The 121060-nt window shown below is 45.3% G+C and overlaps 7 protein-coding genes and 3 non-coding genes across 21 annotated transcripts; 7 read left to right on the forward strand and 3 right to left on the reverse strand.

Moving 5' to 3' along the window:
• Nucleotides 1-2943: 2943 nt before the first annotated feature.
• LOC121566594 (cell death activator CIDE-B-like) lies at nt 2944-27024 on the reverse strand. Of its 3 annotated transcripts, XM_045212208.1 has the most exons (6): nt 26900-27024; nt 25477-25600; nt 24673-24831; nt 21163-21285; nt 3746-3813; nt 2944-3018 (listed from the first exon to the last, which is right to left on the reverse strand). In XM_045212208.1, exons 1-6 carry the CDS (start codon nt 27007-27009, stop codon nt 2961-2963), a joined length of 642 nt encoding a protein of 213 aa, XP_045068143.1. In that variant the 5' UTR covers nt 27010-27024; the 3' UTR covers nt 2944-2960. The 3 variants fall into 3 exon arrangements, with proteins under 3 accessions (XP_045068143.1, XP_045068142.1, XP_045068144.1); XM_045212207.1 differs by lacking the exons at nt 2944-3018; nt 3746-3813 and adding an exon at nt 20448-20824 and having other exon boundaries at nt 21095-21285; XM_045212209.1 differs by lacking the exons at nt 2944-3018; nt 3746-3813 and adding an exon at nt 20448-20824 and having other exon boundaries at nt 21095-21285; nt 26837-26985.
• Nucleotides 27025-27229: 205 nt separating this feature from the next.
• On the forward strand, nt 27230-34314 carry LOC123482964. 3 transcript variants are annotated; one of them, XM_045212203.1, is made up of 6 exons: nt 27230-27523; nt 31440-31645; nt 31915-32013; nt 32188-32283; nt 32772-33006; nt 33129-34314. In XM_045212203.1, the coding sequence occupies exons 1-6, from the start codon at nt 27298-27300 to the stop codon at nt 33887-33889; spliced, it is 1623 nt and encodes a 540-aa protein (XP_045068138.1). In that variant the 5' UTR covers nt 27230-27297; the 3' UTR covers nt 33890-34314. The 3 variants fall into 3 exon arrangements, with proteins under 3 accessions (XP_045068138.1, XP_045068139.1, XP_045068140.1); XM_045212204.1 differs by having other exon boundaries at nt 27433-29286; XM_045212205.1 differs by having other exon boundaries at nt 27433-27537.
• A 7557-nt stretch (nt 34315-41871) lies between these two features.
• Nucleotides 41872-45374, reverse strand: LOC123482966 (dehydrogenase/reductase SDR family member 4-like). 2 transcript variants are annotated; one of them, XM_045212212.1, is made up of 9 exons: nt 45255-45374; nt 44829-44971; nt 44212-44389; nt 43827-43928; nt 43341-43411; nt 43198-43249; nt 42904-43038; nt 42661-42716; nt 41872-42410 (listed from the first exon to the last, which is right to left on the reverse strand). In XM_045212212.1, the coding sequence occupies exons 1-9, from the start codon at nt 45270-45272 to the stop codon at nt 42296-42298; spliced, it is 870 nt and encodes a 289-aa protein (XP_045068147.1). In that variant the 5' UTR covers nt 45273-45374; the 3' UTR covers nt 41872-42295. The 2 variants fall into 2 exon arrangements, with proteins under 2 accessions (XP_045068147.1, XP_045068146.1); XM_045212211.1 differs by having other exon boundaries at nt 42637-42716.
• A 179-nt stretch (nt 45375-45553) lies between these two features.
• Nucleotides 45554-59174, forward strand: LOC123482965 (embryonal Fyn-associated substrate-like). Its single transcript, XM_045212210.1, has 9 exons — nt 45554-45912; nt 47122-47472; nt 50448-51878; nt 52042-52161; nt 52873-53802; nt 55378-55452; nt 56144-56401; nt 56720-56948; nt 57105-59174. Exons 2-8 carry the CDS (start codon nt 47461-47463, stop codon nt 56900-56902), a joined length of 3009 nt encoding a protein of 1002 aa, XP_045068145.1. The 5' UTR covers nt 45554-45912; nt 47122-47460; the 3' UTR covers nt 56903-56948; nt 57105-59174.
• A 287-nt stretch (nt 59175-59461) lies between these two features.
• On the forward strand, nt 59462-88680 carry LOC123482967 (apoptotic chromatin condensation inducer in the nucleus-like). Of its 6 annotated transcripts, none has more exons than XM_045212213.1 (16): nt 59462-59622; nt 61026-61091; nt 61407-61518; nt 62638-62735; nt 62927-64987; nt 65454-65530; nt 75167-75308; nt 82200-82245; nt 82403-82545; nt 82700-82855; nt 83261-83432; nt 84823-85076; nt 85279-85386; nt 86318-86678; nt 86880-86968; nt 87054-88680. In XM_045212213.1, exons 1-16 carry the CDS (start codon nt 59488-59490, stop codon nt 87450-87452), a joined length of 4419 nt encoding a protein of 1472 aa, XP_045068148.1. In that variant the 5' UTR covers nt 59462-59487; the 3' UTR covers nt 87453-88680. The 6 variants fall into 6 exon arrangements, with proteins under 6 accessions (XP_045068148.1, XP_045068149.1, XP_045068153.1 ...); XM_045212214.1 differs by having other exon boundaries at nt 82700-82852; XM_045212218.1 differs by having other exon boundaries at nt 82406-82545.
• On the forward strand, nt 60838-60956 carry LOC121573087. The gene has a single exon (XR_006001966.2). It is a non-coding gene; the product is annotated as a small nucleolar RNA U6-53/MBII-28 (small nucleolar RNA).
• LOC121573085 lies at nt 61911-62029 on the forward strand. Its single transcript, XR_006001964.2, has one exon. It is a non-coding gene; the product is annotated as a small nucleolar RNA U6-53/MBII-28 (small nucleolar RNA).
• LOC123482988 lies at nt 65084-65202 on the forward strand. The gene has a single exon (XR_006658029.1). It is a non-coding gene; the product is annotated as a small nucleolar RNA U6-53/MBII-28 (small nucleolar RNA).
• Nucleotides 88681-88904: 224 nt separating the features above from the next.
• On the reverse strand, nt 88905-97781 carry LOC123482968 (LIM domain-containing protein ajuba-like). 2 transcript variants are annotated; one of them, XM_045212220.1, is made up of 9 exons: nt 97717-97781; nt 94998-97433; nt 91537-91638; nt 91385-91452; nt 91000-91062; nt 90729-90859; nt 90481-90532; nt 90266-90334; nt 88905-89993 (listed from the first exon to the last, which is right to left on the reverse strand). In XM_045212220.1, exons 2-9 carry the CDS (start codon nt 96526-96528, stop codon nt 89862-89864), a joined length of 2148 nt encoding a protein of 715 aa, XP_045068155.1. In that variant the 5' UTR covers nt 96529-97433; nt 97717-97781; the 3' UTR covers nt 88905-89861. The 2 variants fall into 2 exon arrangements, with proteins under 2 accessions (XP_045068155.1, XP_045068156.1); XM_045212221.1 differs by lacking the exon at nt 97717-97781 and adding an exon at nt 97610-97710.
• Nucleotides 97782-99236: 1455 nt separating this feature from the next.
• mrpl52 (mitochondrial ribosomal protein L52) lies at nt 99237-113167 on the forward strand. The gene is made up of 5 exons (XM_045212155.1): nt 99237-99322; nt 99556-99625; nt 99785-99852; nt 112654-112718; nt 112869-113167. The coding sequence occupies exons 1-5, from the start codon at nt 99289-99291 to the stop codon at nt 113010-113012; spliced, it is 381 nt and encodes a 126-aa protein (XP_045068090.1). The 5' UTR covers nt 99237-99288; the 3' UTR covers nt 113013-113167.
• Nucleotides 113168-121060: the final 7893 nt, after the last annotated feature.

Genomic DNA, 121060 nt, shown 5'->3' on the forward strand with positions numbered 1-121060 from the left:
TTGGTTGTATTTGATGTCCTGTAATTAGTTTCATTGACAAGCTTTAATAACACAAAGCAAATTTAGGTGAAAACAACCAATATAATATTTTCTTGTCCTTATTTTAGGTCAGGCTGTGGTTCATGGTCCAACAGCTGTGCTCCGGGATCAGCTGGGACGCAGAGGAGATCTGCGAGGCACGCAGCAAGATTTGCGGACCAAACCAGACGCAGGAGAAGGAGAAAGACAAAAAGGAGAAAGAGGTGAAGGAGAAGGTATTGGAGGTGCCTCGCCTCAGTAAGGAGGATGATGGGAGTAACAGGAACAAACATTCACCTGTCTCCACCTCCACTCAACTTAGCAGCCTGTCCTCAGAGTCCTCCCTCACCCCTTCCTCGTAAAAGCAGTAAACGCCACCCCATTGTTGCACCCAATACGCTCAATCTTTCTTGCAGGTCCCCAAAGCTCTCCACTTCCTCCGCGCTCAGTGGCACCTCCCACAACCACAGGGCAACCCCTAGAAATCCGAGACAAAGCCCATGAAAACAACTTCAAACCCCACATGCTCTATCAGGTCTCTCACTTAGAGCTGTGGCGGAGCTTTGATTGTAACAAGAAGCCTTCGAAGGAGGAGCTCCATCGTCTACAGACCCTCACCAGGCTCCACATGAAGTACATCCGTAAGTGGTTCTGCAACCAACGCTATTCGCTCGCGCTTCACCACCAGGTCAAGGCCGACCCAGAGTCAGAGGAGAACGGCCAGTCACAGCCCAATGGCCTCCTGTCGTCATCTGAAACAACCACCGCCACCACAACATGACAGCATGGACAGACCACCACCGAAGAAGAAAAGGGTCTCTCAGGCAGATGATGTCAACATCATAAGCAGGAGCTGCAATGGTAACCATGACAACCCTGCTGACACCACCCACCAGATTAGGTAAAGCTTGGAGGGGAAGGAAGAAGAGAAAGAACCACCTGAAGTACAGAAGAAGAAGAAGAAGAAGAAGAAGAAGAAGAAGAAGAAGAAGAAGAAGAAGAAGAAGAAGAAGAAGAAGAAGAAGAAGAAGAAGAAGGCAATGACCAGAGCTGAAGTTAAGAGATGCAAAGAGAATGGAAATTATACCCCAAAGGACAAACTGAAGGAGGAGCGGAAAGAGGTGGGGATCACAACATTCATAAACAACCCACGGAGAAGAACAAGCTTTCAAAATGGGCCCACGGCCGAAGAACAACAGCAAGACCATGGCCCAGTTGGATCTCCTGAGACACTTCTTCTTGACATGCCAGTGGCCCACCAAGGGGGACTACATGCGGCTCTAGAAGCAGACGGGCCTCTTGCGGAAATCCCTCACCAAGTGGTTCGGAGACACCCACTACCACCTCAAGCAGGGCATGGAGTGCTGGATGAGTGGGGAGGAGCGCCTGAAAGTCCTGGCGCAGATCAGGGAGTGGCAGAGGAAACGGGAGAGGGACCAGTTGATGACTGGAGAAACAGATCCATCAGAGTCAACCATGCTGTCCTTGGGTCCGGTGACTCGTAGTGCTAATGGGGAGGCTTGTAGGGAGGAGGAGGGAGCAGGCGCTTGGAAACTTGTGAATGGCGTGAAGCAGAAGTGACCGCTGGGACAGACTTTGGGTACATCTCAATAGTGTAAAGAGGCTTCCTCTCCTTGTTTTGTTCTCTCCTTCACAAGCACTGATCTGTCATGACCTAACAGGTGAAATTACATGTTGAAACTTGAAAGCCTATCTTAACCTTTTACCTGTTTACGGTGACGATGGAAAAGGAAGCCATGAGTGTTGAGACACTCCCCTGCTATAAGGTTACTGCAGAGCCCTGGAGGTTGATACAAATGGACTGTTAGGCTACATGTTAGGAGTTGTCACGAATGAGACAGAATTCTGTTGTATGCTACAAGCTGTTGATTATGTTTATGATGAAGTTCTACAGTCGGCTGTAGTTTTAGCACTACTAACTTCCTTTTCACATAGTTATTAATTCAAATGTCAATGAATGTTTCAAGCTCTATCACAGGTTTGTGCTGGGAAGTTTCTAACTATGACATTGCATTGATGTTCCTCGTTTGATATGTTCAGCATGTAAAGAATCTCTCCTTCCTCCTGAAGTGTTCACTTGTTCACTACTCCCCCACAAAATTAAAAGCATTGGATTGATGTAGGTGAAGTGTCCATATACCAGTCATTTTCGTTCAAATCCAGGGAAGTGAACAAGTGCTCACTTCGGGAGAAAGGAGAGATTATTGGGATGCAACCCTTGTTTAGACAGAACAGATGCTACCAGTTTAATATTTGATCATGTTGTTGGTAATGTTACTCAATATATTCACTACCTGACCTCATATTCTGCTTATGCAGTCTGTTTCCTTGTCTTTTGGCAGATCTTGTGTGGTCTTATCATGAGTAAGAAACTAATTAACTCAGTTATAGCCTAATTAAAGGTACAGTATCTAAAGGCTCAGATTATGTTGAGTTCTGTTGGTTCCTCAAGTGCTGGGCAGGTTTTCTCATACCCTTTTATGAATTAACAGAACTGTTTCTCCATGTTCTGCAAGTGGGTGTCTCTGATAGTGGACTGAGTGGATGTAACAACTGAAAGCATTTATTGAACACAAGATGAGACAGTGATTAGAAACTACAAAGAAAGTGACAAATAATGCATACTCAGTTTTTTTAATTAATTGCTTGCATTTGTGGATTTTCCTGGTACATTCTGAGAATTATTAGAGAAAGATACATCCTATTTTAAAACTAACCTTATAAAAAAGCTAAACAATGTGTAATTATCCTCCTTTTTGATCACAACTCACAACATTGCATAACTCAATCATAAACATACACTCAAGTTGATTAATTTGGTTATTAGAGAGCGGTCAGTCCCAGTACTGCCTTAGTTCCAGCACTCTGCGGCCTCCACCCTCTGGGGCTGCCAGAACTCTGCTCCTCGATGATCCGCTTGATCAGATCAACATGTGACCTGCCACCTGGAGGAGGGTGGAGGCCATGTGGAGGGCCACTCTGAGAGAGAGAGAGAGAGAGAGAGAGAGAGAGACGGGAAGTGGGAAGTGGAGAGAGAGAGAGAGAGAGAGAGAGAGAGAGAGAGAGAGAGAGACGGGAAGTGGGAGAGAGAGAGAGAGAGAGATGGGAAGTGGGAGAGAGAGAGAGGGGGGGAGAGAGAGAGAGTGATTGACGGGAAGTGGGAGAGAGCGAGAGAAAGAGAGAGAGAGTGACAACAAGGAGAGAGATGGAGAGAGAGGGAAGAGAGAGAGAGAGAGAGAGAGAGAGAGAGAGTGATTGACGGGAAGTTTGTGAGAGAGGGAGAGTGAGAGAGAGAGAGAGAGAGAGAGAGAGAGAGAGAGAGAGAGAGAGAGAGAGAGAGAGAGAGAGAGAGAGAGAGAGAGAGAGTGATTGACGGGAAGTTTGTGAGAGAGGGAGAGTGAGAGAGAGAGAGAGAGAGAGAGAGAGAGAGAGAGAGAGAGAGAGAGAGAGAGAGTAAGAGAGAGAGAGTAGAGAGAGAGAGAGAGAGAGAGAGAGAGAGAGAGAGAGAGAGAGAGAGAGAGAGAGAGAGAGAGAGAGAGTGATTGACGGGAAGTTTGTGAGAGAGGGAGAGTGAGAGAGAGAGAGAGAGAGAGAGAGAGAGAGAGAGAGAGAGAGAGAGAGAGTGAGTAAGTGAGAGAATTACCATTGTTGCAGATACATCCCACCAGGCTGGAGACGTCCTCCCATCCCCTTCCTCTCCACTTACCTGAGGACTTTTTTGGGCCCCAGACATTTGAAGTCAGCGCTGACGGAGTACCGGCCTGAGAAGGTGCCCTTCACGTTCAAGGAGCCAAACACGTCCCTGTCACATGGATGCTATTACACATGCTACACACAGACACGCACACAAACACACACACACACACAAACACACACACACAATACTGTAACCATTGATAGTAAGAATTTGTAATTTGAGAAACATAAACCTAGGATGAGTGTTTGGTTGCCCAAATCAAAACCTTTTTTACATGACACTTTCAAACAATCCCTTATCTAAGAGTCTTAATTACGTTTTGATATTTTAGACATATTTGGCATTTCTTTCTGTAAATTACCATTTCTTTGTTAATAAGTGAACCGAGGATTGTTGTGGTACTTCAGGATGTACTTTTGTGTCATCTTGCTAAATCATTCCCATTCAGCTCTGCAGGCCTTGAGTACACAGTTCTTCTCTCAGTCCATTATTATCCACCAAGTCCTAGCATTTCACTGAAGCACTCTCTCTCACTCTCTCTCTCTTTCTCTCTCTACCTCTCAATCCCATCTTTTCCTAACACTTCTATGCACATCACCGCCATGCTATTTGAAAGCAATATGCAATAAATAAATATACAGTATTTCACTGTATGAAGTATTAACTATATCAAGATTACAGGTCAAGTTTATCCCAAATTGAAACCATCAGTTTGTATTATTTTAGATAGATTCAAGAGATGAAAATATTCATTATGAGCAATATTGCAGATTTTAATGTTAAGATATTTCTGGTTATTTAACTTAATCCTTTTCAAACTCACTTAAATAAATATATATTACACTTTAATGATTTGCAAAAGTTTTAGATGATATAGTATTCCAGTATTTTTTTCCCCATAGCTACTTAGTTTCTCATGCAGACCAAATATTAAAGCTAGGATGGAATAGATACAGAGTGAAACTACTGACAAACAGCTGTTTCATGTACTGTACAGCTACAGTAGAAACTCAGTCAGTCAAATTGTTGAGTGGAAACTTAAAGTAGGCTAAAGAGGTGAGGGAGACAGGACAGCTTTGAGTGTTACCTTGACTTACTGTTGATTTCACACTTTTCTCAATGGCTTAGAGACTATATAAAATGTCCATGCAATCAGAATTTCACATTATTGTACTTGACTGTGTATTCAGTTACTTTGCGAGAATGTTGTCTCTGTTTATGCATTATTATGTACTTGTAACTGACTAGTTTTCACTATGACGGTATATTTACTTTACGTCACAGTGTTTTGGAGGATAATTCCATTCTATATCTCTGGTTTTTGTCAAACGTGTTATGCAGGTCTTAAGACACTTTTTTTTCAGTCTTGTCACTTCTGACCAATAAAGAGCATGGTAGATTATCTGACACTCAAGAAGAAGGACTGATCTCATTATTACTGAAACAGGATACAAGTGGAAAATATAAAGATCCAGTCCATTTACAAAATTGGAGGCCCCTTACACTTCAGTGTTGTGATGCAAAAATCCTAGCAAAATGTATAGCGCATAGAATTAAAAAGGTATTGCCGGATATTATTCATTCTAATCAGACAGGTTTTTTACATGGAAGATACATTGGAGATAATATAAGGCAAGTATTGGAAACATTAGAACACTATGGAAAATATGGGAAACCAGGCCTGCTATTCATAGCAGACTTCGAAAAGGCATTTGATAAAGTTCGACTGGGGTTTATATATAAATGCCTGGAGCATTTCAATTTTGGAGAATCTCTTATAAAATGGGTCAAAATCATGTATAGTAACCCTAGGTGTAAAATAGTAAATAATGGCTATTTCTCAGAAAGTTTTAAACTGTCAAGAGGAGTGAAACAAGGTTGTCCACTATCGGCATATCTATTTATTGTGGCCATCGAGATGTTAGCGATTAAAATCAGATCTAATAATAATATCAGAGGATTAGAAATAAAGACCTTAAAAACAAAGGTGGCATTGTACGCTGATGATTCATGTTTTTTTTTAATCCACAACTAGAATCCCTCCACAGCCTCATAGAGGATCTAGATACATTTTCTAACCTCTCTGGATTACAACCAAATTATGACAAATGTACTATATTACGTATTGGATCACTAAAAAATACAATTTTTACATTACCATGTAGTTTACCAATAAAATGGTCTGATGGTGATGTGGATATACTCGAATACATATCCCAAAGGAAATAAATGATCTCACTTCAATAAATTTTAATAGAAAATTAGCAAAAATAGATAAGATCTTACTACCATGGAAAGGAAAATACCTGTCAATTTGTGGAAAAAATCACCCTGATTAACTCATTAGTATTATCACAGTTTACCTATTTGCTTATGGTCTTGCCTACGCCTAGCGAACAGTTTTTTAAATTATATGAGAAAAAAATATTCAATTTTATTTGGAACGGCAAGCCAGACAAAATTAAAAGAGCATATTTATATAATGAATATGAATTCGGAGGACAGAAATTATTAAATATTAAAGCATTAGACCTATCACTAAAAGCTTCAGTCTTACAAAAGTTATACTTAAATCCGAACTGGTTCTCAAGCAAATTAGTAAGATTGTCTCACCCAATGTTCAAGAAAGGCCTTTTTCCCTTTATTCAGATTACAACCTCACACTTTCAGTTATTTGAAAAGGAAATAATCTCCCAAATGTCACTATTTCTAAAACAAGCCATAGAAAGTTGGTTGCAATTTCAATTTAATCCTCCAGAAACGACAGAACAAATAATGCAACAAATATTGTGGTTAAATTCAAATATACTAATTGACAAAAACCTTTATTTTTTGACAGAATGTTTAAAAAAGGTATAATCTTTGTAAATGATATCATCGGTAGGACTGGTGGAGTTATGACGCACATGCAGCTAACAAAAACATATGGAAATGTCTGCTCTACCCAAAATTACAACCAAATAATGGCAGCATTACCGCAAAAATGGAAGAGGAAAGTGGAAGGGGGAGAAAGTAAGGAACTTGTCTGTCGGCCTTGCATTAAAGAACATAATTGGTTAAGGAAAACTGTGATAAATAAAAAAATATATCAGTTTCACTTAAGGACCAAAGGATTGACAGCCGTCCCATATAGATTGCAAAATAGTTGGGAAGAGATCTTTGATGTACCGATCCCATGGCATAGTGTTTATGAACTGACACGCAAAAACGACACCGGATTCAAAAATTAGAATCTTTCAATTTAAATTACTATATAAAATCCTTGCTACCAATAGAATGTTATTTATATGGGGGATACAATCTTCCCAGCTCTGCAGATTTTGCTGTGAAGAGACGGAATCATTGGACCATTTGTTTTGGTTCTGTCCATTTGTAGCTTGTTTTTGGACACTGGTCCAGGAATGGCTAAAGGATTGCAATATTTACCTGGAACTAACCTTGCAGATAGCATTACTGGGTGATCTGAAAAGTCATAGTCAATCAATCAATAATATAATAATACTTTTAGCAAAGCTGTTTATTTTTAACTCTCAATCTGTAGAAGCAATGAGAATAGAAAGGTTCAGAATTATTGTAAAACATCACAGCACGGTTGAAATATATATGGCAAATAGAAATCCGATATGGATGGTGTTAAGAGATAGATGGGAGGTATTGAATAGAGTTGAAGGATGGGACTAATAACAAATAACAACAAATAATAACAAAGATAGCTAATAATGTAAAGCATACTGTGTCCATAATAAGTATATAGGCTGTATGTTGGGAGCTTTTGGGAAAGAGCACAGTTAGAAAGATATGGCATATAGAAGCAAACCGGATGGACATCATGAAAACGATCGGAGAGGTTGAGAGTAGAAGTAGTTCAGGAGCAAAAAATTAATAAATAATAATAATAATAATAATGATATATATGTATGTATGTATATGTATATATATATGTATATATATAATAGAATTATTGTAAAATTAACTGTGTCCATAAGGTGTAGATAGTAAGTATAGACCGGAAGTAGAGACCTGGGCATTGTTGTTCACTAATTTACTCCAAGTAGGGAAAGGATGGTGATAATTAAAAAAATTAAAAAAAGTAAAAAATAAAAAAAATAAAAAATAAAAAAAATATAATAAAAAAAATAAAATAAAAAATAAAGAGCATTCCGTATGATTTATGTTTTAGAGTTAATTGTTTATTTTTCATTTTAACATTGAATCTCAACATGACAATTAAAGAACCACACATTTATACAAAATACAGTACAGATATTAATTGTACTGCTTGTTAAAATGTCAAATTGTTATGAAAATCAGAACATGCCTTTAAAAAAATTTAACTAGGCAAGTCAGTTAAGAACAAATTCTTATTTACAATAACGGCCTACCTCAGCCCCTCACAAGGAAAAAACAAGAAAAATTTGCTCACAATTATTTGTTAACACTAGCCAGGATCCAAACTTCTACATGGAACCCAAAAGTGTTCTACCTACAACCAAAAAGGGTTCTTCAAAGGGTTCTCATATGGGGACAGACAAAGAACCCTTTAAGGTTCTAAATAGCAACTTTTTTTTCTAAGAGTGTAGACATTATACCAGCTCACAGAACACCCCCATATACGGCGTACCGATAACCCTCCCACATGTGCACATGGGACCCTGGTGAGACACATGCTGGTGGTAGAAAGACTGCTGCTGCTGGGTCTTGGGTTCTTCATGGACCGCTCCACATGGGCACCCCCACTGCTGCTCTGGCTGACTGTTCACTTCATAACTTCTGGTTATGGACCGTTTGTAACCTACACAGTGTTTGGCTCTGGACTGACTGTACTCTTCCTCCTGTCTGGCTCTGGCTGGGCTACTTCCTGTTTCCAGGGTGACAAAGGGAGTTAGGTCAGCCTGATCATGCCGGATCTCCATTCTGTGCAGTGCCATCCTCTGGTGATATCTGCCCCTGCTGTAGAAGGACAGGGATGGTGGGTTAGAGGTTTTGTCCCAGAACACTTCTAATTCTATGGGACGGGGTATTGCTTCAGGTTGAGCTGCAGTGTTCCCAGGAAGATAGATACACTGAGAATTTAAGTCTGCCAGTGAACTCAGTTGGTCCATCTGCCAGCGCAGTGCAAAAACATTGACATTCCCAGCAGATGAAACGTTGACACGTAAGCCAACGGTCCAATCACAGTCCTCAGATAGTTTGACCACCCACCTAAGGTTGGTATCAGAGCCGCTATCCTGGCACAGAAGAGTATGGGTGGTGAGTTTGGCAAGCGGGGTGTAGAACACTTTCCTGTGGTCCTGGGAAAGAGACATGCCCCTTCCCAAGCTCGTGGGGTCAAAGGTCAATTTGGTGGTGGGAGGTAACCCTGGGGAACCCTGTTTTTCCTGGTGGTTCTCGGGGTCGACCAGAGCCAGAAGAGAACTCCACAGCTGTGTTGTCTGCTCCACAAGCTTTCCTCCGCTCTGTTGTAGCTCCTGGACCAGCTTGTCCCGGTCGGCCCCAGGCTCCAGCCCCTTCCTCAGATCCACAGCTCGGGCCTTCTCCACAGCCTGGTGCACCCCTTCATAGCCCTGGAGGAAGTGGAAGGAGTCCCCATCAGACAGGGCAGCCTGCATGGTCCTCTTGGAGGTATTGATGGACATTACGCGAGCTGAGACGGAACTCTGGACGCTGGTCAGGGTGATGTCGCGCAGGGCGGACACTCCCTCAATGAGCCGGACACTGGAGCTAGCCAACCTCTCCCTCTGCTCCTTATCCCACCTGACTAGCTCCAGGCTCTGTCTCTCTCTCGGGGCCAAAGCCTTCTGCTTTTCCTTCAGCTTCTCTCCCAGCTCTTTGTGTGCCTTTGGCAGGGTCTTCATATTGTGGACACGATGCTGGTCCTCGATGGCGCAGGACATGCATGCACTAGTTAGGTCGTCCAAGCAGTAGTACTCAAGAATCTTACCATGGTGGGGGCATTTGGTGGTTGCCCCAATTCCCCCAGCCCCGGTGCTATGGGTTCAGTCAGGGTATGTGTCTGCAGCAGCAATGGCACTGTCAGGTGCGGCTCCAAGTGCTGGGCACACATGGACATCTCACATTTCATGCAGGTCTTCAACGCTGGCTTTTTGTCATCCACACACATGTCACAAACAACGGCCTGGATCTCAGGCAGCGGCAGAGCCTGGCACCCCTCAGACATGTCTTCTGTGAGCCCTGGTTCGGTTGAAGCTGCCCCAATAAATGGTGGTGGGAATCGGGTGCTTTGCGTTGTCCTTGACCTTCGCCTGCTAAAATACCTCTAGCCTCGTAGCCCCTATAATGCTTCTAATGTAAACTTTTTACCTTTCGGTCCGTTTGCTTTTGTTCGTTCTGTCTCTGGTCTGATTTGGGTTTGAGGCCACCTCGTGCAATATATGCGTCAGTCCACCAAAAGTTCCTGGTTGCTAAAATTATAATGGTTCGCCTAATTTCAGTTTATGAAACAAAACAAGCTAATCATTGTACAATCCAAAGCACTGTGAAATATCCTTTCGATAAAATATTGTATTTTCAGCTGTCAGGTGCCGTTGTACAAAGCCGAAAGTAAAAAGATGAAAAAACACAATTTAACCGACATGTTAGAAATAGGGCACATAGAACGGATCTACTGCTTCTTAGACTTACTTTCGATGAGTATGACAGATCTATACTTAACATTTCTATGTACATTTGGTCGTGTCGCCCAGAAATCTGCCTTGCTATGTACATGACAGGCAATGGGTGTGTTCGAGTAGTTAGGCTAATGCAGACGGTTACACACAACTACCGAAGTCAACAGGGGAGGTGCATCTGCAGCAACCGAAAGTCAGACACAGTTTGAAGCGAATCAAATACAGATTTTCTGCATATCCGATTCGAATCTGTTCTTTTTCCTGTAGTCTGAACAGCCAAAAAGCATATGGAATGGGATATTTCAAGCCACATTTCCAACCACCTACAAAGCCGCCTCCAACGTTGTTTTAGAGAATTGTGGGGTAAAACTCATTCTGATTGGCCTGGCTCCCAAGTGGGTGGGCCTATACCCTCCTAGGCACATTCGCAACAGTGCCTGAATTGGGCAGGAGCTCACTGGTACTGAGTACCAGCATCTCACATTTTCTACTGCGTAAGATCCTGCACCTCTTATAAAATATTGGCTAAAAGTATTGTGGAGTTCTTGCACCTAAATATAAACAGTACAGGGACCCAAAATGAGTACCAGTGTAACCGGTGTGAAATGGCTAGCTAGTTAGCGGTGCGCGCTAGCAGCATTTCAATCGGTGACGTCACTCACTCTGAGACCTTGAAGTAGTTGTTTCCCTTGCTCTGCAAGAGCCGTGGCTTTTGTGGAGCGACGGGTAACGGCGCTTCGAGGGTGACTGTTGTCGATGTGTGCAGAGGGTCCCTGGTTCGAGCCCAGGTAGGGGCGAGGAGAGGGACGGAAGCAACACTGTTACACCAGCACCTATTTCAGTACAAGTCAAGCACTGGACAACAGCAACACATGGAAATATAGCTGCAAGCAGCAATGCCGGGGTTCAGCTATGGGACCACTGTGCCACCATCAGGAACAATTTGACACATTGCCCTAGGACGAATTACTTCTGTACTGTTTACCACACTTGCCAAATATCAGAACTCAAAATAAAATGCATCATGCAATATGCAGGTAATATGCTTTAGATGTATTTTGGACCATTTTCAATTATGTTGACTACTTTAAATGTTTTCTTCTCCAGAACCGCTGGACTGATCGGCACCAAATGTGGTATATGAATGCACATATTTTCCAAGACTCTAGCTAAACAATACGGCTGCTATAAGCAGTGAGCTTGCATTAATGTTTTTTTCCTGTCCAACAGCGCCACAATGTGGCCAAACTTAACCATTCTTTACAGGCTACCTAGACTCATATCCCTGAACATGTGTGCCAAATTTCATCAGTCTGAGTCAAACAGATCAAGAGATATACCAATGTGCCCGTTATAGCGCCACAGTGTGGTCGATATGAAGGTGCTTGCATATGTTGAGTCTTGACAGTGTTTGCAACATGTGTACCAAGTATTGTTACAATACAAATATTTGTGACTGATTTATAGGGATTTATGTGCAAGACCACGTGAATGTTTATTGGTCAATAGGGGCCATGTTGTTTTTGGTACAAGCCTGAAAAATATTGCTTTGTGAGACCTTGATCCAAAGATGCCACATATGAAGTTTTGTGCAGATCGGTCATTCGGTTCCAGAGGAGTAGTGTTTAAAGTGTTTTTAAAAAAATCCAAATTGAGAAAAATCCATCATTGCGGACTTTATGGTTCCTTGAGGCCCAATTTTTCCTTGCCATATATACCTATATACCGAATTTCAGAACTGTAGCTCAAACGAGGTGAGGGGCGTGAGCTTTCAAGTTTGCATTTTCAATCGCTTGTTATAGCGCCACCATGTGGCCAATTGGCATGGCATTGTATGAGAGGGTGTGGCCCATGGCCCTTTACCATCATAAACGTTTGCATCCTCCTAGGCCTTATTATCTCACAGGAATTTGCTTTTTTTCAGCAAATTGGCAGAACCAGTATAATAATAACAATGAACCAGAACAAATACAATAGGCTTTCACCAGCTTCGCTGCTGAACCCCTAATAACACCTTTGTTGTTTATTGTACATCCGTCGGTAGACTATATTAAATTCTATATTCATCATAATAGAAGTGCGGTGATGACCAAAAGAAAGCAAGCAGCAGAGCGATGGACAAGCATCTGGATCCAACTGTTGCAGCTAAGCTCACAGAGAAGAAGACTGAGTTAGCTCTAGCTAGGGTGGCATTCACTCCTAGTTGACTTCGAGATAGCGTGGGCAAACTACCAACGCGTGGTCCTTGGTCAGCATCTTTCCATTAGCAGCTCCTTCCAGCAGCCATTAGGGGTCAGCAGCCATTAGGGGTCAGTAGCCATTAGGGGTCAGCAGCCATTAGGGGTCAGCAGCCATTAAGGGTCAGTAGACATTAGGGGTCAGTAGCCATTAGGGGTCAGCAGCCATTTGGGGTCAGCAGCCATTAGGGGTCAGCAGCCATTAGGGGTCAGTAGCCATTAGGGGTCAGCAGCCATTAGGGGTCAGCAGCCATTAGGGGTCAGTAGCCATTAGGGGTCAGTAGACATTAGGGGTCAGTAGCCATTAGGGGTCAGCAGCCATTAGGGGTCAACAGCCATTAGGGTTCAGCAGCCATTAGGGGTCAGCAGCCATTAGGGGTCAGTAGCCATTAGGGGTCAGCAGCCATTAGGGTTCAGTAGCCATGTATCAGGGCAACCACTCCTCTATATATTCTGTATGTTGTTGGTTGTATTTGATGTCCTGTAATTAGTTTCATTGACAAGCTTTTATAACACAAAGCAAATTTAAGTGAAAACAACCAATATAATATTTTCTTGTCCTTATTTTAGGTCAGGCTGCGGTTCATGGTCCAACAGCTGCGCTACGGGATCAGCTGGGACGCAGAGGAGATCTGCGAGGCACGCAGCAAGATTTGCGGACCAAACCAGACACAGGAGAAGGAGAAAGACAAAAAGGAGAAAGAGGTGAAGGAGAAGGTATTGGAGGTGCCTCGCCTCAGTAAGGAGGATGATGGGAGTAACAGGAACAAACATTCACCTGTCTCCACCTCCACTCAACTTAGCAGCCTGTCCTCAGAGTCCTCCTCACCCGTTCCTCGTAAAAGCAGTAAACGCCACCCCATTGTTGCACCCAATAAGCTCAATCTTTCTTGCAGGTCCCCAAAGCTCTCCACTTCCTCCACGCTCAGTGGCGCCCCCCACAACCACAGGGCAACCCCTAGAAATCCGAGACAAAGCCCATGAAAACAACTTCAAACCCCACATGCTCTATCAGGTATCAATCTTAGAGCTGTGGCGGAGCTTTGATTGTAACAAGAAGCCTTCGAAGGAGGAGCTCCATCGTCTGCAGACCCTCACCAGGCTCCACATGAAGTACATCCGTAAGTGGTTCTGCAACCGACGCTATTCGCTCACGCTTCACCACCAGGTCAAGGCCGACCCAGAGTCAGAGGAGAACGGCCAGTCACAGCCCAATGGCCTCCTGTCATCAAAGACACAGCTCATTCAGCATCTGACACAACCAACGCCACCACAACATGACAGCATGTACAGACCACCACCGAAGAAGAAAAGGATGTCTCAGCCAGATGATGTCGACATCATAAGCAGGAGCTGCAACGGTAACCATGACAACCCTACTGACACCACCCACCAGATTAGGTCAAGCTTGGAGTGGAAGGAAGAAGAGAAAGAACCACCTGAAGTACAGAAGAAGAAGAAGAAGAAGAAGAAGAAGAAGAAGAAGAAGAAGAAGAAGAAGAAGAAGAAGAAGAAGAAGAAGAAGAAGAAGAAGAAGAAGAAGAAGAAGAAGAAGAAGAAGAAGAAGAAGAAGAAGAAGAAGAAGAAGAAGATGTCACGGTTCAGACAGACGACAAGAGGACCACAATTGCGTCACACCAGAAAGTTTATTTAAACTTAAGGGGAAAGGGATGTAGGGAGTGAGTGAAGGCTCCAGGGGTTATCCCGTCCGATGTGCTGGGTCTGTGCCTCCCCCAGTGGCAGCGATGCGTCCGATGACGCCGGTGGTTGGTGGTCCAGAAGTCCTGGGGGGGGAGGAAACACAGACACAACGGGGCGGATGAAAACAGGCAGAAGTACAGTTCAAGGGAAATCCAAATACGTTGTAGCAAGGCAGAAGGCTGGTCAGAGTTACCGGGGTCGAAGAGTAGTCAGGAGTCGTAATGGCAGAAAGCAGGTCTGGTTTTCCTGGGGCAGAAGAGTATCCAAGAATCAGGCAGGTCCGGGGTCACAAAACAGGGGTGAGCCAGAAGCGCGAAGCACACAGGTTCCGGGTGTGAGCTTTGCAGACGATCTGACAAAGGAGAGCTGACAGACGGGACTTTAAATACTGGGAGAGGTTAGTGGGTAATGCAGCGCAGCTGGCAGAGTAATTAGAGCCGAGCAGAGCAGGGACAGGTGGAGCTCGTTAGGCTGAGTAGAGAGAGAGAGATGAGCAGAGTGGAAGATAGTGGAAACACATTAAGGTGGTAACCCGGTGGAGTGAGAGGGCTCATGACAGAACCCCCCAAGGGACGGCCCCAGAAGTCCCAAGAGCAACACCACGCCGGGCGGGAGGAGGGGAGCCGGAGGAGGGCTGAGAACTCCTCCGAACGGTCCGAGCGAACGCCCTCATCCTCGGAGGAAGCCGGAGGGCCGTGGTCGGGAGATGGGACAGGTCCCGAGACAGGATCAGGCACAGGACAGGAAGCCGAGCGGGCAGGACGGTTAGGGATCCCTCTGGGGCGGCCCCTACGGATTGCAGGTTGATCAGGATGCCGTTGGTGGAAGGCGGTGATGAGAGTCCTATCCACAATCCGACTAGCTGGCACCCAGGTCCTTTCCTCAGGTCCATAGCCCTCCCAGTCAATGAGGTACTGGAGACCCCTACCCCTCCGTCTGGACCGAAGCAGGCGGCGGACGGTGTAAACCAGACCACCATCGACGAGCCGTGGAGGAGGAGGACAAGGCGCAGCAGGGACCAGCGGACTCTCATGAATGGGCTTAATCTTAGACACATGGAAAGTGGGGTGCACCCTCATGGAATTAGGCAGTTGGAGCCGGACAGCAGTTGGGCTAATCACTCTTATGATAGGGAATGGGCCAATGAACCGAGGTGCCAACTTCTGCGACTCCACCCTGAGTGGCAGGTTCCTTGACGACAACCACACCCTTTGACCAACATGGTAGGTGGGAGCAGGGATTCTCCGACGGTTGGCCCCGGTAGTGTAGCTGGCAACGGATCTGAGAAGTGTGGCTCGGGCCTGTGACCAGGTGCGGCGACATCGACGGGCAAACGCAAGTGCAGATGGGCAAGTAACCTCCCCTTCCTGACTGGCAAATAGAGGAGGCTGGTATCCGTAAACACATTGGAAAGGGGACATACCGATGGCAGAGCAGGTCAGAGAATTGTGTGCGTACTCCACCCATGTCAATTGCTGCGACCAGGAGTGGGGGTTGCGTGAAGTCATGCATCGCAGTGCCTTCTCGAGCTCCTGATTTGCCCGCTCTGACTGCCCATTGGATTGGGGATGGAATCCGGAAGTCAGACTGACTGTGGCTCCCAGCAGGTGACAGAACTCCCTCCAAAAAGCGGAGGAGAATTGTGGACCACGGTCCGAAACTACATCCTTTGGCAGTCCGTGGATCCGGAAGACGTGTTCCAGGACCACCTGGGCGGTCTCCTTGGCGGTTGGGAGCTTGGGGAGGGGAATGAAGTGTGCCATCTTGCTGAATCGGTCAACTATGGTGAGAATGACGGTCTTGCCCCTTGAAGGGGGCAGCCCCGTGACAAAGTCAAGGGCGATGTGAGACCAGGGACGTCTGGGCACAGGCAGGGGCTGCAGCAATCCGGCTGGGGGCTGGCAGGACGACTTGTGTTGGTTGCAGATGGGGCAGGCTTGGACGAATTCCCGTACATCCTTTCTCAGAGCGGGCCACCAGAACCTCTGGGCGAGCAGGTTATAAGTGCGGGTGGAGCCAGGGTGACAAGCTAGGCGGGAGTCATGTCCCCACTGAACGACCTGGGACCTTAGGTTTTCGGGGACAAAAAGGCGGTCAGCTGGGCAAGTGCTGGGACCGGGCTGGTTACGGAGAGCTTCCAGCACCTGTTCCTCAACAGCCCAGGTCAGAGCTGCTACGATGCAGGGACTTGGCAGAATCGACACAGGATCCTTGGAGGGGTTGTCATCCTTCTGGAATTGACGGGAGAGGGCGTCTGGCTTGGTGTTGCGTGATCCAGGCCGGTATGACAGAGTGAAATTAAACCTGGTGAAGAACAGGGCCCAGCGGGACTGCCTGGGGTTCAACCGTTTGGCCGTGCGGATGTACTCCAAGTTCTTATGATCGGTCCAAACGAGAAATGGAATGGTGGACCCCTCCAGCCAGTGACGCCACTCCTCCAAGGCAAGCTTCACAGCCAGCAGCTCTCGGTTCCCTATGTCGTAATTGCACTCAGAGGGGGACAACCGACGTGAGAAAAAGGCACAGGGATGGAGCTTCCCATCCTCCGCAGCCCACTGAGAAATCACAGCACCAACTCCCACATCCGAGGCGTCCACCTCCACAATGAATTGCCGGTCCACGTCAGGCATCTGGAGGATGGGAGCGGAGGTGAACCTTACCTTGAGGGTACTGAAGGCCTTGTCGGCTGCTGGGGTCCAGGTGAAGGGTTGCTTGGTGCTGGTTAGAGCAGTGAGAGGGGCAGCAACGGTACTGTAGTTCCGGATAAACTTTCTATAGAAGTTAGCAAACCCCAGAAACTGTTGCAGCTTCTTTCTGTTCTCCGGAACTGGCCATGACGTGACTGCTGATACCTTGGCAGGATCCATTTGGATACTTCCCTCTGCCACTATGTACCCCAGGAAGGCCACTGTCTTGACGTGAAACTCACATTTCTCTGCCTTGGCGTAGAGGGAATTCTCCAGAAGACGATGAAGGACTTGCTGGACATGGCGGGTGTGTTCAGACAGGTTTCTGGAGTAGATTAAGATGTCATCCAGGTAAACGAAGACAAACTTGTTTAACATGTCCCGCAGTACATCATTCACTAGAGCCTGGAACACAGCAGGAGCATTGGTGAGGCCAAAAGGCATAACCAGATACTCGTAGTGGCCTGTTGGTGTATTGAATGCGGTCTTCCATTCATCTCCCTCCCGGATCCGCACTAGGTGGTAAGCGTTTCTGAGATCCAACTTGGTAAAAACAGTGGCTCCCTGGAGCAACTCAAAAGCAGAGGTGAGCAGAGGGAGAGGGTAACGGTTTTTCACTGTGATGTCGTTGAGTCCCCTGTAGTCGATGCAGGGGCGAAGAGATCCGTCCCTCTTCCCCACAAAGAAGAAGCCAGCACCAGCCGGAGATGAAGATGAACGGATCAATCCTGTGGACAGAGAGTCATTGATGTAGTCCTCCATGGACCTTCTTTCAGGAGCAGACAACGAATAAAGACGGCCCCTTGGAGGGGCTGTTCCAGGGAGGAGGTCGATGGCACAGTCGACACGGTCGGTGAGGGGGGCAGAGATGTGGCTCTTGCTTTGTTAAACACTTCTCTGAGACCATGGTAGCATTCTGGGACATGGGAGAGGTCAGGGGCGGAGTTAGTAGGTACTGGCCGAGGGGGTAGTGCGGCAGCAAGCAGGCAGGTTCGGTGGCAGTCCTCTCCCCACTCCCTGATCACCCCGGTCACCCAGTCGAGCTGAGGTTGTGCCGGGCGGAGCCATGGGTAACCCAGGATGAGGTTGGCCTGGAGAGGGGAGCAGGTGAAACTGGATAGTTTCCTGATGGTTTCCGGACAGACCCATCAAGACCGGGGCCGTGACATGAGTGACCGATCCGAGTAAGTGTCCGTCCAGTGCCCGGGCAGGAATAGGAGGTGTCAAACGGAGGTTCTCCAGTCCCAGTTGGCGTGCCAGCTTGATGTCCATTATGTTGGCTTCGGCGCCAGAATCCACCAGAGCAGCCAGGGTGTGAGTAGAGTCAGAGAGGCGGAGGTGAACTTGCAGCAAGGGTTTGCGGTCGGAGGACTGGGTGGTCATTGAGCTCAACCGGACTCCCCCTATGCCCGGTGAGCTTCGGCTTTTAAAGGGCAGGTTACCACACGATGTCCATCACCTCCACAATAGAGGCAGAGGTTTGAGGTGAAGCGGCGCTGGCGCTCTGCAGGAGTGAGAGAGGCTCGCCCAATCTCCATAGGCTCAGACTGATCAAGCTGACTTGGGTGAGTGGCAGTAGCTGACAGGAGCCCAGTCGGATCTCTCCGAATGCCGGTAGTTGGTGGACCTTGGCGCCCCCTCTCACGACGACGGGTCTGTATCCTTCTGTCGATCCGGACAGTCAGTGCGATGGCTTCATCAAGAGTGGAAGGCAGTTCATGGGAGACCAACTCGTCCTTGATATAGTCTGCCAAGCTATGGAAGAACGCGTCCACCAACGATGGTGTGTTCCAAGAACTTCGTCTTGCCAGGGTTCGGAAGTCGATGGAATGGTCTGCGACTGTACGTCTGCCTTGTCGAATACTGAACAGTTCACGAGACGCCTCTGCGGTTGGTGAATCCAGGTCAAACACCCTCAGCATCTCCTCAGCAAACAGGTCGAAGGTTGCACATGCGGGGGTTTGACGTTCGAACTCTGCTGTTCCCCAGAGTCGAGCTCGGCCCGTCAGGTGAGTGATGGCATACCCGACCCTAGCCCCCTCCGTGGCGAAGGTCCTTGGCTGCAAGGAGAACTGAAGTCGGCAGCTAGTCAGGAATGGCCGGACCTGGGTAGAATCGCCGTTGAACCGCTCGGGGTTTCCAATCTTGGGTTCCGGGGCAGCGGCTGAAATGACCGGGGCAGGTAACTCGGAGGCAGGGCTGGTGGGCAGACTGGCTGGGATAAGGTTGGTGAGGAGTTGGATGATCCTGGCGAGTTGTTGTTGCTGCTGCTGGGACTGCTGCTGGTGCTGCTGGAACTGCTGATGCTGTTGGTAGCCGACCTGAAGCAGAGAGGTGATGTCGCCGCTCATGCGGCCTAGCTCTCTCTCAGTGTGTTCCAGGCGTAGCATGGCGGTGGGTTGCTCAGGTTCTTCGGTTTCCATGTCGGGGGAAGTGTGCGCTGAGTCCATGATGGTCAGATCGTACTGTCACGGTTCAGACAGACGACAAGAGGACCACAATTGCGTCACACCAGAAAGTTTATTTAAACTTAAGGGGAAAGGGATGTAGGGAGTGAGTGAAGGCTCCAGGGGTTATCCCGTCCGATGTGCTGGGTCTGTGCCTCCCCCAGTGGCAGCGATGCGTCCGATGACGCCGGTGGTTGGTGGTCCAGAAGTCCTGGGGGGGGAGGAAACACAGACACAACGGGGCGGATGAAAACAGGCAGAAGTACAGTTCAAGGGAAATCCAAATACGTTGTAGCAAGGCAGAAGGCTGGTCAGAGTTACCGGGGTCGAAGAGTAGTCAGGAGTCGTAATGGCAGAAAGCAGGTCTGGTTTTCCTGGGGCAGAAGAGTATCCAAGAATCAGGCAGGTCCGGGGTCACAAAACAGGGGTGAGCCAGAAGCGCGAGCACACAGGTTCCGGGTGTGAGCTTTGCAGACGATCTGACAAAGGAGAGCTGACAGACGGGACTTTAAATACTGGGAGAGGTTAGTGGGTAATGCAGCGCAGCTGGCAGAGTAATTAGAGCCGAGCAGAGCAGGGACAGGTGGAGCTCGTTAGGCTGAGTAGAGAGAGAGAGATGAGCAGAGTGGAAGATAGTGGAAACACATTAAGGTGGTAACCCGGTGGAGTGAGAGGGCTCATGACAGAAGAAGAAGAAGGACAAACTGAAGGAGGAGCTGAAAGAGGTGGGGATCACAACATTCATAAACAATCCACGGAGAAGAACAAGCTTTCAAAATGGGCCCACGGCCGAAGAACAACAACAAAACCATGGCCCAGCTGGATCTCCTGAGACACTTCTTCTTGACCTGCCAGGTTTTCTCATACCCTTTTATGTATGAACAGAACTGTTTCTCCATGTTCTGCAAGTGGGTGTCTCTGACAGTGGACTGAGTGGTGTAACAACTGAAAGCATGTATTGAACACAATATGAGACAGTGATTAGAAACTACAAAGAAAGTGAAAAAGAATGCATACTCAGTTTTTTTAATTAATTGCTTGCATTTGTGGATTTTCGTGGTACATTCTCAAAATTGTTAGAGAAAGATACATCCTATTTTATAACTAACCTTATAAAAAAGCTAAACAATGTGTAATTATCCTCCTGTTTGATCACAACTCACAACCTTGCATAACTCAATCATAAACATACACTCAAGTTAGGATTAATTTGGTCATTAGAGAGCGGTCAGTCCCAGTACTGCCTTAGTTCCAGCACTCTGCGGCCTCCACCCTCTGGGGCTGCCAGAACTCTGCTCCCTCGATGATCCGCTTGATCAGATTGGCTGAGGTGATCAACATGTGACCTGCCACCTGGAGGAGGGTGGAGGCCATGCGGAGGGCCTCTCTGAGAGAGAGAGAGAGCAAGAGAGAGAGAGAGAGAGAGAGAGAGAGAGAGAGAGAGAGAGAGAGAGAGAGAGAGAGAGAGAGAGAGAGAGAGAGAGAGAGAGAGAGAGAGAGAGAGAGAGAGAGAGAGAGAGAGAGAGAGAGAGAGAGAGAGAGAGAGAGAGAGAGAGAGAGAGAGAGAGAGTGAGTAAGTGAGAGAGAGAATTCCCATTGTTGCAGATACATCCCACCAGGCTGGAGACGTCCTCCCATCCCCTTCCTCTCCACTTACCTGAGGACTTTTTTGGGCCCCAGACATTTGAAGTCAGCGCTGACAGAGTACCGGCCTGAGAAGGTGCCCTTCACGTTCAGGGAGCCAAACACGTCCTTGGGGTTCTGCCGGTACAGGTCAAAGGTCACGCGGGCTATGTCTCTTCCTGTCCGCGGCTGGCTGGGATCTTGGACTTTTGAGAGCACTGCACCCTGTGGGGTTAGAGTAAGATATGGGGCGAGATGAGAGACAGCAACATGGATGGTGTCACCGTGTAATCGAACCAGGAAAAACTCTGGGCCTTTAAGATTTTCCTGATCAGGGCCCATATCCAAATACAGACTCAGAGTGGGAGTGCTGATCTAGGATCAGTTTTGCCTTTTAGATCATAATTGATAAGATTATATGGACATATCCTAGATCAGCAATCCTACTCTGAGATGCTTTGTGGATATGGGCCCAGGTCATGTGGTAGGTCTAGAGAAAAACTCAGGGCCCTACTCATCTCACTTGGCAGCTGACATGGGTGTGTACAGTCGTGGTCAAACGTTTTGAGAATTACACAAATACTAATTTTCACAAAGTCTGCTGCCTCAGTTTTGGTGATGGCAAATTGCATTTACTCCAGAATGTTATGAAGAGTGATCAGATGAATTGCAATTAATTGCAAAGTCCCTCTTTGCCATGAAAATGAACTTAATCCCAAAAATACTTTTCCACTGCATTTCAGCCCTGCCACAAAAGGACCAGCTGCCATCATGTCAGCGATTCTCTCGTTAACACAGGTGAGAGTGTTGACGAGGACAAGGCTGGAGATCACTCTGTCATGCTGATTGAGTTAGAATAACAGACTGGAATCTTTAAAAAGGAGGGTGGTGCTTGAAATCATTGTTCTTCCTCTGTTAACCATGGTTACCTGCAAGGAAACACGTGCCATCATCATTGCTTTGCACAAAAAGGGCTTCACAGGCAAGGATATTGCTGCTAGTAAGATTGCACCTAAATCAACCATTTATCGGATCATCAAGAACTTCAAGAAGAGAGGTTCAATTGTTGTGAAGAAGGCGTCAGGGCGCCCAAGAAAGTCCAGCAAGCGCCAGGATCGTCTCCTAAAGTTGATTCAGCTGCGGGATCGGGGCACCACTTGTGCAGAGTTTGCTCAGGATTGGCAGCAGGCAGGAGTGAGTGCATCTGCACGCACAGTGAGGCGAAGACTTTTGGATGATGGCCTGGTGTCAAGAAGGGCAGCAAAGAAGCCACTTCTCTCCAGGAAAACATCAGGGACAGATGGATATTCTGCAAAAGGTACAGGGATTGGACTGCTGAGGACTGGGGTAAAGTCATTTTCTCTGATGAATCCCCTTTCAGATTGTTTGGGGCATCCGGAAAACACCTTGTCCGTAGAAGACAAGGTGAGCTCTACCATCAGTCCTGTGTCATGCCAATAGTAAAACATCCTGAGACCATTCATGTGTGGGGTTGCTCCTCAGCCAAGGGAGTGGGCTCACTCACAATTTTGCCTAAGAACACAGCCATGAATAAAGGATGGTATCAACACTCCCAACCAAAATATTGTGGTTAAACTCAAATATACTAATTGACAAAAAACCTTTTATTTTGACAACATAAAAAAAAAAAAGGTATAATCTTCGTAAATGATATCATCGGTAGGACTGGTGGAGTTATGTCGCACATGCAGCTAACAAAAACATATGGAAATGTCTGCTCTACCCAAAATTAGAACCAAATAATTGCAGCATTACTGCAAAAATGGAAGAGGAAAGTGGAAGGGGGAGAAAGTAAGGAACATGTCAGTCGGCCTTGCATTAAAGAACATAATTGGTTAAAGAAAACTGTGATAAATAAAAAAGTATACCAGTTTAATTTAAGGACCAAAGGATTGACAGCCGTCCCATATAGATTGCAAAATAGTTGGGAAGAGATTTTTGACGTACCGATCCCATGGCATAGTGTTTATGCACTTATGCAAAACGACGCCGGATTCAAAACTTAGAATTTTTCAATTTAAACTATTATATAAAATTCTTGCTACCAATAGAATGGTATTTATATGGGGGATACAATCTTCCCAGCTCTGCAGATTTGGCTGTGAAGAGACAGAATCATTAGATCATTAGTTTTGGTTCTGTCCATTTGTAGCTTGTTTTTGGACACAGGTCCAGGAATGGCTGAAGGATTGCAATATTTACCTGGAGCTAACCTTGCAGATAGCATTACTGGGTGATCTGAAAAGTCATAGTCAATTGATCAATAATATAATAATACTTTTAGCAAAATTGTTTATTTTTAATTTACAATCTGTAGAAACAATGAGAATAGAAAGGTTCAGAACTTTTGTAAAACATCACAGTACAGTTGAAAAATATATGGCAAATAGAAATAGATGGGTGGTGTTGAATGGAGTTGAAGGATGGGACTAATAACAACTAACAACAACTAATAACAAGATAACTAATAATGTAAGCATACTGTGTCCATAATAAGTATATAGGTTGTAGGTTGGGAGCTTTTGTGAAAGAGCACAGTTAGAAAGATATGGCATATAGAAGCAAACCGGGTGGACATCATGAAAATGATCAGAGAGGTTGAGGGTAGAGGAAGTTCAGGAGAAAAAACAAACATAATATAATTATTATAAAATGGACTGTGTCCATAAAATTGATATAGTATGTATAAGCTGGAAGTAGAGGCCTAAGCATTGTTGTTCACTAGTTTACTCCAATTAGGGAAGGGGTGGTGGAGTTGGAAAGTAATAAAGGGGACAAGAATGTTAAAAAAAATATTTTTAAAAATTCTCCCAACCATCCAAGAACAGTTTGGTGACGACCAATGCCTTTTTCAGCATAATATAATAAATAATAATATGCCATTTAGCAGACGCTTTTATCCAAAGCGACTTACAGTCATGCGTGCATAAAAATGTTTTGTGTATGGGTGGTCCCGGGGATCGAACCCACTACCTTGGCGTTACAAGCGCCGTGCTCTACCAGCTGAGCTACAGAGGACCACATGATGGAGCACCTTGCCATAAGGCAAAATAGATAACTAAGTGGCTCTGGGAACAAAACATAGACATTTTGGGTCCATGGCTAGGAAACTCCCCAGACCTTAATCCCATTGAGAACTTGTGGTCGATCCTCAAGAGGCTTTTGGACAAACAAAATCCCACAAATTCGGACAAACTCCAAGCATTGATTATGCAAGAATGGGCTGCCATCAGTCAGGATGTGGCCCAGAAGTTAATTGACAGCATGCCAGGGCGGATTGCAGAGGTCTTGAAAAAGAAGGGTCAACACTGCAAATATTGACTCTTTGCATAAACTTAATGTAATTGTCAATAAAAGCCTTTGACACTTATGGAATGCTTGTAATTATACTTCAGTATACCATAGTAACATCTGACAAAAATATCTCATAACACTGAAACAGCAAACTTTGTGAAGACCAATACTTGTGTCATTCTCAAAACTTTGGACCACGACTGTATACCTGTACATACTGTCCAATCCCTAACACAGGTCAGACGAAACACATGTACATGCCCAGATCACGACAGAGACAGACAGTGTCAAACCTACCAAAGGGGGTTTCCATGTCTGTCCAGGTTCCAGGGCCATGAGGACAGTGTTGTCAGGCAGAGACATCAGGATGTCTTCAGAGTCCACCACTGTCCCGTCCTCCTCACACACCAGCACCACAGCCAGACTGGACAGACAAAGCATCAGGGCCTGGTACACCTGGGGTAGCAGCAGAGAGAGACATATTCAGAGGACGGACAGAAAGACACAGTGTGTGTATTTTGTAGCCACAATTACATTCTCCATTGGCATTCGCTCTGTGGTCCTTTGTAGCTCAGTTGGTAGAGCATGGCACTTGTAACGCCTGGGTAGTGGGTTTGATTCCTGGGACCACCCATAGGTAAAATAAGTGCATGCATGACTGTAAGTTGCTTTGAATAAAATCGTCTGCGAAATGGCATGTATTATTATCCTTGATCTGGCCTTGCTTGGGTCGTCACTAGTTACCCCAGCCATAAAGTCATAAACCCCCCAATGTCTTAAGTTTCTATTCTTTAAATCGTATTTTAAACCTAACCCTAACCTGAAACCTAACCTTAACCACACTGCTAACCTTATGCCTAACCCTAACCTTAAATGAAGACAAAAAAGCTACTTTTTGTTTTCATAAATTTTTACAATATAGTCCATGTTGACTTTGTGGCTGTGGTAACTAGTGGAAACTCCTTATAATTAGAGGCCAGAGCTTTTACTGGTAAGGTCACATGGTCCGGAAAAATTCCTGGCCTTAATTATAATAACCCCCACTTTTCCTTTAGTTTTTCTCTCTTTTTTGTATTTTCATCATGTCTTTCTCTTTCTCACCCTCTCTCTCAGCTCCTCCAGGGTAGCGGCTGTGACTCCCTTCCTGGTGCCCCTGTCATGGGAACACACCCTGAATGGTCTCTGGGGGGCCGGGGCCAACGACCACACCCGCCTGGTCACAGACCTGTGGAGGAAGAGGATGGAAGAAGATGTTCACAAGGCCAGATACAGCCAGCTTGAGGTAGAATTTGCGCAACCTGGTCCCAGATCTGTTTATGCTCTCTAACCAATGCCTACAGTCATTGTCATTTGTCATGCTAACAGATCTGAACCAAGCTAGAAGTTGCCCTGTTCTTGGATCAGTTTACCCCACACACCAATCTTAACCTGAACCATGAAGAAGATGTCCAACATGACCCTGTATCAGTGGTTAGGGACAACTTCTACCTATTCCCTAGTCCATAGATACACAGATAATACATTTGTACTGCACATAAGTTAATTTGGCCCAGGAGAGCTAGAAAGACGAATGTATATACTGGCTGACTGGAGATAAACCTACCTTTATGACTCACTATAATATTATAGTGCAGAACAGATACAACTGTATCTCTATGTGTAGATGTTATCTAGATACATTTACATTTTAGTCATTTAGCAGACGCTCTTATCCAGAGCGACTTACAGTTTTTATTGAGCGCATACATTATTATTTATTTAAATGTTTCATACCCCCCGGGGGAATCGAACCCACAACCCTGGCGTTGCAAACACCATGCTCTACCAACTGAGCTATATCCCTGCCGGCCATTCCCTCCCCTACCCTGGACGACGCTGGGGCAATTGTGCGCCGCCCCATGGGTCTCCCGGTCACGGCCGGCTACGACAGATACAGTATGACGCTATGTTTTTCTAAGGTGTTCTGTATTATTTACTACTGCTGCTGAGGTATAACATCTCGTGGACAGACTACGTCATTGAGGATCTGACTAAATTGCGCAAGATTTGAGTTCTGGGTTAACCGAGGTTAGCTGAGGTACAACGTGTTTTAAGGGCGGTGGTGTGGGCTGAGAGGTATACAGAAAGAGATTGAGACTGATTGGAAGACAGGGACAGATCAATCCTAGCTTCATCAGGTGGAGACAGTGTCTGTTTGACAACAAAGGGTGGAAATAAGTAGAGGAAACACTTTCTATTCTAACTGCCTGTCCAACTTCAATTAAAGCCCTCAATTATATACATTTTCCAGTGGTTTGTTGCCATTGTGCCTTATTGTCAAATCTCTTGGCTCGCAACAGCGTAAGCCTTTACAAGTACAGTGATACAGTATTATAAAATAGCCTACCCAATCAGAAACTTATCAGAAATAATGTCTGGAAACATTATCCAGACACAGCTATTAGCAAGTAAGTGTACTTGCTTTATTAATGATGCTGTTGACTCCATATCCCACTGCCTTTCTTTCCTTCTCTCTCTTCTTTACCTCCTGTTTTTCCTCCTGTTGTTAGTGCTAGGTCGCCTCTGATTCTGAATGTCTGACCCAGCTAATTCTTTAGGACGGACTTTGTCCTGATGAATCAGATACAGACACATTGGGCAAAGTTTTGTGTGCGTGTGTGTGTGTGCGTGTGTGTGCATGCGTGTGTGTGAGAGAGAGCGAGAGTGAGAGAGAGAGGAAGATAATAACACTGACCTATATCATTGACTGTGCCATGGCATTCAATCTACATTTGGAAAATGTTTTTACATGATATCAGCACAGATTTTTTTTTAAATGTTTTTTTTTATTGAAGTTACGGTAATCATGGAGATTATACATTAATTCATACGTCACATCCTGCAAGAAGAGAAGTCGGGGGCAATGTGGTTTTGGAGGAAAAGATGGCGGAAGCGGACGCTGATGTGGATCTTGAATCTAATAGCGGTGGAATCTATGAGAATTGGACTATTGTCGAAAAGAATGGAAAACGGAACAAAGTAGCGTACAGTGCTGAGAATGTCCCTTCGTATCTTGTAGGACTACGGTTTATTAACGAGGAGAAGCGGATCGGATTACCAATCTTGAAGAATCCATTTGAGATATCCAAACTGGTGGAGAAAGTGCTGGGTAAAGTGAAGGATGTGAGGATTACGAGAGGCAGGCCTGTTTAGATTTTTTGTACTTTTGAGGATCATAAGAAGTTTGATGTGTCGTGTGTGTCTCTTCGGAACAGGGCACCGCCAAGGGGGTAATACCTGGCGTCTCGTGGGAAGTCTGTTGCAGAGATGACATTTCTGGAGTGATTGATGCATGTCGGATGAATCGTGTGGTGAATGGAAAAAAAGTCAAGTCTGTTCTTTTGTTTTTTGATATGGAGTCTCTCACTTACTCAAGTGTAGTTTGGGTATATAAACTACAGAGTAGAACATGTATCCCAAGACCAATGCAGTGTGATCATTTGTAAAGCTTTTGAACATGTTTCAAGTGTTTGCAGAAGGGAGAAGCCGAGATGTCCAAGATGTGGAAAAGTACATCAGTTTTAAAAGTGATGAAAATGTAACATGTTGCAATTGTGGTGGGAACCATGAAGCTATGTCTTTTGGAATGCTCGACAAGGTTAAGAGAATTTGGCCAAAGTCAGGGCTGTCCAAAGCATTTCATATGCAGCGGCTGTTAAAAGGGATGAGGGTTCGAATGGTACTCCTAAAGAGACCATGGTGGTGGATAGGCCTTCACCAGCAGGACCCATATGTTTTAAAGGTTAAGAAGGTGGCCTTTATAGCTATGGTGATTAATGGCACTGCCAAGCTGGAGAGGAAATTCCGGAAAATATATATCATTGTGGATGCGGTTCATGGGACTGAACTGAAAGACTTCTCGGGGGAGGAGTTGCATGGAGTATTGTCACGAGCCGTACCACCCTCTCAGGCCCTAGAGCCTGATAAGGGAAATATGGAGATTTGAAGGAAGTGGGAGTTTTGTTTTTGTCAATGTACTATTTTTTTATTTGGGTGGATTAAGTTAGTTTTCCCTATCACGTATGGATTTTCTTTTTACCTTGTTTTTTCAACCTGTCCAGTTGGTGGCAGCAATGCATATTTTTGGGTTGTAGAAGAAGAATACGTTTTATCACTTGCTTCAGTCAGTAAAGGAAGAGGTGGAGAGTATGGGATGTAGGAGAGCAGAAGTTGTGTGGAGTAGACTACGGTTTGGGCATACAGGTTTGAATGCCACGTTGTGGATGATAGGGAGACATGAAACAGGTCGGTGTGATGAGTGTTTAGTGGAGGAAACGTGGAGCAGGTGTTGATATTTTGTGAAATGTATGACATAGATAGGGAGAAATTGTGTGGAAGGGTTTGCGAGGCTGGTTTGGGTGGTGTAGTAGGGGGAGGGAAGTGGTGTCTAGAGCTCTATTTCACTTTCTTAGAGCAACAGGACTAATGAAAATAATGTAATGTAGTTAGGCCGTGACTGGCCTCACACTCCAATACAGTAGGTGGCGGTGTATGCACCTTGAAAGTTGGATGCGATCCGCCAATCCCGAAGGAGGAGAAGAAGCAGAGACTGCAGGAGAACTGAGCTTGTTTTTATTCCTAAAATTAACAAACTTTTATGATCAAAGTCAGTGTAATAGATACAGAATAGCAACCTCGAGAGTTGCATGTTTTCGGTTTGTATTGCTAGCTAATCACTTGTTATTGTAACCTCGTCGTTAACTTATCCAGCAATCTCAGAATAAACACTTTGTTAGCCTAGCTAGCTACAAAGTTGTCAACAAAGTTGGCTAGGGAAGTTAGCTAACGCTAGCTAGCTATCCTAAGCTAAGTATAAAAATCGACCTAAATTCGGACGGGACGATATGGCAACTAAGAAGTCATCTGAAATGGGTAATTACTTTTGTATTTTGTATTTCCAAAAGTTTTCTCTTTGCATTGACAGCTAGTGAGCTAACACTAGGAGTAGCAATCATTAACTACAAAGAAACAGTAGCTAGCTATGGCGGGTTAGCCAGCCCAAAACAAAATAAACCTGATGGTTGCCAAACTAGCTAGCTAAATCAGTACTGTAGTCAAATAATCTCATAAAACAATACAGTTAGTCACAGTGTTAGCAAAGGCTAAGTGACATTGACAGTCTCCTAACAGTTTTACAACCAGTCAAAACATTCTGGTGTCTTTATCAACCATTCTATAATTATAAGGGCTTGTAGAAAATGGTTGCTAACAACAGCTACTTGAAATTGTAACATTTTTGCCAAATATTTTTCGTATTGTCGATATGTGTGTGGTAGGAAGTTGTCATTAATATGTTGTTAGTAGAATTTTCAGTCCAATAAACATTATCGTAACAATGAGCCATTGATATTATATCAAACACATTTGAAGTAAAGTAGGAAGTTCTGCTCAGTAATAGATTAATTACACCCTGACCATCTTAAAGGGATAGTTCACCCAAATTATAACAATTACACATTGGTTTCCGTACCCTGTAAGGAGTCTATGGGCTTGCCTGAACATCACTGTTACCATGGTTACTCCATCGATTTTCAATCTGACGGAAGTCCCCCTAAAAAAGACGCAATAGTCTCTAAAAGCCAGAATGTTGAATAAAATTAGATTTACACTTACTTTACCTGTTGTACATGTTGTTGGTGCTTTTGGCAGTATAAGGTGGAAAGTGTTTACTTAACTTTTTGCGCTGCAGGTAGGTTCTGTCGATTGAATTTTCAATCTCTTGATGCATTGCACGTGATGCACAATATGTCAACAATAGCCAAATGTAACTGAACGTAGTCGACTGAAGCACGTTTCCTTGCAATCAGCTGGAAGTGTTTGCTGTTCGATTAGGCTTGGCCATATTGTGCAAGTGTTTGTCATGTGCAAATTGCATCAGTATTGAAAACGGAAATACAAACTGATATACTGACCAGCGTACTGAAGGTCGGGTTGATAACACTTCCGTGTGGATATTTTGTATCAGATTACCTCCGACATGGGGACAAAATCGGCGGACAATAGGTAAAGTAAGTGGAAATGAAGTTTGTTCAACATTCTGACTTGTAATGGGACTGTTCGGAAATGCTGAGCCTACATGTTAGAGGTGAGTGTAAGTATTTCACTCTCAGATTCTAAAAGAGGATATCTATGGACAAGGTCTGGCACTGTTTCCACATGCTAATGTTTTAGCATTTGTGGCACAAATCCCATTCAAGTCATGGGACAGATATTAGCATTGTGTCCAAATCATCCAAAAGTATCTCAAATTGATTGAGAAGCTCAACAAAGTCACTTATATGATTTGAACATGATGCGCGAAAAAGGCTACCAGTCACTCCTCTAGTACTAAGTGATTAACCGAAATTTCAGTTATTTTTTAGGTTTTTAAACAACTAACGTTAATTGACTAACTTCGGTTCAATTATTAGTATTGATTTTTATTTTTCTGTGAGCTCAATGCGCACATTGCAGTTTCTCTAGAGAGAAATCAGATCAAGCCTGAACTGTGCGATGTAGTAGGGAGTTGTAGTTTCCAACAGGCCAATATTCTACATAATTTAGTGCAGAAAATGTGGTAATTAACTACAATGACCATAATCCCTTGCATGCCTACTCCGATATGTTTCTCTTTTACGCCTGCTACGTTAGGTTAGTGTGGGGCAGACAAGGAGAGAGAAGAGACAGAAGAATGTGCGATCGAGAGGGATAGAGAGCATTATCTAAGTGATTGATAGTTGGTATTCAGCATTTATAAAAGTATGCCTTATATACTTTGAAGAACTACTCAAATAGTGATTTTGTCAGACAGCATAGGCAGCAGCTCTATAGAGTTGATGACTTGGAATTAAATAAAGTCAGCAAATAAAACAAATGTAATATACACAATAACTGAAATATTTTATTAAAGTAATGTGAATAACTGATGGTTAATAAGTGATAAGCAGTAATGGGCAGTCACTACCATCATGTGACTTTGATTCTTTTTGAATAATCAAACCAAAACCGAACAGACCAAAAAAAAGCACTAACTCGTCCCTCTCTAGCCCCCTCAGACATCTCCCTCTCCTCACTACGTCTCCTGGCCCCTCCCATCCGGCTGGTCTCTGCTGCCATGTGGAAGGTGATGAAGCAACGCGATGTGATGCGTTATGGGACTCTGGAGGAGTTTGTGACATCCTGCTGTGAGACTGTCCCTGGCCTGCTCACATCTAGACACCAGGCCAAGCTGGCTCTGGGGCTGAGAACACGGGTGTGTGTGGAGGATGATATTGTTGACCCATGGCCATAAGTCTTGGGACAGTCGTGTTGTAGTAAAAATGGGTTGCATTCATTTGGCACCAAACGGTTGAAAACTGACAAACAGGGAGGGACTACCTGAACTTGTCCAATAAGAAAGGCTCAATTTTGTTTTCCGTTGCTATGGTGCGACTTAATGAATACGACCCTGTATGTGCTTCCACTGTATGAGCTGTCAGACTCTGTTCAGTCCCTAATTATCATGTCTCTGGTAATTTGTAGTTGATCTTAGAGCTGTGCCATGGCATGGACCCACCAGATCCAGCGGTTATCCTCCCCCAGCTGGAAAGGATCCGTGCCCCCACCCCATCCTCTGCCCTGGTGAGTGACAGTCAAATGCGGGCCTTTCTATAAGTCAGCAGTTCTCTGTACTGCGAGACGAGTGTGGTATTTTAATGGTCTTTTATCACTTCACTGCTTTGTACCCTAGGAATGATTTTGTGAGAAATACAGTATGTTTGCTGTAAGTGATGTCTTTGCATGCCTATGTTGCAGAAAAAGGATGTGAAGATTGAAACAGCGGTGACCAACCTCTGGCACCTGGTTGAAAGCTTTCTGAAAGACCCCACAGAGCGAGCACTATTCTACAAGGTCAGACTGCCGCTTTGTTTTATTGTTTGACTGAGCAGCTTTTCAGGGAAGCAGGTAGCCTAGTGGTTAGAGTGGCGAGCCAGCAACAGGAGGGTTGCCCTGTCGAATCCCGGGTCCAACGGAAAAAATCAGTCAGGAAGTGAGCTGGCAACCGGAGGGTTGCTGGTATCAAATCCTAGATGCCATTGCCTGCTGTTGTGCCCTTGAGCAAGGCACTTAACCCCCCCATAACAACAGCTCCCCGGGCGCCCAGTGTGGCAGCTCCCCGCGCCTCTTCCCCAAAAAAACTGCATGAATGTGTCAAATTTCGGTTGGACCTTGTGTGCAATTGACCAATAAAGTGATCTTAATTAGAGACCATTCACTGTAGCCCTCATACGACCATCCTGATCTTGCGAGCTTACATTCTGTTTCGCTATGGTCGTACGAGGCTACGTCCACTGAGGAACTCTCAAATTCTCTGTCCCCCTCTCGTTTACTCCCTACAGGTGGAGTTTCCGTCAGAGTATGGCCCTCAGTTTGACCAGGAGCTGGAGAAACTGCTGTGGGAGTTCCTGCTCAGACTGGACCAGCTTCTCCCAGTGCCCAACCTGGCTCAGACGGTGTCGTGGCTCACTGAAGCCCCTCCTGTCCTGGAGGAGTGTGCGCAGGCTGCCTCCCAACCCCAGCTCCTGAGGACCCTGCTCCAGCACCAGACGCTTCTGGGACACCTGGATTCTGCAGGTGGGTCTACAGAGGGTGCGTTCCAGGCCGACTACATTGCAGTCGCCTGCCAGATTTCACAGTGCCTGGGATAGATGTTTAACATATCAGCTAACCTCATCTCTTTTGTTACCTCCTATCAGCTTCTCTCCCTCCATGTATGGGCGACTACCTCCTCTCATCCCTGTCTCTCCCTCCCTCTGGAAGAGTGCAGCAAAGCGACCAATCAGGATCTAAGCCTGCCTCAGTTTCCACCCCAAGCCCTCTGTCTTTAACCCCATTAACCAATCACAGACAGACAAACTGGTCATCGCCCGTCGCACCTGTGATTGGCGGGATTTGCAACGAAGACCTTCCAGTCATGGCTTCAGCCAATAAGAGGGCAAGAACTTGCCAGGAAGGCGTTATTATCCAATCAGTTTCAAGAGATGTGGAGGAGGACGCTGAGTCAACGGAGAGGTCAAAATATACATGGGTCATAAGCAGAGAAGAGGAATCCAAAGAGGACGAGGAGATCATGGTCATGAGAAGAGGGAGGAGGAGGAGTGTGAGAGACGGAGGGAGTAAAAGAGTGCTCAGGAGAGGGCGTGGGGGACAGTTTGTTAGAGATGGAGAGAATGAAGAGGAGGATATGACGAGTGTTAGAGATGGAGAGACTGAGAGAGACCTTCTTAGGGATTGTTTGGTCCAGTTGGGGATCGCAGACCTCAAGGTTCCGGAAGACCATCGCATCTATTCTTACATCGCATCCTGTCTGCTCAACAAACCCAGGGTGCTCATCCCCCGACTAACTTCCACAGACATCACTGCACTTGTGAGGTCACAATCTCCTCCTTCCCGCAGCAACGGGACACCAACAGCAGGGGAAGGGAGCTCTCCATTGGGACAGAACAGTTGCCGGTGATAACCGCATGTCGGCTTCCTGCGACCCGGCAACGGAAGTTGAGTGACAGCTCATTGACCCTAGATATGGAGCTTCCAGCATTAGCTGACAAAGCGGAAGAGAAAGACAGGTGCTGATTAATTAAACAACCAAGGAGACTTATACTTGCCTGGTTGCCAGATCTGGCTGTGCTTTCTTTAGCGAAATCCCCTGTTTGTTCATCATTCCATACATTCATCATCTCCTACATGTACTAAATGGCATGACGGCAAACAACTGTGGAATTGTTTAAAGCACAAACAGATCTAGCAACCGGGCCAGTCAAATATCCACTAGTACTACCAGTTGTTTTTCTATATCGCTTTTGTGCTATTTTCACAAGTATGTGGTGAATTTTCAAAACGCTTTGTACAAAACTCCAACTGGTAACACTTGTAACACAGCAAGACTCGTTGAAAACTTTATTCTGCATTCATTTTGTTTGAAGACTACTTTCACCACACAACCATTAAAGGTGCTACACCTAGAATTTCTCCCCCATGTGGAAGCTAGGTAAATTGCAACAGCACTAGGCTGCATTCCCCTGCATCCCATTTTCCCATAACATGGCGGAGACTCGCGCTTGAACCTTTTACTTTCGGTTTTGATTCACCAGGTTCAAACAGCTGTAAAACTGTTTTGTTATTGAAAATATGTCACAGCGATTTAGATGGTACAATGATTCCCTACACTATTCAACGCTTGTTTTCTCACATAAACTGAAATTGAGCAAACCGTGAAGAATTTTAGCAACCAGGAAATGACAGAGATTTCTACATTGGCCGCTTGACCCGATTTCCACTATATAACAGCCACAAAGTCAAAACAGCTTTTCCATTTTGACAATAGATGCCGCTTTGGCGGGAGAAATCAATAGGCAAATATCATAGCCAATCACAACACTGGCAGGTAAGTAATACTGTGAAATACTATCATTCCACTATTACTGCAGATATGTTATAGACATTTTCTGAAATTACAATGCAAAATAAAAAATTAAAATCCTATGTGTAGCACCTTTAATCCAAAATAGAAGTTTACTGTGAAATACCATGAACATTGATTTAATCACCAAAACACAACACAATTTCTTCTCAATTTAGGTATTTTAACAACCAGTTAATCCAATAGCAAAAAATGCAAGACCCATGTTTCAAAATTGACCTTTGAATGTAATATGCTACAGTGTGATCATTGAAGACATCTTTCACGATCATTGATGAAAAAAAAAGTATATCTTGTTAAGATATCATTACAACATAGGTGTACAACAGCGCTAATGTCAACAAAATGCATGTTGATCTTTACTGGCTTAAAGCAGAGGAGAGATTGTAAGCATACTTTCTCGTTTTGTAAGAAATATTAATGTGTTGAACTCAACTGTCTACTCAATCAACTAACATACAGCTCTGACAAACATTTCATATTCCACAAGACATGCAACCAGAGGTCTCTTCACAGTCCCTAAAGCCAAAACGAATTCAAGGCAATGCCCAGTAATACTGTATATAGAGCCATATAGCATGGTACTACCTGCCATCACTCAAGCAAGCAGCAAAATTAGCATCTCCCTCCCGAGCACTTGCTTGGGTTAAAGATGTGGCCTTGGCATTAGGATATCAGGCCCTGCTTAGAGAAAGCAATTGTAAGCAAAGCCTCAGTAGAGTAAGGATATACGAAAGGTGTACCGCAAGGGTCGGTATTGGGACCTGTTTACTATTTATATAAATAATAGATTTAAAACTTGTACTTAATGCGGGCAAAACTAAATATGTTTTCTAATTCACTGACAAATGTCTCAGATGGTCTACATATTCACTCTTTGGATGGCTCTATCATCGATTGGGTTCCCGCCTATAAATATCCTGCAGGTGCCCGGCTTGCCATAAGGAGTCGCTAAAGCGCAATGAGCCAAGTAAAGCCCCCCCGGCCAAACCCTCCCCTAATCCAGACGACGCTGGGCCAATTGTGCGCTGCCCTATGGGGCTCACAACACAGCCTGGGATGGAACCTGGGTCTGTAATGATGCCTCAAGCAGTGCCTTAGACCGCTGCGCCACTCGGGAGGCCTCACCTTTTAATTTTAACTCACCACAGTTATGGAATGAATACCTTGCTAAACAAATTAGACCTGGATTCCCTAGTGCCGATAGGGCAGTTTAAAACTGTTAAATTAGTTTACTGAAGTGTGCAATTGTTTCAATTGACTTTTAAACTTGTTGAAATAACCTGATGTAATGTATTTATAGCTGTCTTGTAGTTATCATTTTTTTTTGTGTTGATGGAATTTTTGTCCTCAGGGCACCATTGCAAATGAGGTATTAGTCTCAGTTGGGCTCCCTTGAATAAATAAAAGTAAATATATATTTTTAAAAATTATTGCGCTCCGTATGATATGATACTCTGCTCAGCTTGCTGGCTAACTGATGATGTGAGAATCTCTCAGGTTGTTTTAAAGAACATTGGTGTAGTGACATTAGAATACCAGGGCCTGCCTCAGTAGAGCAAAGTATTGTTGATGTATGGCATTACATTTACATTTTAGTCATTTAGCAGACGCTCTTATCCAGAGCGACTTACAGTTAGTGAGTGCATACATTATTATTTTTTTTTCATACTGGCCCCCCGTGGGAATCGAACCCACAACCCTGGTGTTGCAAACGCCATGCTCTACCAACTGAGCTACATCCCTGCCGGCCATTCCCTCCCCTACCCTGGATGACGCTGGGCCAATTGTGCGCCACCCCATGGGTCTCCCGGTCACAGCTGGCTACGACAGAGCCTGGATTCAAACCAGGATCTCTAGTGGCACAGCTAGCACTGCAATGCAGTGCCTTAGACCACTGCGCCACTCGCTGAAGTGTATAAAAGTGTGTTCTTATTTCCATTTATTTAGTTATGTCCTAGAGTTGATTCCTAGTGTGTGTGACTGGTGGATGATGCTGGAGGGGAATGAAGGTGGTAATGTAAGACAAGTTGTTGAGGTGGAAACCATTAAGTTGAAACTTTAGCGGGAGGAAACTCCACACTATTCAAGGTTACTGTGTTCACCTCTGTTAACTCTGAGGTGAAAAGCCTCAGTGGGAGCCAAGGACCTTAGGTGAAACTCCCATCTGATTCTGGTTCATTTTATATGAGCAGGAGCCTAACAGCTCCATCTGATTCACAGGGACCTTGTTCATTTCATGAGTAGGTCCAAAGCCTAGTACAATACCTCAGATAACCCTTCATGGGTGGTAGACTGTAACACGTCACACTATACTTCAGATAACCCTTCATGGGTGGTAGACTGTAACACGTTACACTATACCTCAGATAACCCGTTAAGGGCAATACTGAAACAAGGCTCAAGATTCAAGGAATTTAGCTCATTGTTATGAGCATGGGTGAAGGAAGCGAAGTGAAGCATGTATGTCTGATTAGTTTAGTTCATTTTATGAGCTGAATGGGGGTGAAGGACGTTAGGTGAAGCCCAGTATGATGAAAGTTCTGTTCATTCTATGAACTTACTTAAGGATGTACAGTGGGGGAAAAAAGTATTTAGTCAGCCACCAATTGTGCAAGTTCTCCCACTTAAAAAGATGAGAGAGGCCTGTAATTTTCATCATAGGTACACGTCAACTATGACAGACAAAATGAGAAAAAAAAATCCAGAAAATCACATTGTAGGATTTTTAATGAATTAATTTGCAAATTATGGTGGAAAATAAGTATTTGGTCAATTACAAAAGTTTCTCAATACTTTGTTATATACCCTTTGTTGGCAATGACACAGGTCAAACGTTTTCTGTAAGTCTTCACAAGGTTTTCACACACTGTTACTGGTATTTTGGCCCATTCCTCCATGCAGATCTCCTCTAGAGCAGTGATGTTTTGGGGCTGTCGCTGGGCAACACGGACTTTCAACTCCCTCCAAAGATTTTCTATGGGGTTGAGATCTGGAGACTGGCTAGGCCACTCCAGGACCTTGAAATGCTTCTTACGAAGCCACTCCTTCGTTGCCCGGGCGGTGTGTTTGGGATCATTGTCATGCTGAAAGACCCAGCCACGTTTCATCTTCAATGCCCTTGCTGATGGAAGGAGGTTTTCACTCAAAATCTCACGATACATGGCCCCATTCATTCTTTCCTTTACACGGATCAGTCGTCCTGGTCCCTTTGCAGAAAAACAGCCCCAAAGCATGATGTTTCCACCCCCATGCTTCACAGTAGGTATGGTGTTCTTTGGATGCAACTCAGCATTCTTTGTCCTCCAAACACGACGAGTTGAGTTTTTACCAAAAAAGTTCTATTTTGGTTTCATCTGACCATATGACATTCTCCCAATCCTCTTCTGGATCATACAAATGCACTCTAGCAAACTTCAGACGGGCCTGGACATGTACTGGCTTAAGCAGGGGGACACGTCTGGCACTGCAGGATTTGAGTCCCTGGTGGCGTAGTGTGTTACTGATGGTAGGCTTTGTTACTTTGGTCCCAGCTCTCTGCAGGTCATTCACTAGGTCCCCCCGTGTGGTTCTGGGATTTTTGCTCACCGTTCTTGTGATCATTTTGACCCCACGGGGTGAGATCTTGCGTGGAGCCCCAGATCGAGGGAGATTATCAGTGGTCTTGTATGTCTTCCATTTCCTAATAATTGCTCCCACAGTTGATTTCTTCAAACCAAGCTGCTTACCTATTGCAGATTCAGTCTTCCCAGCCTGGTGCAGGTCTACAATTTTGTTTCTGGTGTCCTTTGACAGCTCTTTGGTCTTGGCCATAGTGGAGTTTGGAGTGTGACTGTTTGAGGTTGTGGACAGGTGTCTTTTATACTGATAACAAGTTCAAACAGGTGCCATTAATACAGGTAACGAGTGGAGGACAGAGGAGCCTCTTAAAGAATAAGTTACAGGTCTGTGAGAGCCAGAAATCTTGCTTGTTTGTAGGTGACCAAATACTTATTTTCCACCATAATTTGCAAATAAATTCATAAAAAATCCTACAATGTGATTTTCTGGATTTTTTTTTCTCATTTTGTCTGTCATAGTTGACGTGTACCTATGATGAAAATTACAGGCCTCTCATCTTTTTAAGTGGGAGAACTTGCACAATTGGTGGCTGACTAAATACTTTTTTTCCCCACTGTAAGTGGAACTCTGTCTGAAATACTGTCCTGGTTAGTTATGTAAGTTCATGAATGTTGCATTTTAGTTAATGAAACCCACAGCGCCGGTGGTAACTAACAAAAGGCCTACAAGTTTAAGAGATTACATGTTACCCCAAGAAAAACATTGCGGGTGGTAACTGTAAAAAGTATATACTTTACCCCAGGATACCCATTACGAGCAGTACTATAGAAACAAGGTAGCTTTATTCACGTCAGGGTAATTTAGTGAAACAATGTTGCTATATTTATGTCAGGGGAATTTAGCAAAAAATTTCTATTTGCAACGCACCTTGTTATTGCATTTTTGTGTTCGTGTGTTGCGCTTGCATTCAGTAGCGTCTATGAATCACATGATTATGAAAGCATTCATGTATGAAAGTGTATTTTAAATGTAATTCTGTCCTTGTGATGCACTTGTCTATTAATGTTCTGTATCATGTCTTGTTTTGTGTGTACCCCAGGAAGAGTAGCTGCTGCTTTAGCAGTAGCTAATGGGGATCCTAATAAAATACAAAAAAAATACTACTTTAATCAAATGAAATAAATAGAAGAAACAATTTTTAGCAGGCACTAGTTTGCATCAAGCCTGTCTTGAGCATTTGGCCATACTTTAGGTTTTCATTGTTCATGTACCTGGGGAAAAACCTTTTGGCATGGCGAATCCAAACCTAACAGGTCTGGATTGATGTCATTGCATTCCTCATCCATGGTCTGAAGGAGGGTGGCACGCTCATGGGGATGTGTTCCTAATGTGTACAAAACATTAGAAACACCTGCTGTTTTCATGACAGACTGACCAGGTGAAAGCTTTGATCCCTTATTTTGATGTCAATTCAATCAGTGTAGAAGGGGAGGAGACAGGTTAAATAATGATTTTTAAGCCTTGAGACATGGATTGTGTGTGTGTGCCATTCAGAGGGTGAATGGGCAAGACAAAATATTTAGATGTCTTTGAACGGGGTATGGTAGTAGGTGCCAGGTGCACCGGTTTGAGTGTGTCAAGAACTGCAACGCTGCTGGGTTTTTCACACAACAGTTTCCCGTGTGTATCAGGAATGGTCTGCCACCTAAAGGACATCCAGCCAACTTGACACAACTGTGGGAAGCATTGGAGTCAACATGGGCCAGCATCCTTGTGGAATGCTTTTGACACCTTGTAGTCCATGCCCTGACAAATTGAGGCTGTTCTGAGTGCAAAAGGGGGTGCAACTCAATATTAGGAAGGTGCTCCTAATGTTTTGCACACTCAGTGTAAATGTATACTTTACAAACATACCTTTTCATTATGTATTGCACCAAAGCGACTGAAGAAAAAAAACTGTAATAAAAAAATGCATAGTGCCATAACATTGATATTGTAAATGTCCAGTATTAGCAGAAATGTAGGACTTTTACTCATCAGTGTTACACCTCCAGGAACTGTGCATTTCCTTCAGTCAGCTCTCCATCCATTGTCCTTCTGCTCCAAACGAGAAGAAGCACACAGGTAATTCCCGTCCCCCCATTTCTGCATGCATGTACTCACAATTCTATGGTTAAGTGAGTACGTTATGTCAGTGCAGTTATCGTTACCCAGGCATTACGTTTCTCCATCTCGTTTCCATCTAGAAATGTTAACTTCTCCAGTAACCGGTGACACTAAGAATGTCATTGAATATTCAGAGGATGAAGCGACAAAGAATTTCAAAGGCAGTATAAGTAGAGCCTCGGTAAGCCACTTTTATTTATTATTAACCTTGCTTGCCCTCATGTGCATCTATATTTCCTGAAACCCCTGCAGTCTAATGTACTCTGTCTCCCCCAGTTGTTTGTGAATACCTACTACATGGCCAAGCACGACACCTAAGTGCCCAACCCTCAGGGAGTTCTTTAAGCCCGGCCTGGCCTGACGCCACCTGCTGTCTCCCGGCAACGGACACATGACTCAATAATTCACAGGTCTATGGCAAAATCATTTCTAGCCTGGTCCCAGATCTGTCATGCCAACTCCTATGGCCTGTTTGTGCCAGGCATGTTAATATCATTTCACCATCCACGGGAAGGAAATATTTAATAGTGACTGACTTTCAGAGTTTTAGGATTCTTTGTATCTGAGTCACTTTGGAATAAGCTTTTATTTTTTTCTCAGTGACTTTTATTGTGAAGTCAGGATAATTGACCTATGTCACCAATACTTTACTACCTGTGCTGTAATTGTAAGTTCAATGGTCCAACAATTATTTTTTGGGGGGCTTATAGGAATATCTTCACACATTGATGGCTTTGATAACTATGAGGCAACAACTTGCACAAATTGGTTGAGAAAAGAGTTTTGCTAATTCATTTGGTTATAATTATTATAGATAAGTAATAGAGTTCTATTGTCATTTTCTTTCAGCTCACTATCATTAGATATTGATGCCTGGTTGTGATAACCGAGGCAACAACTTGCACAAATTTGTTGGAGGAAAGCGTTTTGTTTTTCAATTATTTTAAGTATTTGTCAAATATGTAAATTAATTTATGCACTTTACCACTCTGTAAATGAGTGGTATTTCAATGTGTACTTTTTGTATCTTATTATGGGCATCCAACCTCAATGTTTTAAAGCTGTAATAACAGATACAGGACCTTCAAAAAGTGAATAACGAATCAAAGTAAAATGAATGCATATGCCAAATAATATTGTTATTTTTCACACGTCCAATGTCTTTTACAGGGTAAAGAACTACAATTCATTGTGTACCGTAAAATAAATGTGTATTCAAAACTTATTTTGGCTTCTCTGGGTTTCACTACTTCCCATATCTATATTTATGAAGTACAACACTCAAACATGTATGACAGTGTTATTAACTCCTGTTTATTAAGGCAATGCAGTTCTACTTTCAAATGGCTTGAGATGGTGGGACGGAGCTAAAACAGACGTTTGGACCCTGCTTGTGAGCTCAGAAATGCTGTGACAGTCTTTAAAGTGTAGTAAAAAACATGGTGTTAATTTGTTAATAACTCACGAGGTATTGAGCCCACTTAAAAAGATACCAAGAAAGTCAGTAATAATCTCAGCAGTGGTGTCAACACTGTCCACTTCCTGCCTTAGTGTCCTCAGGTCACTACAGTCTTAGAGGATTCCATTCCTCTGCAATGTAGAGTAAATCTACCTGTCTTACAGTCCATTCTTATAGTACAAGCATTATGTTTCCTTTGAGTGTCACAGTCAGTCAGCGTGGCCAGATTCTATTGACACTTTCCAGCCCGACTAGTCTCACAACCTGCAGCTCATCCCTCCAGTCACAGTGATGGTCTCTCCAGTGATGTAGGATGCATCCTTAGAGCACAGGAAGGCGATCACTCCACCTATCTCCTCTGGCTCCCCAACCCTGGGAGAATAGTACACAAATAACAAATCAAACAGGCCACCATGGTGAACATGCATAAAGATGGCCAAATACAGATATGACGTCAACAACACTGCAACATTTCTTTCACTGTTACACAAGCAAATTCTACCAATTCAGTCACAATGGGTCAGACACATTTGTGGACACACTGCATAAAAACAATAACACTCAAGGGTAAGAATGTACCCTAAACTAAACGATGTACCCTAAGAATGAAGTTGAAGGCAACCTTTTAATGCTAAGCTGCTTCTTGAACTCGTCCACAATGTCTTCGTCCTGCCACAACTGAGAGAGAATAAAACACAGCATAATCAAAAACTCCCTTCTCTCCGTATGAATGATAGACGTAAAAGATAGGAAAACAACGGTTAAAAGAGTGATTGAAATAGAGGAGTGGGGGTGAGGAGGGTAAGCAAAGATTAAAAGAGTAAACCGGTAAAGATGACAGAATAGAAAGGGAGGGGATCCTCACTGCTTGGCTGAAGCGGGTCTTGATGACGCCGGGGGCCACACAGTTGACCCGGATGTGGCTCTGGGCCAGTTCGGGGGCCAGGGCTCTGGTTAGTCCTAACAGGGCCGTCTTACTCACACTGTAAGGACCCAGGGCCTGGTGGTGGTGGGGGGTCAAAGGTCATGTTGAACAAATAATTATTCATACCAATGCAAATTGATCTAATGTAACACTACACAACATTAGCACACACAAAAACTAATTCTGAGATGATCGACACGATAGCCATTCAGAGGGAAAATCAGAGGAGCTTACCTGCATAGGCTGGTAGCCGGCGACAGAGGACACGAACACAACACTCCCACCCCTGGAAAACACATACATTGTAATTTGTATAGTTCACAAAACACTTTCCTAATTCATTATTTATATCCTCTCTCTCTTTCTCTCTTTCTCACCCCCTCTTCTCCATGTGAGGCACCACCAGTTGGGTCATAAGAAAGGCTGCCTTAACATTCACATCCAGGATCTGTGTGAAGAGTGGAGTTGAAAAGTACAGCATAAGAGCATGTAAACAACAAAGCATCTATGTTAAACCAACCAATGAATACTTAAGCATCTATGTTAAACCAACCAATGAATACTTAAGCATCTATGTTAAACCAACCAATGAACACTTAAGCATCTATGTTAAACCAACCAATGAATACTTAAGCATCTATGTTAAATCAACCACTGAATACTTATTATCACACAATTATTACACAACTTACTGAATACTTGAAATAACTTGTTAAATTGAAATCTAAGGGAAATGTGGTACTGTTAGCCATGTAACACTTTTGTTACATATTTTCATTGCATCAAGGCTTCAGTATATGGGACAGATTATAGGTCCAGTTGCTTTTCAAAACATTTGTAAGATGCTTGGACGCATAACGAACCTTATCCCAGACTGCTTCTGTGGAGTCCATGATGTTCCCAAAGAAAGGGTTGACTGCTGCGTTTGAGACCAGGATGTCAATACCACCACAATGTTCCACTGTCTAAACAGAATGGGGAAAAATAACAATGACATTCAGTATGGGCATGTGACTGATGGCTGTGCCTTTGACTCTGTGTCAAGAAGTGGAAACTACAGTATCAGTGCTGTGCTGGAATGTCACTGTGGTGAAGTTGAGTGTGATGGTTGTCACATCATTTGAATGAATAGAATTTGAATACGAAATTGTCACGTTCTGATCCCCTTTTAACAGGCCAAGACAGAATGATCAACTGATGTCTACTCTGGGTGCACCTGCTAGCAAAATGTATTGGCTTTTTCTTTACCATGTTAACCAGTCTTTCTCTGTCTTCACTTTTCCCAACGTTGCAAGTCATCCCAGTCACTTGTATCTTCTCACTCTGCAATAGTGCCACGGCTTTGTCCACGTTGGACTGACGTCTGCTGCTCACCACAACGTGAGCCCCTCTCTGCCCCAGAGCCTGAGCTGCAGCCAGACCAATTCTGGAAGAGAAGAAGAAGAAGAAGAAGAAGACAGTCTGTAGGAGAAGGAGGCATGTATGTTGAGCATGATGTAAGGCCCAGAGTTTTCTCTGACTGTGTGGCCTGAGCAGGAAAAACTCTGGCCCCTGTTCTCTAGACACTTTAAAAATATATATATTTGTATTTTATTTTTATTTAACTAGGCAAGTCAGGTAAGAACAAATTCTTATTTACAATGACGGCCTACCCCGGCCAACCCCCCCCCCCTAACCCGGACTACGCTGGGCCAATTATGCGCCGCCCTATAGGACTCCCGATATGCTAACTAAGTGCCCAGAGTTTTTCCAGGTGAGGCCAAGCGGTCACGAAAAACTCACCATAGGACCAGAGCCTGAGGGCAATTCACTATAAACAAATGAAATACATCCGCAGCAAAACGGTTGGAACAGCCATTCCTTACCCATCGGTGGAGGCAGTCACTATGGCAACCTTCCCTGAAAGACTGCTTTGAGACCCAGCAAGACTGCCCCCAGACATCTTTCTTGTTTGACCTGCGACAGGATTTGTCAAAAAGCATCTGCTAACAAAACACCTCAGCATTACCTGGAAAGAGAGAAGATTTATCAATGCACACACATACAGTAGGCACACAAATGCAGGGTGCCAACCCACAACTGAACCTTTCAAAACATTATGCCTTAGTTACTAGGTCCCTTAGTTATTGCATTGCTTTATCCATGATGTCTTTATATGCTTCCTTACTGTGGCGATCAGTGTCTAGACGAGCTTGCTTATGAAGAGCAGAAATTAGGTGAAAGTTGAATTGTGCAAGCATACAAGTAGTACAGTGTTATGTTGAATACAAAATAAAGTGATATTCCCTTACCTTTGCCCTTCTGATCATTAACGCTACATGCAACACCAATAATCAAGGTTTGGCGTAACGTTGGTTTACAAAATGTAAGTGCAAAGTCCTTTACGTCCAGTGACAGAAGACAGGAACAAAAACACGAGTTTAAAGACGACGTTTCCGGTACCTTTCCAAAATAAAAGAAATATCCTGGGTGTACTGCTTTATTTACAAATGCCTCCATTGATATTGCGCCTGTACTGCCGTCTATACGGTAGCCTATGCTCCATTCACACAGAATCCAAAAACCCGCAGCATGGCGCAGCAAAGCAAATAGCATATAACAACTTCTTGCTTTGCCATCTACTAACATTAAACGTACTTAGTTGGTTACAGCATCTCTCCTTGCCAGGTGAAAATGGCCCAGACTCAACTCTCTGTGTGTGTGAAAGCACCTTACCCAGTCTCCCGAATGAAATGCTGAAGGCGGAGCTGTAATCTTAGGTTTCTCCATCCTCAAAATCTTGCGCGTTTACCGCAAGACAGTCGTATCCAATTACGTAGTCCTTCTCCGGAGGGAGACATAAGAGAAAAACCTCGTTTGCCACGAATTCCCTCTACTGAAATAAGGGAACGCTCGATAGCTGTCTTTCTTTTCTCGAGTATTACATGAACTGTTTATATTTCATCAAGGGTAAGTACGCTAGCTAACAAAACAATAAGAGAGTGTCATTTGAATGCAGACTGAAGTTTTGCTTGCTAGCGAACTGATTTAATGCCCCCTTTTGTTTTGCCCATTGGGCTATAAGCTAGCCAAGCTAGCTAGCAGCTTACGTTACAGTAGAAAGCTAGCCTCTGCTCCATCGATTTAGATACGTGGATAATGTGGGCCAAATTGTGAGCTAACAAAATATTGAATATGTATTCACTTTTATTTGATCAGCGATAGGGTGAGCTGCTTGCTAACTTTAGGGGGCTAGCTAACGTTTGTTAGCAAATATTTATGTCATCTGAGTCAATCCATGCCATGGTCAAACATTTCGTCCTGACTAACTGATCCCACTGCCTGGTAACTTGATACACAACCTCGGAGTTTTATGCTGTAAATTAAGTTTTTACAGAATAATAATTGCTGTCATTATTTGATTTGCATTATTCTAATAACGCTTGCTACATAGTTTGAATGCTTACATTTCAACTGTAAATCTGTCATTGGGGTAACGTTTTCAGATGCTTGTTTTCAAGAGTGTCCAAAGGAAAATACAAAAACAACAACACTTAGTGACAAGAATAATATGCCAACTACTGGCTAATAATAATTAAATAATTATATATATATATATATATATATATATATATATATATATATATATATATTTTTAAAGTACATTAACAGCATAGACCGTTGTTGTACAATTACTAATAGGCCTACAACTAATAAAAACTACTGCTACAACTACTACTAAAACGAAATACCTATAATATATACAGTACATACATATTTACAAATATCTTCACATGGTGATGTTTCTATTAGTCAAAAACGCAGTTCGTTCTTTACATTTGACAAAAGGGCTTTCTTAAATACACTGTGTGATTTTAATGACCTGCTTTCTATAGGTAAATTATTCCAGTCAGTTGGGCCTTTTTATCTGAAAGATCTTACTCCAACCTCATGATGTACCCTTGGAATTTGTAATTGCTGATGTTGTCGAAAGGAGTAGTGTGAGTCTTATAAATCATGGGTGTGTGACCACAACATGGGACATGGTAAAAATACTGAAGTTATGAATTGGCTATAGATAAGTGATAGACATTGACATAATCTAAGAATCTAGACTTGTATGTTGTTTACAAAGTGACAGAACAACACTAACGATTTTATCATCATTTCCCTGACTAGGATTCTCCTTCAGTGTAATATGATGATGACATCACAATCTGGCCGAACTGGCTTTTCTAAGTTTCATCTCAAGAACAGTCAACAACACTGAGCCAAGAAGAAGCAGTTCAATCATGCCCTCAACACAGAACAACCCTATGGGCTTTGGTGAGCGAAGAAGGCAGGACATCTCGCAGCCTTGAATGAGGCTGGTGGTGTTGCCCTTGAACACAACTCAGATCGTGTGTTTGGACTCCGCAGCAATCCACAGTTCACCTCTTGGTTATAGATGGAGGACCCTGTCTGTTTGTGAGCCTGACCCAACATTCTGACAGGAGCACTGTCTGAGGAAGAGCAAACATGTCCCTCTCTGTGAGTACCAATCGTGTGTGTGTTTGCCTGTGAGTGTGTATGTGCATGTCTGTGTGACGTGGGTGGGTGTGAGTGTGCGTGCGCACACTTTTTGTATGAGAGATGGTGGGTAAAGCGGGCACTGATGAAAGGAGCCCAACTGGTGACATGGCACTATTCAGTGGGGGGAAAAAAAGTATTTAGTCAGCCACCAATTGTGCAAGTTCTCCCACTTAAAAAGATGAGAGAGGCCTGTAATTTTCATCATAGGTACACGTCAACTATGACAGACAAAATGAGAAGAAAAAAAATCCAGAAAATCACATTGTAGGATTTTAAATGAATTTATTTGCAAATTATGGTGGAAAATAAGTATTTGGTCACCTACAAACAAGCAAGATTTCTGGCTCTCACAGACCTGTAACTTCTTCTTTAAGAGGCTCCTCTGTCCTCCACTCATTACCTGTATTAATGGCACCTGTTTGAACTTGTTATCAGTATAAAATACACCTGTCCACAACCTCAAACAGTCACACTCCAAACTCCACTATGGCCAAGACCAAAGAGCTGTCAAAGGACACCAGAAACAAAATTGTAGACCTGCACCAGGCTGGGAAGACTGAATCTGCAATAGGTAAGCAGCTTGGTTTGAAGAAATCAACTGTGGGAGCAATTATTAGGAAATGGAAGACATACAAGACCACTGATAATCTCCCTCGATCTGGGGCTCCACGCAAGATCTCACCCCGTGGGGTCAAAATGATCACAAGAACGGTGAGCCAAAATCCCAGAACCACACGGGGGGACCTAGTGAATGACCTGCAGAGAGCTGGGACCAAAGTAACAAAGCCTACCATCAGTAACACACTACGCCGCCAGGGATTCAAATCCTGCAGTGCCAGACGTGTCCCCCTGCTTAAGCCAGTACATGTCCAGGCCCGTCTGAAGTTTGCTAGAGTGCATTTGGATGATCCAGAAGAGGATTGGGAGAATGTCATATGGTCAGATGAAACCAAAATAGAACTTTTTGGTAAAAACTCAACTCGTCGTGTTTGGAGGACAAAGAATGCTGAGTTGCATCCAAAGAACACCATACCTACTGTGAAGCATGGGGGTGGAAACATCATGCTTTGGGGTTGTTTTTCTGCAAAGCGACCAGGACGACTGATCCGTGTAAAGGAAAGAATTAATGGGGCCATGTATCGTGAGATTTTGAGTGAAAACCTTCCATCAGCAAGGGCATTGAAGATGAAACGTGGCTGGGTCTTTCAGCATGACAATGATCCCAAACACACCGCCTGGGCAACGAAGGAGTGGCTTCGTAAGAAGCATTTCAAGGTCCTGGAGTGGTCTAGCCAGTCTCCATATCTCAACCCCATAGAAAATCTTTGGAGGGAGTTGAAAGTCCGTGTTGCCCAGCGACAGCCCCAAAACATCACTGCTCTAGAGGAGATCTGCATGGAGGAATGGGCCAAAATACCAGCAACAGTGTGTGAAAACCTTGTGAAGACTTACAGAAAACGTTTGACCTGTGTCATTGCCAACAAAGGGTATATAACAAAGTATTGAGAAACTTTTGTTATTGACCAAATACTTATTTTCCACCATAATTTGCAAATAAATTCCTAAAAAAATCCTACAATGTGATTTTCTGGAATTTTTTTTCTCATTTTGTCTGTCATAGTTGACGTGTACCTATGATGAAAATTACAGGCCTCTCTCATCTTTTTTAAGTGGGAGAACTTGCACAATTGGTGGCTGACTACTTTCCCCCACTGTAGTTATTTTTCAAACCAGGGCCGTGTTTGAATACTTCAAAAATGCATCATCCTTCTTTGGGAGAATCACTGATATGACATAACTGGATCGGTGAAAGGCCATTGGCTGAAGTGAACCTTTTTGTTGTCCCTATCCAATACTCTCAAATCAGTGATTACATTATTCAGGGAAGGCAGGGAATGAAGGATGTGGTTTTTAAGTAATTTAACATTGCCCTGGCTTCCATCCACTTGCGCTGCTGTTTCCAGCAGTAACGTTTCCGAGTAGAGCTCCTAGCTCTGGGTGGTGTTCAGTAGTGCAAACCGTAGCAAAACATTTTGCAACTGAAAACAAAACATTGTGTTCTAATAGGACAAGATCGGACACTTAATTTTTTTGGGGAAAATATTTCCTTCCTACTGAACGCAGCCCAGGGCTCAGCTTGTTGTCTCTATAGCCAATCCCCAGGGGGTTAGGGTTTTGAAAAGGAGAAGAAGAGAGGAGGGCCAAGGGACGGCAATTAAACCCCAAACTAGGGACAGATGTTGCCCCCCTTCCCCCTTCCCTCCCTCTCTCGCTCCCTCCATCCCTCTCTTTTCTCATTACCATTTACTCCTCTTGTCTTTTAAATCATTCCTCCCTCCTCTGACTGTCTTTCTACTCACCCTATAATTACTGTATGCAGTAACTAAGTATACAGTGATTCAGCACTTATATCAGTATGATGGGACTTTGAATGCTCTGAATGTTCTCTCTCTCTCTCAATTCAATTCAATTTAAGGGCTTTATTGGCTTGGGAAACGTATGTTAACATTGCCAAAGCAAGTGAAATAAACAATAAATATTAACATCACTCTCTCTCTCTCAGCACCACACTGTCTTTGTTTTTCTCCTCCTTCCTCATCTTTAGCTCTTCTATTCACTTACACTGTTATACAATCAGCTATTCTCAATCTCTTTCTTGGCGTCAAGTCAATGCATTTGTCTGTGTGCAGTCCGGTCAGTATGTAGATGTATGCTTCCCAGTGTGATGTTAGACTGTCTCTGTGTGTGCATTCGTGTCATCAATGCCCCCGATGACTAGTGCCCAAAGTTTTAACTAGGAAAAACTCTGGATTAACGCTGCGATAGTAATGGGTGTTTGTGAATCTCTTATTTCTGAGTAATTACTGTGTCGTAAATTATTTCTGTGTTATATATTTTTCCTGTCCATGTCCCCCCCCACCCTTCCCCCTCAGACGGTGCTGGCGAAGGCCCTGTTTGACAATGCAGCAGAGAGCCCTGAGGAGCTGGCCTTCCGGAAGGGGGACATCCTGATGGTTCTAGAACAGGAACAGGGAGGGGGTCCTGGCTGGTGGCTCTGCTCCCTCCACGGGCGCCAGGGCATTGCACCCGCCAACCGCCTCCGCCTCCTCCACACTGCCCTGGGGTCGGACCCCCGACCCCCCAGCGAAGACTCTGTGTACCTCTCCCCTGGCCCCCTGGCCCGCACGGCAGTCTCCACGGAGGACGTAGACGGGGTCTACCGCACCCCACCTAGGCTGGGGGAGGCCCTGTACCAGAGCCCAGGGGCGGTGCCTGTCGCCTCTAGACCAGGGGTGCTCCGGCAGGCCGAGGTAGGGGGTCGCCCCCGTTCCCGCTCCAGCTCTGGTACACGCCCCCTACCCGATTGGGACGTGGGGGTGACAGGGCGCCCGCGCTCGCCCTCCCTCCGAGGCAGAGATACAGACTCAGCCGGGACACTTTACCAGACCCCCTCCACCCCCACGCCTCTTGGGCTCCACTACCACAGAGCACCAGGGGGTCTGGCTGGAGCCCCTGGCCCAGAGAATGTCTACCTGGCCCCCAGTGGGATGCCCCGGGCGGTGGGTCTAGCTCCAGAGAGGCTAGAGGACAACACCTACCTGGTCCCCAGGGAGACCGTAGCGGCCGTAGGCCACTCTGATGGCTGTTACCTTGTCCCCAAAGGTACTGTACTGCCCAGCGAGGAGGTCTACCAGACCCCCACAGGAGGGGCAGCAGGGGTGGCCGTGGTGACCCAGGTCACCCCCATCGCTACCAGGATCCTGGAGGCTCAGAGCCTCACCCCTTCACAGGTTAATGGGGGTGGGGGGGCCCCCCTCAAGCCCCTCACCCCTCAATCCAAACTGGCACAGGACACCCCTGGAATGATGTACCAGACCCCCACCGCTGTGGGAGCAGGGATTCTCAGGACTCCACCCGTCCCTGCACTGGGATCCCCCAAACCTCAGCTGAAAGGCGTGACCCCCAAAACCCCAGGGACCCCCAGAGGTCAGGGGGGTGTACCCTCCACCCCTCCCATCGCCAGGGGGAAGCTAGCTCCGGCTACCCCCCTCAGGGGGTCTCCATTGCTGGCCAGACCAGGAGAGGGACAAGGCAGAGTGCCCAGGTCACCAAACTTTGCCCGTAAGCCCCCTCCTCCAGCCCCTCCAGTGAGGGGGGTCACCAGAAAAGAGTTGCCCCAGTCTGGAGCCCCTGTATCCACCTCTAAGCCTGCCCTCTCCACTCCCCAGTCCACTCCTGTACCCTTGCAGCAGAAGAGCAAAGATGGAAGGATGACGTCGGATGAAAAGAAGAAGAATGGGCAGAATAAGAAAGGAGAGGACAGAGCGTATGCAGATCCTGATGACGAGAACCTCAATGAACAGGTGAGCGAGAAAGACAATCTCTTGTCATGATTAGGTCCCAGAGTTTTCCCCCGTCAAGTCATGTAGTCAGGAAAAACTCCAACCCTAGTTAACCAATGTGAACTATATAGCTGACATTGTGACCTTGTGCTTATAACCTGCTGTCTTGTGCCTGGTCTACTAGGTGTATGATACTCCTCCCAGCAGTAGGTGGCAGCGGCCAGCCCCAGCAGCGTTGTGTGACGATGAGAACATCTACAACACCCCCCGCTCCCTCCCCCCACACACTGACCTAGAGTCAGAGGTCAGTCAGGATTCTTCCTCTACAGTGCAGACACCATCTCTCTCCTCCTCTCACTCCCTCTCTTTTTTCTCCCTCCTCTCTCTAACTCCATGTTTCTCTCTCTCCCTCTCCTCCCTTTCCCCCCTCAGCTCGCAACCTTCCCTCACCTGTTCTTCTCTCACTCCCCCTCTTTCTCTCTAGGCTCAACTTTCCTTCACCTGTTCCTTCCCCCTCCCCCCTCCTCCCTCTCTCTGTCGGTCTTTCTCTCTCTGCCACACCTGTTTCTCTGTCGGCTGCACCCAGTCTGTCTGCTCTGAATACTGCTGTTGCTATTTTCTCCCAGTCACACCCAGCTGTCTATACCGCAGTGGGAATGTAATGGCCAGGCTATACAGTCTCCTCCTAGTTTCTCCTCCCCCTCTGTTCCTCTAGAAAGTACATGCAAAACAAATAGTACTACTGAATAGGAGCTTAGAATGACTTGAAGAACAATAACGGTAATAGTAGACTTGCTATGCGCAATTGACCCACATTGTCCTGTGCAATGATCTTGGTGCACTTTACAGTGGTGCTTTAGACATTATTTTGTCTAACTGAGCAATTGGTGTCTGGGCCAGGGGGCAAAACAGAAAGCAATATCCAAGAGGAAAGTAAATATTTATTTTCTTTCTCCATTTCTCTCTCTCTCCCTCCCTCCCTCCCTTTGTCTTTATCTCCATTACTCTCTTTCAGGTGTACAATGTTCCCACCATAATAATCAACACGTCATCAGAGGAGGACGTTTACAGCATTCCCACACTTCCTGGCCTACACCTGGCCCCGGGGGACATGTCCACCATCATCCCTCTGGAGGAGACTGAGCATGGCCAGGTCTACTCTTTCCCCGGCCCAGGGAAGAGCGCTCCGCTGGGGCTGGGTGAGGGCAGCGACCCGGGCTCCACCTCCGAGTCGGACTGTGGCATCTACAACATGCCTGCTCTCACCCTGGACGTCCTGCCCTCTTCGGCGATGTCGACGTCATCTTCCACACATAGGTTGTCTGTATCCAGTAATGGGTCTGGTGACGTCCAATGGAGAACCTCGCTTTCCAGCCTCGTCCAATCGGTGCTGAGCTCTGCCTCGGGTACACCTGCCTCCTCAAGGGACCTGGCCACCTCATTGGCTGAGATCCTGTCCATCTGGAAGTTGAGTCAACCCAGCGAGGTCCCTCCCCCTCTCCAACAGGCTTGGGCCCGCCTCTCAGACTTACTTCCTGCTTTGTCCGCCGGTGGCCACGCCCCACCGTCAGACACCCTGCTCTCTATGGTCCAACGGGCGCTGGAGGACTCCACCATCCTGTTACAGACCCAGGGGCGGCCCCGCCTCCCTTCCCAGGATTCCCTCTCCCGGAGACCCCTACCAGCCCTTCCCGTAGCTGAGGTCAAACCCATAGGGAGTGGTATGGGACCACGCAAGAGTAGCTGGATCCAGGAGAGACCTTTACCCCCGACCCCGCAGCCAGCATTCCCCCTGTCCCCCGCACAACCCTCCATTACCATGTCCATTACGGTAGGGCATAGCGATGGAGAGGAGGAGATGGGGAACGAGTACGCAGGGATAGGTCTGACTCCCGCCCCGGCACCACTTCCTGTGGGAGACAGTGTGGGATACGTGAAACTGCAGGTCAGTCTTCAGTCTGCTTGTTACGATGGCTTTTGTTTCTCTCTCACCTCTCCCTTGCTGGCACATATTTTACATTGTGTTTTAGGGGGATTTCAGGATTTTACAACTCAAGGTTAGATAGATCCTCACACTGAAAGCATTCTATGGGCCAGCAGAAACTGTAATCCATGGTTCGGTTTTCTTTAAACAGCCACTACAAACTGTACAAACCCTTCCCCTTTAAGCAGACGCCTTTATTCAGAGTGACTTATAATAATAAGTGCTCCTGTTGTATGTTTGCCTCTTCTTCCAGTTATTTTATTGGACAGTATCTGCTCTGTGGGGCCATAGCTGTGTCTAAAGTGTTGTATCTACATTATATATACAAAAGTATGTGGACACCCCTTCAAATTAGTGGATTCTGCCATTTCAGCCACACCCGTTGCTGACAGATGTATAAAATCGAGCACACAGCCATGCGATCTCCATAGACATACATTGACAGTAGAATGGCCTTACTAAAGAGCTTAGTGACTTTCAACGTGGCACCGTCATAGGATGCCACCTTTCCAACAAGTCAGTTTGTCAAATGTATGCCCTGCTAGAGCTGCCCCGGTCAACTGTAAGTGCTGTTATTGTGAAGTGGAATTGTCTAGGAGCAACAGCGGCTCAGTCGCGAAGTGGAAGGCCACACAAACTCACAAAACGGGACCGCCGAGTGCTGAAGCGCATAGCAACACTCACTACCGTGTTCCAAACTGCCTCTGGAAGCAACGTCAGCACAATAACTGTTCGTCGGGAGCTTCATGAAATGGGTTTCCATGGCCGAGCAGCCGCACACAAGCCTAAGATCACCATGCGCGATGCCAAGCGTCAGCTGGAGTGGTGGAAAGCTCGCCACCATTGGACTCTGGAGCAGTGGAAACACGTTCTCTGGAGTGATGAATCACGCTTCACAATCTGGCAGTCCAACGGACAAATTTGGGTTTGGCGGATGCCAGGAGAACGCTACCTGCCCCAATGCATAGTGCCAACTGTAAAGTTTGGTGGAGGAGAAATAATGGTCTGGGGCTGTTTTCATGGTTCGGGCTAGGCCCCTTAGTTCCAGTGAAGGGAAATCTTAACACTACAGCATACAATGACATTCTAGACGATTCTGTGCTTCCAACTTTGTATCAACAGTTTGGGGAAGGCCCTTTCCTGTTTCAGCATGACAATGCCCCCGTGCACAAATCGAGATCAATACAGAAATGGTTTGTCGAGATCAGTGTGGAAGAACTTGACTGGCCTGAACAGAGCCCTTACCTCAACCCCATCAAACACATTTCTCTGGAGTGGAACTGCGACTGGGAGCCAGGCCTAATCGCCCAACATCAGTGCCTGACCTTACTAATGCTCTGGTGGCTGAATGGAAGCAGTCCCCGCAGCAATGTTTCAACATCTAGTGGAAAGCCTTCCCAGAAGAGTGGAGGCTGTTATAGCAGCAAAGGGGGGACCAACTCCATATTAATGCCCATGATTTTGGAATGAGATGTTCGACGAGCAGGTGTCCACATACTTTTGGTGATGTAGTGTATGTTCACCTTTCCTCCGCAGGGAAAGCCAGAGCCTCCCTCAGATGCCCAGACAGAGAATGGGTCAAACCAGACTGTCCACACCACAGAGCCTAGGGTAAATAACACGCACACACTCATTCTCACATCTTACGCTCCCAATTGTCACACACATGCTTGTCATTCTCACACACTTTGTTTTTACACCAATCACCACGCACATACACACACTCTCATCCTCTCACATTTTCACACCACATACACACACTCTCACATCTTCACACCACATACACAAACTATGGCCTCAGCTTAATGATTGATTCCCTCTGTGTATTTACTGATGAGCTTTCTCTGTCCTTCAGTCCAGTGAGTCAACATTGATCTACCTTACTGTAGGTTACATTGACAGTAAATCTGCTCTCTGTACTTTATCCAGTTTCAACCTGCCTGGATCAACTCAACTTGTTTAGCATAACAGTATCTCTATCTTCATCTCAATGTCTCTTTTGCTTCTCTCTATCTTTTCCCTCTATCTTTCTCTAAAATGTTCTCCCAGAGTCTGCATTTTTGTAGGCTTAGGTTGCGTCAACTTGTGTCATAGCCACACAACAAGAGGTCATCTGTGATTCTAAGTATTTGACATAATAGACAATGGGGGCCCATGGCACAATACATGGCAGTTCCATAAGTGACAATGTTCATCCCCGCCATTACAATGGTGGCCCTATCTCACTGCATCTCTCTCTCTCTCTCTCCCCACTATGTCTCTCGCTCTCCCCATTTCTAACTCTCTCTGTCTCTCTCTCCAGTTGAGCCCCTCCCCTCCTCTGCCCATCTCTCTCTCTCTGGAGGACTCTGAGCTGCTGTCCTTCTATTCGTCTCAGAGCCTGTCCCACCTCTCCTGTCTGGCCGACTCCATCGACGTGCTCTTCAACAGTGTGCAGGGGAACCAGCCGCCCCGCGTCTTTGTTTCCCGGGGGAAGAGTTTGATCGTGACGGCGCACAAGCTGGTGTTCATCGGGGACACGCTCTCCCGCCTCCTGACCTCTCCTGACCTCAGGGCAAAGGTCAGCACACATTTCATGCCAAAATGACACGGTCGTGACTTGTGTTCAAAAGGGCACACTGTAGCAAAACAGAAAAATAAAATGTATGTTTCTCATAGGGCAAGTTTAGGTAGTCTAGTCCCTACCTGTTGCAGTCTGTTTTCTTCCATTCTATGCCTAATGAACACAACCCTGTATTTCATTCCAAATGTAGGGTTCGATACGATAGTCAAACATAAAGAACAGCTTGCAGCAGAATTCATTTGAGATTTAGGTCAAGGTGAAAGGGATTAAGGACATTTAGGTAAGATATCTATTTTTGTCTTTCTCTCTCCGTAGGTTACAACCTCAGGTGGGCGTCTGTGTCAGGCCCTGAAGGCTGTCGTTGTGGCGACAAAGGGGGCAGCACAAAACTATCCATCTGTCTCTGCCACCCAGGAAATGGTGGACCGCGTGGCCGAGCTGTCCCAGCATGCCGCAGGATTCTCCAGCCTGCTACAGCGCCTCACAGAGATATCTTGACGATGTTTCTTCAACTTCTTTTCTTGAAATGCCTTAGTTCAGGGTTTCCCAAACTTGGTCCTTGGGACCCCAAGGCGTACACGCTTTGGTTTTTGCCCTAGCACTACACAGCTGATTCAAATAATCAACTAATCATCAAGCTTTGATCATTTGAATTAGCTGTGTAGTGTTGGGCAAAAACCAAAACGTGTACGCCTTGGGGTCCCAAGGACCAAGTTTGGGAAACGCTGCCTTAATAGTTGTTTCAATGTGTTATCTTTTTAATTGAACGGTTTGACGTTGGAAGTAAGTGATGTGATTTTCAGTGCGGAAAGAAGAACTGAGATATGTGCCTCACATTTGTTATCGAGTTAGATTTTGTGTGTGTGTTGTTTGGGCTTTGTTTGTTTTTATACTTACTGACTTCTGTGCTGTTAGTATCAACATCCAAGCACAGTTGTCTCGTTGTGTGTCCTGATAACTTATTTGATTGATGGATGTTTGGTTTTGCTCATGTTTGTGACATTGAGTGTCCCTTGTGGGTTACCGTATTATGGGAGACAGCCTAGTTCTGGTCAGTTGCCATATGTTCCTCCTCCTTTGACATAACCATTTGTTTTCTTATCTTTGCATCCTTATTTATTGTAAGTAACTCTCCATCCCCCTCTCCAAAAATAGCAAGTGAGCCTCACATCCTGTTTGTTGAGATGGAGGAGAACAGGGAGAACTTGATGAAGGTGCAGGTGGTGGGTCTGTATATAAATGCTGTGGCAGCATTACTGTGTGTTTCTGCCTGGTGTTGCATTGGAGATTGTGTAAAACAACACTTTTATTATCCATAGGATGTTGACCATAGGAGCTTGCAAGATGGCACAAACCAACCTGGGACCAGGCTACTCCTTTACCCCTTCAGTTTCCTACCTTGTAGTCTGGAAGAGAGGGATTGGAAAGCGATTCAGATTGGTTTAAAGTAACCTGTTGTTGAAATGGCGCAAGAGCGGGCTCAGTCAGGGATGTTCTTTCCCACGGTTGGGCCATTGAGAGGGAAAAACCTGTATGCCAACTTTTACCTGTCTACACCTGTCTCGCTTTTCATTTCTCACTTTCTTTCCTCTCGATTTCTCACACATTACACCTTTAGTCACACACCACAGTCCCTTGGATGTTGTCAAAAGGACGAGAAAGAAAGGGTTGTCTTTTGTTTTCTCTATGCAGGTAGCTCCCAGACAGACATGCTGGTTTACTGTTGCCTGTGCCTGTCTGTGTTTTTCTATTCAACTCTATTGTCAGTCAGAGCTTGTGAGGCGTCCATAGCAGACGTGTGGGTTGCAGACTTGCCAAATGGGGTATTTCTGTAGTGCATGTGTATCTCCATAAAGTTCATCTTTGTCACCATCTCCCTGCTTCAGTCAATGTTTAAATTAATCTTCGGTGCCCAAACATTGCCTCCTGTTTCGCTTCTACCTGTCTAGTTCCCTGTAGCCTCTGATGGGCTAGGTGGAAGTATCACCATATTGCTTCTTGGGCTACTCTTACCCAATCCTCTCAGATCCTAATAAGTGCATAGGGGGCTAGGGGTTGATTGGGGCGCAGGCTTCTAGGTTTTCCTATTGTTGAAAGACACTAATCGCACCCTGCAAAGTCAATGCTGCCACCCTCCCTATTATTGCTGTCTGACTCTATGCATCAGTGGTATGTTGTTGATAGGAGGGTCAAATTAACAAAAATGCATCAGTGCCAAAAAAAGTACTAAGTAGCTTCGCCAAGCTCTGGTGTTTTGCTTTTGAGCTCCACCTAGTGGAAGGAAGCAGTGTTTCTACAGAATGCCTGCCTTCAGTCAAAGCCGGAAGGCCTAATAATAGAAAAGCATCGTCATAATTAATAACATTGTATTTATTGATCTATTTTGTTCAAGTGGCTTTGTGATCTGCATGGCTTTAAGTTGCTTTATTTGTTGTATATGCACACATTTAACCAGGGACGTTTTCACCTCACACCGTGAATTCAATTTTACTATAATAATGTTTCAAAAGAACAAACGGAGAAGAGCAGTTAGTTTGATTAAGCTAGAATTGTATTTTGTCTTTTTTTGTACCAGAATGTATTTTTGAAAGCTTTTCGTTTTGTAATCATGTTTTACACTAAAGTGAATTTGTTGGGATTGACTCCATGGCTAAATAAGGCATATGGATCTATCCAGTCTACACTTCATGTAAGTTGAACACTACAATGATGACGGTCATTATGACTCTGTTCCGTTTTTAAATGCACAAATACATTTTTTACAATTACATTGTTCTGTCTTGATGTGGATTATTTCTGCTAAAAGTATCTAATGTATTTTAAAATGGTTTTTCACATTGTTAGTGAAGCATCTTACTTTTTTAATTGTTCCATGTTTTGTAGTCCTTTTTTCTGACATGATACTGTGCACTGTCTGGAAAGGGCGTCAGACACTCACATGGTTAAGTAAAGTTAAATCATGAGAGTTGTAGGTTAGCACGGTATCGGCTTGTAACTACAGTAGGAAAGTCTCCACCCCCTCCGGAGATTGCCAAACTGTGACGTAGCGACGCCTGTTGGAGCTTCAGCGAAAGGAAAGCAAAATGGCGGATGAAGATGTTACGCTGGATGGTAAACCGCTACAATCCCTACGTGTGGCGGATTTGAAAGCCGCTTTGGAGCATCGACACCTCCCTAAAAGCGGGGCGAAAAATGCGCTCGTTAAGCGACTAAAAGGGGTAAGTTTGGCGCCGGTTATTGCTTCTACGGACAAGCTGGTCAAGTTCAGCAGGAGGCGAGAGTGGATTTATAGGCCGTGTGTCGGTGGTTCGGGAGCGGGAATGCATAATATTAGGCACTCATACGCGTGCGGAGGATTTCAGGTCTGGCAAATGATCCATCGGTATGTTAAAATACGTCGAACCAATTGTAGAACTATATATTGTGTGGTGCAACACTCTTCAAAGTTGATATGTGTTGCACGGACCGAACTGAAGGCCCAACCGGAGTGTGTTTATGCTAGCGAACTAACCAGCAGCAGTCCCTCTGTCGTCGGGCCCGCGCTCTGTGTGAGTGAGAGGAAAAGGGGGCAGGGTGATTGTGTACGCGCCTGCCCATATGCGCCGTTTACAGTAACAGTAGCTCGCTAGCTACGTAGTTAGCTTAGTAAGGCAAACATATTTAGGAGATAATTAACGTGAAGTTGCTTTTATTTTTCTCTTCAATTAGCTAGCTATATTATTACCTAGTTACATTTTCCTTAACAATACCGCCAATGAAAAACATTAGGTTTCCAGCAAGCTAGTGCTGAATATTAATTTGCACACCACCATTAGAAAATTGATTTCCCAATTGCATTATAATTGCCTCATAAGTGTGATAACTTAATTGCACACAATGCTCAGCAATCACAAATAATTGCATAAATTATAACTACCCGTTTTTTAATCAGCCATGCAGTTTACTTTGCGTGTATAATGGTCTATATCCTGTGTGTGAAAATGGGCTATTCTTCCGCATTTCCAATCGAATGCAAGCTGAAGGTTTGCAAAATGTCAGTGGAAGGGCAATCGAAACTGGCTGGCACTCTAACCTCAATGACCCGAGTCGATTTGGATCATTACCCAATGATGCCCCTCCTTCTATGCAACTGACCAACGAACGATTCATTTCGCTTCTACGTTCCGTATTTAGCCTATATGGAATAAAAACGGGTCTGTTCATTAGAAGAGAATCTCCATACAGAGGGCAGGACAGAGAGAGTGTTTCAGAGACCCTGCTCCCGACCACTATGACGACGTTTTGGGCATCACTTGCAGCTGGAGTTGAATGGGAACAAGGGCTTGTTGTCCTGTCTAGGATGCTACATTTGTTGAATGATTTCATCTATGTGCCTGTAATCATTCGGTTAGTTTTGCTACGGACTGTCTATATTGCTATTATTATTATTTTCTCTCCTATGATGATCCCGCCATGCTAATACTGATGCACCAGACTGGCAGTGTGTCTCTCTGGGTGCAAGTGAGTTAAACTCACCTTCGCATACTGACTGGGTCAGTGTGTGCTGAGGAGAATGAACAAATAGCTCTTATTAACCTGCATTTCTTATGTGTTTTAACCAGTATTTTGGTCGCTGTTTCAGGCTCTGATGTTGGAGAATGTTAAGAGGACCTCCACTTCCCACATTGGGCTCCAGCCCAACTCCCAGGTAAAAGCAATACACTACTGGTTGGAGAGTCGACACTAGATGTAGAGACAATGTTATGGAGGTTACCTGATTTAAATGTCAGTCATCTGTGTGTTTCAGACCAGATATGTATTTTTTTTACCCTCAAATGAATTCGAAAATATTTCTACCTGTATTGTTAAATGCACAAAGGTGATCATTTTACCCCCCTCCCGATTGTGTGTCTATCGTTTTAGATTGGGGTGAAGATGAGTCCTGTATCATTAAAACGCACATATAGCCTAGTCTTTCCCTTCCGGTTTTCTAATGTTGTGACTATATCCCCTGTGTGTTCAGATTGGGGAGGAGATGAGCCAGAACAGCTTTATAAAGCAGTACCTGGCCCAGCAGCAGGAGCTCCTCCGCCAGAGGCTGGAGAGAGAGGCCCGGGAGGCGGCCGAGGCCGATGGTAAGACACCCACAACCAGGCTTTAATAGCCACACTAGCACACTACTTAGCACGGAATGCTAGTGTCGAGTGGACATTGGACCATAGTCTGTTCCAATATCCACACTGAAGCAATGTTTTGCGCATGCATTGTAAGTGGTATGCTAGTGTGGACATAGAGGCAGACTTGAACTACATCTGAACAATGTACGATGGCCCTATAGCTTAGTGCAGTTAACAACTGTAGAGTGATACCAGTGGCACTATATGAATGGAGGGCAGTTAGCTGAGTGCCATTCACATCTGCATATAAACCGTGGCCTTATAGCTGAGTGCATTTCTCATCTGCATATATGGCTAGTGGGCCCATCTCAGGCCTCTTGCACCATGTAATGTCCCCAAGTCCTTATTGTCTCCAATGATGATCCCGCCATGCTAATACTGATGCACCAGACTGGCAGTGTGTCTCTCTGGGTGCAAGTGAGTTAAACTCACCTTCTCATACTGACTGGGTCAGTGTGGGCTGAGGAGAACTGCTAGAAATGAACCACAATACCCACTTTAATATATTTTATTATTTTACCCGAAAGGGTACTAACACAACTTCTGTGTCTTTATTTATTAAATTGAACCTTTATTTATTAAATTGAACCTTTATTTAACAAGGCAAGTCAATTAAGAACAAATTCTTATTTACAATGACGGCCTACCAAGAGGCCTCTTGCGTGGATGGGGGCTGGGATTAAAAATAAAAATGTAGGACAAAACACACATTACGACAAGAGACACCACAACACTACATAAAGAGAGACCTAAGACAACACAGCATAGCAGCAACAACACGGTAGCAACACAACATGGCAGCAGCACAACATGGTACAAACATTGTTAGGCACAGACAACAGCACAAAGGTAGAGACAGCAGTACGTCACACGAAGCAGCCACAAGTGTCAGTAAGAGTGTCCATGATTGAGTCTTTGAATGTAGAGATGGAGATAAAACTGTCCAGTTTAAATTATTTGTATATACCAGGTTATTTCAGGTATGTTGAGTGAGCTGTCTTTCTTGTTCTCTCCAATTGAGTTGTAGTGCAGAGTCTGAGTTCTGACCCCTGACCTCTAACCTCTGTTTCTCCTCAGCAGGGGAAACAGGCCCTGAGGAGGAGGAGGAGGAGGATGAGGAGGAGGAGGAGCACACAGAGCAGGGCAACGACAGCGCTTCCTACCACCCTGACAAGGTCAGTAACACACACACACACTCACACACACAGAGAAGCAGAAGATGCTCAAAAGCCAATCACATTCGAACGGTCCAAGATATATTTATTCTCCTATAAGTTTTGTTCTTGTTCATGTGTTCATATCAGCCTAGCTAACAGTCTCAATTTCTCTCTCTCTCTTTCCCCCAACCTCACCTCTCACACCCCAGCATCGCCCCATGCCCTCCCAGCCCCCACTGACCCGGGCAGAGGAAGAGGGAGGAGGTGAAGGAGGGCCAATGATGATGGGAATGATGTCCCAGGTTATGGGCAAAGGGATGATGACTCGCAGACCACACTTTGGCCCAGGCTCCGTGCCCCAGGAGTCCCCTGACGCCCCTGGAGGTCCTGGATCCTGGATGCAGCAGCGTCCCTCCCTCCGCCACGAGGAGCCCACCACCCCCTCCCCTCCCCGCGCTGTGGCCTCCCTGTCTGTGCGTGTCCTGGGGGACCCCGAGCGCCAGGGCCTGCCACCCTCCATGCCCCCCCGCGCCCAGGCCCAGGAGAAGGAAGGCACTGCCCCGGCGGATGACGACCGACCCGCCCACTATGTGCTCCACCTCAGCCGCTCCGCCCAGGCAGCAGCCGGCGCCGGGGGTAACCGCGTCCAGGAAGACAGCGATGAAGATGATGACAGCAGTGAGGAGGATGAAGATGAGTGGGGACCTGCAGCGGGGGCAAGGAGAGGGGTCGGTGGCGGAGGAAGAGGAGGAGGACGTTCCCCTCCCCCCCAGCCCCAGGAGCCTTCCCCCAGCGTCCCAGCGGGCCGAGAGCGGTCCAGACGCAAGCTCCAGCCTCCGCAACATATCCCCCCTCAGCAGGTAGTACACCAACCACCCATGCAGCTCCGCCAGCCCACCCCGCCCCCCTCTCCACCCCCAGAGCTCTCCTTCCCCCTCCCCGACACCCCCAAGCAGAGCCCGCCCGACATGGCTGAGGAGCCAGAAAGAGCAGGGGCTGGGGTGGCCGTCCGCTCCCCTCCAGGTGGCCTCCAGAGGCAGGACTCCGACTCCAGCTCCCGCTCCAGCAGCCCAGAGCCCCTGGCCCAGCGGCGGCCCGGACCCCTCTCCCTGCTCGCCCGCAAGATGGCTTCCGAGGGAGCGTTCGGAAAGAGTGGTGAGGGTGCCTCAGACGGCCACACAGGTCCTGGTGGGGAGTCTTCCGGACCAGGAGATGGAGGTAGCAGCATCCCAGGAGCAGGACCGGGGGTTGGGGTAGTCATGTTCCCTGGGGCTGCTATCACCCACACAGGAGGCAGCAGCGCAGCGCACTCCGGATCCGTCCCTGTAGCTGAGGTCCCTGCACCAGTGGCTATGTTTGGATCAGGAGCCCAGTCCCATCCTCTCTCTCTGGTGTCTGGAGCAGCTGTCCCCAGCATGACCCTCACCGCTGAGCCCCAGGGTCCATCTGGAGAGACGGCACAGAAGAGGACGGAGAAAGAGAAGAAGCAGGTGGAGAAGGAGAAACAGGAAGAGAAGGAGAGGGAGAGTTGCCTGCCGCCAGGGAAGCACAGACGTGATTTGATGTCTCTGTCTGCGTCCTCACAGTTTGGGTCTGGGGGGTCAGAGGTGCCTGCGGTGAACCAGGGGGACAGCCCGAAGAAGTCACCCTTCGGCAGGGACGAACCCCTCTCCTCCCCTCCCGGCTCAACCACCTGCCTGCCTGCCGTCGCCCCCAAGAAGCCCCGCATGTTCTCCGACACCTCATCTGGCTCCATGACGTCCCCTCCCAAACCTGGGCAGGAAGGGTCTGTGGTGGTGACCACCCCAGGGGGACCCCCTGAACCCCATGGTATATCTGTGAAACCGCTCAAACAGGGAGTCCTCGTCTCAGGGGCCCAGCAGCACACGGACAACACCATAGAGGTCACCTCACCGAACAAGGCGTCCGCGGAAAAGCCTGGAGGAGACGATGGGAAGATGGAGAAGGAGCGTGACAGCCAGGCAGAAAAGGGGACAGCGAAAGCCGGGGAGACCAGGAGAAGGGGACCTGAAGAGGCTGTTGAGGTTGAGCCCATGGGGCCTGTTCTGCCCCCCTCTTACCTAGGTAAGAGAGAAGAGGAGAAGAAGCGGAAGGAAGATGAGAGGAAGAAGGAAGAAGAGAGGTGCAGGCAGAGGAAGAGGGCGAGCAACAGGAGGTCATCCCCCACCAGCAGCGGCGACTCTTCCTCCGATTCTGGATCCTCTTCATCACGTTCCTCTGGCTCCAACTCCTCCCAGGACAAAAAAAAGGTTAGTGACTGGGTAATCCGGATGTCAAATCAATCTTTCTCTCTGCAATGACAAGCTACCATCACCCTTCAGTACTAGAGCAGTCTACACATTAGTCTCCGATGATGATCCCGCCATGCTAATACTGATGCACCAGACTGGCAGTGTGTCACTCTGGGTGCAAGTGAGTTAAACTCACCTTCTCATACTGACTGGGTCAGTGTGGGCTGAGGAGAATTAGTAAAAGATGCTTCACCACCTGTGACATGCTTCTTTATATTATTGAACATAATAATTTAACATAATAACCCCTCTTCCCTCATACAATCCCAGCAATCTTTCTTGACATGCTTTTATTTGATCATATAAAAGGGGATTATTTTCCGGTACAGAAGTAGCTTCTTGCTTTTGTCTCTAACACAACACATTGATATTTTGCCATATATTGCCAATTGTCTGTCGTTTGCTCATTCTATTTGTTTGTCAGAAGTCTGGCCCTGGAAAAGGAAGACAGGATGAAAAGAGAAGACTGGAAAAGGGAGGAGAGAAGAAACAGTCTTCCAGGTCAGCCATAATACCATTTGAGTTGCTCTCACAACGCACACACTCCTCCTTGTTCTTTACACATACACACCAGGGTTTCCATTAGCCGGTAATAGCCGGATTTAGGCTGCTAAAAAAATGGAAAAGCCAGTCAATAAAATTGCCGGCGGCTAATTGTCTGGTAGAAGAAGAAAAATAATGATTTTTAGCCTAATCATTGTCAGTTAAGAACAAATTCTTGTTTACAATGACGGCCTACACCGGGAAAAATCCGGACGACGCTGGGCCAATTGTGCGCCGCCCTATAGGATACCAGTTGATGGAAATACGTTTGACCGGTCATGATTATTGGTCTATGGGTCAATTTGCATAATTTAGTGGAATTAAATTGACGCATGTGTATATTCATTATGTATCTTATTTATGACACGCACAGCATACAGATACAGTCTTTTAGCGGAAAATATGTCAGACATCACTTTTATAAGCCCAATCATTGCGCAACAATTCTAAATGCAATCATGTGTTCAAATGTTTTTTGGCCACGATTAAAGAGGTAATATTTGTATTTCTCAACTGGTAATTGAAGTGCGCTTCCCATTAGCCATTCAAATGCATAGGCAAAGAAGGCAGGCTTCATCAGTGCGTCACCCACCACTTTGTAATGAGCTGGAGGCGTTATGCATTTTGAAAGCATATAGCTGCTTAATTGTTTGAAACCTGAACATTTTACTACATATTATGAGGCATGTTTTACCTTGCTTCAAAGTAGCCTATAGCCAAAATCCAACCCTGTCCGTGGAGGCAATTATTTTATAAAGACTTCCATATGCCATTGAAACCAGTAGCCCATTTCTCTCATGTTCTGTTGGTTTTCAACTTTCTTTCACTGTCCGGTAGCAAAATCCACATTCACGCGTAGCCTACTGCCTTGTGAACATTGCTGCGCTAATAATGTTAAGAAATAATAGTTGATCAACATTTTAGCTAAACAAAGCCTTTTATTTTGTAATTTAAAAAAAATTATCCTAGTCCTAACGGTTGTATGAATTTGGGAGCACCGTGGGTGGACGCCCTAATCAGGTTATGCACCCAATGCATATGGGTCTGAGAAATATACGGGTAAATTAAAATGCTGCCGGTCAAATGTCCAGCGCCACATTTTCATAACGGAAACCCTGACACACACACTTCACAAAACAAACCCTTGGTGAGCTGCTAATATTTGCACACATACATTTTCCGATGCATTACCGATTTGTACAGTGCTGTGAAAAAGTATTTGCCCCCTTTCAGATGTTCTCTATTATTGCATATTGTTAATACTGAATGTTATCAGATCTTCAACCAAAACCTAATATTAGATAAAGGGAACCCGAGTTTACAAAAAAATAAGTTATTTTATTTAATTAATTAACAAAGTTATCATAACACCCAACTCCCCTGTGTGAAAAAGTAATTGCCCCCTTACACTCTAACTGGTTGTGCCACCTTTAGCTGCAATGACTGCAACCAAATGCTTCCTGTAGTTGTTGATCAGTCTCTCACATCGCTGTGGAGGAATTTTGGCCCACTCTTCCATGCAGAACTGCTTTAACTTAGTGACGTGTGGGTTTTCAAGCATGAACTGCTCGTTTCAAGTCCTGCCACAACATCTCAATTGGGATTAGGTCTGGACTTTGACTAGGCCATTCCAAAACTTCAAATGTGTTACTTTTTAACCATTTTCATGTAGACTTGATTGTGTGTCTTGCTGCATGACCCAGCTGTGCTTCAGCTCACAGACGGATGGCCTGACATTCTCCTGTAGAATTCTCTGATACAGAGCAGAATTCATGGTTCCTTCTATTAAGGAAAGGCTTCCAGGTCCTGAGGCAGCAAAGTATCCCCAAACCATCACACTACCACCACAATGCTTGACCGTTAGTATGAGGTTCTTACTGTGGAATGCAGTGTTTGGTTTTCGCCAGACATAAATGGGACCCATCTCGTCCAAAAAGTTGATGCAAGTTTGCCAAAAAGCACCTGGAAGCACCTGGATGACTCTTGGAAGAATGTTCTATGGACAGATGAGTCAAAAGTATAACTTTTTGGATGACATGGGTCCCATTATTTATTTTCCAATAAATTACTATTAAGAAGGAATTTGCCTGGAGGTTTTAATTCTAACGCGTAAACATATTTCAACATGTCCAGGCAATAACAGGCTACACTGACAACTTGAGCTTGGCTCCCAAGTTTCTAAACCATTCCAAACCATCTTTGGTATAGTGTCGCCATAATATTGGAATTGAGGAAGTGTGATCATAATCATTATTTTCACGATCTGCAGTAGACATCCTAAATGCCCACCAGCCTGCAGATGTGTGCTAAACAGTGCACTTGCACCTGAGATGCATTTTTAGGCTATGGATGAGAAAGTTATCTTGTCATTTCCAAAAGTTTTGTTTAGTTGGAAGGCTGCTTTGCGATCTATGAACAGCAAGGGTTGCATTAAAAAGTTGACACATGTAGGCCCTTTTTATAGGCTATGCGCAGCACTTTGTTTTAAGCATCAATTGATCTATTTAGTTAGGCCTATTGTTTTCTTGCTCAAACCACGAGCAACACCTGTCAAACTCAGACATTTCTCTCAACACAGGGATGTCCATTTGCATTGGACTAGCAATATAAGAGGACCGTGGAGTTGTTTTTTGCGGCTGGAATTATTTACACACAGGTGTTCAGAGCACGCTAGATACAGTGCGTTCGGAAAGTATTCAGACCCCTTGACTTTTTCCACATTTTGTTAAGTTACAGCCTTATTCTAAAATGGTTTAAATTGATTTTTTCCCCCATCAATCTACACAATTCCCCATAATGACAAAGCAAAAACAGGTTTAGAAATGTGTGCACATTTATTAAAAATAAAGAACTGAAATATGACATTTACATAAGTATTCAGACCCTTTACTCAGTACTTTGTTGAAGCACCTTTGGCAGCGATTACAGCCTCAAGGCTTCTTGGGTATGATGCTACAAGCTTGGCACACCTGTATTTGGGGAGTTTCTCCCATTCTTCTCTGCAGATCCTCTCAAGCTCTGTCAGGTTGGATGGGGAACGTCGCTGCACAGCTATTTTCAGATCTCCATAGATGTTTGATCGGGTTCAGGCTCTGGCTGGACCACTCAAGGACATTCAGAGACTTGTCCCGAAGCCACTCCTGCATTGTCTTGGTTGTGTGCTTAGGGTCATTGTCCTGTTGGAAGGTGAACCTTCACCCCAGTCTGAGGACCTGAGAGCTCTGGAGCAGGTTTTTGTCAAGGATCTCTCTGTACTTTGCTCCGTTCATCTTTCCCTCGATCCTGACTAGTCTCCAAGTCCCTGCTGCTGAAAAACATCCCTACAGCATGATGCTGCCACCACAATGCTTCACCGTAGGGATGGTGCCAGGTTTCCTCCAGATGTGATGCTTGGCATTCAGGCCAAAGAGTTCAATCTTGGATTCATCAGACCAGAGAATCTTGTTTCTCATTGTCTGAGAGTCCTTTAGGTGCCTTTTGGCAAACTCCAAGCGGGCGGTCATGTGCCTTTTTACTGAAGAGTGACTTCTGTCTGGCCACTACCATAAAAGCCTGATTGGTGGAGTGCTGCAGAGATGGTTGTTGTCCTTCTGGAAGGTTCTCCCATCTCCACAGAGGAACTCTGGAGCTCTGTCAAGAGTGACCTCCCTGACCAAGGCCCTTCTCCCCCGGTTGCAAAAATTCCCCAAAACTTGTTTTCACTTTGTTATTATGGGGTATTGTGTGTAGATTGAGAACAAGGCTGTAACGTAACAAAATTTGGAAAAAGTCAAGGTCTGAATACTTCCCGAATGCACTGGAGCTAATTAACACAGGTGGTTCCGTCTGTCTTCCGTAAACAAGAGCTGTAACATGGAGATATGGGCGTTTGGGAACACGAAGCCTAACCCTATAAAGGTGCAAAACACAGCTACACGTGCGCCCGGGCGACATTAATCGAACCCCCTCTATCATCCCTGCCTCAGTTGTCTGTAATGTGAATGTTTCTTTGGAATTTAACACGTTGAACACATCCTTCTGGGCCCGGTTTCCCAAAAAGCATCTTAAGGCTAAGTTCGTTAGATCCTTCGTTAGGAGCATTGTTAAATCTCTGAACGGTTTCCCAAAACCAATGTTATTAACATTGCACTTGAAAACGCTCGTAATCTAACGCCTAACTCAGACCACTCGTAGAACAGTGCGTCGTTAGATGTATTTTTGCCCTGCTGGGACACTTTATACACAGATCTCTGCTAAACATTGAATCGCATGGTTTATACGTCTCTCTCTGTGACTGCTGATGACTTCAGAACAAAGTTGACTACCAATACAAAGTTTCCAATGTCTTTGCAATTGATACAAACAAGTGAGGTATAAAAAGATGCTTCAAATGAAAACTGCGATGACTGCATCAAAATATAAACAGTAGGGGCCCGGGGTAATCATATTGAAATACATTTAATATTAAATCAATTGAGTTCTATTTTGATACTTGTAGGCTACTATCTAATTTGTCTCTATATTTCATGTGTAGTCTAACGTGTGCAATGATGTGCCAAATCAGCGATTTTAGTCCATTTTTATTGGGTAAGCATTAGAATAAGCCACCTCAATATTTGCAGCCATAGGTGGTAATAGGAGCTGATCTGTCATCAGTATTGTAAAATAATGATAATGTTAAGGTAAGATTTGAATGGAGAAAACTGATCCGATTTTAATTCTCCCTTTCTTTCGATACTATAAGTATCGACACATACTCCAATTTATCGACCGTTCTCTCTGCGTGTTGTTTTGGGAAACACGTTACATCTTCGGCCGTTGTAGGAAAGATACATCGTTAAAGCACTCCTAAGCTCCATCGCTATCGGGAAACCGGGCCCTGGTCATTGATCTGTGGATGGATAATTTGACTCCAGGAGTGGATGGACGTCTCAAGGTAGCGATCAAGAGTTTAAAGATTATAATAAAAGCAGGAAGCACCATTAAATCAAATCAAATCAAATTTTATTGGTCACATGCGCCGAATACAACAGGTGCAGACATTACAGTGAAATGCTTACTTACAGCCCTTAACCAACAGAGCATTTATTTTAAACAAAAAAGTAAGAATAAAACAACAACAAAAAAGTGTTGAGAAAAAAAGAGCAGAAGTAAAAATAAAGTGACAGTAGGGAGGCTATATATACAATAGAATAAAGTGACAGTAGGGAGGCTATATATACAGGGGGGTACCGTTGCATAGTCAATGTGCGGGGGCACCGGCTAGTTGAGGTAGTTGAGGTAATATGTACATGTGGGTAGAGTTAAAGTGACTATGCATAAATACTTAACAGAGTAGCAGCAGCGTAAAAAGTATGGGGTGGGGGGCAGTGCAAATAGTCCGGGTAGCCATGATTAGCTGTTCAGGAGTCTTATGGCTTGGGGGTAGAAGCTGTTGAGAAGTCTTTTGGACCTAGACTTGGCACTCCGGTACCGCTTGCCGTGCGGTAGCAGAGAGAACAGTCTATGACTAGGGTGACTGGAGTCTTTGACAATTTTGAGGGCCTTCCTCTGACACCGCCTGGTATAGAGGTCCTGGATGGCAGGGAGCTTTGCCCCTGTGATGTACTGGGCCGTACGAGAAAATGTGTGTGCAGATATATATTTTATGGGTCTTGCCTTTGCCAGAAGATACCGACCCTACCCTTACGCTTGTTTACACTGAGCTGCACTGGGGTCTGAACGCAATCATGGTTACATTAAGACACCTTGGAGCCGGCGTGAGATATGGGTTGGAAAACGTACCTCAATGCAGACTACTAGTTTTCCCGGAAAACTGCCCTTTTCATCCTCCGCTAGCAGTAGCCACAGCAGCTATTATGGAATGGCACTTCATGCTGAACAAGAAAGGAGCTTATTGGCTGACTGCCATTCCAAAAATGGCTGCAGTGGCTACTGCTAGCTAGCAGGAGGACGAAAAGGGCAGTTTTCTGTGAAAACGCAGTATTTAAAACTTCTCTATGTATGAGTGTGGATGATGTAAAATGTTGAGTATAGTTGCGTATCCCATCCCTGCATTGAGGTAGATTTTCCAACCCATATCTCATGCTGGCTCTTAATGTAACCATGAGTGCATTCCGACCCCAGTGCAGCTCTGTGTAAACAAGGTAATGGTCTGTATCTTCTAGAAACTCTTGCCTCATCATTAAGTTTTAATGTCCATCTATGTCATGAGTGAAGTATGTTTCATAGGTTTTGTGTTTTTTGATGAATGACACATTGTTTGACTTAATTTCTAATTTGGACATTTGACACATGGATATATTGGAAAGAAAATGTGAACGGTTTATTCCATATAGAGATGACGCAATAAATTGGCCATAACACCACACCCAGATTTTGCCACGTTTTAGCATGATCCATTGTAACTACTCTACTACTGCCAAATGTCAAATTCGTTGTTACAAAATAGCGATAGCATCCCTTCACATACCGACAGCATTGTAAACAGTCAATTATTACTTGCGCGACTACTAGTTATAGAAAAGGCAAGGAAGGGGCAAAGGTAGTCGTATTTCTTGTTAGGCGTTTAATGAGGCACCCCACAGCCGAAGAGAGACGGTTAGTGCAATCCGGGATTCTTGGGACGCCCCTTTCCTAAACTAAACCAAAGATTATCTATTATATTGAAAAGATAGCAGAGTGACCGCTCTAACTATAGAAAGACATGTCCTCAATGATTGAAGGCAGGGGAGATCGGGTGGGACTATTCTAGCCAGTGAGCGGGCAAATACGCGTGTGAACAACAGGCACACAACTGTCGTTTTTCTCAAAGTAGCCGGAATGCCATCCACTTATCAGTACATTTGTAACAGGCTAAACATAACAAAACTTCTATAGGATAAAAGAAGCCTCGCGTAATTCGACACTCTCAGACCTCCATACAAAAAGGGCTTATCTCACGCGGACAGATGTTGGGCAGGGTAAATCCTCTCGCTTCGCCTTTCCCTCTCTGCCTTAACCCCTACGTGGTCCTCTGTAACTCAGCTGGTAGAGCACGGCGCTTGTAACGCCAAGGTAGTGGGTTCGATCCCCGGGACCACCCATACACAAAAATGTATGCACGCATGACTGTAAGTCGCTTTGGATAAAAGCGTCTGCTAAATGGCATATTATATTATTATTATACAATAACTCCAACCAGTTGAAAATTGGGCTCCCGAGTGGCGCAGTGGTCTAAGGCACTGCATCTCAGTGCTTGAGGCGTCACTACAGACCACCTGGTTCGATTCCAGGCTGTATCACAACCGGCCGTGATTGGGAGTCCCATAGGGCGGCGCACAATTGGCCCAGCGTCGTCCGGGTTTGGCCGGTGAAGGCCGTCATTGTAAATAAGAATTTGTTCTTAACCGACTTGCCTAGTTAAATAAAGGTTTAAAAATATATATATATATATATATATATATATATTTTTTAATCGTCTTCAATGGGGGTGACGTCAGAGTTGGAGGTCCCAAGGATCCCGGATAGCGAACTATTTCCCCCTCTCGGCTCGCTATCCAATATGGCCGTCGTGCGTGTATTGGTACTCTGATATCGTCGCAGTGCACAAACCCGGCAGCCGCATAAGGATTTCTCGTCCTCGATTTCAATCCGTGCCTGACTGGAGCAATCGATTGCGATAGTGTTAGGTGTCGGCGGTTTGAGCCAGACAATATGCTATCAGAAGGGACCAAAAACGGGTAAGATAGAGAGCGAAAGGTTAGGCATTACGTTGCTAGATTTGCTTCATCGTAGTAGCTAAGGCGCAGCCAGTGCTGATTGTCACTTGTGTCATGTCTCAACCGCTCGTTCACCCTGCGCGTCTGGTGCCCTAATTAAATTATCGCTAAACATACGTTGTCACTGTCAGCGGTGGGCTTTTGATTACTAGACTGACACGAAGTGTGTTACATTACATACATTCGTCGTGCACGTGAGTCTCGCTCTCTCCGCGTCCACGTGGGGTGTGGATCCGTTGGACTCGTGTTCGGGGATGGGAGATACCAGGGTAACTCCGCAGTCATTCAAGTTTATTAGTACCAGAAAATACATATACGCAGATGAGTAAGTACTAAAACTGGTAGTAGTTGGATCAAACGCGACATACTGAGAATCATGCAGAAGCTTATGAATTAAACAACGAATTACTTCCTCGTTGTTCTTGACTCGTCGTAACATGTTTCAGTTTAGCTTGTGTGTGTGTGTACTAAAGCTCACCTACACTCGCTGTGTGAATCAAATGGCTGTTTAGAGACCATTTTATATATCTGAATGTACACTACCTGTCTCGCTATGACTCCAGTACATGAATAGATATACTGCCTGTCTCACTCTGTATGAATGTCTTACTATATGAATACAGTGTAGGTAACGACTCTCTCACTTCAGAGGTAGGGTATGACTGATTAATTGTCCACCTCCTCTCCCTCGTCTTTTATGCTTCTTTTGTCAGGTTAGTTATTGCTGTGGAGAGGAGATGGATGGTGTCAGACAGAGCCATGTATAAATATATATGGCTCTGGTGTCAGATTAAGAGTCGTGATGATGATAAAGAATACTGTTCATGTTGTTAATGAGCAAGTGTCACCATGGGAGATAATTTAATACACAAGACATGTGTTGGCCATTGTGGGTGGGTGCCCTTATGGTGTGTCATAATTCTCCACCTGGCAAGGCTGGGGATGAGGCTGTCTCCTGGGGGTACTATATGGACTATCAATGGTCAATGTGGAGTAAGGATTAAGTTATATAAATGAGGAAATGAAAAAAAAATGGGGGGCCTCTTTAGCAAAGAGGCAGTCCTCCTTCCAACGAACACACAAACGAACACACACTCTTAATGATTACATCTGGGACCGGCTGCTCCTCCACTGCTGCCCCACTGGGGTGGAGTTCTAGTTGACATATGTCCCCTGGCCCCTCATAGGCCTCAGATTGCAGGTGTGTGTTCGGAGTGTGTAAGAGACACACGCAGAACAATGGCTTCACTTTTTTGGTGTGGACGATGTGGAAGGCTTGAGGAGTCCAATCGGTTATCAGTCAGTGACATTAGGATGACCCTGTAAGTGATCTCCTCAAAATGTGTGTACGCGTGTGGTCTTTGGTTAGTCAGCAGTGCATGTCTTGGTTGGTCAATCAGTGTGACTGACCGTATGAGGAGTTTGTTTTGAGGAGTATTTATGACCTCGTAGCTGGGTCGCTGGGTGTCAGTTGGCTGTTTGGTGGTGTGAGAAAGTTATTTATAGTTGCACTGTCCCAGATAACTAGCCTCAACCAACCTTCCCTTCTCTCTCTCTCCGTTTCCTGTGTCTTCTCGCTCTCTTGTCATGATCTGTCCTCTGTGTGTGTCCGACTCTCTCTTTACTAGAGGTATCCTCTTCCATCCATCTTCTCTTATTTTTTGATGAGGGACACATTTTTGTTCCTTCCTACTAGATTGACTTTTTAGCTTTCATGGCTAATGGTTGTAGGTAGGACAAAAGACCGCATCTTTGCCGTTTTTATGTGTTTTACGATGACATGCTCTTCATTCAGATCTTTGTATGATAATACATAATCTCTCTCTACTATCCTCTCTCTCTCTCTCTTCCCCAGGGAGGAGAAGCAGTCTTCCCTGTCGGAGCCGTCCGGCCCTGGCCCTATGGAGGTGGTGGAGAGGACAGACCCAGAGGACTCCAGGGCCCCCCAGCCCACCCCCGAAGGGGACCCAGAGAACAGTGAGGGCCGCATGGAGGAGGTAAGGCCGCTGAGAGGGAGAGGTGGGGGCCTGGGCGCATGGGGATAACTGGGGCTAACTCTGGGGGGGGTCAGTGGATGTTTCAGGAAGTAACCCCCTTGTCCTATGGCTTAGTCTGGTACAGGCTGTGTCCCAAGTGGGACCCTGTTCCCTACATAGTGCACTACTCTGTTTTGACCGGAGCCCATAGGGTGCGCTAGAAATAAAATTGTGCACTATAGGGAATAGGATGCCAATGGGACACAGCCCTGGTTTGAGACAGTTAAACGTCCATTGATGGATATTTGTGGATGTTTCAGGGTAACAGTGAACGAACATACTAACCCCCTTGTTACTATGGCTTAGTTTGATACAGTTCAAATACCCATAGGTAGATTCTTCTCTCCACAAATGGGACTAAACAAACTAACCTAACCTCTTTGAAACAGCTAGCTAAATGTCGATAGATACTGTTCGCAACATACACTCACACATAGACATGCCACACACACGTTATTCTATATTCTTCTATATCTGGAGGTTTTCATAGAGCAGTTGCTTTAGCGACTGGACTGCAGGTGGTTCATCACTAATGGGGTGTGAAATTAGACGTGAACTCCACATGGACTGCATGCGTGCTCCACATCTCAATGTTGTTGGGTCATTTGTGTGTGTGTGAGAGAGAGGGTGAGTCAGGGTAATCTACAGTCACATTGCTCATTATTATCACAAGCTAACAAAATACACACGCACATAAATATGCATTTAACATACATTTTCCAAATCCTATTATGACCATACACGTAATACTACAGAGCCATCAAGGGTAGGCAGAGTCAAATGTATTTGTTTGGCCATTTTGAAATGAGCGTAAACCTTCCTTCCCTTCTTGTTAGTCAGATCCAACATAGTAAACCAACAGTGGTCAGTGGCTGAACGGACCACTAATTTCAAATGACAATAGTCCATTATGAGAACTTCAGAGCATTCTGCACTTTTACACATTTCAGATTATAAACTAATGCAATTGCTATTCAGCGAAGCAGTTCCTTTTGAAATGGCTCACCCTCACTGTGTGTGTGTGTGTGGGGTTGTGACCTCAGGGTTTGCATGAGTAATAGCCCCTGACAGTGTGCAGGAAGAGATGCATCAAGTCTCTCCCTCTGCTTTCCCTCATTTTCTCTCTACATCCCTCTGTCCCGACTCGGTCTCTGTCCCGACTCTCGCTCTCTGTCCCGACTCTCGCTCTCTGTCCCGACTCTCGCTCTCTGTCCCGACTCTCGCTCTCTGTCCCGACTCTCGCTCTCTGTCCCGACTCGGTCTCTGTCCCGACTCTCGCTCTCTGTCCCGACTCTCGCTCTCTGTCCCGACTCTCGCTCTCTGTCCCGACTCTCGCTCTCTGTCCCGACTCTCGCTCTCTGTCCCGACTCTCGCTCTCTGTCCCGACTCTCGCTCTCTGTCCCGACTCTCGCTCTCTGTCCCGACTCTCGCTCTCTGTCCCGACTCTCGCTCTCTGTCCCGACTCTCGCTCTCTGTCCCGACTCTCGCTCTCTGTCCCGACTCTCGCTCTCTGTCCCGACTCTCGCTCTCTGTCCCGACCCGCGCTCGCTCTCTGTCCCGACTCGCGTTCTCGCTCTCTGTCCCGACTCGCGTTCTCGCTCTCTGTCCCGACTCGCGCTTTCGGCTCTCTGTTCCGACTCTCGCTCTCTGTTCCGACTCGCGCTCTCTGTCCCGACTCTCGCTCTCTGTCCCGACTCTCGCTCTCTGTCCCGACTCTCGCTCTCTGTCCCGACCCGCGCTCTCGCTCTCTGTCCCGACTCGCGTTCTCGCTCTCTGTCCCGACTCGCGTTCTCGCTCTCTGTCCCGACTCGCGTTCTCGCTCTCTGTCCCGACTCGCGCTTTTGGCTCTCTGTCCCGACTCTCGCTCTCTGTTCCGACTCGCGCTCTCTGTTCCGACTCGCGCTGTCCCGACTCGCGCTCTCCCTCTGTCCCGACTCGCGCTCTCCCTCTGTCCCGACTCGCGCTCTCTCCCTCTGTCCCGACTCGCGCGCTCTCCCTCTGTCCCGACTCGCGCGCTCTCCCTCTCTCCCGACTGGCGCGCTCTCCCTCTCTCCCGACTGGCGCGCTCTCCCTCTCTCCCGACTGGCGCGCTCTCCCTCTCTCCCGACTGGCGCGCTCTCCCTCTCTCCCGACTGGCGCGCTCTCCCTCTCTCCCGACTGGCGCGCTCTCCCTCTCTCCCGACTGGCGCGCTCTCCCTCTCTCCCGACTGGCGCGCTCTCCCTCTCTCCCGACTGGCGCGCTCTCCCTCTCTCCCGACTCGCGCGCTCTCCCGACTCGCGCTCTCTCTCTCTGTCCCGACTCGCGCGCTCTCTCTCGACTCGCGCTCTCTCTCTCCCGACTCGCGTGCGCTCTCTCTCTCTCTGTCCCGACTCGCGCGCTCTCTCTCATTCCCATGATCTCTTTATTTATTTTGGTGTGACTGCTGTTTTAAAACCCCATTGATTGCTTTGTTACGAAGGTGCCCATGCCTCTTCCATTGCCCCTAATGGTACCTGCGTACTACTACTACTGCCACCTCCTCCTCCACTACTACTACTCCTCCTCCTCCAACTCCTGCCCCGCTATGCCCAAGCGCCTCGGCTGGACCTGAGCTAGGCCCCAGAGTGAGAGCTACTACTACACCACACCTGATTGCACTGAGGTAGCCTCAGAGAGAGAACCAGAGAGCCTGAGCCACCAAGGCCTCCCCTAACCCCCAGCACTGATTCAGCCACAGAACCAGAGGCTGAGCCTGCAAGTCCTCCCCAGAACCAAAGCCTCCCCTCCAGCCCAGCCCTGAGCCAGCCACAGGGCCTGAGACTGACCCACCAAAGCCCAGAGCTGAGCCAGCCAAAGAACCAGAGGTTGAATAAAAGCCACCCCTAACCTCCAGCCCAGTCATTCGCTGAGCCAGCAGGAACACAATAACATCACACCAGAGGCCCTCTGTTGCCACAGCAACCAGCAACAGAACCCTGGGGAGGGAATCCCACTCACTAAACTGCCTGATGGAGAGGGAGGGAGGGGGACGTTGTCTGCTGCCGTCGCCCTCCCTTCCTTCCTTCCGCCATTTTGTGGAGAAACTAAAGCTACAGCTACTCTCCGCACCAAGAGAGAAGGAGCATGTTCTGCCAGACTTATCACAGACAGGATGACTTCCTGCTGTTTATCCCTGTGTCTCCATGCCAGTCTGCCCCCTACTGGTCGAGAGGACTATAAACAGGCAGGAGCCTTTCTGCCTCATGGACTTGAATGAACAGGGCCCACCTACACACTGATGAGGCCCATCCAGATATCATCAGGGCCTGATCATCTGAAACGACACCAAGTTGACTTTCTCTGATGCATCTCCCAGCTATGTGTCTTCAATGTAGACACTCGAGTGGATTATTGAAATGGATTTAAAACATTATTTTGGACTACATATTTTTTCATAAGACAACCGCTGAGTGCGAGAAAATATGGAAATGTTTTGTTGCTACGGGCCCTTTCATTGGCTCATTGGCTCGTTCCCTTGTTCCGAATGCTACTATTGGCTTGGCCTGCCAGGCCAGCAGCCAACCTGGACCTTGATTGGCTGGTCAATCCTCATTAGAGACTATTACAACCTTCTGGATTTTATTTGAACGTTTCACTTGCATCAAAGATACTCAAAGCAAAGTCGAAAGGACATATTTTGGCGAATCTGGTTGCAGAGTACACACAGAATAAGTCATCAGTATGTGTGCTTATAGCCTGCACTCTGAATTCACAACTATTGAACATCTCCCTACGGCTTCCCCCTCACGGAACTTTTGACACTACACCAGCCACTATGGATTTAAACTTTAATCTGTGGTCTCATTGGACTATTGGTTATTACACAACCAGAGGCTTTTCAGTTGGAACTTTTCAAGTCTACAGGGCACGCAAATTCTGTCATGGACATCAAGCGATCCGATTTGTTTATATTGGGACTTCCAAAGTTTTGACCCCCTTCTACCAATATTAATCGACGAACCAACAATTCATGAACTCCTTGCCTAACAAGCAAAAGGCAAAATGACTCTAATCAAGCAAAGCACCAGTCAAAAAGTCCAAAGTTAAGATCACTTCCTGCCTGCCAGCTAATCACCATTCAGCACACTCAAATCGAGTACCGCCCTCACTCCTCTGCCTTCTCTGATTGGACCCTTGTTGCCTAGATACAGTACACAATGCCGTGCGGTTGGGCCATAGCCAAGCCAGTGGGGAATCAGGTGTCAATGGTACCAGGAAATGACTTGTAATTTTTCTCTCTATTTGAGATGTTTTTTTGTTTTTCTTTTAATTAACTATTAAGAAAAGAAATGTCAGTTAGTTTCTTCTCATATCTTTTTGGTTGTTTACTTCAAGACAGGAGGATTGACTTCATTTTGCTATGTGTAACTCAGTATAACCCCTTTTAAACTCACAATTACTGCAGTTTCAATTTGATAAAAAAATAAAATAATAATTTGAGCTCCTAAAGCTGATATCTAGCCTATCCTAAGTGTCTGCATACATTTCCTGGCAGATCACCGTCCTTTATTTGAATCCTCCACTGAATTGGAACTGCAGTATCAGCCCAGACCTGTTCAGGTGTCTCTGGTCTGACAGACAATGTCTCCAGCGCCCACCCCTCCACCTCTGTGACATCGAACACTCAGTCGCAACCCAAACAGCGACTCACAACATTAGTTCCTGTCATATTTTATGTTGATGTTTAGGCACCAATACAAATGTAAATGTAAAATGTAAGGACTACATGTAAGGGCCATAACGAAGACTATACAGGATTATAAACAATTGATACAGTTCCAGTACAGTCGGTCTCTGCTTACCACACACAGGAAGAGCCAGACACTCAAGTCATTATTAACGATCAGCTCAAGGGTATCCTCCCGACTGTCTAGTATGCTGGTCTGAACATTAACATCCTAGACCCAGAGGCCATAAAGATGCATTAACACAACGCCTTTTATCACTCCACTTGGAGCTAAAAGGTATTAGTCAATGTCAGTCAGTCAGTCTTCTACTCAACCAGCTGAGGTCTCGATCAGTGTAGCAGAGGAAAGCTAGTTGATGCCTTTTATGTATTATTTTCTATGTACTTGGTTTGTACTCAATGGGCACTACATCCACAGCAACACAGCAGGATTATATTACCACTGTGTCTACAAGAACACACCAACACACACCAGTCGGAGTTGTCTGGTGATTAGCCTAGCTACACCCACAGTAACGCAGTAGGAGTTGTCTGGTGATTAGCCTAGCTACACCCACAGTAACACAGTAGGAGCTGTCTGGTGATTAGCCTAGCTACACCCACAGTAACACAGTAGGAGCTGTCTGGTGATTAGCCTAGCTACACCCACAGTAACACAGTAGGAGCTGTCTGGTGATTAGCCTAGCTACACCCACAGTAACACAGTAGGAGCTGTCTGGTGATTAGCCTAGCTACACCCACAGTAACACAGTAGGAGCTGTCTGGTGATTAGCCTAGCTACACCCACAGTAACACAGTAGGAGCTGTCTGGTGATTAGCCTAGCTACACCCACAGTAACACAGTAGGAGCTGTCTGGTGATTAGCCTAGCTACACCCACAGTAACACAGTAGGAGCTATCTGGTGATTAGCCTAGCTACACCCACAGTAACACAGTAGGAGTTAGAGCTCACGCTAACACACCAGGAGTGGTGTACTTTGGTTGTCTAGTGATTTCTTACAGTGCTACAGCCACACCAACACACAGCAGGAGTATATTCAGGCGTTCTCTAGTGATTATCTCCCAGTGTCCTTTGAACAAAGGTGGGGGCGAACGTGTCTGGAGTCTCTCTGTATCGACCAAGCCCCCCCACCCCCCCCACCTCTCCTCTCTCTATCCCCCCACCTCTCCTCTCTCTCTCTATGCCCCCACCTCGCCTCTCTTTCTATCCCCCCACCTCGCCTCTCTTTCTATCCCCCCACCTCGCATCTCTCCATGCCCCCACCTCGCCTCTCTCCATGCCCCCACCTCGCCTCTCTCCATGCCCCCAACTCGCCTCTCTCCATGCCCCCACCTCTCCTCTCACCATGCCCCCACCTCGCCTCTCACCATGCCCCCACCTCGCCTCTCACCATGCCCCCACCTCGCCTCTCTCCATGCCCCCCACCTCGCATCTCTCCATGCCCCCCACCTCGCTCTCTCTCCATGCCCCCCACCTCGCCTCTCTCCATGCCCCCACCTCGCCTCTCTCCATGCCCCCCACCTCGCATCTCTCCATGCCCCCACCTCTCCTCTCTCTCTCTATGCCCCCCACCTCGCCTCTCTCCATGCCCCCACCTCGCCTCTCTCCATGCCCCCACCTCGCCTCTCTCCATGCCCCCACCTCGCCTCTCTCCATGCCCCCCACCTCGCCTCTCTCCATGCCCCCACCTCGCCTCTCTCCATGCCCCACCTCGCCTCTCTCTATCCCCCCACCTCTCCTCTCTCTCTATCCCCCCACCTCTCCTCTCTCTCTATCCCCCACCTCTCCTCTCTCTCTATCCCCCCACCTCTCCTCTCTCTCTATCCCCCCACCTCTCCTCTCTCTCTATCCCCCCACCTCTCCTTTCTCTCTATCCCCCCACCTCTCCTCTCTCTCTATCCCCCCACCTCTCCTCTCTCTCTATCCCCCCACCTCTCCTCTCTCTCTATGCCCCCACCTCGACTCTTTCTCTCTAACCCCCCACCTCTCCTCTCCTCCCCCTCCTCTCTCTCTCTATCCCCCACCTCTCCTCTCTCTCTATCCCCCCACCTCTCTCTCTCTGTTTAGTCTGTTTTGTCCCAGTATCTGGGTCTCATCTCGCCCCACACCCCTGGGGTATCTGTTATGTCCTCTCTGTCGTTCCAGAGCACCACTCTTAAAGCTTTGGCCGCACGCAAGATCTCTTTGACCAGTGAGTATTACCAGTTGACCTTTTTACAGATTCTCACCTCAGTGAATCAGGAATTGTATGTCTTCAATCTGTAATTTACAATCAAAAAGGGTAAAAGTTTTCCCCTCATGTTATCACTATTACACAATCTGTGATACTAACCTGTTGTTTCTCTCAGCAGGCAGTAAGACGTCTCCAGAGGGAGCAGCAGCAGGAGAGGCAGACTCGGGGACCGCCGCTGGGAGGAAGAGGAGGTGGGGATCCAGCACGGCCGTCACCGCCAAGAAACCATCCATCAGCATCACCACAGACTCACTCAAGGTACTGGAGTGGACGAACGGAGGGACACGCACATGCATTCTGACAATCGACTAGTAGATCAGCAACTCATGGGGAGAAAAAGAACACTACATTTAACTTCGGAAAGAACATGAATTCAAAGTTGTTACATTAAAAATGATTGACCTCCCCCCAGTCTCTGATCCCAGACATCAAGCCCAGTCAGGAGGCTGTGGTGGATCTCCACCCAGACGACATCCAGCTGTCTGGGGACGAGGACACCTCCTCTACCACCAGGGAGGACCAGGGCCTGGACAAGGACCTCAAGATCAGACGCACCGTCACACAGGTGGGGAGTAAATGTGTGGGGCTTTCATGCATAAAGCCACAGTGTCTCACTCAGAAAAATATAGACTTGAACTGTTGATGCTAGTTCAGACGTAAAGTCACACGAGAGCTGGGAGTCGGGAATACCACTGCTACACCTGTACTGGTGGTGTACTGATACAGGCTACAGGGGGTCAGATGGGTCCCCTGTTTAGTAGGCTACTGGATCATACACAGACATCTATGTAGCAGTACTGTACGGAGGTGGAATCTGAACCACCATGCAATCTCTTGAATGATCACATGACGTTAATAATAGTAATTGGAGACATACTGGTAGACTCCATGTAGATTTCCCCCACTCACTGTGGTATTATTAGTATCATCCTGCAATCAGCTGTAGTGATTACATTCTCTCCTCCATTCACAGGTGGTCCCAGGTGAAAGCCAGGAGAATGGCCAGGGAGGACGAGAAGAGGAGGAGGAGGAGAAACGGGAGCGTGACAGAGAGAGGACACACAAAGAGAAGAGAAAGGACAGCTACTCAGAAGACACCATGGAGTGTCAGTCCTCTACAACACAGGACGCCGACACCAAGAAAGGTAACTAACCACAGGGTTGGGGTCAATACCATTTCAATTCAGAAAGTAGACCCAATTCCAATTGGACATTTTCATCATTGAAAAGCAGTGAAGAGAATTGGAATTTCAGTGTATTTCTGAATTGACTGGAATTTAAATGGATTTGACACCAACCCTGAATTACCACACACCAGTTCTGAAGTGTAACACCATCTCCCAAGCCTCTTAGGCAAATACACTATATACTCAAATGAGTGGATTTGGTTGTTTCAGCCAAACCCGTTGCTGACAGGTGTATAAAATCAAGCACACAGCCATGCAATCTCCATAGACAAACATTGGCAGTAGAATGGCCTTACTGAAGAGCTCAGTGACTTTCAACGTGGCACCGTCATAGGATGCCACCTTTGTGGTGCTGTTATTGTGAAGTAGAAACATCTAGGAGCAACAACGACTCAGCCACGAAGTGGTAGGCCACACAAGCGCACAGAAATGGGACCGCAGAGTGCTGAAGCGCATAGCATATAAAAATGTTCTGTCCTCGGGTTGCAACACTCACTACCGAGTTCCAAACTGCCTCTGGAAGCAACGTCAGCACAATAACTGTTCGTCGGGAGCTTCATGAAATGGGTTTCCATGGCCGAGCAGCCTAAGATCACCATGCGCAATGCCAAGCGTCGGCTGGAGTGATGTAAAGCTCGCCGCCGTTGGGCTCGAGCAGTGAAATGCGTTTTCTGGAGTGATGAATCACGCTTCCCCATCTGGCAGTTCCGACGGATAAATCTGGGTTTGGCGGATGCCCGGAGAACGCTACCTGCTCCAATGCATAGTGCCAACTGTAAAGTTTGGTTCGGGCTAGGCCCCTTAGTTCCAGTGAAGGGAAATCTTAACGCTACAGCATACAATGACATCCTAGACGATTCTGTGCTTCCAACTTTGTGGCAACCGTTTGGGGAAGGCCCTTCCTGTTTCAGCATGACAATGCCCCCGTGCACAAAGCGAGGTCCATACAGAAATGGTTTGTCGAGATCGTGTGGAAGAACTTGACTGGCCTGCACAGAGCCATGAACTCAACCCTATCTAACACCTTTGGGATGAATTGGAACCCTGACGGCGAGCCAGGCCTAATCGCCCAACATCAGGGCCTGACCTCACTAATGCTCTTGTGTCTGAATGGAATGAAGTCCCTGCAGCAATGTTCCAACATCTAATGGAAAGCCTTCCCAGAAGATTGGAGGCTGTTATAGCAGCAAAAGGGGGACCAACTCCATATTATTGCCCATGATTTTGGAATGAGATGTTTGACGAGCAGGTGGCCACATACTTTTGGACATGTCTATTGTGACAAACCTCTAACCCATTTCTTTCCTACTTTCTCCCTGGCCTTTCCCCCCTTCTCTCTCTCCCTCAGTCACTCCCAGTGATACTCTGGTGCGTCGCTCCATCAGTCAGCAGAAGTCTGGTGTGTCTGTTACCATCGACGATCCTGTCCGCACAGACAAACAGCCCTCACCGCCCAGAGGCAAAGTCTCCAACATCGTCCACGTCTGTAACCTGGTGCGACCTTTCACCCTGGGCCAGCTGAAAGAGCTGCTGAACAGGACAGGCTCTGTGGTGGAGGAGGGCTTCTGGATCGACAAGATCAAATCTCACTGCTACGTCACTGTGAGTAACGCTCTCTCTCGCTCACCCTGTCTCTCTCGATCTCTCTCTCATACCAGTTATCATTGTCTGTCTGAGAATCAAGTCTTGTCAGATTATTTATTCCCAAATTACTTGAGCCCTGATGGCTTTGAAAGTCCACACCACACCATTGTTTTTCAAATAATTGGCCATTGTTTGTTGACCTGTCTCTCTCTCCTCCCAGTACTCCAGCACAGAGGAGGCTGTGGCCACACGAGCTGCTCTCCACGGGGTGAAGTGGCCCCAGAGCAACCCTAAATTCCTCAGTGTGGACTTCTGTGAGCAGAATGAGGTAATTCTACTCTACCCTCTCACACCCAACAGGGAACAACCGGATAGTAATAGTAAACGCTAGAATTCCAGGAAGAGCCCTGATGAACTAATGGGTATCTTCATAAACTAGCTTGGGAAAGAAATAGCTGGCGCTTCACTCAGGCATAAAGGAATGTAACCCAACAGAAGGAATACCTCGGTCTATGGTGTGTAGATCATGTCTATAAAGAGAGTATATATCATTTAGATGTTTGATTTTTTTTAAACAGATAAAAATACACCTTATGGAACAGTGGGGACTGTGAAGCAACACAAACATAGACACATGCATACAATCCATAATAATAATAAATACAAACACACATTAAACCCTTCCTCTCCTCTCTTATCCATCCAAGAAAGTGTTTAAAGTGATAAAACACTGCTGCCCAGGGCCTCCCAAGTGGCGCAGCAGTCTGAGGCACTGCATCGCAGTGCTAGAGGTGTCACTACAGACCTGGTTCGATCCCAGGCTGTATCGCAACCGGCCGTGGTCGGGAGTCCCATAGGGCGGCGCACAATTGGCCCAGCGTCGTCCAGGTTAGGGGAGGGCTTTACTTGGCTCATCGCGCTCTAGCGACTCCTTGTGGCGGGCCGGGCGCCTGCAGGCTGACCTCGGTGGTCAGTTGAACAGTGTTTCCTCTGACACATTGGTGCGGCTGGCTTCCGGGTTAAGCGGACGGGTGTTAAGAAGCACGGTTTGGCGGGTCATGTTTCGGAGGACGCATGACTCAACCTTCGCCTCCCGAGCCCGTTGGGGAGTTGCAGCGATGAGACAAGATTGAAAATACTAAAATAATAATAATACAAACAAATAACACTGCTGCCCATGTAAAAATGTACCTCTCCTCTCATTCACCCTATTTTCCTCTAATTCATCCTTTCTTCCCCTCATTCTCTCCCTTCTCTAGCTGGACTTCCACAGAGGTCTGCTGACCGTGGACCCCAGAGAGGAGCATCGCCCCCAGCCTGCTGTGGGTCCTGGAGGTCCCAAAGTCCGTCCGGGGGGGCTGCCCCCTCTGATGCCTGAACGGGACGGGCGTGGGGACCGCGGGGCTGTCGGAGGGGTGCGGGACCAGTGGGCGGAGAGAGAAAGGGAGATGGAACGCCGGGAGAGGACCAGGGCGGAACGCGAGTGGGACCGGGACAAGGTCCGAGACTTCGGAGACAAACCAGGAGAGGTGCGGGAGAGAGGGAGGAGATCTCGCTCCCTGGATAGAGAGAGGAGGCGGAAGGAGAGGGACGGGAAGGAGAGGAAGACTGACAAAAAGGGTGAGAGGGGTTTTAAGCCTTGCAGAAGCTCCTGTTAGATAGATCGCACATTAAAACTGACTTTTGAAAGTATTGTTACTACATCATGTTACTGAACACCTCAAAATGTCCTAGCTATGTTCGTAGCCTATAGCTATGATGTTCAGACGCTCACTCGCTCCCCCTCTCTCCTCCGTCCTCCATTTTGATCTGTTCCAACAGAAGAGCCTCCTGCCAAACTACTAGACGACCTCTTCAGTAAGACCAAAGCAGCTCCCTGTATATACTGGCTTCCCCTCACTGAGGAACAGGTTAGAGACACACAAACTCATCCTAATGCAACAACTTGATAGGCGTGTGTGTGTTGTTATTAATGACCTTTGTTGGTATCTCCAGGCAAACGAGAGGGAGAAGGAACGGGAAGAGCGACAGAAAGAACGAGAGAGGAGGCGGAAAGAACAGCAGGAGGAGGAGGACAAGAAGCGAGAGGAGGAGAGGAAGGAGAGAATAAAAAGCAGAGAGGAGGGAGGAGCTGCGGTCAGCACTGGAGGTGGGAGTGTCCGGGGATCTGAGGGAGACCGGGACAGAGAGGGGGAGCGAGGGAGGGACAGAGAGGGGGAGCGAGGGAGGGACAGAGAGGGGGAGCGAGGGAGGGACAGAGAGGGGGAGCGAGGGAGGGACAGAGAGGGGGATAAGAGGAAGGACAGTGGTGGATTCAAACCCAGAGGTCCCGACGCTAAACCCTTGTCCGGGTTCCGCCGTAGCCGTAGCAACCTCCGAGACAGACGCCGCTGAGAGTGGTGACAGTCTGACGTAGCGGGAGAGATGGCGGGAGAAAAAAGGAGGGATGCAATCATGTGACACACAATTGGAACACTGCAGAAAGAGAGATCTAGTCCCCCTCCTTTACCTTTAAAACACTTCCATTATCTTCATGGTAGTAGTCTGTTCCTCCTACCTAGTTAACTGTCCTTTAGGCCAAGGAGACTCCCATTTAGAAAACCTCACTTTGTAATGCTGTCTGTCTCACATTTACATGTATAAACTACTTGGTCACATGTTGATTGTTAGTGAAGTGAAAATGGCTGCCTCCAAAATGGTACCCTAATTCCTACACGCGGGCCCTTGTCGACAGTATTGTACTATATAAGGAATAGATATGGTGCCATTTCAGACACAATCTCTCTTCCTCCGTCATCAGTCTGTCTGCCAGCCCATGTATTGGGTGTATGTGCGTCTTCCTCATACGAAGCAGTTGAGGCCTATTCTGAGCTCTGTAAATTGTCCTGCATTTTAACCAGAGATGGAAACTGAGGAATGGCGGTTTGGCTCCCTCTAGCTAGTGTCCGCTGCACTCTTGCGGCTTGGAACAAAGACTCTTCCCTGTAATAATCAATTTAAAAATAGCAGACCAGCCTACAAACATGTTCTAGAATCAATTTTAATATTCCAAAATCCTTTTGAAGTAATTTTTTTCTACTACCCCTACCAAGGCCCTTTGTAGGGTCATGTGAAGGTTATATTTTCTCCTTTGATGTTTTATGATGAATCTTGTCAATCTCAGCCTTGGATGGGTTTTGTGTTCTAGTGTGTGTGGTGGTCCAATATCCCTCTCCACACACTTAAGGTTACAGCTGGTAATGTGTCATTACACTGAAAACATCATATGCTTAAAAAAATCATACTATGTAACTGTCCTTTTGCCTTGTCAGATGGGAAGGGACATTCGTGTGGGGTGGGGGACTGATTTCATAGACGCACACCTGGTATGTATACTGTTATGGGTGGGGAGGGGAACCAAAAGCACTGAGACAATCAGTGTGGCACTGGAATGACATTTAATTGTCCCATTTTTCTGTCTTTCTCCTCCAGTCACTTGTCATTGGATGAGTTTAAAACTTAATTATCTACCGTTTTAATATTGTTAATTTTACGATTTTAGTTTAAAGCATTCTTATTTGGCTCATTTGTTTGTTTCCTGTAAGTGCTGAATGTACAAATAAATAAAATATATGCAAAGTTAGGTGTTGTGTGATAGCGCATTCTTTATCACATTGTCCTTCTCACACTCCGTAATGTTGATCATGTTCCCAGTACTGTTGAGTCAACAATGGATTATTTGGGAGATTAGCTCATGTATTTTCCCTGTTGAGTATACGTGCAAGCATGCTATCCTGAATACTAGATTTGAGTTCCACCTTCTGGACAAAACTTGTAACTGCAATAAAGACAATTTAAAGTCGAACACAAAAAGGAAAATATTTATTAATTACAACAGATACAGGAATGTATTTTTTTTACTTTTACAAGAAACAACTTCATCTCTTACGGTAAACATGTCCAATTTTAAGTGCAAATCGTTTGCTAGTGATAGTTAAATATAAAAACGGGTTAAGCAGATCAATAAATCCCTTCTATGGCCCTCAAACTACACTGGACCTCGAAGCCAGTTCCACTGTGTTTTTTCATTGTTCCCCTCTAATCAGGGACTGATTTAGACCTGGGACACCAGGTGGGTGCAATTAATTATCAGGTAGAACAGAAAGCCAGCAGGCTCCAGACCTCATAGGGTATGAGTTGAATACCCCTGGCCTATAGCAAACAGTAGACATGGTCAGGGAGTAACAAGAAAGCAGTAGTTTTGTATTCTTCCTAGCCTGGCTCCAGATCTGCCAAATAATGGCTTGACAACAACCATAGGTGTTGGCAAGAAAGCACAAACTGATCTGGGACTAGGCTATATTCTCCCTATGAGAATGTTACGGTACAGTGATCGTAGAACAGCAGGACTTATGTCGCACCTGGGTGCTGTTCAGTAGCCACTAAACGGACAAATGCTCCAGGAGGTACTATCTATACTTGTCCAATAAACACTGGCTTTCATTTTCCGTTGCAAAACGTTCTGATACAGTGTGCCCTAATGAACTTGGCCCAGGTCACATACAGGTGTTCGATCTAAGACATTTCTGCTGTTGTTTCAAACTGGACCATACAGTAAATTAATCTTCTGCTCTGTGTTGAAAGCCTTTACCAGCATTTTCATGTGAGAGCTTGTCTGAGTAGAATTTGAAAAGTAAATTCAAACAGAGCAACCCATATTTTCTGGGTGTGCAGGAGAGCGAAAGAATGAGTTTCTATGAGTGAGAAAGGGAGGTGGAAGGGGAATGTTGAAAGGGTATGAATGTTTGCTGCATAGTTTCTTCCTCAGTGGGTGCTGTGAGGGGCAATGTTATGCGAGGCGCACACCTGCGTCATGTGACATGAGTGACAGAGGAGATGAGAGTCCAGAGGGAAGCACTGGGAACCCGGCTGATCCGAGAGCTGCTTCCCACAATCCTGAGGAATGAAACAGACAGAACATTAAATCTGATCCGAGTTCAGGTTTAATGCTTCATAAAATAAATAGTCACTGTTCTTCATTTCTGGTCCTGGCGACTTGTAGGGTTTGTTTCAGCCAATGATGAAGCCCCTTGATTACTGTGGTTGAACCAGGTGTGTTAGTGCTGGGTAGGAACAAAAGCCTGCACAGCCTGATTTAAGAACACGGGTAAGGACCGACCACATAACATAGTTGTTAGCTGCTATTATTAGATAAAGGCCATACTAACCTCACAGTGGTAGCACTCAAAGTGATAATCTTTGTTCATAGACACCACCCTGAGTATCTCCTCGCTGCCCTGTAACACAAAACAACAGCAGCAGTGAGATTAGTCAGCGCATTACAATCAAGTAGCAGTATGAAGTTGGTCTGAGTGGCATGCAGTTATGTCTCGATTTAGGCTAACGCACACACACAGCAAAGGAAACACAATGAGATACTCACCTCAGCAGGTAAGATGGGTTGTAAACAGGCAGCACATTTAGGAGCAAATTTTCTACAGGACAAAAAGAGTTCCAATTTGAGAATATAACCACATGTAGCCCTGGTAATGTAGCGTACTATTAATGTACAAACTGTGTGGTCAACTGAGTTGTATCCTCTGACCCTAAACAGCTTGACAATTCATTACAGTCTACACCGTCTGTAGTATATCAAAGTCTCAGTCTGGCCTACTGGACACCCCGTCTCACCTGTTGTAGTCGGAGACACAGTAGATGTTGCTGAGGTGGTCGACAGTGAAGGAGACTCCATCCAGGGCTTTGGAACACACCACACAGCGGAAACAGCCAGGGTGGTAGGAGTTCCCCATCGCCTGGAGGATCTGGTGGATGAACAGGACCACACAGTAGATAAGGGATGGTCCCTTAACATTAATGAAGATTTAACGCACACACATTTAGATTCACAATGAAACATTGGACATACAAGGACCACCCCCAAAAAATATTTGAACACACACACCTGTTCCAGGATAAGGTGGCCACACACACTGCATTTCTCTGCTGCAGCCTGGAAGCCTGAGAACTGAGTATGGAGAGAACATTTGAGATTTGAGACATGGTTTTATTTCATACCATAGAAAGCACCAGGGTTAGGGTCAATTCCATTTGAATTCCAGTCAATTCAGAAAGTAAACCAAATTCCAATTCCACATGTTCCTAATTGAAAAGCATTGAAGACAATTGGAATGTCAGTGTAATTCCTGAATTGAACCCAACCCTGAAAAGCAATATGTAAAACTTTGATGCAATTTACTGTAATCATGACTAGGAAAGCATTGTTTAGAAATGTAATGCACTGATATCTAGGAATGCCACTGAGCGAGATAGAGACTTCGACCTCTTACCATGTAATCCTCTTCACAGTACACAGAGCCATTGACGTTATAGAAGTCCTTGTTTCTCAGGGTGCGACCTGGGACAGAAGGACAGTCACGCCAAGTTTGACAGAGCTGCTTTTCTGACTATAAACTGCATGTATTGTGTGTGTTCAACTCACCACAGGACACACAGGTGAAGCAGCGTGTGTGATAGAGGCTGTCCAGGGCCTGGCAAGCGTTATCCGCTCCATACACACCGTTCCTACACTTCACACATGTACCTGCAACACAATCAACACAATGAACAACCTGGTGAGGTCCCTTCATCAAGAAAATGTCTTGGTCACTCATTACACAAGCCAAAATCAACACTAACAAACAGCCCGGTACTTTTTCCTGGTCAGGTAAATTTTTGCTACAAACTTAGAACATATCATTAGGTATTTTAGATCATAATGAATAAGATTACATGGACAGATCCTAGATCAGCACTCCTACTCTGAGAAGCTTTGTGAATACGGGCCCAGTAGTTTTTCCCGGACCCACCTGAATAGGGAACAACTCCTGGCCTAGTCCCGATTGTGGCTATGCCTTCCATTGTGTAGGTATAGCCACACACATTTACATAGAGAAAAACATTTTGTCGGTCACAAATATTTAATAAAATTACCTTGAACAAAAATATAAAAACGCAACATGCAACAATTTCAACGATATAAGGAAATCAGTCAAATCCATTAGGTCCTAATCTAGGGATTTCACGATTGGGAATGGATCAGAAAACCAGTCAGTATCCGGTGGGATCACCATTTTCCTCATGCAGCGCGACACATCTCCTTTGCATAGAGTTGATCAGGCTGTTGATTGTGCAAACCCACAGTTTCATCAGCTGTCCGGGTGGCTGGTCTCAGACAATCCCGGAGGTGAAGATGCCGGATGCGGAGGTCCAGGCCTGGCGTGGTTACGTGGTCTGCGTTTGTGAGGCCGGTTGGGCGTACTGCCAAATTCTCTAAAACACGTTGGAGGCGTCTTATGGTAGAGAAATGAACATTCAATTCTCTGGAAACAGCTCTGGTGGACATCCCTGCAGTCAGCATGCCAATTGCACGCTCCCTCAAAACTTGAGCCATCTGTGGCATTGTGTGGCAAAACTGCACATTTTAGAGTGGTCTTTTATTGTCCCCAGCACAAGGTGCACCTGTGTTATGATCATGCTGTTTAATCAGCTTCTTGATATGCCACACCTGTCAGGTGGATAGATTATCTTGGAAAAGGAGAAAAGCTCACTAACAGGAATGAAAACAGATTTGTGCACAACATTTTAGAGAAATTGGTTTTTTTTTTGCATATGGAACATTTCTGGGATCTTTTATTTCAGCTCATGAAACATGGGACCAAAACTTTAAATGTGTTTATATTTTTGTTTCAGTATATACTTGAACTTACTCTGCCGATTGTCCGTGGGGTTGGTCCTTCAGTGGGTTGAAATTTGAGGCAAAATAACCACAGGAAAGTATTATTAAACAGACTTCAAAACACGGGTCTCTGTGTGTGGCAATCAATATTTGTTTGCTCGTGACCTAAGGCACGTGCACAAGACGGAAGTACATGCACGTGATGCGTGCATATTAACCAAAGTCTTGCAGATGTTTACATGGTTTTGCACATGTGCCAGGTGAATGAAATTTCAATTGAAGTAAACTCTAAAAAGTCAGGTAAATTATACTTTCCTGTGGATATTTTGTTTAAAACTTCAACCCACTGAAGGACCAACTGCACTGACAACCGGTAGAGTAAGTTCAAATGTAATTTTATTCAACATTCTGTTTTGTAAGGAAACATTCCAAGTTTTTGCAGTACTTTGTTTCAGACTGTATACCAAAAATGTATATCACTAATCTGCTTTCCGTCCAACCTTGTTATCTGAGTCAAGTACATGTCTGATAAAAAATGTAATTACAGGTGTGATGGAAACAGCAAAGGTCTGTAAACTTTCAAAATGTCTACAAAACACGCTAGACAAGGTGGGATCTTTTTGTGTTTGCAGAAATTAATTATGCAACAAATGGCGGTGGAAAGACCTTTATGCGCAAATATTGATATAATAACTGTCATATCGAAGTAAAGTTGGAGTCACGAGGTGATATGTTGTGTGGTCCTCCCACTATGACTCGGGAAAGCATGCAGTCCCATTTAACCATGTTTGGGTTTTTTTGGTGCATGGGAATTTAACGCAGACCCTTTTATCCACAACAAGTCAATATGATGGAAACATATCTGGTGGAAAAATATACATATTGTTTTTATGCAGATTTGAGCATATTCACATTAAATCTGTCAGCAACTGGATGGAAACCTAGCTACAGTCTGATTTTAGGCAACTCCTGGTCCTACACCCTCTGTCTGAGCTCCTGTAAAGAGCCTCGGTGGTGTTAACAGCTCTGAGCCTAGCTGAGTTGACACAGTTCCCATCCCTCGAGGGCTCACATACCTGGGCAGAAGAAAAACAGGCTGCTGCACACCGCCCCTGCACACGCCAAGGCAGGGTAACACAAACCAGCACACGCATGACTCGCCTCACAGACACACCCAGGGCCGGCTTACCGAACGGGCAAACAGGGCACATGCCCCGGGGCCCCCGACCCCCACAAAAAAACAGATTGCTTATGACGTGTTCATATGCTATGACAAAATGTGTAGAATTGCATGAAATTTGCTTTAAAACTGAATTTTCTAAATGTGTAGAATAGCATTGTAAAACTGCACATTTTTCTCTGCGTCTCATGGTCAAATCTGTTGAACTGCAGGAAGTTATTTTTGGGGGAAACAGCTATAATAATTAGATTTTTGGGGGCCCTCTGGAGGTAGGTGTCCCAAATGCAGTAGTCCGGCCCTGCACAAACCACACACCCACTATATTATTATGGCCTGGAGTCATTCCGAACACACACACATCCTGCCACACTACACACAAATGCAAGGCATATACACACACTGCCAGTCCAAAGCTGTAATCTTCTCTATGACTCATACTAATGGTCAGTGCTGTGTTTATCACTAACATGTCATTTGTGAACACTGCAGCCGAGCTAAGCTTTCCAGTTCAGTGTATGCATAGCTACGCTTTATCAGCCCTCTATGTGCAACGTCTGTGTCTGTCTTAACCCTACCTAAAACTGTTCTATACCAAAAGAGTCTCTTGGAGAATGTGATTCAGTGCATTAAGTTACGACTGAGTGACTTTGTTGCACAGAGACTCTTTGGCGTGTGTATTTTTGTGTTTCAGCTTTGATAATTCCTTCTCATTAGTTTTTCTCTGCGTCTCTCTTCTCCTTTCTGTCTGATGTGCCCAGCCTAGCAGCTCTACTTGTCTGGATATGCCTCTGCCTTAGCAATCCCGCTGAGGGCCAAATGTTTCGCTTTCCCTTTGCTTGTGTGATAGGTAGGCCACTCTACAAGTTCATGCAGGCCTTGAGACCCGATCCATCCAATTCTCTCTCTTTCATCTATCAAAATCTGTCTATCCATCTAGCCACCCATCCAATCCTTTCATGAAAAAAAAAAGACATGCACCCAACACCCAACACTAACAAAACAAAGTGATGAAGATGACAGCGATGAAGAGGTTTGATGATCTCACCAAAGAACTCCTCCCTTCCCGTTCCCGGCTCCTCCTGGGCTTTGATTGATCTGGAAGCCGTAGCCGTAGTGACGAGTGTTGCCGGCTTGGCGAGGGCCTTGATTGGAGGATTGAGCTGTTCTTTGAGCATCAGCCCGCCCATGTGTAGCCCCTCCCCCTCCAGTGCTGCATCTCTTAGCAACAGGCGTGTCAGCTCCTCCTGGTAGCGGGTACCCGGGAGGTCCGAGAAGCGCATCCGCTCCCCGCCAGCACCCATGCCAGTCTCCTCTCCTCGGGCTGCCCCTGCTCCCTTCTCGTCCCACCACTCAGGCCCAGCCCGGTAACAGGCAGCCGCCGGGCTCCCTAACGCAGGCGGGTACGAATGCCGGCTATCCTGAATCCCTGGTCCTCCGGGTGAGAACACCCCATCCAGGTAGTCCTGCCAGCCTCCAGCCCCAGAGGGCGCCCCGGCCCTGCCTGAGACTGTGTAGCCCTGTCCGCTGGTGGAGCCCCCTGTGTGCAGGGAGGAGAACTGCAGCTGCGGTGCCATGGCGGAGGAGGCTGAGTAGCGCGTGTCGTAGCCCAGGCTGATTCCGCTGGTGCGGTTGCTGCTACAGCGGCTGCCCATAGGGCTCCCTCCTCCTCCACCGCTGGCTGTACTGGAGGCGAAGCTGGACCTGGGACTGACCAGCACTGACTCCTGGAGGCTAAAGGAGGAGCAGGGGCTCAGTGCTGGGCCAGGGGGGAAGAACCCTCCTCCTCCACCCATCTCAGAGGGCCGGTGTGGGGGGTGAGAGAGCGATGCCGGTCTGGTGCTCTCCCAGAGCTCCCCTCCCGTGCTCAGCCTCTTGTAGAACATTGCCTCCTGCAGGGAGAGGCGTTTGTGACGCTCAGGCTCGGGAAGGTAGTGTGGCTCAGCCATGGCCCCGCCGCGGGGAGCAGAGCCATAACCCGAGGAGGGGATGGGGTACGCTGGAGGGGGGACAGATGAATGGGACAGAGGAGGCTGGGAGAGGAGCTGCTGGCGTCGGACCAGCTGTTGGAGCTCAAGGGAGTAGCGGCGTTGGTTCAGAGAAGCCTTGGACCCAGCAGGGTCACAGTCCCCGAGGCCTGACTCACGCCTCATCTGGATGTCAACGCCCTCCCCCAGGTAGCAGGAGGCACGCTGCTGGGGCGTCCGGCGCCGGAGGGGGGCGAGAGTCGAGGGGGAGTAGGGTTGATGTTCGCAGTCAGTAGGTTGGGGGGTGATGGAGGTCGAGAGGTGCTGGGTAGAGGAGACTCTTTCTCCCAGTCCCTTCCCGCCACTGGCCAGCCCACACGCCTCCGTTGAGGTTGGAGAGGTGAGAGAGAACTGACCAGGTCTTGAAGGTGAGGAGGTGGCAGTGTTCAGGCTTGGTGGTAGTCCACTACTGGTGTTCCCACTGCTGTTCCCATTGCTGTTATTGTTGATGTTGTTGACCAACTCGTTTTTCTTTTTAGAACTGGCGAATTTCACACTTCCTGAGTCAGTCAGTTTCAACTTCTCCAATAACTTACTTCCAAGTCGGTCCATCGTAATGTCTAACCTGGTCGTCTAAAACTCGGAATAATCAAGTAAAAAGAAATGCTGTTAATGAACCACTATGGTCTAAGTTAACGTACTCAATAAATACAGCGTGTGAGTTGAAAATACATTAAAAGTCTCAAGTATGTCTACAGTAGTTGAAATTACAGACCCTGCAATCTATATGCAAAACCAACAAATACCCCCAACAAAATACCCCCCAAATGAGAACAACCAACAGACAGACCTATAGGCTATATGTACACAGACAATAAATAAAAACAGACGTTAAATAAGACGATTAAGACATTTTGGGAGGATCACATGACGACGTAATCATGTTTGAACAACAGTGTTCACAGTCATCTTGTCTTGGCTGTGGAGACTACAGGCAGACAGGTAGATGGTAACGCATGTGAATCCATCGAGTTAGAAGTGGACTACTTCTATTATTCTGCCAATAAATGTTGGAAATAAATACTGATAAATAGAGCTATTTAGGACACTTTCATTAAGTTTAAGTTGTTGGTCTCGTATGAGACTAGGTAGCTCCACACCTGCATCAGTGTGAACGAATGGTCCATTACATTAGGCTAGACTTATTGCCTAGCGGTCACGTAAAGAGGAGTTGCGTTTCTGCTATTTGTTGTTTCGCACGCAGCTGGCACCAGTATAAGTGTTCTACTCTTGTTTGTGTCCTTTAGAAGATATATTCCCCATTACAATGTTTTTTTTAAAGCAAATGTAGTCCAGTGTGTTAAGTTATCCTTTTTTCAGGATGTTCCAGGGCAAAAGCTTTTTGAAAAATCACTCGTCGCGCTCGTGGGTCCAGTGGAAGGAGGAAAATAAGTCCGTTTTTGTAGAAAATGTTGCTTGTCCAAACTCTTCTATTCACTTTACGACATGAAAATGATCTTGAAAAGGGAGATAAAAAAAACAGATTATCAAAAAGCGGACCAAAAGAAAACATACAGCATTCGATGTTTCGAGAATGCGTTATTGCTATCATTCCCTTTTTCAAATAATTTTACTCCAAAATTCAGCGAATACATTTGAGAACGGGACGCATGGTGCCGTTAACTCTACTGACCATTGCCAAACCATGTTTACAGAAAGAACAGTCTACAATTAATCCACTCCGTGAATGTATCACATAGCTACACCAACTTCGTTTCTTTCTTTCCCCAAATTACTTACCTCCCCCTCTTTTTCCTTTATCAGCCACTGGCTCGTTTGTTTTCCTTAACGCCGGAACACCTTTCTGCCAGCAATCGCGGATGGATAACATCCAACAATATTTCGTCATTCATACGCAGTCTACTAGTATGGGAGACACACCAAAAGACATAAACTGTATTTTTCATAATTATGATCTTAAACCGAATTAGAGGGTATACTTTTTATTCAATTGATTGCTTATAAAATATGAATACATTTGGGATTGTGGATAAACCCTTCCAAGAGCTTATATGTTATACTCAATTACAATCTTTACGTAGGAGGTACATCATTGTATTCTCACATTTTTCACATGGGTGGGTACTGATTTATTGCACAATTATGACCTCTCTGAAATACCTCCCAGTCTCAGGTATGTTAATTGCCCCAGCCCTTATCAACAACACACCAATATGTTGTGCCCTAAGGCAGAAAGCAATATCAAAGGGTCCGTTGCTTGTTTTCATGTCCTGACACAATTTAAATATGGTTTTAGTAGGCCTACGTGCCTAGAATAACATGGGCATAATGGTGCAGGCCTATTTAGGGACTACTTTATTATGCTCCCAGTCTGTGGAATGTGCGGAAGAACATTCTCTAGTGACACGGTTCAGAGATTTTTTCGGCGTGTATGTGTTCTCCAAGGACGATACAAAGTAAACATCTCGCTACTATTTTAGCGCTTCAATGCTCTCTGGGACGTTTTGGTGACATTAACCCTAACATGAATCAAATCTTTATAAAACAAGTTTTTTTGTACTAATTTTGCCTATCCCGAAGCCCCCTCCTCGCTCCCTAGTCTTTCATTGCCCTTACGGTAGCCTACACTGAAACGCGCGAGCGTCGATGTGTGCCTGGCTGCCTCTCCCTTCCTTGCTCTGCTCCCTTGAGTTGGCTGGAGCGTTCATCGTAGGCGAGTGAGGACTTGTCTGTGAAGTTAACAGAAAAATACTTCATGGCTTACTCAGTAAAGAGAGAGCAGCTAGAGCATGGGAGAAGATGGTTAAAAATCATGACTTATCCACTTTGGGGGACAAAACGTTGCATGATGACCAACTCAAATTGTGTATGTGTGTGTTTGTGTGTAAAAGTAATACTTTTCAAATAATTCAAGTGTACTACTTCAAGTGTACTACTCAAGTGTCAAGTCTAATTCAAGTGTACTAAATACAATTATTTTACTTTTTATTTTTTGGGGATAGTAACATTTTATGAAAGTGTGTAATTTTATGATTATAAAACGATGATAAAATAAGACTACACCACAACCAATTCATACTTCACTCTTATCTGGCAAAATTGTATTTTGTAAATGTATCATCAAAATCATCATCATGATCATTATCATCATCATCATCATCACCTGAAGTCCAGCTCATCATTTGGCTCTACTGTAACAGAACGTGATTAATTAACAGTGTTGTTACAATAAAACAAAATTGCAACGTCACACGTTGCTGCCTGTTGCTACTTGGTTTCCACTCCACCAGCTGTTTGGCGTATCTTTATCACCACCTAGTGGTCAAAATAGTTCTCACATGAAAATCCAACATGGCGGCGCCCGTTAGGACATTGTGTTGTACAGGTGAGGTTATTTACAATTACGTATAATTTTCATACGATCTAATGGTCATTTTCTGCTGTAAATATGAATATCAATCGACTCCCTGTTGACAAGAACCTGTTTTTGATATTTAGCTAGACAGATTACTAGTTATGCTAGGTTTGATAAAAATGGCTAGGCAACTAGCTAGCTACTGTTAGCTAAAACAAACTAGACAGCCTAAATTAATTGAATTCCTGCTTGTCTGTTTTCAGCTTTGAGGCAATCCAGTCGTTGTTTTACTACGACGTGTGGGGCACAGGCTGGAATCAAGTGGAGGACCGAGTACGTTCTAAAAGACACAGACAAACAACTGTCAAGACAAAATGACACACACTTACACAGACACACACGCTTATACACACGGACATACACAATTGTAGATATGATGGCCGTGTTTTGATATGCTTTGTTCTTTACAATTTCACCTGGTTTTGTCCACAGAAATGGTCTGTCCCGCAGTGGAACAGAGTATGGCCCCATGACAGATCTCCCTGACTGGTCCTTTGCAGGCAAGTTCACAGAAAGGAGCATGCATTTTTAGGGTGTTTTCACATATTGTCCTGTTTAAAATAACTGATCTCAGTCTTCTTTAAAGTGAACTCTGGGATAAAAAAAAAAAAAAGGCAAAATAATTGTTTTTATTCACACTGCCCTTGCCTTTGAATGAGGACTCAACTATTTTGCCAATTCACTTCACCTATTTTGTGGTCCGAGTCCTCTTTGCATTCACATTGCTATGTTTAGAAAGGAACCAACATTCACTCAATGCACTCTGGGTTTTTACAAAGTTAAGGACAAGCCATTCCATCAGAACGTGTTATCAGACAGCTAGATACTTACAAGTCAAATGCTCCTTTAATTGCTATGGAGACAGCAGAGAGAGCACGCCCCCATCCACATCAACGGGGCCGGAGTGGAGAAGGTGAAAAGCTAAAATGGTCCACCCACACAGACTGTGTGGTGAAGAAGGCGCAACAAAATGCTTCGCCATCTGGCAGTCCGACGGACAAATCTGGGTTTGGCAGATGCCAGAAGAACGCTACCATAGTGCCAACTGTAAAGTTTGGTGGATGAGGAATAATGGTCCGGGGCTGTTTGTCATGGTTCGGGCTAGGCCCCTTAGTTCCAGTGAAAGGAAATCTTAATGGTACAGCATACAATGACATTCTAGACGATTCTGTGCTTCCAACTTTATGGCAACAGTTTGGGGAAGGCCCTTCCTGTTTCAGCATGACAATGCCCCAATGCACAAAGCGAGGTCCATACAGAAATGGTTTGTCAAGATAATAATAATATAATACTAATATAATAATAATATGCCATTTAGCATACGCTTTTATCCAAAGCAACTTACAGTCATGTGTGCATACATTTTTACGTATGGGTGGTCCCGGGGATCGAACCCACTACTACCCTGGCGTTACAAGCGCCATGCTCTACCAATTGAGCTACAGAGAACCACAGATCGGTGTGGAAGAACTTTACTGGCCTGTACAGAGCCCTGATCTCAACCCCATCGAACACCTTTGGGATGAATTGGAATGCCGACTGCACACTACATGTCCAAAAGTATGTGAACGCCGGCTCGTCGAACATCTCATTCCAAAATCATTGGCATTAATATGGAGTTGGTCCCCCCTTTGCTGCTATAACAGCCTCCACTCTTCTGGGAAGGCTTTCCACTAGATGTTGGAGCATTGCAGCGGGGACTTGCTTCCATTCAGCCACAAGAGCATTAGTGAGGTCAGGCACTGATGTTGGATGGCAAAGGGGGGACCAACTCCATATTAATGCCCATGATTTTGGGATGAGATGTTCGACGAGCCGGTGTCCACATACTATTGGACATGTAGTGTGTGTATGTGTATATATATATATATATATATATATATATATATATATACACACACACACACACACAGAACCAGTCAAAAGTTTGGACACACCTACTCATTCAAGGGTTTTTCTTTATGTTTTACTATTTTCTACATTGTAGAATAATAGTGAAGACATCAACACTATGAAATAACACATGGAATCATGTTGTAACCAAAAAATTGTTAAACAAATCAAAATATATTTTTTATTTGACATTCTTCAAATAGCCACCCTTTGCCTTGATGACAGCTTTGCACACTCTTGGCATTCTCTCAACCAGCTTCACCTGGAATGCTTTTCCAACAGTCTTGAATGAGTGCCCACATATGCTGAGCACTTGTTGGCTGCTTTTCCTTCACTCTGCCGTCCGACTCATCCCAAACCATCTCAATTGGGTTGAGTTCGGGGGATTGTGAAGGCCAGGTCATCTGATGCAACACTCCATCACTCTCCTTCTTGGTAAAATAGCCCTTACACAGCCTGGAGGTGTGATGGGTCATTGTCCTGTTGAAAAACCAATGATAACTAAGCCCAAACCAGATGGAATGGCGTATCACTGCAGAATGCTGTGGTAGCCATGCTGGTTAAGTGTGCCTTGAATGCAGATGTCATCCGTTCACGCACACCACGTCTCACAAAGACACGGCGGTTGGAACCAAAAATCTCAAATTTGGACTCGAGACCAAAGCACACATTTCTACCGGTCTAATGTCCATTGCTCGTGTTTCTTGGCCCAAGCAGGTCTCTTCTTCTTATTGGTGTCCTTTAGTAGTGGTTTCTTTGCAGCAATTCGACCATGAAGGCCTGATTCACACAGTCCCCTCTGAACAGTTGATGTTGAGATGTGTCTGTGACTTGAACTCTGTGAAGCATTTATTTGGGCTGCAATTTCTGAGGCTGGTAACTCTAATTAATTTATCCTCTGCGGCAGAGGTAACTCAGTCTTCCATTCCTGTGGTGGTCCTCAGGAGAGCCAGTTTCATCATAACGCTTGATGGTTTTTACGACTGCACTTGAAGGAACTTTAAGAGTTCTTGACATTTTTAAAGTAATGATGGACTGTTGTTTGTCTTTGCTTATTTGAGCTGTTCTTTCCATAATATGGACTTGGTCGTTTACCAAATAGGGCTATCTTCTGTATACCTCCCTACCTTGTCACAACACAACTGATTGGCTCAAACGCATTAAGAAGGAAAGAAATTCCACAAATTAACTTTTATGAAGGCACACCTGTTAATTTAAATGCATTCCAGGTGACTACATCATTAAGCTGGTTGAGAGAATGCCAAGAGTGTGCAAAGCTGTCATCAAGGCAAAGGGTGGCTATTTGAAGAATCTCAAATATAAAATATATTTTGATTTGTTTAACACTTTTTGGTTACTACATTATTTCATAGTTTTGATGTCTTCACTATTATTCTACTGTGTGTGTGTGTGTGTGTGTGTGTGTGTGTGTGTGTGTGTGTGTGTATGTATATATATATATATATATACACACACACACACACACACACTACTGTTCAAAAGTTTGGGGTCACTTAGAAATGTCCTTGTTTTTAAAAGAAAAAAAAAAAATTGTCCATTAAAATAACATCAAATTGATCAGAAATACAGTGTAGACATTGTTAATGTTGTAAATGCCTATTGTAGCTGGAAACGGCTGATAAAAAAAAAAAAAGGAATATCTACATAGGCGTACAGAGGCCAATTATCAGCAACCATCAGTCCTGTGTTCCAATGGCACGTTGTGTTTGCTAATCCAAGTTTATCATTTTAAAAGGCTAAATGATAATTAGAAAACCCTTTTGCAATTATGTTAGCACAGCTGAAAACTGTTGTGCTGATTTAAAGAAGCAATAAAACTGGCAGCTTCATTAAATAGTACCCGCAAAACACCAGTCTCAACGTCAACAGTGAAGAGGCGATATCTCAGACTGGCCAATAAAAAGCAAAGATTAAGATGGGCAGTCTAAGATATGGCTTTTTCTTTGCAACTCTGCATAGAAGGTCAGCATCCCGGAGTCGCCTCTTCACTGTTGACGTTGAGACTGGTGTTTTGCAGGTACTATTTAATGAAGCTGCCAGTTGAGGACCTGTGAGGCGTCTGTTTCTCAAACTAGACACTCCAAAGTATTTGTCCTCTTGCTCAGCACCGGGGCCTCCCACTCCTCTTTCTATTCTGGTTAGAGCAAGTTTTGTGAAGGGAGTAGTACACAGCGTTGTACGAGATCTTCAGTTTCTTGCCAATTTCTCGCATGGAATAGCCTTAATTTCTCAGAACAAGAATAGACTGACGCGTTTCAGAAGAAAGTTATTTGTTTCTGGCCATTTTGATCCTGTAATCAAACCCACAATTGCTGATGCTCCAGATACTCAACTAGTCTCAAGAAGGCCAGTTTTATTGCTTCTTTAATCAGCACAACAGTTTTCAGCTGTGCTAACATAATTGCAAAAGGGTTTTCTAGTGATCAATTAGACTTTTAAAATGATAAACTTGGAATAGCAAACACAACGTGCCATTGGAACACAGGACTGATGGTTGCTGATAATTGGCCTCTGTACGCCTATGTAGATATTCCATTAAAAATCGGCCGTTTCCAGCTACAATAGCCATTTACAACATTAACGATGTCTACACTGTATTTCTGATCAATTTTATGTTATTTTAATGGACAAAAAAATTGCTTTTCTTTCGAAAACAAGAACATTTCTAAGTGACCCCAAACTTTTGAACGGTATATATGTGTATATATATATATATATATATACACACACATAGTGGGGAGAACAAGTATTTGATACACTGCCGATTTTGCAGGTTTTCCTACTTACAAAGCATGTAGAGATCTGTAATTTTTTATCATAGGTACACTTCAACTGTGAGAGACGGAATCTAAAACAAAAATCCAGAAAATCACATTGTATGATTTTTAAGTAATTAATTTGCATGTTATTGCCTGACATAAGTATTTGATCACCTACCAACCAGTAAGAAATCCGGCTCTCACAGACCTGTTAGTTTTTCTTTAAGAAGCCCTCCTGTTCTCCACTCATTACCTGTATTAACTGCACCTGTTTGAACTCGTTACCTGTATAAAAGACACCTGTCCACACACTCAATCAAACAGACTCCAACCTCTCCACAATGGCCAAGACCAGAGAGCTGTGTAAGGACATCAGGGATAAAATTGTAGACCTGCACAAGGCTGGGATGGGCTACAGGACAATAGGCAAGCAGCTTGGTGAGAAGGCAACAACTGTTGGCGCAATTATTAGAAAATGGAAGAAGTTCAAGATGACGGTCAATCACCCTCGGTCTGGGGCTCCATGCAAGATCTCACCTTGTGGGGCATCAATGATCATGAGGAAGGTGAGGGATCAACCCAGAACTACACGGCAGGACCTGGTCAATGACCTGAAGAGAGCTGGGACCACAGTCTCAAAGAAAACCATTAGTAACACACTACGCCGCCATGGATTAAAATCCTGCAGCGCACGCAAGGTCCCCCTGCTCAAGCCAGCGCATGTACAGGCCCGTTTGAAGTTCGCCAATGACCATCTGGATGATCCAGAGGAGGAATGGGAGAAGGTCATGTGGTCTGATGAGACAAAAATAGAGCTTTTTGGTCTAAACTCCACTCGCCGTGTTTGGAGGAAGAAGAAGGATGAGTACAACCCCAAGAACACCATCCCAACCGTGAAGCATGGAGGTGGAAACATTATTATTTGGGGATGCTTTTCTGCAAAGGGGACAGGACGACTGCACTGTATTGAGGGGAGGATGGATGGGGCCATGTATCGTGAGATCTTGGCCAACAACCTCCTTCCCTCAGTAAGAGCATTGAAGATGGGTCGTGGCTTGGTCTTCCAGCATGACAACGACCCGAAACACACAGCCAGGGCAACTAAGGAGTGGCTCTGTAAGAAGCATCTCAAGGTCCTGGAGTGGCCTAGCCAGTCTCCAGACCTGAACCCAATAGAAAATCTTTGGAGGGAGCTGAAAGTCCGTATTGCCCAGCGACAGCCCCGAAACCTGAAGGATCTGGAGAAGGTCTGTATGGAGGAGTGGGCCAAAATCCCTGCTGCAGTGTGTGCAAACCTGGTCAAGACCTACAGGAAACGTATGATCTCTGTAATTGCAAGCAAAGGTTTCTGTACCAGATATTAAGTTCTGATTTGCTGATGTATCAAATACTTATGTCATGCAATAAAATGCAAATTAATTACTTAAAAATCATACAATGTGATTTTCTGTATTTTTGTTTTAGATTCCGTCTCTCATAGTTGAAGTGTACCTATGATATAAATTACAGACCTCTACATGCTTTTGTAAGTAGGAAAACCTGCAAAATCGGTAGTGTATCAAATACTTGTTCTCCCCACTGTATACAATGGGGAAAATAAGTATTTAGTCAGCCACCAATTGTGCAAGTTCTCCCACTTAAAAAGATGAGAGGCCTGTAATTTTCATCATAGGTACACGTCAACTATGACAGACAAATTGAGAAAAAAAAATCCAGAAAATCACATTGTAGGATTTTTAATGAATTTATTTGCAGATTATGGTGGAAAATAAGTATTTGGTCACCTACAAACAAGCACGATTTCTGGCTCTCACAGACCTGTAACTTCTTCTTTAAGAGGCTCCTCTGTCCTCCACTCGTTACCTGTATTAATGGCACCTGTTTGAACTTGTTATCAGTATACAAGACACCTGTCCACAACCTCAAACAGCCACACTCCAAACTCCACTATGGCCAAGACCAAAGAGCTGTCAAAGGACACCAGAAACAAAATGGTAGACCTGCATCAGGCTGGGAAGACTGAATCTGCAATAGGTAAGCAGCTTGGTTTGAAGAAATCAACTGTGGGAGCAATTATTAGGAAATGGAAGACATACAAGACCACTGATAATCTCCCTCGATCTGGGGCTCCACGCAAGATCTCACCCCGTGGGGTCAAAATGATCACAAGAACGGTGAGCAAAAATCCCAGAACCACACGGGGGGACCTAGTGAATGACCTGCAGAGAGCTGGGACCAAAGTAACAAAGCCTACCATCAGTAACACACTACGCCGCCAGGGACTCAAATCCTGCAGTGCAAGACGTGTCCCCCTGCTTAAGCCAGTACATGTCCAGGCCCGTCTGAAGTTTGCTAGAGTGCATTTGGATGATCCAGAAGAGGATTGGGAGAATGTCAGATGAAACCAAAATATAACTTTTTGGTAAAAACTCAACTCGTCGTGTTTGGAGGACAAAGAATGCTGAGTTGCATCCAAAGAACACCATACCTACTGTGAAGCATGGGGGTGGAAACATCATGCTTTGGGGCAGTTTTTCTGCAAAGGGACCAGGACGACTGATCCGTGTAAAGGAAAGAATGAATGGGGCCATGTATCGTGAGATTTTGAGTGAAAACCTCCTTCCATCAGCAAGGGCATTGAAGATGAAACGTGGCTGGGTCTTTCAGCATGACAATGATCCCAAACACACCGCCCGGGCAACGAAGGAGTGGCTTCGTAAGAAGCATTTCAAGGTCCTGGAGTGGCCTAGCCAGTCTCCAGATCTCAACCCCATAGAAAATCTTTGGAGGGAGTTGAAAGTCTGTGTTGCCCAGCGACAGCCCCAAAACATCACTGCTCTAGAGGAGATCTGCATGGAGGAATGGGCCAAAATACCAGCAACAGTGTGTGAAAACCTTGTGAAGACTTACAGAAAACGTTTGACCTGTGTCATTGCCAACAAAGGGTATATAACAAAGTATTGAGAAACTTTTGTTATTGACCAAATACTTATTTTCCACCATAATTTGCAAATAAATTCATTAAAAATCCTACAATGTGATTTTCTGGATTTTTTTTTCTCATTTTGTCTGTCATAGTTGACGTGTACCTATGATGAAAATTACAGGCCTCTCTCATCTTTTTAAGCGGGAGAACTTGCACAATTGGTGGCTGACTAAATATTTTTTTCCCCCACTGTGTATATATATATATATATATATGGTGTTTAAAGACAGTATGGACAGTATATGAATAGAAAAGGTGTGTACAGCAGTGGTTATATACTACTGCTGGTAATCTGAATAATTCTTCCAAATGTTGTCAAGTAGTGAAAGGTTTAGAGTGCCCCAAAAAATGCACAGCGCCCTAAACAACTGCTGGTTCACTGACAGGTGGTAACTGAGAGAACCTCTATTCTGAACTCTTTTAATAACAAAATGTATTGATGCAGGTGGATTATTTGATAGGGTTAAAGGTCAACATGAGCCCCATGTGAAATTACCTGACACTCCCGAGCTCTCCTTCTCTAGGTTCTCCTTCTCGCCCTTCTCTGTCTCAGAGGTGCGTAGAGACCTGAAAGCAATTGATGTAAAAAAAAATCCCCTGGATGATCTAGACCCCCACATACTACAATTAGCTGCAGACATCATTGCTCTCCCTTTAACTTTAACATGCATCTTTAACCTCACCCTAGAATGTAATGAAAGAAATCAGCATTTGGCCTACCTCTTTTGAAAGTAGAGTTGATCCCACTCTACTGAATAACTATCGGCCTATATCTAACTTGTCTATTCTGGCATAGGTATTGTAGTCCCTAGTGAATAAGAAGCTTAAGGCCTACCTCCAGGAAAACAATACTTTGAGTGGTATGAAATCAGGTTTCAGGTCAAGCCACAGCACTGTTACAGCAACTGTGAAGGTTTTGAATGATGTTCACTGTGCCCTGGATGGGAAGCAGCATTGTGTATCTTCATAGACTTGTCAAAGGAGTTAGACACTGTGGATTATACTGTCTTGGTGCAGAGATTGAAGTGTGTTAGGATTATTGGTCATGCTCTGGAGTGGTTTGTGAACTATCTGTCAAATAGAACCCAGTGTGTTAAGGCAGATGGTTGTAAGTCTGACATCATAGAGCTGCACTCAGGTGTGCCTCAAGGATAAATCTGAGCTCCCCTGTTGTTTATTATCTAGATCAGAGGTAGGCAACCCTGGTCCTGGAGTGCCGCAGGCACTTCATGTTTTTGATTTAACCGACCTGGAGGACCAGGTGTGTTGAATTGAGGCAATCACTGAACTGATCAATTAACTAAGTAGCTCAGTGTGGTGCCTAGTTGGGACGAAATCCTGCATTATCTGCGGCACTCCAGGAACAGTGTTGCCTACCCCTGATCTAGATCATAAACTACAGGGGAGCTAAAATGGATCCTTCAGGCACAATAACATTGGGAGACATATTGAGACAGCTGATGTACATTTTTATGCAGATGATACTGTTCTGTATTCAAGTGGCAGCAGTTTGGCTTTTGGAAAAAGCTCAAACAGCTTTTACATTTACATTTTAGTCATTTAGCAGACGCTCTTATCCAGAGCGACTTACAGTTAGTGCATACATTATTTTATATTTATCATACTGGCCCCCCGTGGGAATCAAACCCACAACCCTGGCGTTGCAAACGCCATGCTCTACCAACTGAGCTACATCCCTGCCGGCCATTCCCTCCCCTACCCTGGACGACGCTGGACCAATTATGCGCCGCCCCATGGGTCTCCCGGTCGCGGCCGGCTACGACAGAGCCTGGATTCGAACCAGGATCTCTAGTGGCACAGCTAACACTGCGATGCAGTGCCTTAGACCACTGCGCCACTCGGGAGACATGTGCCACTAGATGTGCCACTACATGTGCCACTTTTAACATCATTCAACAGAATCTGTACGATTTTGAAGCTTGTTCTGAATTCCTGTAAAACACAATGTATTGTATTTTCCAATAGTAAACACTCTGAAAACCATGTAATTACTACCTTGGAAGGACATTCTATAGAGCAAGTCAAAACATACAAATACCTGGGACTTTGGGTGGATGAGAAGTTGAGCTTCACCAGCCATGTAGAGAACCTTGTCAGGAAACTCAAGCTGCATATTGGATTTTATTAGCAGCACAAAGCTTGTTTTGCCACCAGAAAACAGTTGATTCGTTGTGCTTTTCTCTCTGTGTTGGACTATGGTGATACTGTTTCTGTGCGAATTTCAAGCTCTACACTGAAGGCTCTTGACTCTGTGTAATGCAGCCCTTGGTTTTGTCACAAATCGGAGACGTCTAACTCAACATTGTGATCTCTACAGTGCTGTCGGGTGAACATCAATAGCAACACACAGGCTCAAACGCCGGTCCATTCTTATTCATAAGGCCCTTTTATCTATCCTCTATTCTAGCTCGAAATTAAAACACATACAAGCTCAGATCTCAGTCTTGAAATCCAGAACATTTGAACCAAGCATGGAAAAAGGTCCTTTCATTCCTCAGACCCCTGGTCTTGGAATTCCCTCCAAGCCAACCTATCACTCCAGGACCTGGTGTCCCTGGAGGAGGTTAAAGGGCAAATAGATGAACAGGTTGAGACATGTATTTGTTTCTAGTTGCCACCCGATGTCACTAGTTTGCTTTGCCTTCTGTGAGGAAGCATGTTGTTTTACTTCACACACACAAACACACACACACACACACACACACACACTGTTTGCTTGCTGTTGAATTTGTGTTGTTGCCAGTGTCTTTTGTCTGTTTTGTCCGTTTTGGCTCACATTGTTTTGGGGTTTTTAATCCCAGGCCCTGGCCCCACAGGAGGCATTTTGCCTCTTCCCAGGCCGTCATTGGAAATAATAATTTGTTCTTAATTGACTAACCTGGTTAAATTAAAAATTAAAAACTGTATATACATATAAAGTGGGTAAAACAGTATGTACAGTGAGGGAAAAAATAATTTGATCCCCTGCTGATTTTGTACGTTTGCCCACTGACAAAGACATGATCAGTCTATACTTTTAATGGTAGGTTTATTTGAACAGTGAGAGACAGAATAACTCCAGAAAAATGCATGTTAAAAATTTTATAAATTGATTTGCATTTTAATGAGGGAAATAAGTATTTGACCCCTCTGCAAAACATGACTTAGTACTTGGTGGCAAAACCCTTGTTGGCAATCACAGAGGTCAGACGTTTCTTGTAGTTGGCCACCAGGTTTGCACACATCTCAGGAGGGATTTTGTCCCACTCCTCTTTGCAGATCTTCTCCAAGTCATTAAGGTTTCGAGGCTGACGTTTGGCTACTCGAACCTTCAGCTCCCTCCACAGATTTTCTATGGGATTAAGGTCTGGAGACTGGCTAGGCCACTAAAGGACCTTAATGTGCTTCTTCTTGAGCCACTCCTTTGTTGCCTTGGCCGTGTGTTTTGGGTCATTGTCATGCTGGAATACCCATCCACAACCCATTTTCAATGCCCTGGCTGAGGGAAGGAGGTTCTCACCCAAGATTTGACGGTACATGGCCCTGTCCATCGTCCCTTTGATGCGGTGAAGTTGTCCTGTCCCCTTAGCAGAAAAACACCCCCAAACCATAATGTTTCCACCTCCATGTTTGACGGTGGGGATGGTGTTCTTGGGGTCATAGGCAGCATTCCTCCTCCTCCAAACACGGCGAGTTGAGTTGATGCCAAAGACCTCGATTTTGGTCTCATCTGACCACAACACTTTCACCCAGTTCTCCTCTGAATCATTCAGATGTTCATTGGCAAACTTCAGACGGGCCTGTATATGTGCTTTCTTGAGCAGGGGGACCTTGCGGGCGCTGCAGGATTTCAGTCCTTCACAGCGTAGTGTGTTACCAATTGTTTTCTTGGTGACTATGGTCCCAGCTGCCTTGAGATCATTGACAAGATCCTCCCGTGTAGTTCTGGGCTGATTCCTCACCGTTCTCATGATCATTGCAACTCCACAAGGTGAGATCTCGCATGGAGCCCCAGGCCGAGGGAGATTGACAGTTATTTTGTGTTTCTTCCATTTGCGAATAATCACACCAACTGTTGTCACCTTCTCACCAAGCTGCTTGGCGATGGTCTTGTAGCCCATTCCAGCCTTGTGTAGGTCTACAATCTTGTCCCTGACATCCTTGGAGAGCTCTTTGGTCTTGGCCATGGTGGAGAGTTTGGAATCTGATTGATTGATTGCTTCTGTGGACAGGTGTCGTTTATACAGGTAACAAGCTGAGATTAGGAGCACTCCCTTTAAGAGTGTGCTCCTAATCTCAGCTCGTTACCTGTATAAAAGACACCTGGGAGCCAGAAATCTTTCTGATTGAGAGGGGGTCAAATACTTATTTCCCTCATTAAAATGCAAATCAATTTATAACATTTTTGACATGCATTTTTCTGGGTTTTGTTGTTGTTATTCTGTCTCTTACTGTTCAAATAAACCTACCATTAAAATTATAGACTGATCATGTCTTTGTCAGTGGGCAAACGTACAAAATCAGCAGGGGATCAAATACTTTTTTCCCTCACTGTAAACATTATTAAAGTGACCAGTGATAAATGACTATGTACATAGGGCAGCAGTCTCTAAGGTGCAGGGTAGAGTACTGGGTGGTAGCTGGCTAGTAACAGTGATTAAGGCTAGTGGTGGCTGTTTAACAGTCTGATGGCCTGGAGATAGAAGCTGTTCCTCAGTCTCTCGGTCCCAGCTTTGATGCACATGTACTGTCTCCGCCTTCTAGATGGTAGCGGGGTGAACAGGCCGTGGCTCGGGTGGCTGAGGTTACATTTTGGAAGCTAATAGGTTGCATTTAGTTTAAAGATTATACATAATAATTGTCATCAGAAGATAATATTAACATGTAAATATTATTGGTAACAGAATAGATAGCCGAATATTAACTGCAGATTATATAAGGCTGTAATTGAAAGTTGTACACCCAATGTAGGCTACTGTCCCTTTAAGAGCTAGAATAGATTTTGTACCCTATGTTGTGATTCTCACCAAATATGTTATCTTCTCACACTATTTAAGCCCCGCAATTGAATAAACATCTTATGAAGCTCTCTTAGACTATAGATCACATATTGCAAACAAATAATCTCAACTAAAAACTCCACACATATTTTGGATTTTCTGTGCGTCCTTGACAATCGCTAATCAATATCCAAAAAACGGCACCGTCTTTTTCCCACGAACCTGCACATCATAATCTTCCTTCTTTTTGTGGCACAAATGGGGTTATAGCAGGGCAAACGGTGTTGCAGTAGTCTAGTGTGTGGTGTGGGAATAATGACATGCGAATCTTGGGAGCTTTGTGTTTACATTGTCCTAAAAAAGGGAACCGGACCGCGGAATTCAAGCGAACCGAATTCAGACCACATCTCAAGATGGTCTCAGTTCGGTTCACTTCGGGGCCTCTTTTGAGGGGTTGGAGTTCCTTTGGAGTGTTCACACTGCACAAAAAAATGAAACGAACCGCACTGAGTTCACAAAAAATGGCTGAAAGGGACCAAGTGTGAAAACACCCTTTAATGAGTCGGAAACCTAATGTATGGCTGGTTGTTGGGAATATGATTTAGGCCTACATGATTGTTTGTATTTGTGTTTTACTTACAGATGGCCGGCCAGCACCCCCCCTGAAAGGACAGCTGAGGAGAAAGCAGGAGAGAGAGACATTAGCAGTCAGTATCTTATGTTAACCTATATTACCTCCATAAAGTTGAATATTAAATGTAATTACAGTTCACATATGATGTCCTTTCCACCTCCTTATATTTCTTCTCCTTTTCACTTCCTCTTCTTCTTTTTTATCATCTCGGTCTCGTCTCCAGAGACGTGTAGTGAATCTAAGCTCGGAGGTGGATAAGGGGATGGAAGCGTGGAGGGAGAAACAGAAAGAAGCCGAAAGAATGCAGCAACGCAATAAATCTCTTCTGCTTAAACCCAAAGGAAACCTTTTATTGAAGAAAAAATAAGTAATCATCACATTTTCTGTTCTAGCTCACTTGACTTATTGACAAAATGGAGGAGAATTGCACAGCTGGTGTATGGCATTGTCTTACCATTTATGTTTGTACTTATTTAGCCCTTTTCAATGTTTTCTGAAATTAAACGTTAATCCACTACCTACTGTTAATCTACTGTCTTATTTGTTCTTGAACTTCTGTTTGAAAATATATTAGGAACATGCTTATTACTGTGGTTTTGTTATTAATAATAGTTTGATTTTGTAATATATTTTTCTCCTTACTCAATGTCATCCTTTCCCCACTAGAATGCAGCATTTCACCAGTTTAGGTCAATAGCAGTGCTTCGCCACCATTTTGTCTCCAGCAGGCTCTAGTCTAGAGCAGTGGTTCACAACCAGGGGTACAAGGACCCCTGGGGGTATGTGGCCTATCCACAGGGGGTACTTGAGAAGACTCATGAGACCATAGGCCTACTGGTAAAGTTCACATGAGGGGGTACTTCAGGGGTACTCCGGGTAGAGCAAAATTCAGTTGGTGGTACAGTAACTGAAAAAGGTTGGGAACCACTGGTCTAGCGGGAGTGCTGTGGGGGCTGGTGAAAGGAGGGAGGGGTTGTCAGACAGGAAATTGACATTGTGCAGTTGTGTGTGTTTCGTATCTTCACATCACATGTAGGCCTAGGCTATTATCAGCCGTTCTGTTTAACTAGATGCACTGTTTTAGGGTTAATGTGCTAGAAGCTAACGTTAAAATATGAATGTGGTATTACTGCAGGTAGCCTACCTTCAGACTGCCCTCTTGCCATTTGACAGTGTTATAAAAAGTTCAATTTTGTATGTGGGTGTGAATCAGTCTCCTAATGAAGTGCAGTGTAAGGCTGCAATCAAAGTTTGCATTCCTATGTAGCCTCTGTGACACACACACTTAGACACAGGGAAAGTGTGTTATGAGACAGTGTGCCACGCTGCTATCTGGAAAGATGATTAAGAGGCTGTTCCTATGGAAATGGCAGTTTTACCATCTCTGAAGTGATCCCACAGGCATCTCCCTGTGTCAGCCTCTGCTGTGTGTGTGTGTGCCACTCTGCAGCAAAGTTTCCCATTTCACGTCCCACCAATGCCTCTCTTATACAATAGACTAGAAGCTAGGCTAAGTGATGCGAGGTCCAGTTCTAATTTCACATTTCTTCTTGCTGTTTCTTTCTGTCACACAAGCTTATGGTCGTGTGTGTGAGTACTAAACGTAGACTGCCCCCGTTAACCTTGAGCTTACTTTGTATTTGTAATGTCAGCTGTAATTTAGAGTGACTTTGACTAACCAACAGTCTGTGTTTACAAAGTGAGGTAAGGTAATGAAGCGTCCAGTCTCTCTCTCTCTCTCTCTCTCTCTCTCTCTCTCTCTCTCTCAGGCTCTCTCTCCCTCACTCTCTCTCTCAGGCTCTCTCCCTCACTCTCTTAGGTCTTCTTGCCGATCTCAGCAGAGCACCACTGTAATTAAGGCATGCGAGCCGCTAAGTTGCAGATTTTTATTGTTTTTTGTGTTAACCGTTTGTAGTGTCAATGGGTAAACAATAGAAATAGAATAGAACGATTCTAATTCTATGGGATGAACAATGAGCACTCTTAATGGAGGACATGTTCTGTAATGTGTAAGAACCATGTACACTGAGTACACCAAACATTAGGAACACCTTCCTAATATTGAGTTGCACACCCCCCTTTTGCCCTCAGAACAGCCTCAATTCGTTGGGGCATGGACTCTAAAAGGTGTCGAAGGCATTCCACAGGTATGCTGGCCCATGTTGACTCCAATGCTTCCCACAATTGTGTCAAGTTGGCTGGATATCCTTTGGGTGATGGACCATTCTTGATACACATGGGGAAACTGTTGAGCGTGAAAAACCCAGCAGCATTGCGGTTCTTGACACAAACCGGTGCGCCTGGCACCTACTATCATACCCTGTTCAAAGGCACTTAAATATTTTGTCTTGTCCATTCACCCTCTAAACGACACACACACAATCCATGTCTCAAATGTGTCCAGGATTAAAATTCCTTCTTTAACCTGTCTCTTCCCCTTCATCTACACTGATTGAAGTGGATTTAGCAAGTGACATCAATAAGGGATCGTAGCTTTCACCTGGTCAGTCTGTCATGGAAAGAGCAGATGTTGTTAATGTTTTGTACATTCAGTGTATTTTGTTGTTGAATACAAAGTCTCTCAGACTGATTCTCTCACTTATTCGCTCCCTCCCAAGTGAGATTTGTAAAGCATTGGAACAATGGCTTGGCATGAACCTCTCACTTCTCACACCCGTATTCACATTGTTCTACTACACATTTAATCCATCTTAACATGTCATTTGGAAGAACCCAGAGGTATGTGTGAAACAGCCAGGACCTGTCTTCTTTTTGAGAGTAAAAAGTAACTATTTTCATCTTTATCCCTCTATCATTCTCAGTTTTACTCCTTACTGTATTTCTCTTCACTCCTCTTCTCCAGCTTCCCCCCCCCCTCTCCACTCATCTCTCTCTCTTTCTTCTCTCTCGCTCTCTCTCCTCCCATCCTCGTGTTGTTTTGGTTTTGGGAAATGAGAACCAGATGTTGCTTATTGTGCAGAAGTCACGGAGGGGGAGGGGAGGAGGGGTGAGGTCAGTCTGCTGTAGTGAACAGCAGCACACACGGAGGTAGAGAGGAAAGAATGGATGAAGGAAAAGACGAGCAAGGAGGAGAAGAGGGTCAGAAGAGTTCTCATCCCTCTGATGTGGTGGGGTAGTGTTTTAGATTCAGCCAAACGGTTACTGCAGCACTATGCCCACAGGCCTGAGACGAAGCAGAGCGGTTTCCTGACGGATATGACTGGGCCAGGGTGAGGGAGCATGGGCAGAGATTGGGAGGTGGGCTGGGTGGGTTGGGGTTTGTGGAGGGCCTGATTCAGCAAGTCCTGGTTAGGGTGTCATGTCCTGACCAGTGTGAAACTGCTGTGTTTTGTTGAGTTACATGAAATCTCAGTCTCTCACTGTTGTACTTGTAGGCCAACTGTCCTGTTGATAGTGCTATGCTTGTTATACTGGAGAGGTTGTGGTTTTCCACTTTTTGGTTTGCAGATAGGATAAACAGATACTCTGGCACTCAGACTGCAAAGGAATTTTCTTCTCGCTCTTTCTGTCATACAAAAATCTATGGCTGTGGCTTTGTGTGTGTGTTCATGTGTGCGTGTTAGTCCGTATTTGTGTCTGTGTGTGTGAGTGAGATACTTTAGAGTTCGCCTCAATGTAGGTTACCCAAAGGTTGAATTGCAAACAGCTGGCCAGCCCACTTCCTGGCTGGCTGGGTTAGGAGTGCTGAGGCTGAGGCCTGAACGTTGTTGGGGCGGGACGCCGAACTAGACTGACTATGGCTGCCTGCTCTATTTCTCTGTAGCACAAATCTACAGTGGGGAAAAAAAGTATTTAGTCAGCCACCAATTGTGCAAGTTCTCCCACTTAAAAAGATGAGAGAGGCCTTTAATTTTCATCATAGGTACACGTCAACTATGACAGACAAAATAAGAAAAAAAAATCCAGAAAATCACATTGTAGGATTTTTTATGAATTTATTTGCAAATTATGGTGGAAAATAAGTATTTGGTCAATAACAAAAGTTTCTCAATACTTTGTTATATACCCTTTGTTGGCAATGACACAGGTCAGACGTTTTCTGTAAGTCTTCACAAGGTTTTCACACACTATTTTGGCCCATTCCTTCATGCAGATCTCCTCTAGAGCAGTGATGTTTTGGGGCTGTCGCTGCGGCAACACGGACTTTCAACTCCCTCAAAGATTTTCTATGGGGTTGAGATCTGGAGACTGGCTAGGCCACTCCAGGACCTTGAAATGCTTCTTACGAAGCCACTCCTTCGTTGCCCGGGCAGTGTGTTTGGGATCATTGTCATGCTGAAAGACCCAGCCACGTTTCATCTTCAATGCCCTTGCTGATGGAAGGAGGTTTTCACTCAAAATCTCACGATACATGGCCCCATTCATTCTTTCCTTTACACGGATCAGTCGTCCTGGTCCCTTTGCAGAAAAACAGCCCCAAAGCATGATGTTTACACCCCCATGCTTCACAGTAGGTATGGTGTTCTTTGGATGCAACTCAGCATTCTTTGTCCTCCAAACACGACGAGTTGAGTTTTTACCAAAAAGTTATATTTTGGTTTCATCTGACCATATGACATTCTCCCAATCCTCTTCTGGATCATCCAAATGCACTCTAGCAAACTTCAGACGGGCCTGGACATGTACTGGCTTAAGCAGGGGGACACGTCTGGAACTGCAGGATTTGAGTCCCTGGCGGCGTAGTGTGTTACTGATGGTAGGCTTTGTTACTTTGGTCCCAGCTCTCTGCAGGTCATTCACTAGGTCCCCCTGTGTGGTTCTGGGATTTTTGCTCACCGTTCTTGTGATAATTTTGACCCCACAGGGTGAGATCTTGCGTGGAGCCCCAGATCGAGGGAGATTATCAGTGGACTTGTATGTCTACCATTTCCTAATAATTGCTCCCACAGTTGATTTCTTCAAACCAAGCTGCTCACCTATTGCAGATTCAGTCTTCCCAGCCTGGTGCAGGTCTACAATTTTGTTTCTGGTGTCCTTTGACAGCTCTTTGGTCTTGGCCATAGTGGAGTTTGGAGTGTGACTGTTTGAGGTTGTGGACAGGTGTCTTTTATACTGATAACAAGTTCAAACAGGTGCTATTAATACAGGTAACGAGTGGAGGACAGAGGAGCCTCTTAAAGAAGAAGTTACAGGTCTGTGAGAGCCAGAAATCTTGCTTGTTTGTAGGTGACCAAATACTTATTTTCCACCATAATTTGCAAATAAATTCATTAAAAATCCTACAGTGTGATTTTCTGGATTTTCTTTTCTTAATTTGTCTGTCATAGTTGACGTGTACCTATGATGAAAATTACAGGCCTCTCTCATCTTTTTAAGTGGGAGAACTTGCACAATTGGTGGCTGACTAAATACTTTTTTTCCCCACTGTATATGAGCATGTGTGTGGGATGCTCTCCCATCGCTAAACATTCCTCCTCTCTGAGCCTTTTATCATCTGTTTATCACACATTCTCCCTCTTCTCTCATCTGTTCATCTAGCCATCCTTTGTGAATGTTAAATCAAATCAAAAAACTGTATTTGTACATGCTTCGTAAACAACAGGTGTAGACTAACAGTGAAATGCTTACTTACGGGCTCTTCCCAACAATGCAGAGAAAATAAATAGAAAAATAATAACACGAGGAATAAATACACAATGAGTAACGATAACTTGGCTATATACACGGGGAACCAGTACCGAGTCGATATGCAGGGGTATGATGTAATTGAGGTAGATATGTACATATAGGTAGGGATAAAGTGACTAGGCAGCAGGATAGGTACTAATAGATACAAATGGAGTGTCGGAATGGAAATAATTCTGAGAAGATAAATGGTTGTAATACTGGGAGAAATTAGTTACTGTATGAGATGGAAATGCCAGGTGACATGGAGAGGGGAGAGAGAGTGGGCCAGGAGAGGACAGGAACAGATGTGGGACGAAAGAGAGCGGAAGATGGAGAGAGAGAGAATGGAAAGTCTGAAAGAAGATCCACAGTAGAAGCCACAAGAGTGAAGCTTGAGAAAGTTATGAACAAGCATTTAATGGAGCGAAAATTATTACATTTCATAAAGTTATAGGGATCAGAAATGTCTGTTAAAATGTCTTCCAATCCAAACAGAGCTAGATTCTGAAGGATCTCCTGCAAGAGGGCACATAAACAGTTAAAGGATGTGGAGAAAGGAGAGAGATGGGATGGGGGAATGGAAGGAGAGGAGAGGGAAAAAAGAGAGAGAAGAGGGGGGAATGGGGGGAGAGGAGAGAGAGAGAGAACAGAGTAGAGATACTTGGTGAGTGGTGGAGGAGGAGACCTCTTCAAAATAACTACTTTGCAGCAGGTGAGAAAATGTTCTAAAACCTATACAATCATTTCAGCTTTACTGGACACCTCACTCTTAAATGAGCGCATACTCTCTCTCTTTTTCTCTCTCTCTCTCTTTTTCTCTCTTTCTCTCGCTCTCGCTCTCTCTTTCTCTCTCTCTCTCGCTGGGTTGGGGCTGGAAGCTCAGATGTTTTAAGAATTCCAGATGTTGTTAACAGAACTCAGTTGGAACACTGCACTAAGAAAAACGTGATAATTCCATCACTTTTTCCACTTCTCCATTCCCGGGGCTCATGACTCCAGCCATGTCCAAAACACCCTCCCAGGTTCAACTAGGCTGTCCTCTCCTCTCTTCTCCATCCATGGCCCCTGGTAAGCTGTAAACAATTGCTTGTTAACAAGGAATGCACAGAACAACATAGAACCAGCTCTTCATTCTGTGGCTCGCTAAGCACTCCTAGGGCTCTATTCAATGCGTAAAGCTGAAGATCCGCTTCCATAGCATGATTGAAAATTAAAGGCAGTGTTACCACGGTCGCAGAGACTGCATTCACGGTAAACGCTGCGTATGTCTGTCTGCTCAATCGGAAAATGACCTACATTTTAATGTGGATCTTCCGCGATAATTCGACAATACGGATTGAATCCAGCCCCTATAGTCCTGTTTGAATAGTGTTGAGGCCAGGCTGCTATTTGTGTATGAGACAGTAGTCTGAAGACCATTCTCTTCTCCAGTGCGTGTGTGCATGCGTGTGTGTGTTGGGCCAGGAGAAAATCACTACCCAGAAGCATGTAGAGGTGAGAGTAGGACACGTTTTAGAAAATATTTTTTATTTCAATTTAACTCATGAAATACAAAAAGATGAAAAACAGGCACAAAAAAAAAATCCCTTTTTTATTGATATCATTATCATTATAAATATCATTACCATTATCATTGTTATTACTAAAACAATTCTACCTCATTTTTCGATTTGTGTAAAACAAAAAAAAACATTAAGCACCATCAGAATTGCTTATAAATAGTTTTGTTTGATTGTCTTTATATGCCAACCAATCAATGGGAAAATAACTGTGTTTCGAAAAAAAGGAAACACTTTCCAAAATCTTCAAATACCCCCTCTGTACTGTCCAAGTCCACCACTTTAATGGGAAAATGGGAGCCATTTTGATTCAATCATTGTCACGTTATTGCCTCTGTCCAGCAGGACTCAACATGACAATGTACAAAAACAACAAACACAATTTACCAAAGGACTACACCCAGAGAACAACAATAATAATAATAACCATAGTCATAATAATAGTAACAAAAAAACTAAAGACCACAATAAGACATTAGTATTTGGAGTGGGTACCATGTGATTGAACTTCACCGTTTTATTATGTAGTAACATTGAAACTGGCTTTATTGAGTCAAAATGGCTACTTTAATTCCATCCAACGTTGACTGCTTACTGAGACCAGGCTCTGTACTGAGGGCTTGAGCAATTTGAGATATGGTTTAAACAGAAGTGTATAGTGAAAAATGTACAGTAATTGGGAGGAAAAGCTACATATTTACGATACTACAGTGGTCAAATGTAATTGTCAATGTGTATAAACGGCAGCCATCTTTCTGACATGGCCTTAATTTCTGAGCCTGTCTCATTTCAACCCTGGGTAGGGAGAGCACCCTCAAAACGACTCCCTAATCTCCTCTCTAGGGTGAAGGTCATGCCTATAACATGCTCTTTGCAACAGCTATAAAACCTTATGTGGTTATCAGAGGAGGCTGCTGAGGGGAAGACGGCTTATAATAATGGCTGGAACGGAGCGAATGGCATCATACACATAGAAACCATGTGTTTGATACAATTCCATTCATTCCACTTCAGCCATTACCACGAGCCTGTCCTCCCCAATTAAGGTGTCACCAACCTCCTGTGGTGGCTACTGTAGCTGGAGCACAGGGGGAAACTAGCAAGAGAAAAGAAGAGAGAGGTGATTGTTTGTGATCATGCCTGAGTCTCAGAGCGAAATCGAAAATGAAAACAACAAAGTATATTATATACTGTAGGGTGAAACATTTAATTCAGACAGCAGTTCAGC

The sequence above is a fragment of the Coregonus clupeaformis genome, unplaced genomic scaffold, assembly GCF_020615455.1.
Source record: "Coregonus clupeaformis isolate EN_2021a unplaced genomic scaffold, ASM2061545v1 scaf0001, whole genome shotgun sequence".
NCBI lineage: Eukaryota > Metazoa > Chordata > Actinopteri > Salmoniformes > Salmonidae > Coregonus > Coregonus clupeaformis.

What these genes read in the sequence shown, in the direction of transcription:
- LOC121566594 (XM_045212207.1), bottom strand. Translation starts at nt 27,009, where the DNA reads ATGTGTCTGTATCTGATTCATCAGGACAAAGTCCGTCCTAAAGAATTA. An exon ending in AACAGGAGGAAAAACAGGAG is followed by an intron (nt 25,601 to 26,899) that starts GTAAAGAAGAGA and finishes CTTCCTCCACAG; the next exon opens with GTCTGTGACCAGGCGGGTGT. An exon ending in GGGCCCAAAAAAGTCCTCAG is followed by an intron (nt 20,825 to 21,094) that starts GTAAGTGGAGAG and finishes TCTCTCTCTCAG; the next exon opens with AGAGGCCCTCCGCATGGCCT.
- LOC123482964 (XM_045212203.1), top strand. Translation starts at nt 27,298, where the DNA reads ATGGCGGAAGCGGACGCTGATGTGGATCTTGAATCTAATAGCGGTGGA. An exon ending in CTCTGGGGCTGAGAACACGG is followed by an intron (nt 31,646 to 31,914) that starts GTGTGTGTGGAG and finishes GGTAATTTGTAG; the next exon opens with TTGATCTTAGAGCTGTGCCA. An exon ending in GGGACACCTGGATTCTGCAG is followed by an intron (nt 33,007 to 33,128) that starts GTGGGTCTACAG and finishes ACCTCCTATCAG; the next exon opens with CTTCTCTCCCTCCATGTATG.
- LOC123482966 (XM_045212211.1), bottom strand. An exon ending in CCGGCTACCAGCCTATGCAG is followed by an intron (nt 43,039 to 43,197) that starts GTAAGCTCCTCT and finishes CACCACCACCAG; the next exon opens with GCCCTGGGTCCTTACAGTGT. An exon ending in AGACCCGCTTCAGCCAAGCA is followed by an intron (nt 42,717 to 42,903) that starts GTGAGGATCCCC and finishes ATTCTCTCTCAG; the next exon opens with TTGTGGCAGGACGAAGACAT.
- LOC123482965 (XM_045212210.1), top strand. An exon ending in ACGAGAACCTCAATGAACAG is followed by an intron (nt 51,879 to 52,041) that starts GTGAGCGAGAAA and finishes CTGGTCTACTAG; the next exon opens with GTGTATGATACTCCTCCCAG. An exon ending in TGGGATACGTGAAACTGCAG is followed by an intron (nt 53,803 to 55,377) that starts GTCAGTCTTCAG and finishes TTTCCTCCGCAG; the next exon opens with GGAAAGCCAGAGCCTCCCTC.
- LOC123482967 (XM_045212213.1), top strand. Translation starts at nt 59,488, where the DNA reads ATGGCGGATGAAGATGTTACGCTGGATGGTAAACCGCTACAATCCCTA. An exon ending in TCGTTAAGCGACTAAAAGGG is followed by an intron (nt 59,623 to 61,025) that starts GTAAGTTTGGCG and finishes TCGCTGTTTCAG; the next exon opens with GCTCTGATGTTGGAGAATGT. An exon ending in GGACGCCGACACCAAGAAAG is followed by an intron (nt 83,433 to 84,822) that starts GTAACTAACCAC and finishes TCTCTCCCTCAG; the next exon opens with TCACTCCCAGTGATACTCTG.
- LOC123482968 (XM_045212220.1), bottom strand. Translation starts at nt 96,528, where the DNA reads ATGGACCGACTTGGAAGTAAGTTATTGGAGAAGTTGAAACTGACTGAC. An exon ending in CTTCACCTGTGTGTCCTGTG is followed by an intron (nt 91,453 to 91,536) that starts GTGAGTTGAACA and finishes CTTCTGTCCCAG; the next exon opens with GTCGCACCCTGAGAAACAAG. An exon ending in TGTGTCTCCGACTACAACAG is followed by an intron (nt 90,533 to 90,728) that starts GTGAGACGGGGT and finishes TTTGTCCTGTAG; the next exon opens with AAAATTTGCTCCTAAATGTG.
- mrpl52 (XM_045212155.1), top strand. Translation starts at nt 99,289, where the DNA reads ATGGCGGCGCCCGTTAGGACATTGTGTTGTACAG. An exon ending in CCCTGACTGGTCCTTTGCAG is followed by an intron (nt 99,853 to 112,653) that starts GCAAGTTCACAG and finishes TTTTACTTACAG; the next exon opens with ATGGCCGGCCAGCACCCCCC. An exon ending in AGGAGAGAGAGACATTAGCA is followed by an intron (nt 112,719 to 112,868) that starts GTCAGTATCTTA and finishes TCTCGTCTCCAG; the next exon opens with AGACGTGTAGTGAATCTAAG.